Here is a 143,428-nt window from a genome sequence, read left to right as displayed (position 1 = left end):
TCCTCCTGAAGTTGAGATCTGTTGGACATTTCCACCTGACCTAATTGAAGCGCCCCTGGCCCAGCTGAGTAGGTGGCCATGAATTAAATAATTATTCCACCAACTCCATGGGCCTTCTCTACACATACACTATAATATCTCTGACATGAGGAAAAATATGTCATTCAGGCAGACCCTTGGATGTGTTACACATACAGAACATACAGTATCTTTCCCATGGCCATTGATACCTTATAGGTTCTGAATGGTTGATGTCACAAAATACTATCATGGATTGGTTTATGGAACCAGCGATAAACAATGTTATTACTCATCTCTATCAGTATAGCTACCAGAGCGAGGCTGAGCCCCAACTACAAAGAGAGATGCCTGGGACTGAAGGGACTATTATTCATCACAGCTTTATGCCACAGGCCACTTCTCTCTAGCTGACCTTTAGCAGTTTCCCCGTCTCTTATTCAGCCTGAGTTTCTTTTCATCCACATTCAAATCCCCTGCTAATGACATTTTCAGCTGATTTATGTCCTAATGATTGCAGGGTCTTTGCTCTGGGTTCCGGCTATTTCACACTCCAGTGAGTCAGTGGAGAAGGTTGTTCATGGCAGGTTGGGGAAAGACAGGAATGATAATGTTGTCATCTCAATAACTGTGGTTCATTCAGGCACCTCAGACTACATTGCCGACATGCCAAGCTGGCAAGGTGGACAGGGACAGAGTGGAGGGAGGAGATAGGAGGAGAATAATTGATATACAGGGCACTGTACCATGACTTTTCATATTGGTTCTAACCATGCACGTTGAGATTACTAATATTGGAGAGTTGAGTTTGAACTGTGAGGATATGTATTGACTTCTGAGAGCTGCTATCTGTCTTCTCCTGGGCAGCCTCAAAGAGAGATTACATTAGGCAGTTTCTGCTTAGCGGGGCACATTTATCTATGGATGAAAAATTGATCTTGTGGTTAATAAGAGAACTGAAAAACACAAATCTGTATTAGAGCCCTATCTCCATACAGGATGTTTAGTGTTTTATGGAAATCATATACAGTATAAGGCTGCCTGCCCTCCCTGACTGAGCATTGATCATGCAGAATGCAATGCATTAGATATGACATTAAAGAGATTCTCTGGTACTTTTGTATACTTTTTAGACCATGGATGGGCACCTTTAATGGGGGTGGGTGCCACAAAAAAACTGAATTCATTGTGAGTGGCTCGTGGGTGTGCGTACTCACACCAAAACTATTATTGGTCCGCGGGCCTACAAAAGGGGGGCCAGTTTCCCATCACTGTTTTAGACAGTAGTTCTGGCCCAACAAGTGGACCAGAGAAACAGTTTCTTTCAAACTAGGGATTTCAAGGCTAATTGAGGTAAGACAGTAATTCTGCTCATAGATTATGCATGTATGAACTACACACATTGACACATCCAGACCAAAAAATACTTAGTAGTCGCCAACGTTCTGGAGCATGTCTTGAAAAGACTCCTGTCCTGCTTCAGAGAACAGGATGGAACTTAGCATGGTATAGATCAGAATAAGGATTGACATGATAAAGAAAAGGCATCCATCATTCATGGAACATTGCTGTCGAATAGAAAACCAAAAAGAAGTCCATGCAGCGTGACTAAGGTTATGTTTGATTTTACGCCTATATGTACAGTAACCAAGACCTATGCAAGCACAAGCTCTATAAAATGGCCTGACCTTATCTGGGCAATCACTCCATACAGACCGAATTAATTTAGGCCAAATGCTCTTCCTGCCTTCCGGGGCTCAGTCGAGAGCCTCAGGGACAGAGGTTTCTTTTCAATGTGCTAGTTTGGCTGGTTAGAAGAGACTTGTAACTTTTCAAAGCAATCATGCAACCCTAAGTACAGGGAAATGGAAATGGCTTCTGAAGAAACACGCACATGCTCCTAACTCCTGGGCTTCTGTTGATAAGTGGGGGAAATCAGAAGGCTAATATCAGTGCTCAGTTGCTGATTGCAGTTTTCATAGGCTGTTATTTCTTCCAATACGGGAGATGGGAGGAGGGAGGAAAGACACTTATGTTGGAATTGATGACCCCTTCAACAGTGACTTCTAAACTTCCTGGCACATCTTGTATTAATCATCCTATCCTTAGGTCCTCCCTTCGAACTCTGTTTATCTTTCTCTGTGACAATGTGCTATCTTGGTGACAGACATAGACACCCTGAATCACCCTTCATTTATGAGCTGAATTATCATTCCAACAACTACAGAGTCACTGGATCCTTCTATGAATAGAACTTCAATAGAACTTCAACTTCTTCCCATTACTTCAAGAGAAATATTTTAGTCACCCCTGACTTTCTGACCAGTTCTGCAGATCTAAACAGCACTCATCTCCTGGCATCCCACCCAGACAATGTTCTCCAGAAGCATCCAACCCTTCCCTCCATCGCCCCTCTTTTCCAGACCCCACAACCACTTTGGCTCCCTGTCTTGGGCCCAGAATGGGAAGGCTTTTTTGTTGTTGTTGCGTGTGGTAAACCGACGGGTGGTTAGGGGAGCTTAAGTGCAACTGTCAGGAATCTGTGGGGAGGAGAAACAGCAGTCATTTGAGCTTTCTGTTAATTATGTCTCCAAGAAATGACTACAGCACCTCCTGCTCAATCCTATATCTCAAGTGGATAATTTGTGTCAAAAAAGGTGTTCTGTGAGATGACAGTATGCACTCGTTTAAATGCACACAAGAAGTTGAAGAGTCTACAGACATCATGGCCTGAATGTCACAGTGGACGCCCACTGAACTGCAGACTAAATGTCTGACTCATTTTCTTATCCAGGCACAGCAGAATCTTCATCAGATAGTTGAAATTCGGGTGAGAGGAAATCACAGTCATTTCTAGAGATAATTGTTGTTCCTTTTATCCCAAATCAAGGCGTTTCAGTGTCCGGGTCCAGATTGCATTGACCAAATCCCCCAAAGTGAGTGAGTATGAGTGGCATGAAGGTCCATGAGCCAGACATGCAGCTATAAAGTGTCTGTTGTCAAAGGGTCATGACTAATTTAGTTGATTAACCATATATTTTATCTGACACCATAAAGAGATACTGACACCATGGGATACTGCAACCACGGAGGCTCATCGAGCAGTGTCATACTTGACGGCCAAACTGCCTGTCTTTCTTCTGCCCTCAGGAAGTGGACATTGTGACACTCAGGAAGTGTTGTCACAACAGTATATTACTGGATAAGGGTTAGGGTAAATTGTGACAATGCAAAAAGTGGAATATGAGCTTACAGACTTAAAAGGGAGTGAGATAAATTGGAGATTAAATACTTTCAAGAACATATGGCTTTGTTCCAATGCTGCTCCGCTACCAGTTGGATCCCCAGGGCCAGAGATACTGTTGGACACTTGGGTGTTTCACTAAGCAATAGGACTTGTTCCACTGCTCGGTTTCTGTTTAACGATTGCTGCAGATGAGATGCCATACTGCATCGTCGCCAACAACCAGGTGAGTCATTCAGCTCCAAAACCTAAAACATGTGGCCCTGATCTTGGCCTTCTGCCTCTCAGTCTGAGGTCTTGAAATGAGGACAAGGCAGCGCTTCAGAGGACAAAATAAGTTATTCTGTTAAAAACACAGCCATGTTTATAATGTGTTTCTCTTACAAATGTGGAGTTACACAGTTTACATTACAAGTTTACAAGTTGGCTCTGATTTTGGCACGGCATATGAAAATAACTGTGTCAAGAGTGTTGATGTTGTGATAGCATTATGGTCCTGTACATCATACACATCACAGTAGCAAGTAACACTCAAGTCCACCTCTATTAGGGATTTGAGCCTCATGCCAAAAAATGACCGCACCGCTCAATGGTGAAACAGCAATCTAGGATCTGTGCCTGCAAGACCAAAATCAAAGGGACAATTTTTTGGTCCAATTTATTTCAATACCACTTCAAAAGCATTGAAGAACAATCTGAATCACTTTGACCATCCTCTCTTATACGTCTTATATGTTAGCAGGTTGAGGTCCTGAAAGAAACAAGAGAGTTGCACTGCATGTATTAGTGGTTGGTGAATGGGACAAGGTGAGAGAAGTTAGGTTACAAGGCTTAGACGTGCTGTTGGAGGACCCTGGGGTTATTGGTGCCAAATGGCAATCTTTTCAATCACTAATCATGGTGAGAGATGGAACAATGGCGTCCACTACAAAACAAGGCAGTGGAAAATGTTGTCAGAGGCCCAGTAATTCAGACTACAGCATAAATGTATCCTAAACTGCTGGAGTAAAGTTACTGGGTCAAAAATTGGCTTTGGGACTTGTGGTTGAAGACCACAAACATTGAAACCCGCAATGTTTCATAGGGTTCTCTGCTTATGGTTCAATGTCAACAATGAAAAGCACCCAGTGGCGTTCCGAGGGTAACCTCTCAGTGATGATGGTCCTGGTAAATGTGTGATGCGATATCTGCCTTCGCTATCAGATTCTGGCCTGCACCAAACGAATCCTCTCCTACCAATCAAAGTGAAGCACTACCAGTGCCCAAGATGCTTTCTTTGCAAGTGTGCCAGCCAGTTCTAGTGCAAAGAAACATTAATTGGGACATAATACAGCAGAGCATTTGCTCAGTTGCAGTCAAGGCCCTGTCATAGCAGATTTATCTGGGCTACCACCTAAAGAAAGTAAGGTAATAGCTGTTAGCCTTTTCCCACCTGTCTTTGGAGTCTCAGCTGTGGTAGTGGTGATTATGTTGCTCTAGCTGTGTAAATATTACATTAAACACCTAATAAGCACACCTTGTACTTGAACTAAAGTTTTTCTTGTACATTTTTGGAGTAGAGCACTTTTGCAGGGTGAAAAGGCCTCTGCTTTCTGCTCCCTCTCTTTCCACTACTCTTTCCTCCATGACCACAGAGTTAATATCCTGCCTATAAGGTGTTGATCTTAGCTTCCCTCCAGGTTCCATACTGATTTGACCTGTCAGTGTCTGGGCCTGATTAAGCCAAGCAAATAGCCTCACCTGTCTCTGATGTTGGTCTGTGAAGTGTGCTGGCTGGCTGGCGGACTCACACAACCTGATAGATTCCATTGCTTGCTTCATTAGGCTGTCAGTCAAGGACAATGTTTTTTCTGTCTGATTTTGTAGTAGCTGAAAGAATATACTGTAGATTAAGATATCTTATATACCATGGACCTCTGCTGTTTTGACATAGGATGGCATATCAAAACCAAACATTGTTTTTCTGCGGAATTCTGATTTGGTAGAAAAGGAATGGTTAATTGTTGATGAAGGGGACACGGGGTATCTAAGGCATTCCCCTGCTACTCAAAAAGAGCACACATAGTACTGTGTATAGGACTACGTCTGATGGTCTTATAGGTTCACTGTCAGCCCGTGGCTCATTATGAAATTATATTGTCCTTACTTGCTTATACACAGTAGCATCTTGAAAAGGAAGTGTGATACATTGAAATGTAGAATATTTATTGGAGATGCTTTTTAATCCAAGACAAGGCTTAATCTCTGTCCCAGAAAATGTGTATTATGTGGCACCTTATGTTACTTATGTTACTCTAATGTTGCTCAACATAACACCTGGCAGACATCTGTGACAGACATCTGTAAAATGTTATTATTTTCATTTTATTGAAAATATACTGTACTTTGCATACCTCTTCTTTACCATAATTCTCAAAAATGTTTTGCAGGAACATAAAAAGTTATTCAGGCTATGTTTTGATTACCAAGAGCAGAACCAATACGCTAGTAAATCCAGAAAATGTCATGTTTGTATACACTAAAGGTGCTTGGACCAACAACTTTGAATATTTTCACTCAAGGAATTTAATTCCTTTAAAATAGATAGTATAGACATGATGGCTATTTGCATGTGGAAACTTGACTGCACCTTTAAATGGCAACTCCACAATGTTTGCCAACAGCACAATACCAGTGTCAACATACACTACATGACCAAAGTATGTGGTCACCTGCTCATCGAACAGGCTTCCCACTAGATGTTGTAACATTGCTGCGGGGACTTGCTTCCATTCAGCCACAAGAGCATTAGTGAGGTCGGCACTGATGTTGGGCGATTAGGCCTGGCTTGCAGTCGGCATTGCAATTCATCCCAAAGGTCTTCGATGGGGTTGAGGTCAGGGCTCTGTGCAGGCCAGTCAAGTTCTTCCACACCAACATCGACAAACAATTTTGTGCACAGCGGCATTGTCATGCTGAAACAGGAAAGGGCCTTCCCCAAACTATTGCCACAAAGTTGGAAGCACAGAACAGTCTAGAATGCCCTTGTATGGTGTAGTGTTAAGATTTCCCTTCACTAGCCCGTACCATGAAAAACAGCCTGGGATCATTATTCCTCTTCCACCAAACGTTACAGTTGGGACTACGCATTCGGACAAGTAGCTTTCTCCTGGCATCTGCCAAACCCAGATTCGTCCGTCGGACTGCCAGATGGTGAAGCGTGATTCATCACTCCAGAGAACGCGTTTCCACTGCTCCAGAGTACAATGGCGGAGAGTTTTACACCACTTCAGCCGACACTTGGCATTGTGCATGGTGATCTTAGGCTTGTGTGTAATTTTATACAGCTGTCAGCAACGGGTGTGGCTGAAATAGCCGAATCCACTAATTTGAAGGGGTGCCCACATACTTTTGTATATAAAGTGTATGTGAATAATTCTGCCCGGTGACATCATCAAAACTTCAAACATTTTAAAAACTGGGATTTTCAAACACTATGAGATCTGCAGTGATTTGGGGAGCAAGAAAATAGAAGCTAGTTGCAGGTTTTGAAATTCAATTTTTTTTACACTTTTAATGCTACCCTGTGTTGTCACAGAGAAGCATTTTAAAGACTTTTCTTCCTATCTTTTTAACCACAAATCATAGAAACCCACTGTTTTCACATATGTAGACACTGGTTTGGTGCTGGAGATTATGAATATAAGGTTGAAAAGTGGCGGAATTGCACTTACACTAATAACGCTGTTATAACAAAACATTTGTCAAACTTCTGCCAGCTGTTTTGTTTGAACACTGTAAGATACTGTAAGTTATGATAACGTGTAAAGTTGGTTGTTAAATAAAATGGCTGCATTAATAGAATATCAAATTAGTTTCCAATAAGTTATTGGGTAGCACTCCCAGTTCCCTTTCACTGAACTACTGTAATAAGGATACATGCATTCCTCTCGCGGACTCAAGAAGCCCCGGGGCTGCGTCGACGCGGTACAAGTCTATAAAGAGGGCTGAGCAACGAAACAAACGTTGAATAGTAAATGGTTGGCTGTGCAACCTTTTGGAGACTGGGTCTTGATCTTGGTGACGGACTTCTCATGCGGTTGCTCGTTTTATTTTCTTTAGGAGAGAATGAGGCACTCCTCCGAATACATGACTTCACTATCAGCTCAGGTGAATCATTGTTGATAATAAGTAACATTCTCGTGGATGAATCTCTGAGTTTCAGGAACTTTTGAATTTCATGGTTCACAGTGAAATTATTTAACATCTGAAAACCAAAGGAATAAATCTGAATATGTTTCTATGGATTCACTGTTTGGTCAGGTAATATCATTAATACTGATTTCACACCATTAATGATCTTCGGTTTGAAAAAATTAACTGCAATTTATCTTTTAGCTAGGTCTTTTTCATTTTCCGAAATTTGTACTAAGAATGGCATAATCAAGTTACTGATTTACAGCAAGTAGCCTATGCTGCCGAACTAGCTATGAACATAAATAAATTCCGTTTTGACAATGCACACAGATCCCTTTTAATTTGGATATGGCAAATTAATTGAATAGAACATAAATCATTCAGGAAATTTACAATGATCAATTATTAGTATTTATTTTACGAAATGGGTAAAAGTAGGGGGAAAGAATTGTTTGCCTGGTCAAACGTTACACTCCATGTAGTTAGTTATTCGTTACATACACTGTTCATCTTAATAAGGCTTTTTAGAAGAACCATACATGCTTTTTGTTTTGCCAATAGTGAGTGCACATGTACTGGGCTGAATTAGTATGATTTCATTTCGATTTTAAACCTGCAAATGTTTTCAACTCTCATTCATCAATGTCTTTGGGTGCGTTCGTAAATTGCCTCCACTATGTCAGAGTGGCTATGTGTCGATTGTAAATTCAGAGCGTTGTCAGATTGTCTGTTCATAAATTCAGAGGCTTCGCTCTCGGAGTGTTCAGAGCGCACACTGGACGCTCTGGCCGAAGAGTAGGGTTGATCCGAGCGTTCTGACCTCACGACAGCAGTCAAGCACCAAAGATAACTGGCTAAAGTTGGCTAGTTTGCTTGCTACTTCCAGACAAAAATTAGAGAACACCTCAATGACCATTTTACACTCGATTAGGCTGTTTTCGTGTTATCTAGAGCGTTAGTGACTGTAACTGTTCTGCTTGCAACAATTTAATAACGTTTTTTTTGCCGACGTTCACTAACACCGGTCATATTCACCGGGTGTTGCACGTTCTTAAATTAATCAGTTATTCTGTGCTCTGGCACACTCAGACGAGAGTGCTCTGAAATCGGAGTAGATAGACAGAGTGAATTTACAAACGCACCCTTTTTTAGACATGTTTGTTTTAGATTAGAAAAGTCAACGGAACAAGGATTGCAAATGCACCCTACAAAACTGTAGAAGCTATGTCATGTTTGGGCAGGTGCATTCCATTTGTGTGTGTGTGCGTGTGTGTGTTTCCCATGAACAATGGTATGGTCTCTGCTACAAATCGCCATTGCTAGATCGATTCTGAGTAACTCATGAGAAAACACATTATACAGACTAGGCACAGTATAGGATTTTATGTATACCTAATTTTGGAAGAAGTATTGTGACTCTGTTTTGTTATTCTGTATTGAAGGGTGTGAAGAAGAAGGAAAAAAGTGATTTGATTGGCATCGTATAGCGCTACTGCATAGGGACTACGCCTATGGGTCCTATGTGCTGTGTCACTGTCAGACACGGTCAAGACTTGACGGAGCACCTTTCACAAGAACTGCCTTGACTTGTCCTACATTCTCAGGTTGCAGAGTACCACGAGGGAGAAACTGTTTGGCATTTATCTACAATAGGATATGTAAAGGACACTCGCTAGGTTTCCATTGAATGCCTGTCAATTGGCAACAGAATATTCTTAAATACGAATAAAAACAATAGCCTATGCGCATTTTCCCACCAGAGATGTGTTCCATCAAATGCATTTGTTGAGGGAAAAGGCAGTGCGTGATGACGTAGTGCACTTTAAAACAACTTTTGCGGTTAATCTCCCATGTACCCGAATAAAAAATACAAACTGAATGGGTTTCCATCGCATTTTCAACTCTACTGGTAGTTTTGTCCCCCTCAAAAATGGCTTTATATAGCGAATGTGCCCACTCTTGTCTTGGTATGTGTGCTCTAGCGAACAGCTCCCAGAAAGGCCTACAATCCGGCTGGACTACCTACATGATGCAATTATTTATGGAGAAGAGCGAGATTATTTTTATTTGTCAAATGGCAGCCAAGCACCATAATTAATGTAATGTGTAGCCTAATGAACTGTATGCTAACTGTCATAAAAAGGTTAGATGGAAACCTGGTTAGTGTCCTTTAAATAGCCTATTGTAGACAAAGGCCAAACAGTTTCTCCCTCATGGTACTCTGCAACCTGAGAATGTAAGACAAGTCAAGGCAGTTCTTGTGAAAGGTGCTCCGTCAAATCTAGACGGTGTCTGACAGTGACACAGCACACATTATGTGAAAGGTGCCCTATCATGATAGCAGACCCATAGGCAGTAGCATAAGGATGACAATTGTGTGGTCCGACTCCGGAAAGCATTCCGTTTTTTAGGCTACACGTTAAATCAATTATGATGAACTTCACAGGGTGGTGAAGGTGCAAAGTGATGAGCTTGATGCACCTTTCCAATAAATATCTTATTTTGGTGACATGATCATGATGCTTGTCTGCCGTGAGACAAATACAAATAATCTCGCTCTTTTGTCGATAATAATCTCATTGTATAGCTCAATATCCGCCCTGCACTCAACGCGCCAATGCCAGTGGTACAATAGTGGTAGCTACTAGGGTTCCATCCAATAGGCAACCGATTTTCATGAGAATATTCTACAATCTGCATATGAACATTTTCCCACAAGAGATGTGTTTCCAGCAAATGTACTTTCTGCGGATGAAAGGCTGTCTGTGATGAAGTAGTGTAGTGCACATAAAAATAACTTTTGCGGTTACATTCCCATGTACCGTACACAAAATACAAGTTAAATGTGTTTCCTTCGCATGTTCAACTCTACTGATGGTTATGTCACAACAAATGTTGAGTTATATAGCGAATGTGCACTCTGGTCTTGGCAAGTGCGCTCTAGCCAACAGTTTGCAGATAAAGTGCGGGTAGGCTACTTACATGATGAGATTATTATGGACAAAAGAGCGAGATTATTTGTATTTGGCAAACGATAGCCAAGCACGATCATTATGTCATCAGAATAAGACTATCGATATTTATTGGAAAGGAACATCAAGCTCATCCCCTTCCACTTTCACCACCATGTGAAGTTCATCATCTGTAGCCTAATAAACTGCATGCTTTCCCGATTCCTAGTGGCAAGACATCACACCATATCATCGCGTGACTCCCAAGTTTATTTCGATATGATGATTATTATATCATTATATTTACCAACTCAAAAAGTTACCCATTTATCTAGCTTATTTTGTTTTGTCCACATTTTGACATTTTAAGACACTTTAAGCCATCAGGCCTGTCATGACATTTTTTATCCAACTTAAATATACAGTGCATTTGGAAAGTATTCAGACAGATCCCTTGACTTTTTACAGTCTTATTCTAAAATAGATTAAAGAGTTCCCCCCCTCCTAAATCTACACACCATACCCCATAGAGACAAATAAAAAACAGGATTTAAGAAATTGTTGCAAATTTATTAAAATAAGGGAAATATGACATTTACATAAGTATTAAGACCCTCAAGGACATTCAGAGACCTGTCCCGAAGCCACTCCTGCGTTGTCTTAGCTGTGTGCTTAGGGTCGTTGTCCTGCTGGAAGGTGAACCTTCACCCCAGTCTGAGGTCCTGAGCACTCTGGAGCAGGTTTTCATCAAGGATCTCTCTGTATTTTGCTCCGTTCATCTTCACCTTGATCCTGACTAGTCTCCCAATCCCTCCAACTAAAAAACATCCCCATATCATGATGCTGCCACCACCATGCTTCACCGTAGGTCTGGTGCCAGGTTTCCTCCAGACGCTTGGTATTCAGGCCAAAGAGTTCAATCTTGGTTTCATCAGACCAGAGAATCTTGTTTCTCATGGTCTGAGAGTCTACAGGTGCCTTTTGACACCAGTGACTTCCACCTGGCCACTCTACCATAAAGGCCTGATTGGTGGAGAGTTGCATAGATGCTTGTCCTTCTGGAAGGTTCTCCCATCTCCACAGAGGAACTCTGGAGCTCTGTCAGAGTGACCATAGAGTTCTTGGTCACCTCCCTGACCAAGGCTCTTCTCCCTCTATTGCTCAGTTTGACTAGGCAGCCAGCTCTAGGAATAGTATTGGTGGTTCCAAGCTTCTTCCATTTTAGAATGATGGAGAACACTGTGTTCTTGGGGACCTTCAATGCTACAGACATGATTTGGTATCCTTCCCCAGATCTGTGCCTCGACACAATCCTGTCTCGGAGCTCTACTGACAATTCCTTCGACCTCATGGCTTGGTTTTTTCTCTGACATGCACTGTCAACTGTGGGACCTTTATATAGACAGGTGTGTGCCTTTCCAAATCATGTCCATTCAATTGAATTTACCACAGGTGGACTCCAATCAAGTTGTAGAAACATCTCAAGGATGATCAATGGAAACAGGGTGCACCTGAGCTCAATTTGAGTCTCATAGCAAAGGGTCTGAATACTTACATAAATAAGGTATTTCTGTTTTTTTTTAAATAAATTAGCAAAAATCGCTTTGTCATTATGGGGTATTGTGTATAGATTGATGAGGAAAATGTTGTATTTAATCCATTTTAGAATAAGGCTGTAACATAACAAAATGTGGATAAAGTCAAGGGGTCTAAATATTTTCCAAATGCACCATACTTTTCTCGCATAATAAGGTTGGATGGAACCTGGTTTATGACGGAAAAAAATCCTTACATAATGCAGGATAAGATTTATTGTTGTTAAGTAATAACTGAATACTGAATGAGTTTTCGTTTCACCAGTAAAATTGGTATTTATTCTGTATCGTAGGCTATTGGTGACTTCGCAAGTTTGGTTATGGTAGTCCTTTATATTAGTGAGGTTAGGAGTTCTTCCTGGTCAACCAGTCAGTGTATTAATCATAACACCTTTCCTATTTTCAGTGCCCTCCCACTCTGAGGACCCCGATGACTCCCAGAGGCCAGTGATGTTGGCCATGCAGCACTACAACTCCTCAGGCCTGGCTGCCCCCCATCTCCTCCCCAACCAGACTTGGTTGGCCATGGCCTGGAGGGCAAACATCACCACAGAGAGGCCCATGTCTCCCCCCAGTAACCCCACGGCAGCTGGCCTCTCCATGACCCTGGGCATCCTGTCCAACATCGTGGCCCTGGTCATCCTGGCGAAAGCTTACGCCCGCCTGCGCCGCCGCTCCAAGGCCACCTTCCTGCTCTTCGCCAGCTCCCTGGTGGCCACAGACTTTGCCGGCCACGTCATCCCCGGTGCCCTGGTGTTGAGGCTGTACTCAGCTGGGGCTGCGACTGGGCCTTTAGCTCGCCCTGCCACCGATGCCCCCTGCCAGTTCCTAGGAGGTTGCATGGTGTTCTTTGGCTTGTGCCCATTGTTCCTGGGCTGTGCCATGGCTGCTGAGCGCTGCCTGGGTGTCACACAGCCCCTGCTCCATGCCTCACTGGTCACCACGGCTCGGACCAAGATGGCACTGGCTCTCATCTGGCTGCTGGCTCTCTTTGTTGCCCTCCTGCCCTTCTTCAGGCTGGGGGCCTACACCTACCAGTACCCCGGGACCTGGTGCTTCATCAGGGTCCTGGGAGAGACTCAGGAGACGGACGTGGCCTTTGTCATGCTGTTCTCTGGACTGGGCCTGGCCTCTCTGACTGTGGCCCTGGTGTGTAATACCATCAGTGGGGTCACGCTGGTGCTTGCCAGACTGCGTAAGAAGTGTAAGACCTGCTACCGTCGCTCAGCCAAGTCCCACGACATTGAGATGGTGGCCCAGCTGGTGGGCATTATGATCACCTCTTGCATCTGCTGGAGCCCCCTGCTGGTAAGTTGAAAAAGTTCAGTTCACTGAAACAACTCTACATGAATCAGGTTAGGTGTCAAAACTGTCTTTATTGTGTTTCATTCGGGAATTAAGGTCTCTTTTCAATCCTTATCATGGAAATTCAGCGCTACAGCGTGATTGAAAGGCAATGCTCCCACGTTAGCGGCTACTGCATTCACGGTAAACGTTTTGTATGTATGCTCAATCGGAAAATCCCACATGAAAAAATACTAGTATACTATGATGTAAATCAGGGCTCTCCAACACTGTTCCTGGAAAGCTGCCTTCCTGTAGGTTTTTGCTCCAATCCCAATCTAGCGCACCTGATTCTATTAAGTAGCTGGTTGATAAACTGAATCAGGTTAGTTACCACTAGAGTTGGAATGAAAACCTACAGGAATGTAGCTCTCCAGGAACAGGTTTGGAGAGCCCTGGTATAAATACTATAGTATTCACTGTAGTGTTTTTTCAGACTTCCCTGTAGTATTCACTGTAGTGCTTTTGCAGACATTCATGTAGTACTTACTACAGCGTTTTTGTTTTTAGTAGGTTTCTCACTTATGGGTGGCACAAAGTGGGATTGGGGAGGGGAATGGGCAGTGTATATGCAAATTAAATACTGTCATCTTTACTATAGTAAAAAAGGTTTGTGTTTGTGCAGACTGTAGTGTTTTTGCGGAAATTACTGTAGTATTTACTACAGTGTTCTTTTGTGGATCATACTGTAATATTAACTGTAGTATTCTACAGTATACTACAACATTCTGTAGTAAGTACTACACATGATTGAGGGATACTACCGTGTGTAGTATAGTGTACAGTATACTACAGTTTACTATAGAATTCTATAGTAAACTGTAGTAGTTTTGCGCTTCAGCTATACAGATTGAATAGAGCCCTTAATCTTCATTCACTGAGATACTGAAATGGATTTGACTTCAACTATGGAAACGAGAGTTAGAGCTCAATAATCTGAACTGATATGAGTCATCACCTACCAATGACCTGTGATAGGAATGACATGCTCTTCTGAATGTTCATGCATCCCATTCTCAGGCTGTGTGAAATTGCAATGGTGGTTTACCATCAAATAAGAATGTTGTACATCCAAACTTCAAGTAATCCTTATAAATAATAGTAATGTTCATAATTGTTTGTTGCTCGGAGGAATATACATATCCAAGATATTCTGACCTATAATTGTTTATTGATTTTTTCAATTGAAACCTTATTTTACCAGGTAAGTTGACTGAGAACACATTATGATTTATAGCAACGACCTGGACAAAAGTTACAGGGGAGAAGAGGGGGGATGAATGAGCCAATTGGAAGCTTAAGAGAAAAGCCCGTATGAGATGCAGGGTGGTAAAAGCATAAAATAATATTGTAAAAATTCTCAGCTAACAAAAGCAATTCAACCTCTCAGTAAATCTCCAAGATATTCTGGCCCATAAACTCAAAGGCCTGAAATAATATAGAAAATCTCTGCTAACAATCCAGTACTATTTCATCCTCTTTTTGTACACCTTCTGAAATAGACACATTCCAGTTCCAAGTCACAAACACTATGATTCAGAATACTGCACCTAAAACAGAGGGATAGACATGGTGCACTGCACTAATGTGAATAAATAAATAGTCATGGTGGGCCCTTTCATTGACTAGATGGAATAAATTATAAATGATTTAAGGGCATGCCATTATGAAGGGCTTGAATAACACTGGCCTTGCTGGGCATCACCCTATTTCAGATTGGGTGACATTGAGAATGTTTGTCACGCCCTGACCATAGAGAGTCCTCGGTTCTCTATGGTGTTTAGGTCAGAGCGTGACTAGGGGGGTGTTCTAGTAATTTATTTTCTATGTTGCTGGTTTGTATGGTTCCCAATTAGAGGCAGCTGGTAACCGTTGCCTCTAATTGGGGATCATATTTAGGAAGCCCTTTCTCCCACCTGCTTTGTGGGATATTGTTTTGTTGAGTGCTGATGTGTGCGCTGTTATTCACGGTCCTTATATGTTTATTGGTTTTGTTCTAGTTTCACGGTAATAAATATGTGGAACCCAACACACGCTGCGCCTTGGTCCGTCATTCATAACGATCGTGACAATGTTACAGCTTCTCTCCTTTTCCAGTCTTGTGGGAAAAAGCAATATTAGTCAACTAAAATAATTTCATACGATCACATGATGGTTTGATGATTTTTTTTTATCATGGAGATTGTTTTTTACAATTCCAATACTAAGAATTTTGTATAAACTGTTAATATGTCATATCAATTATTCAAGTCCAATATAAAAGTAACCATTCATTTTGACACATAAACTGTGAGGAGTGAAAGAAGACAGACTATAAACCATGCTTCACTTAGAATAGCCTTGAGCTATTAAATCTCTTAATAAGCTATCAGGCTACAATTTTGATTTTAGAGCCTGTGATTTCTAACATCAATAAAACTATTCATAGGAACACGTTGTGAAGATGCATTTTGACTGCTCCATTTATGTTTTTTGTTTGTTAATATGTGGCATTCTACAGTGTTAGGTAATGTAGATAAATTACTAGCAGTGTATGCAGATTGATGCAAACATATATACACCGGCTGAACATCTCTATATCCTGCACAACCACTGTAAAACTAACCCAGGTATCTGTGTTCCTTGCAGATCTTTGGCCTGATGTCAGTCACACGGTCCTACAGTGGCTCCATAGGCAGTGACCAGGACACATACAGGAGGTTGATGGTGATGGGCGTCCGGCTGGCCTCCTGGAACCAGATCCTGGACCCCTGGGTCTACATCCTGCTGCGCCGAGCCGTGCTGAGGAAGATCTACCGCATCACAAAGAGCCGGGCCAGCTTCAAGAACAGCACCTTCCGCCATTGGGACATCAGCTCCTTCCAGAACTCTGAGAAAATAAACACTGTCAACAGGATCTGAGGAAGAAGAAAAGACACAGATAGAAAGAAACATCTTATCAAAGTCCTTTGTTGTCTTGGGTGCTTTATTTGCCACCCAACTCAACATGATGGATTGAGGAGAAGACTGAACATCAAGCAGTAGGATCTAACAGCAGTGTTGGTGTATCACACAAAAGGAAATACCTATTGCCTATAAGACCTATATGCCTTTATTGAGAACTGTGTGGGTCTGCCTGACTGTGAAAGTCTATGGGGTTTGGGATTGAAATCATCATCCTCCAGATCTTGGATCTCTTTCAGATTCATTTGATTGGCCAGTAAGACCTGATTTTGACTGACTGTTGTGTGGAGAAGTCTCATCCTTTTATGGGAAACAGACAAGCCAGACTATACTAAAAAGAAATTAAATGTCATAAACGGATTTATAACAGAAAAATCTGACCAAGTAAGGACAGTATGCCTCACCTGGATACTGGAGACATAGCACAGATAATTCTGTCCAAGAAAAAAGGTTTGTTGTAAAAGTGTCTGGTAGGTGACGCCTTCGCTGTGTACTTAACAGTACATGAAATGAAGCTGCCTATAAGATCTCAACAACAAACATCTCAAATTGTGTGTGTGTGTGTGTGTGTGTGTGTGTGTGTGTGTGTGTGTGTGTGTTACTGTCAGTGTTTTTTGGAGTTCATACTTTGTTTGTTTGTGGAAATGTCAAAGTGCACTTTGACACATCATGAAGTCAGTGGCACTATGCCAAAGCAAAGTGAAGGCTGTGCTTTTACCTGTGCTTGAAGATGTGAACGACATACAGTATGTGTCAAACTTGTAATGCTATTAATGTGTGAATTGTGTGTATGTATTTATTGCTTATATTGTTTCCCCAATTGTCTGGGGACCTAAATGAAGCTAAGTGTTGCAAAAGCTATAGAATTTAATGTTGTCTAATAAAGTTTATGTTGCCTGTTACCCCGTCCCCACAGGAGGTCTTTTGCCTTTTGATAGGCCGTCATTGTAAATAATAATTTGTTCTTAACTGACTTGCCTAGTTAAATAAAAATAAAATAAATTAAACCACAAAATAGCCTGTCAGGGTCATAGCACCATGGTGCTAATCCCAGGAGAGAACAGAGGTGTGGAAAATATCCTCTGACAGGAGGAAGTAGAACAGAAATTATCTCAGTATAGGTATGAATTGATACAAGTTTTCATTACTCCGTCAATTGCAATGGTTGTAATGAATGTTAATTATTACTGAGTAAAGTGGTCTGTAATGGTTCATATTGATGAACTACCACACATAATTTCCTACAATACATTCAACGCCTTACAATTGCATACATCTTCTCTGGGGTTTATGGAATTCTATGAACTCAATAAGAAATTTGAAAATAAGACAGCTCTACATCACAGTTTCTCTTGAAAATGCAGAAACACAAAGGAATTTTCAAACAACAGTTTGTCACACCGGGCCAAATCCCCACCCCCCCACCCCACCCCCCATGAATGAACCATTTGGTCCAGACCATTTCTTGGAACAGACTTTTATTTTCCCATTCTAATTCCCACTGACAAGCAGCACCCGGCCGGACACAAGTCATTAGGCACTAGAATGCTTATGATATTCATTAAGCCAATCAACATGGAGGTCAATTGAGATGACTACTGCTTTCAGAGACACACTTAGACTTTGGCAAGCAAACCGGGGAATACATACTGTACATGTGACAAGAAAGCCAAGGATAGCGCACAACTGAACTCTCAGTCTGACTGTATATTATGATGTACTGTGGTTCATTTCAAGAGGCAAAGTGAATATCAGAGCAGCAAGCATGTATACCTTACTATGGGAGAACGGCCCCCATTCAATATCAGCTGTCTGTAAAACCCTGCATCTTGATTTCAGGAGTCGTACTCATACGCAATAGACTCTTCATTATACTACAGTGACACCTAGGTAATCTGGGGGGGAGAGCAATAGCATAGATATCATATTCACAAGAGCTGCAGAGAAATCCAGAAAAATACAACAAACTTTCCTATAGTCTCCTAATCTACATTTTATCTTCATCATGGAAATGAATATTTATTAGTTCCAATGACTGTTCCGGAAGCACCAGCATACTTGCTAATCTGATTCTAGGCCCATTTATAGGGATATTGTCTGAGACAGATATGAAAACAACAAGCAGTCTATTAATGGCTCAAGGTTTAGGTTTGCTTGTATGGTAGTAGGTAACAGTACAAAAGACATTGACACAAGTACACAAATGGAGTCTTAGATCTTTGCTCCTTTCTAAAGTGCAACAGTGCTTTTACAGGATTAGATATGTTGCTGATAGTTACACAAAACCGACAAAAAACAATTACAAACAATGTGTCACGCCCTGACCGTAGAGATCATTTAATTCTCTATGTTTGTTTGGTCAGGGTGTGACTCGGGTGGGAAAGTCTATGCTTTCTGGTTCTTTGTTTTTGGCCCGGTATGATTCTCAACCAGGGACATCTGTCTATCGTTGTCTCTGATTGGGAATCATACTTAGGCAGCCTATTTCCCTTTTCTCATTTGTGGGTTGTTGTCTTTGTAAGTGGCAGGTATAGCCTTACAGAGCTTCACGTTCGTTTTGTTGTTTATTGTTTTGTTGGCGACATTTAAAATAAAAGAATGTACGCTTACGACGCTGCACCTTGGTCCGGTCATTTCCTTGATGACGATCGTGGCAGAACAACCCACCACAAGCGGACCAAGCAGCGTGGCCAGGAAGGGCAGGCAGAGTGGAGGATATCATGGACCTGGGAGGAGGTGATGTCAGGACACGAGAACCTGCCGTGCAAGCAGGCAGAGGAAGCGAGGAAGGCGGAAGCAGAGAGAAAGGGGGACCAGCGTTACACAGGGTCACGGCTGGCAAGGAAGACAGGGAATCCTGGGAATCCAGGAAGACAGGGGGCGCACGGGGAGGTTGACGGAGCTAACTCCCCGTGCTCACGGTAGGGTGTGTGGTACTGGTCAGGCACCGTGTTATGCGGTGAAGCGCACAGTGTCTCCAGTGCGCTTTCACAGCCCGGTGCGTGTGTTGTGCTAGAGTGGGCATCCAGCCAAGACGGATTGTGCCAACATAGCGCTCCTGGTCTCCGGTGCGCCTCTTCGGCCCAGGGTATACTGCGCCGGCTCTGCACACTGTGTCTCCGGTGCGCTATCACAGCCCAGTGCGTCCTGTGCCTGCGCTCCGCACGTGCAGGGCCCAAGTGGTCATTCAGCCAAGACGAGTGGTGCCAGCTTTAAGCACCAGATCTCCAGTGCTCCCCCATAGCCCGGTTCGACCTGTGCCTGCTCCACAGACCAGGCATCCAGTATGTCTCCCCAGCCTGGTGAGTCCTGTGCCTGCTTCAAGAACCAGGCCTCCAGTATGTCTCCCCAGCCTGGTAGGTCCTGTGCCTGCTCCACGGGCTAGTCCGGGGCCTGCAGTGAGGGTCCCCAGTCCGGGGCCTGCGGCGAGGTTCCCCAGTCCGGGGCCTGTGGCGAGGGTCCCCGGTCCGGGGCCTGCGACGAGGGTTCCCAGTCCGGGGCATGCGACGAAGGTCCCCAGTCCGGGGCCTGCTGCGAGGGTCCCCGGTCTGGGGCCTGTGGCGAGGGTCTCCAGTCCGGGGCCTGCAGAGAGTGTCCCCAGTCCGGGGTCGGCGACGAGGGCCCCCGCACCAGAGGCGCCACCAAAGTGGGGGGAGCCAGAGGTGGAGCGGGGTCTGCGGCCCGCACCGGAGCCTCCCCTATAGTGTCAGGTTTGCGGCCGGAGTCCACACCTTTGGGGGGGGGGGGGGGGTACTTGTTGGCGACATTTAAAATGTACGCTTACCACGCTGCACCTTGGTCCGGTCATTTCCTTGACGGCGATTGTGACACAATGCTTCTTCGTGAAAGAAAAGAAAGATCACTTAGCCACTGCATTCAAACATAAACAGTAAATATTTTAGAAACACAAATATAATGAACAAAATTATAAAAGCAACATTGAAAGTGTTGGTCCCATGTTTCATGAGCGGAAATAAAAGATCACATAAGTGTTCCATATGCACAAAAAGCTAATTTCTCTCAAATTTTGTGCACAAATTTGTTTACATCCCTGTTAGTTAGTGCTTCTCCTTTGCCAAGATAATACATCCACCTGACAGGTCTGGAAAATCAAGAAGCTGATAAAACAGCATGATCATCATGATCATGATCAGCCTCGAACTCAGGTCCTGTGTGTACCTAACTGACCCGCTCTGCCATTTACCTGATCAACACTGTGATTTCTTTATGCCTCACTCTAATGTCAATATGCCTTGTCTACTGCTGTCCTGGCTAGTGTTTTTGTTTTATTTCACTGTAGAGCCCTCAGTCCCGCTCAAAATGCCTTAGATAGCTCTTTTGTCCCACCCCACACAGATGCGGAGACCTCATCTACGTTAATTGACGCCTCCAGAGACGAAACCTCTCTCATCATCAAGCAACGCATAGGTTTACCTCCACTGAACTCACATCCTACCATACCCTTGTCTGTACATTATGCCTTGAATCTATTCTACCACTCCCAGAAATCTGATCCTTTTGTTCTCTGTCCCCAACGCACGAGAGGACCAGTTTTTATAGCCTTTAGCCGTACCCTTATCCTACTCCTTCTCTGTTCCTCTGGTGATGTAGAGGTTAACCCAGGCCCTGTAGCCCCCAGTTCCACTCCTATTCCCCAGGCGCTATCATTTGTTGACTTCTGTAACCGTAAAAGCCTTGGTTTCATACATGTTAACATCAGAAACCTCCTCCCTAGGTTGATTTATTTCACTGCTTTAGCACACTCCGCCAACCCTGATGTCCTAGCCGTGTCTAAATCCTGGCTTAGGAAGGCCACCAAAAATTCTGAAATTTCCATCCCCAACTACAACATTTTCCGCCAAGATAGAACTACCAAAGTTGCAATCCACTGCAGAGACAGCCTGCAGAGTTCTGTCATGCTATCCAGGTCTGTGCCCAAACAGTTTGAGCTTCTACTTTTAAAAATGTACCTTTCCAGAAATAAGTCTCTCACTGTTGTTACAGACCCCCCTCAGCCCCCAGCTGTGCCCTGGACACCATACGTGAATTAATTGCCCCCCATTTATCTTCAGAGTTTGTGCTATTAGGTGACCTAAACTGGGATATGCTTAACACCCCAGCCTTCCTACAATCTAAACTAGATTCCCTCAATCTCACCCAAATTATCATGGAACCTACCAGGTACAACCCCAAATCCGTAAACACGGGCACCCTCATAGATATCATCCTGACCAACCTGCCCTCTAAATACACCTCTGCTGTCTTCAACCAGGATCTCAGCAATCACTGCCTCATTGCCTGCGTCCATAATGGGTCCGCGGTCAAACAACCATCCCTCATCACTATCAAACGCTCCCTAAAACTCTTCAACGAGCAGGCCTTTATAATCAACCTGGCCCGGGTATCCTGGAAGGATATTGACCTCATTCCGTCAGTAGAGGATGACTGGTTATTCTTTAAAAGTGCTTTCCTCACCATCTTAAACAAGCATGCCCCATTCAAAAAATGTTGAACCAGGAACAGATATAGCCCTTGGTTCACTCCAGACCGGACTGCCCTTAACCAGCACAAAAACATCCTGTGGCGTACTGCATTAGCATCGAATAGCCCTCGCGATATGCAACTTTTCAGGGAAGTTAGGAACCAACATACACAGGCAGTTAGGAGAGCTATGGCTAGCTTTTTTCAAACTGAAATTTGCATCCTGTAGCACAAACTCCAAAAAGTTCTGGGACACTGTGAAGTCCATGGAGAATAGGAGCATCTCCTCCCAGCAGCTGCCCACTGCACTGAGGCTAGGAAACACTGTCACCATCGATAAATCCACGATAATTGAGAATTTCAATAAGCATTTTTCTACAGCTGGCCATGCTTTCCACCTGGCTACCCCTACCCCGGTCAACAGCTTTGCACCCCACACAGCAACTTGCCCAAGCCTCTCTCATTTCTCCTTCACCCAAATTCAGATAGCTGATGTTCTGAAAGAGCTGCAAAATCTGGACCCCTACAAATCAGCTGGGCTAGACAATCTGGACCCTCTCTTTCTAAAATTATCCACTGCAATTGTTTCAATCCCTATCACTAGCCTGTTCAACGTCTCTTTCGTATCGTATGAGATCCCCAAAATTGGAAAGCTGCCGCGGTCATCCCCCTCTTCAAAGGGGGAGACACTCTAGACCCAAACTGCTACAGACCTATATCTACCCTGCCTTTCTAAGGTCTTCGAAAGCCAAGTTAACAAACAGATCACCTACCATTTCGAATCCCACCTTACCATCTCCGCTATGCAATCTGGTTTCCGAGCTGGTCATGGGTGCACCTCAGCCACATTCAAGGTCCTAAAGGATATCATAACCGCCATCGATAAAAGACATTACTGTGCAGCCGTGTTCATCGACCTGGTCAAGGCTTTCGATTCTGTCAATCACCGCATTCTTATCCGCAGACTCAACAGCCTTATTTCTCAAATGACTGCCTCGCCTGGTTCACCAACTACATCTCAGACAGAGTTCAGTGTGTCAAATCGGAGGGCCTGTTGTCCAGACCTCTGGCAGTCTCTATGGGGGTGCCACAGGGTTCAATTCTCAGGCCGACTCTCTTCTCTGTATACATCAATGACGTCACTCTTGCTGCTCGTGATTCTCTGATCCATCTCTACGCAGATGACACCATTATGTATACTTCTGGGCCTTCTTTTGACACTGTGTTAACTAACTTCCAGACGAGCTTCAATGCTAGGTAAAGCCCCGCCTTATCTCAGCTCACTGGTCACCATAGCAGCACCCACCCGTAGCACGCGCTCCAGCAGGTATATTTCACTGATCACCCCCAAAGCCAATTCCTCCTTTGACCGCCTTTCCTTACAGTTCTGCTGCCAATGACTGGAACAAATTGCAAAAATCACTGAAGCTGGAGAAGCATTTCTCCCTCACTAACTTTAAGCATCAGCTGTCAGAGCAGCTTACAGATCATTGCACCTGTACATAGCTCATCTGTAAAAAGCCCACCCAACAACCTCATCCCCATATTGGATGTAAAGGAATTAATAAGAATATGTACATAAAAATATATATGGATGAGCGAGGGCCGAACGGCATAGGCAAGATGCAATAGACGGTATAGAGTACAGTGTATACATCTGAGATGAGTAGTGTAGGGTATGTAAACATTATATAAAGTGGCATAGTTTAAAGTGACTAGTGATGCATTTATTACATCCCATTTTTAATTATTAAAGTGGCTAGAGATTGAGTCAGTATGTTGGCAGCAGCCACTCAATGTTAGGGGTGGCTGTTTAACAGTCCGATGGCCTTGAGATATAAGCTGTTTTTCAGTCTCTCGGTCCCAGCTTTGATGCACCTGTACTGACCTTGCCTTCTGGATGATAGCGGTGTAAACAGGCAGTGGCTCAGGTGGTTGTTGTTCTTGATGATCTTTTTGGCCTTCCTGTGACATCGGGTGGTGTAGGTGTCCTGGAGAGCAGGTAGTTTGCCCCCTGTGATGCGTTGTGCAGACCTCACTACCCTCTGGAGAGCCTTACGGTTGTGGGTGGAGCAGTTGCCGTACCAGGCGGTGCTCCAGCCCGACAGGATGCTCTCGATTGTGCATCTGTAAACGTTTGTGAGTGTTTTTGGTGACAAGCCAAATTTCTTCAGCCTCCTGAGGTTGAAGAGGCACTGTTGCGCCTTCTTCACCACGCTGTCTGTGTGGGTGGACCATTTCAGTTTGTCCGTGATGTGTACGCCGAGGAACTTAAACCTCTCCACCTTCTCCACTACTGTCCCGTCAATGTGGATGGGGGGTGCTCCCTCTGCTGTTTCCTGAAGTCCACGATCATCTCCTTTGTTTTGTTGACGTTGAGTGTGAGGTTATTTTCCTGACACCACACTCCGAGGGCCTTCACCTCCTCCTTGTAGGCCATCTCTGGTAATCAAGCCTATCACTTTCTGCAAACTTGATGATTGAGTTGGAGGCATGCATGGCCACGTAGTCATGGGTTAACAGGGAGTACAGGAAAGGGCTGAGAACGCACCCTTGTGGGGCCCCAGTGTTGAGGATCAGCTGGGTGGAGATGTTGTTTCCTACCCTCACCACCTGGGGGAAGCCCGTCAGGAAGTCCAGGACCCAGTTGCACAGGGAGGGATCGAGACCCAGGGTCTTAATGACGAGTTTGGAGGGTACTATGGTGTTAAATGCTGAGCTGTAGTCGATGAACAGCATTCTTACATAGGTATTCCTTTTGTCCAGATTGGTTAGGGCGGTGTGCAGTGTTATTGCGATTGCGTCGTCTGTGGACCTATTGGGGCGGTAAGCAAATTGGAGTGGGTCTAGGGTGTCAGGTAGGGTGGAGGTGATTCTTTATCCCTTTACACTTGTGTGTATAAGGTAGTAGTTGTGGAATTGTTAGGTTAGATTACTCGTTGGTTATTACTGCATTGTCGGAACTAGAAGCACAAGCATTTCGCTACACTCGCATTAACATCTGCTAACCATGTGTATGTGACAAATAAAATTTGATTTGATTTGATATGATCCTTGACTAGTCTGTCAAAGCACTTCATGATGACGGCGGTGAGTGCTACGGGGCGATAGTCATTTAGCTCAATTACCTTAGCTTTCTTGGGAACTGGAACGATGGTGGCTCTCTTGAAGCATGTGGGAACAGCAGACTGGGATAAGGATTGATTGAATATGTCCGTAAACACACCAGCCAGCTGGTCTGCACATGCTCTGAGGATGCAGTCTGGGCCGGCAGCCTTGCGAGGGTTAACACATTTAAATGCTTTACTCACGTTGGCTATGGAGAAGTAGGTTTTGGTAGTGGGACGTGTCGTTGGCACTGTATTGTCCAAAAAGCGAGCAAAGAAGTTGTTTAGTTTGTCTGGGAGCAGGACATCATGGTCCGCGACGGGGCTGGTTTTCTTTTTGTAGTCCGTGATTGACTGTAGACCCTGCCACATACCTCTCATGTCTGAGCCGTTGAATTGCGACTCTACTTTGTCTCTATACTGACGCTTAGCTTGTTTGATTACCTTGCGGAGGGAATAGCTGTTTGTATTCAGTCATGTTTCCGATCGCCTTGCCCTGATTAAAAGCAGTGGTTTTCGCTTTCAGTTTTGCACGAATGCTGCCATCAATCCACGGTTTCTGGTTTGGGAAGGTTTTAATAGTTGCTGTGGGTACAACATCACTGATGCACTTGCTAATAAACTTTCTCACTGAATCAGCGTATTCATCAATGTTATTGTCCGACGCTATGCAGAACATATCCCAGTCCACGTGATCAAATAAATCTTGAAGCGTGGAATCAGATTGGTCGGACCAGCGTTGAACAGATCTGAGCACGGGCGTTTCCTGATTTAGTTTCTGTCTATAGGCTGCGAGCAACAAAATGGAGTCGTGGTCAGATTTTCCGAAAGGAGGGCGGGGCAGGGCTTTGTATGCATCGCGAAAGTTAGAATAACAATGGTCCAGGATTTTTTCCGGCCGAGTAGCACATTCGATATGCTGATAAAATTTAGGGAGTCTTGTTTTCAGATTAGCCTTGTTAAAAACCCCAGCTACAATGAATGCAGCCTCAGGATATGTGGTTTCCAGTTTACATAGAGTCCAATGAAGTACATTCAGGGCCATCGATGTGTCTGGATGGGGGGGGGGGGGGGGGGATATACGGCTGTGATTATAATCGAAGAGAATTCTCTTGGTAGATAAAGTGGTCGACATTTGATTGATTTAAAACCCCTTTCCCTTCCAAATGTGCCAATTACCCACTGATATGTATAAAGGGGCCTTCAAGAAAGTGGTAAATAAGAGGGCTGTTTGAAAGGGGTTTATATAAACATTGCCTCATATTTTTAACAGGTATTATAAACTGGGTGGTTCGAGCCCTGAATGCTGATTGGCTGACCAGACCAGACTGATATACAGTAGCTATGTAATTTGGGGAAATTGGCTGGTGATTATCCTACAGTACGGTAATGACTCATGAACTAGCTATCTTGTAATTTACATTTCAGAGTATACATCGAAAGGTGAAACGGGATTGGCTACTTCTTTAGTCACATGCTACTTTCGCCCAATTAGCTTTCAGAATTTGCTGTTCAGGTAGTCATTTCTGCTCCTCCGCGAAGAGAGTTGGAGCGAAGCGTTGCAGAATTGGTAAGTTTAGAAGGATGTTTCATAAAGATGCACATTATATTCAGATTTATGAAATTATTACCACCGTCCCTATGAACATGAATTAAGCAACTATATTACCAGTGACACTCATTTGCCGTTGTATGAATTACGTCTCGCAAGCTAACGTTAGCCTAGCAGCAGCCCTCTTTGTTCAGAACGCTCCCTCAGCTCGAAGCACAAGTAAGGCAGCATGCTAGCTACCTAACGTTATATTATGTAGAAATAATATTAGTAAGATAGGCGAATAGGAATTGAAAGCAAATGCAGGATTTTGGCCATAGTTATGTTTGATTGCCTACGTAGCTATGGCTAGGTAACGTTAGCTTCAATGCGAGGACACGACCATCTTGTGCTTACCACGCTAGCTAATCTCATGAAACGTTATCTAGCTAACTGGCTAGTTATCACAATATCATCGCATATGGCATTTTATATGTAACTATCTAGCTATATCCACATAGCTAGCAGTCTAATTGTGATGTGACTCGTGCAGGGGGCATATTCCAGACTGGCGCACTGAATTGAGGTTTGAAATTAAAATGGCGACTGGAAGAATTCTATTAGCCAGCAGGTCCTACCCACTTGCTTACAGCAACACTGACTAGGGGTAGACAGCGTTCATGTGTAGATAAAGACACCACAGAGCCTGCGCAAAATATAGCTCTGTATGCTGAATTGTCACATTATTTATCAACTGGTAGTTTTTTTCAGAAAAAGTGTATTTTTCCTCGGGTTAGGTAGCATAAGCCACAACAGCCATTTTGGAATATCAGTGTCAGCCAATTGGCTCCTTTGTTGTTCAGGTGACATGCAAATCCATAATGGCTACTGCAAGCTAACATTAGGACAAACATCAGTTTACTTAAAATCAAGCAGTCATTCGGTCTTCTTGGTGTAACAGTTGGGATAATGGGACAATTTGTGGTACAACCAGTTATCATCCCAAGATTGAGGTGTTTTCCCAAACCATATTTTGTGCCGGCTCCACAGTGTCTTAATCTAGACAGGAAGCCTGTCCGACCCTAGTGCCACTAAGCAAGTGGGTCGGATCTGCTGGCTAGGCCCTGGGTAGCAAATGATTATGTAAATGATCCTGACAGGCCACAATGTTGAATACAATTACATATACACTTTACCGACAAACCACCGTCAGAGTGGTTTGTCCTTCAGCTGCTTGAAATTTGAGACAAAATATCCACAGGAAAGTACTGTTTACCCAACTTTTTAGATTTAGCAGTAGGTATATGGTTCGTTCAGCACCAATGTAAAGTTAGATTTGTGTTGGATTATTCGGTTTGCTCTCCTCAACGGGGTTTGCAAAAGGTGCCTTAAAGTACTTGAATTTGGTACTCTGGAAAACCACTGGAATTTCTCGAGTTGGTACTTGGATAAGTACTTAAATTAAAATAATAGAACAGAAGATGCTCATGTTTATGAAATGCCAAAATGGCAGGCAAATTTAGATATAATCCTGCCTTTTGTGCATTGCTGGATTTTTGTTATCTTTTATTTCATGTAATGAAACATGGGACCAACAATTTACCTTTTTTTTTTTTACATTACTGGACCCAACCAACCCACACTGTAAAGTGCAACAAATGCATCACTGACATTGCAAGCATGGGTGAATGAACCCTGAAGGGGGAAAGGCACACGCTGCATCCTGCACTGGCGCCAGTTCTACGTTGTGATGTTTTCCTCTGCAACAACCTCCAGACCTTTGTTGCCAATCGCCTCATTCACAGGCTCCTGCCGTTCGCATGCCGTTTTCCTCACACAGCCATTCCAAATAGCGACACTAAAGCAGCCAGTCAGAAGCAAGACACTTCTTCGTAGCTATTAAGTAGTAGATGCCCAATAAAAATACAATAGTCATTAAGCTGGAATTGTGTAGTAAATTATGCCATTAGGCATGTCAACCCCTGCTCATCACTACTCAAGTTACGTTTCTACTCACTTACCACCATGTATGTAGTGAAACAACACTGAGTAGAACTTCTAAGGTAGTGATGTAAGCTGCAGGTTTTATTTTCATGAGGTTGTGGAGATACACGGTTATCTGGTGGCAACTAGAAATTATTGCATAATAGGAACTATTACAAGTTGATGGTCATTGAAAATAAATATTAGTGCTTAAAGTACTTAAGTCCTTTTAATTTGGCTTTTCACTGTCTATGAACCCTGCATCAATAGCTATTGAACCAAGCGTGCCATGAAAAGGGTATATGCTGAATCGCGGGATGATGGGAAAACAATCAAATCAAATTTTATTTGTCACATACACATGGTTAGCAGATGTTAATGCGAGTGTAGCGAAATGCTTGTGCTTCTAGTTCTGACAATGCGGTAATAACCAACAAGTAATCTAGCTAACAATTCCAAAACCCTTTTTGAGTAAATATTATTTTTATTCTGAAATTTAAAAAATAAAACTCCAAAAAAGGTGAGTCTTGTTCTCCATCCTTCAAATGTTTCTCCTGCAACTAGTGATGGGTCTGGAGAAGACTATGGTAAGTTGAGACTTGGGGAAGTTATCGCTTTGTAAATGTTAGTTGAAAAATTGCTCCTGCTGTTTTACACTAGCTAAGGTGTAACGGCTGTATGGAAGCATTCACATATCGCTGCCGTTACAATGTGTAGCTAGTTTCCTGAATGGAGGGATTTGACACATGATAGAAATGATCAGTTTGGTTGTGTACCTTGGATGACTTCTCAGCCAGGTATACTGTCAGAACTGAGCGGCTCAAGCCGTGGGGTACTGTCAGTTTATAATTGATGTCAACTGCAATGAACCGTTCATAGATTTTAACTGCAGTGTGCTCATGTGTTAAATGCATTTTGGCTTTAGGACTGCATTTACTGCAGGTCTGTCTGGTAACTGATACCCATATCATTCCAGACTGTACATGGGCTCTGAAATGTTAATTTCAAACTCAACGGCTAACTGAAGAACCATGTTTTTTTAAGGTCGTTATTGCTCTCCGAGTCATACTGGTATACAGGGGCAGTAGCCCAATTTATCTTCCTTGGTAGAGCTACGTTTTAGTCACTAACATATCTGGCATCTGCTCCTGCAGAACTGATTCATAATCAAACTGATTGAATCAGTGTTTTGAAAGTAGATGCTGTTGGTGCCCCTAAGGATTGTGCTACAGTTGTCCTGGCACTGCTTCAGCCCTGGTCCAACTTCTCCCATCTTTTATTTTTGGGAGGAAGAATGCGACAGGTGTCCTGCTCATCTGTAGTCCTACAATGATGGAGCTGCCCATTTTTAAATCAACACTTTTGGCGCTGAGTTTTATACAGTGAGGCTCAAATGGGAGAAACATTTTGAAGCAGAGGCGCAACCTTGTCCAATAACAGTGCTCATTGAGTCCTATTTTTTTCCCCTCCCTCATTCCGTGCCTACTGAACACAACCCAGGTTTGCAACAGGCTGCAGTAGGAACACCCATGTTACTGCCGGATCAGCACACTTAGCCTATGGGCAATTCCATGGTATCTGAATTATGCTGAGACTCCTGTGTAAATTGTTTAAAGCAGTCAATGTGCATAGTTGTTGTTAAACTTAGAAGTCAATGGTTTGTTTGGTATACATTTTAAAGTGAAAAATTGGTGTCTCCGTGTAATTCCGTTAGCATGGAATTTCCCTTGTCATGCAAAGCCACCCTTCACTTTAGGAAGGCGCATCCTTAGGTCTGTTCAAAGAAATCCCTATGTTCTGTTACCCTTAAATACCATGTTTTTATATTATCAATAAAATGACATTGCTATTCCAGGGGAATCTGGCCTTTTTATTGCTTTGCTAATTTTAAACATGTCCCTTTTGTTGTCAGCAGAACGAAGCAGCAGTGTTGGTGTTCTGTCTCAGGAAGGACCTGTTCTTGTATCACTGCCATATACACAGGATCGAAGACTCTAAAGCAACTATGGTACCGCTTTTCTTATACACTCATTTTTAGGAAGGCTATTTTGTGTAAACTGTTTCTCTTTGGTAGTGAACATGGAGCGCTTACATTTTACTAGCCTCACCACCATAATAATTTGCCTCTGCAAACATTCAACTGTATTTTTCTGACATAATTGATTGAGAAGATTATTTGTAAGTTAACAAGGACGTGGTATATAAGTAGACCTAAAAAAAAATCAGTTCCATCAAATGTCCACTAAGGGTAATTCAGGTTGCTGCCAGTCAAAACTGCCCTGGGCATTTGGAACACATGCTCCTGCTTGCACTTGGTTGCACTCTTCTAATTGGGTATGACTCTCACCCAGCAGTAGTCCATGGATGCGTATGTATGGACAGTGAAAGCTTGACATAGTGAAATAGTCCTTGTTAGTCATTACTGTATTTTGAGCATTACAGGGGGGGTGGATTTATCTCATTGACTGTTTCTTCCTATCAAAGCCACTTACTGACTACAATTGTGACCTGCTGAAGGTAATTCCTTAAAATAACTCCTCTTTTCCCATCCAGCCTCCTCCCCTGCGCCACCGCTCCATGCGTATCTTCATGAATGACGACCGCCACGTGATGGCCAAGCACTCCGCTGTGTACCCCACACAGGAGGAGCTGGAGGGTGTGCAGAACATGGTGTCCCACACCGAGCGTGCCCTCAAGGCTGTCTCCGACTGGCTGGACGAGCAGGAGAAGGTGGTCAAGTCTGAGCCAGACGGAACCGAGTCCGATAAAGAAAGGTAAGGGAGTGTGAAATTGTATTCAAAATGGTGCATGGGGTACAAAATGTCAGTTGCGTTGATATATGTTTTGCACCATCAAGGCTGGAGTGTTGGTGAAGGCAGCATCACTTTCAGCTTTAAGTTTCAAAAGTAATTGACCTGGGTACCCATGTCTCCAGTGAGCCCAAGGTGTCGGAACAGGCCACACGGTCCCTGCGTGGGGTGATGAGGGTGGGCCTGGTGGCCAAGGGCTTGCTGCTGAAGGGGGACCTAGACCTGGAGCTGGTGCTTTTGTGCAAGGACAAACCCACCATCACCCTGCTGAAGAATGTGGCAGACAACCTGGCTGTGCAACTCAAGGTGAGTCCATTTACCTACTGGTGTTTTCTGTGTCTTCATATAGAGTTGGCTTTGTGAAGTTGAATTTGACCTTTCGGGAATATACTCTCCTGCATCATTTCAGTTGTGGGGTGATGCGTTCATTTGGGAGGAATAGTCACAACTGAATTCGGTAGCAAATGTTTTTTTTTAGTTTTTTTACTTGGTGGTACATGACCTCGACTGTTTGGCGGGATAGCCACTACATGGCTATTGTATTAACAATCCCTCCTGTTCTACCTGGCAGACCATCACAGAGGACAAGTATGAGGTCACTCAGGTCATCCGTGAAGCCACCATCGTGATCAAGAGCACCAAGGAGCCTCCCCTGACCCTGACTATCAACATGACGTCCCCCCTGGTCCGCGAGGAGGTGGAGAAACAGGCTGCCGGAGGTAGGCTGCCACACAGGGGCAGATGGTTCACTAGCGCCCCCTTAGGCAGGGAGACTAAACAGGCAGGCAGCCAGTCTAGACAGATATTGTTTATTGGGCCATCAATGGAGCTAGGGGATATGTGGGACCTGTCATGTAATGAAACCATGCTATGTTTATAGCTCTTTAGACTCTCGTAGTTCCATGTAATGTGATGTACATTTTTGATGGCCCAATACACAGTATAGAAAGGCTAGTTACTGACTGAAAAGGGTTTTCTATTCCCTATGGAGTCCAGACATTAACTATATGAAGGCTTACTGAGAATAACAAAAAAACAAACACCACTTTGTTTGCATGTTTTACACTGAACACTGATGAACGGTTTGCATTGCAGCAAAAATGAGTTGCAAAGTGTTGTCAAGTGTTCTGGTTACTAGACCCAGCAGTGGGCTATTGACTGATGTTCATCAGCAGGGAGGACACGGGTTACAGATAACGCCAGGGGCTCTTTGGCTCTGCATGGCTGAATGTCACTTCTCCCAGTCACAGTCAAAATCAGGGGACAACTGTGATCGCAGTCTTTGTAAATCCAATACATGGGGGTATGTCCGACACAAAGGGAGTCATAAGTTCAATTAATGCAATAAATACCTACAGTGCCTTCTGTAATTATTGGCACAGTGAAGCATTTTAAATTTTGGCTCTATACTTCAACATTTTGGATACGAAATCAATGACCATGAGCTTAAAGTGCAGACTGTTAGCGTTAATTTGAGGATATTTTCATCCATATCAGTGAACCGTTAAAGTACAGCCCTTTTTGTACATAGTCCCCCCTGAGCAAAAGTATTGGGACAAATTCACTTGTGTATTAAAGTAGTAATACGTTTAGTGTTTGGTCCCATGTTCATAGCACACAATGACTACATCAAGCTTGTGGATGCTATCATGATTACGGATAATCCTGAAATAATCGTGAATAATTATTTGTTGAAGTTAGATACACATATCATACCACCCCAAAAATGCTAACCTCCCCTGTAATTGTGAGAGGTAAGCATGTCTTGGCAGTGTATTTGTGCTTCCAACTTTCTCACATCATTATTCATGATTCATTCCGGATTATCCGTAATCATGGTAGCATCCATATTAATGTAGAAGTGTTTTAGAAACGTATTCTTATTTACAATGAAGGTTACTCCAAAACGACACACAACATTATATACCATACATTTCTATTGGGCACAAAATAATCTGAAACACAACCAAAACAAACAGAAAATGCATCCAACAAATTAATCCTACAGACGAAGAACCATTTATGTGACATTTACAAAAAAAATGAGATATACATGAACAATCATTATTGGACACCCTTTTTCTATAGTGAACCCTTTTCACAAGCTTTCCACGCGCTAATTAACAATCATTTTAATTTTATAGATAGGCTCTCGTGGAATAACTGTTTATGTGCACCACTCAGAATGGACGGACAAGCGCACAACCTTTCTGTTGCTGATGAAAATCGCAGAAATGTGGGAAAGAAACTTAAAACAAAACAAAAAGAATGTAAAGACAGGCAAAGGAAGATCTTACGTGATGCGGGAAAACCCTATACAAATCGTAAGGGTCAAGAAAAAACTGGGAAAAGCTGTCCAAAAGAGGTATGTGGAAGAACCGTATATCAAACAATCAAGCTAGCTAGCTATAGAGTAGAGTAACTAACATGTATGTTGTGGGTTGTCTAATTTGTAACTATAGAGAAAACATATTAGCTAAAGTTCGTTGGCTAATAACTCATACATTATCGTTACAAATGTTATTGCTAGATTATAGAAGAAACATAGGTAGCTACTTTTTCTCCATCCACCGGATGATTCGACATGGCTACAGTAGCTAGCTAGTTACACTGTATCCTGCAGGGAAGAGCGTGTTCCACGACGTGCAGAAAGGAGTGTGGAAAGTGACTGATGAGCGCAAGCTGCATCTGTTCAACAGTTTCTACACTGTCCCATACGAGAAACAACAAGCGTTGATTCTCTCCGGCTTAGAACAGGTTAGAAATAAGACAAAACGCCTATTATTATAATAGCTATATTGAACACTTGCATAGTTTAACTTTGACAGTAATGATACGTACATTAACGTTAACTCTAAAAGTGCTGTGTTCCACAATGGTGCAATACAAACTCATTCCGTGTATAGATTGGGAGTGTTTTGTAGTTCTATGGTATGTTCACAATGAGGGCTTCATTTTAAATGAGACTAAGATTTCATGACTCAACTTTTAAGAAAAGTCATCATTGCTAAAGTTGATAGACCACCTTTAAATGAACCTCCATACAAATGAATTAACTACATATTGCATTTAAATTATTTACATGAAGGGCATCTGTACTTGAAAGTACTTAAAACATCATATCAGGTGTTAAAAAAGGACATCTTACAAGAGTCATGCAAAATGTCACATATACTGTTCTTCCACAAACTGAAATCATCACTGGAGATATACTGTTCTTCCACATTCTTAAAATTAAAACGGCAATAAAAAAAGTATTTTTTGAAATAACAAAAAAATATAAATTGTTGTTGGAAGATATGGGTATGGTGAATTATTTGTCAACCATAAAACACCTAATGTGGTACACACAATTAATAATATAAAAATAACTGATTATCTTAAAATGGAAAAATTGTCACATATATGGTTCTTCGTCTGTAGGATTCAAATGTTGAGTCAGAAGCTTTATGTAGTCATTGCATGCTATGAATATAGGACCAAATACTAAACTTTTTACTACTTTTATACACAAGTGAATTTGTACAAAAAGTGCTGTAATTACTAAACGGTTCACCCGGTATAGATACCCTCAAACACAAGCTGATGGTCTGCACTTTAACCTCGTAGTCATTGTTGGATTTGAAATCCAAACTTTTGGACTATAGAGCCAAAAGAAGACAAAATGCTTTGCTTTCCCAATTACGGAGGGCACTGTATATTATGGGAAAGGATACTAGTCGGTGGCGGCCCATGTTCCCCCTCAGACGTTCTAAACAGGAAGTTGGATGTACCCAACAGGCATCAACCTAGCCTTATCTATAACTGTGTCAACATTGAAGCCCAGTTTGGCTCTTGAAGGCCATCAGTTTTGCTGCAGTGTGGACTTGTTTTGATAATTTTGTGCATCTGATTCTCTCTGTCAAGCCTTCTAGTTTGTCAATTTTTAGGGACGCTGGACCTTTGACCAACTGGACGCTCTCTGTCTCGGAAGGGGCTAAGCAGTACACCCAGTATAGGGGTGAAGGGGAGGGGCTCTACCTCTCATTGTTATAGCAAAGCACTCAGACTTCATAACTGGGCTGAGGCATACGAGTTGACATTGAGTTAACATAATGGAGACAACCTCCCTTTTGATAATTCACTCCCACTGTAATCTTACATCCATACACATTTTTCTCCATATAGGCCTACTGGGAGTTATCTTAAGAAATCACCCACTTAACAACAGTTTCTGAAGTGGGTTGAAGTTACATATCTTTAGTGTAATTGCAGTTTCACTGAGAGGTTCAGACTATTAGTTCTCCAGGTGGGGGGGTCCCCCTCCCCTTCCCCGTCCTGCCTGTGGTTTGGGAAAGCTGCCTACTCCCCCTGGCCGTGTGACAGAACCCCCCTTGGTCAAACTGTACCTTGTCTTCTTATTCCACCCGCCAATAGAAACGCTATCAGTCAACGATCCACCGGATGTTCTGGACAGGCAGAAATGCCTTACTGCCTTGGCGTCTCTTCGCCACGCCAAGTGGTTCCAGGTTTGCATCTTGTCTTTATTTGTCTTAAAGTAGTTTTTTTCCATTTGACGCAGTTTCTTTCTTTGGTCGTTTTTTTCTGTGTTTTTATTTTTAAATGTCCTTTCGAAGTGTATCTATCACCTGTAGTAGACTTCTTACTCTGTGGTTTTTATAGCGTTTCCAAGGAAACCTTTGTCATTACCTTGTAGAGATGCTCTGCTGACTTAACAGGTTTGATTGCAGTGTCATTGAAAATGTTCAATGCTGCTTTTAGAAAGGACGTTCAACAATCCCCTCAAAGCAACCGTTGTCTTAAACCACAGCTTAATTTTGATCAGAGATGTGGAACTAACTTGCTACACTCGGGTGCAATATTTCTCAAATATTATCAATCTATCAATCGACAACCCTTTTCTGTACCATCATTGTGTTGAGGTTGATTCCTCGTTGTGGACTATGTTGATTCTTAGTCATCATAGTGAACTGTCATCTCTCGCTCTTAACTGTAAGCGCTCCATCTCTGCAGCCTTAGCTTGTAGAGTGTGTAGGCTCCAATCCCCCATGCTCTGGCTGTTTCAGCTTTCTGTGTGCCACAAAAAAGGAATATTGCACCTTAGTTAGAAATGTACGTTCACTCGTCAGTCTTCTGGGCCCTCATTTATAGACGTTGCTTACGCACAAAATACGCCCCAAAACATGCGTGCACCAAAGTTGGTATTAATTTTAAAAAATTAACTCTGTGAATGTGCCTTCCTCCCGCGAACTTTAGACCATGCATAAGCACAGTTTCTGGTGGTTGAAGTATTACATTGCAAGGTGGAAGTGGTAGCCTTGTGCTAATGGGGAATATTACTCCTACTCATAACAAACGGGTGGCCTAGCTAAAAAAATAATGCCAAAATCAGCCATTTAGCGAGAAGAGCTAAATGTTTTTATTTTCTTTGAATTCTAAAATAAAATCCCATTTCACTCACATGATCATTGCAGAATAAATTCTTCAGCTTTTCTGACTCAAGGGCTACTCGCAAAATGGTCTATAGGCCTACAACAAGTTAGTGTAGGCTACCATTCTTCCCATCGCTCGTTGAATTTGACTTACGTTACTTGAAATAGCTTATCTATTTACTACTGTATTTTGCTCTGTGATCCATTCCAAAATGCCGTTTAACAGTAGAACAGACTGTTCACCTTTTCATTGACGTTTGTAGGCTAGGCCTACGTCTGAATACTGTAGACTTTTCATTTAGAAGCATAAAACATACATCATAACCATTTGCATAATACATTCCTCAACTTTTCTGGCCATGTTAAGACTGTTGAGTTTATATTCCTGAAGTAGCCATATAACAAATGACCATAACACCTCTCATTTGGGCCAATTGGAAGTGCTATTTATAATGTCATGTTTTTAGTCTATGCATCCAACAGGAGAATTTACAGGTGAACAGGCAGTTGATCTTTTGCATTGAAGTGTGTAGGCCTATGGTAGGTAAAAAAAAAAATTCAGAGTAGATATTATTTCAGAACTTGCGGGCATTGCTACATATTTAAGTTTGTGGGGGAGAAGTTGATGCAAAACATTATTGCATTCAACGATCTGCTTACAGGTCCACAATTTGCAATTCATTTTGTCTTTCAGATACAGCATAAGAGAACATTCTGCCAACACAAGACATTTGATCAAGATCACCATTGCTATTCCCTTTAGATGCTGTCTTTGCCTAATTCCAATAGTAGTATACAGCAAATGAGGGCATTATTGTCACCATAAAATGTGAAATATGGGAGTTTCTGGTGGAGTTATCCTGCTTGTTAACGCGCACACTTAAAAATAATTATGACCGGTCTGATTTCTAACGGGGAAAATGCATATGTTTGACATGCGCAAAGTTTGTATAAATCCTTTTGTCCGTGCGCAGTCTTTTCAGAAATGACGCACATACTTACTGTTAAATTCACGCAATGGTTATAAATGAGGCCCCTGGTATACCCCATACAATAACCTTTAGAGCTACTGTAAGGTGTATCACCACTCATTAAACTAAGCACATTATAAATACTGTCATTGTCCTACATTTTTCCATGTCAGCATTTGGTTTTACATTGACTCCCCTTCTCCCTCTTAATCACAAGTTGACACATTTTTGATACGGAGCTGCAAGAAGCACAATTGCTCAATCACCACTCGGTCATGCCTATTACTGTACCACTGATCAAATCTGCTTTTTATTTCACACACATGGAGTTGTACATTGAATTCAATAACCACATCTGCAGACAGAACAAATATCAGATTCATACTGCACTCTTCCCATTCTGTACCACAATAATGACAAAGCAGAGCCGTTAGTCTGTGTGGCTTTTTGATGTAGCTGCGTCTTCGTGTTTTTGTGAGTTCTTGTTTGACTAAGGCTCCCTTTCCCTCCTCCCCCTCCCTGCTTGTGTCTCCAGGCCAGGGCCAATGGGCTGAGGTCCTGCGTCATCGTCATCCGTATCCTGAGGGACTTGTGCTCCCGCGTCCGCACTTGGGCCCCACTGCATGGATGGGTTAGTCACCAGAAGCATTTTCTGCCAGCTGGTGGTTCGAATGCAAATTTTGTTTGAGAAATGTCATGCTAATTACAGTGGTCAGGTTTGATGTGTAAGATGGGAATTTATTTTAAGGGGCTTAGTACATCAAACTGCAACAATTTCTTATTTACAGCCTTTTTATCCAATTTGCCAAACATCTAGAAATTCAAACATCTTCCCTTCACCCCTTCTAGCCAATAGAGCTGCTGTGTGAGAAGGCAATTGGCACAGGGAACCGGCCAATGGGGGCAGGAGAGGCTCTGCGAAGAGTTTTGGAGTGTCTGGCTTCTGGAATCCTCATGGCTGGTGAGTAGTCTCAAAGAGCGGAGAGGACATGTCCTCCCACCTCTGCTTAATATATATAGTAGTAATTCCACATCACAAGCCAAAAGATTGTAAAAATGTGCCTGTTTGTTTTTAGATGGTGCTGGAATCTGTGATCCATGTGAGAAGGATCTGACAGATGCTATTGGCCACCTGGACCTCCAGCAGAGGGAGGACCTCACACAGAGTGCCCAGGTGAGTCACATCTACATCCACAGGGCCTCCCGTGTGACGCAGTGGTCTAAGGCACTGCATCGCAGTTGCTAGCTGTGCCACTAGAGATCCTGGTTTGAGTCCAGGCTCTGTCGCAGCCGGCTGTGCTCGGGAGACCCAGCGTCGTCCGGGTTAGTGGAGGGTTTGGCCGGCAGGGATGTCCTTGTCCCATCGCGTTCTAGTGACTCCTGTGGCGTGCCGGGCGCATGCATGCTGACACCGTCGCCAGGTGTATGGTGTTTCCTCTGACACATTGGTGTGGCTGGCTTCCGGGTTAAGTGGGCATTGTCAAGAAGCAGTGCGGCTTGGTTGGGTGGTGTTTCGGAGGACGCATGGCTCTCAACCTTCGCCTCTCCCGCGTTCGTACGGGAGTTTCAGCGATGCGACGACTAACTACCAATTGGATACCACCATTTTTTTTATTTTTTTTATCTACACCCTGTTTGCTGTAGTGAATGGAAAAAATCACCACCTGTTCATCTGTTTTCAGCATGCCTTAAGGCTGTCTGCCTTCGGACAGCTTCACAAAGTGCTAGGGATGGACCCCCTTCCCTCCAAAATGCCCCGGAAACCCAGGAGCGAGACCCCAATTGACTATACAGGTAAGCCAGGCTGCAGACATGTGCATACAATTTAGTGTCCATATTTTGGAAAGGCTCAGCAGTCCCTGTGTTTTTGTTGCAGTCCAAATCCCCCCCAGTACAACCTACGCCCCACCAATGAAGAGGCCCATCGAGGAGGAGGAAGGAGGGGAGGACAAAAGTCCAAACAAGAAGAAAAAGAAGTTGCAAAAGAAATGTAGGTGTTGCCAAGTTCTTCCTGTTCAGCACAGTTCTTCAGTGTTAGTGGCAGTTAAAAAAAAAGAATCCTTATCTTCACTCCCCCCAGCCCCAGATGAGAAGTCGGAGCCTCCCCAGGCCATGAATGCTCTGATGAGGCTGAACCAGCTGAAGCCTGGCCTGCAGTATAAACTCCTCTCCCAAACTGGCCCGGTGCACGTGCCAGTCTTCACCATGGCTGTTGAGGTGGACAGCAAGAGCTTTGAAGCCTCAGGCCCATCCAAACGCACTGCCAAGCTTCACGTTGCTGTCAAGGTGAGTGGGTGGATGTGGATGTACGGGGTAAGTGGTATATGTTCTAAGCATTTGGTGTGTTGTCATTAAATCTGAAGATTGTAACTATTGTCTGCTGCGCTTCACATGTTCCTTTCCAATCTTCTGCCTGGCCCAATCATAGGTCCTCCAGGACATGGGCCTCCCCACAGGTGTGGAGCTGAAGACTGCTGAGCCAGTGAAGACTGAGGTGGCAACGGCCATTGTGGAGGAGGTGAAACCCTGCATCACTCCCATCGCAATGGACACCGCAGCCACAGGGGCGGACAGCGTGGAGGCCACAGACGGTGCAGAGGTATGGGTCCTCGGAGTAGAACTCAAAACCATGTTTTTGGACACTAGGCTCGGTTTTGACTCCAGTTTATTGTATTGCACTTGTTTACAGAGAAATTAAAATGTCTGTCTCTTTGTCTTAGAGTGCTCGTCAACAGGGACCAATCCTGACCAAACATGGGAAGAACCCTGTGATGGAGCTGAATGAGAAGCGGCGCGGCCTCAAGTATGAGCTCATCTCAGAGACCGGAGGCAGCCACGACAAACGCTTCGTCATGGAGGTAAGTGTCTCAGGCGTGGACGATGTGCCCATCCACCCTGAAACCAGACTGATGCCTTTAGGATCTAACAGTAAATATCTAGCTGCTTCAATGAATGAAGAAGTTTACTTTATTTGCACCAATCTCGATTTTATTAAAATTTTATAGAGGTGTCTATTTTTATTTTTTGTGTTTTGAGTATTTACCCCTGCATCACTATACTGAGAGCTTTGTCATTTCTAACATTACATTGGGGTGTTTTTGGAGCTTTGTTCATGTATATCTGTGGCTCCCATACTGCAGAATGAGCAACAAGGAAGTATATTGGTGAGGTACATCTTTCAAACAGTGTCTGGACACTTCTATACCAACATTCAAATAGAAATTTGGTTCAAATAAAGTGGACTTGTCCTTTTTAAACATTGACAATAACAACACGAGCTTGGCTTTGACACAAATTATGTGTCTCATGCTTTATTCTGTTCTTGTCTATGTATTGACCGGTCTTTCCCCCTGTTCCAGGTGGAGATAGACGAACAGAAGTTCCAAGGGACTGGCTCCAATAAGAAGGTGGCCAAGGCCTATGCTGCCTTGGCAGCCCTGGACAAACTCTTCCCAGAGGGCTCTGTGACTGAGGCAGCCAAGAAGAAGAAACTCCCAATGGTAAGATTCCCTCTGCCTTCCTCTCTTTGCTTGCTGTTGTTTGTAAAATATATTAGCTGAGTAATGATGGTTGCTGCTGACCAGTCTGTCCATTTAGTCCTTGTGTTTTCTCCCAACAGCATGGGTTTGGCATGATGGGTGACCCGACTGGTGACCCGGCAGCCACTCCCAGGGGCAGGGGTAGAGGGCGTGGCAGGGGGAGGGGCCGAGGGTTCAATAATGGTGGCAGCTATGGACAAGGTAAAACAGAGCTATATGCTACCTACAGTGCCCTCAAAGTATTCACACCCCTTTATTTTCTCCATGTTTTGTTACAGCCTGAATTTAAAATTGATTAAATGTATAGTTTGTCATTGGCATTACACATTACCTCAATGTCACATTTTTGAATGTCTACCCCATCTCTGTACCCCACACATACAATTATTTGTTAGGTTCCTAAGTTGAGCAGTGAATTTCAAACACAGATTAAACCACAAAGACCAGGGAGGTTTGCCAATGCCTTGCAAAGAAGGGCACATATTGGTAGATGGGTGTAAAAATTATTTCAAAAAGTAATCCCTTTGAGCATGTTGAAGTTACTAATTACACTTTGGATGGTGTATCAATACACCCAGTCACTACAAAGATAAAGGCATCCTTCCCAACTCAGTTGCCGTAGAGGAGGGAAACCGCTCAGGGATTTCAGAGGCCAATGGTGACTTTAAAACGGGTACAGAGTTTAATGGCTGTGATCGGACTAACTGAGGATGGATCAACATTAGTTACTCCACAACACTAACCTAATTGACAGTGAAAAGGAAGCTTGTACAGAGTAAAACATATTCCAAAAGATGCATCCTGTTTGCAACAAGGCACTAAACTAATACTGCAAAAAATGTGGCAAAGCAATTCACTTTTTGTCCTGAATACAGTGTTATGGATATTCTTGTAATCTTTAAGGACTGGGTTTTTCAGGATAAAAAAATAAACTGGGTGGCGCTAAGCACAGACAAAATCCTAGAGAAAAAACCTGGTTGTCTGTTTTCCATCAGGCAGTGGGAGACGATGGCAGGACAATAGCCTAACACACAAGGCCAGCTATACACAGGAGTTGCTTATCAAGAAGACATTGAATGTTCCGGAGTTGCCTAGTTACAGATTTGACTTCAATCAGCTTGTAAATCTTTGGCAAGAGTTGAAAATAGCTGTCTAGCAATTGTGCGCTACCGTGCATAAATGAATTTTGTCCCCCCACACCAAACGCGATCATGACACACAGGTTAAAATATCAAAACAAACTGAACCAATGACATTAATTTGGAGACAGGTCGAAAAGCATTAAACATGTTAGGTAGCTAGGTTAGCTAGGTTGCTTGCACTTGATGGCTAATTTGTACTATTTGGCTAGCTTGTTGTAGCTAATTTGTCCTGGGATATAAACATTGAGTTGTTATTTTACCTGAAATGCACAAGGTCCTCTACTCCGACAATTCATCCACACACAAAACGGCCAACCAAATTGTTTCTAGTCATCTCTCCTCCTTCCAGGCTTTTTCATCTTTGAACTTTCATTGTATTACCACGACGACCGGCAAAACATTTCATATTTCAATCACCCACGTGGGTATAACCAATGAGTTGCAGAGCGATTTGCGTCAGAAAATAAATGAGTTCTATTTTAGCCCTTGGCAACGCAGACGCTCGGTGGCACTCGCAATAATTGAATAACATGGATTTCTAAATGTATTTTGCGACGTGACCGGTCTGGTCAACATGTAACAAATGACCAACAACCAACTTGACAAAGCTTGAAGAATTTTAAAAAGAATGCAAATATTGTACAGTCCATGTGTGTAAAGCTCTTGGACCTAACCAGAAAGACTCACAGCTGTAATCGCTGCCAAAGGTGATTCTAACATGTATTGACCCAGGGGTGTGTATATATATTTTTTGGGTCCACAAACATGTTTTTCTTTTGTCATTATGTGTGATTGTGTGTAGGTTGTCAGGTCAGGAGAAAAAAAATCAATTTTGAATTCAGGCTCTAATACAAGAAAATTTGGGATTGGGTATGAGTACTTTCTGAAGGTATTATTTGCAATTATTGTGTGTTCTGTACCTGAATTGACTTTATGCTGTAAATACTGTCTTTCAACATTAAATGGTAGGCAACATCTCATGTCGACTGAGAAATGTAATGGTTGGTTTGCTTAACTCCTCAGGTGGCTATGGAAGTTATGGATATGGGAACAATGGAAACTCTGGAGGCTATAGTGAGTATTGATTTTCCCTCCTCTTCCAATCCCTGGAATAGTCTTCCGACTTCTAGTCTGGTTTTTATTTGATATGTCCACTAGAGGTCGACCGATTATAATTTTAACGCCGATACCGATTTATTGGGAGGACCAAAAAAAGCAGATACCGATTTTTATATATATTTGTAATAATTACAAAGCTACTGACTGAACCTTTATTTTAATTTATAATAAAGAAAATCTAATAAAGAAAATCTATTTGGTCTCAAATAATGAAACATGTTCAATTTGGTTTAAATAATGCAAAAACAGTGTTGAAGGTAAAAGTGCAATATGTGCCATATAAAAAAGCTAATGTTTAAGTTCCTTGCTCAGAACATGAGAACATATGAAAGCTGGTGGTTCAATATTCCCAGTTAAGAAGTTTTAGGTTGTAGTTATTATAGGAATTAATATATTTCTCTATACCATTTGTATTTCATATACAGTGCCTTGCGAAAGTATTCGGCCCCCTTGAACTTTGCGACCTTTTGCCAAATTTCAGGCTTCAAACATAAAGATATAAAACTGTATTTTTTTGTGAAGAATCAACAACAAGTGGGACACAATCATGAAGTGGAACGACATTTATTGGATATTTCAAACTTTTTTAACAAATCAAAAACTGAAAAAGTGGGCGTGCAAAATTATTCAGCCCCTTTACTTTCAGTGCAGCAAACTCTCTCCAGAAGTTCAGTGAGGATCTCTGAATGATCCAATGTTGACATAAATGACTAATGATGATAAATACAATCCACCTGTGTGTAATCAAGTCTCCGTATAAATGCACCTGCACTGTGATAGTCTCAGAGGTCCGTTAAAAGCGCAGAGAGCATCATGAAGAACAAGGAACACACCAGGCAGGTCCGAGATACTGTTGTGAAGAAGTTTAAAGCCGGATTTGGATACAAAAAGATTTCCCAAGCTTTAAACATCCCAAGGAGCACTGTGCAAGTGATAATATTGAAATGGAAGGAGTATCAGACCACTGCAAATCTACCAAGACCTGGCCGTCCCTCTAAACTTTCAGCTCATACAAGGAGAAGACTGATCAGAGATGCAGCCAAGAGGCCCATGATCACTCTGGATGAACTGCAGAGATCTACAGCTGAGGTGGGAGACTCTGTCCATAGGACAACAATCAGTCGTATATTGCACAAATCTGGCCTTTATGGAAGAGTGGCAAGAAGAAAGCCATTTCTTAAAGATATCCATAAAAAGTGTTGTTTAAAGTTTGCCACAAGCCACCTGGGAGACACACCAAACATGTGGAAGAAGGTGCTCTGGTCAGATGAAACCAAAATTGAACTTTTTGGCAACAATGCAAACCGTTATGTTTGGCGTAAAGCAACACAGCTGAACACACCATCCCCACTGTCAAACATGGTGGTGGCAGCATCATGGTTTGGGCCTGCTTTTCTTCAGCAGGGACAGGGAAGATGGTTAAAATTGATGGGAAGATGGGTGGAGCCAAATACAGGACCATTCTGGAAGAACCTGATGGAGTCTGCAAAAGACCTGAGACTGGGATGGAGATTTGTCTTCCAACAAGACAATGATCCAAAACATAAAGCAAAATCTACAATGGAATGGTTCAAAAATAAACATATCCAGGTGTTAGAATGGCCAAGTCAAAGTCCAGACCTGAATCCAATCGAGAATCTGTGGAAAGAACTGAAAACTGCTGTTCACAAATGCTCTCCATCCTACCTCACTGAGCTCGAGCTGTTTTGCAAGGAGGAATGGGAAAAAATGTCAGTCTCTCGATGTGCAAAACTGATAGAGACATACCCTAAGCGACTTACAGCTGTAATCGCAGCAAAAGGTGGCGCTACAAAGTATTAACTTAAGGGGACTGAATAATTTTGCACGCCCAATTTTTCCGTTTTTGATTTGTTAAAAAACGTTTGAAATATCCAATAAATGTCGTTCCACTTCATGATTGTGTCCCACTTGTTGTTGATTCTTCACAAAAAAATACAGTTTTATATCTTTGTTTGAAGCCTGAAATGTGGCAAAAGGTCGCAAAGTTCAAGGGGGCCGACTACTTTCGCAAGGCACTGTACCTTTGACTATTGGATGTTCTTTATAGGCACTTTAGTAATGTCAGCTTAATCTCGGTAGTTGATAGGCTTGAAGTCATAAACAGCGCTGTGCTTCAAGCACTGCTAAGAGCTGCTGGCAAAACGCAGTAAACAGAAGTGCTGTTTGAATGAATGCTTACGAGCCTGCTGCTGCCTACCACCATATCGAATCATAGATGTAATTACAATAAACACACAGAAATACGAGCCTTTGGTCATTAATATGGTCAAATCCGGAAACTATCATTTCGAAAACAAAACATTTATAGTTTCAGTGAAATACGGAACCATTCCGTATTTTTGTTGAACGGGTGGCAAGGGACAATTTCTCAAGGTAATATTGCCTGCTAACATGCATTTATTTTAACTAAATATGCAGGTTTAAAAATATATACTTCTGTGTATTGATTTTAAGAAAGGCATTGATGTTTATGGTTAGGTTCATTTGTGCAACGAATGTGCTTTTTCCACTAATGCGCTTTTGTTAAATCATCACCCGTTTGGCGGAGTTGAATTAGGCTGTGATTTGATGATAAATTAACAGGCACCGCATTGATTATATGCAACGCAGGACAAGCTAGTTAACCTAGTAATATAGTCAAGCATGTGTAGTTAACGAGTGATTATGTGAAGATTGTTTTCTATAGGATCAATTTAATGCTAGCTAGCAACTTACCTTGGCTTGTTGCAGCTACAAGGTCCCTTTGACACTGCACTCACGTAACAGGTGGTCAGCCTGCCACAGTTTCCTCATGGATTGTAATGTAATCGGCAATAATCGGTAATCGACCTTTTGGACGCCGATTGTTATGAAAACTTGTAATCGGCCATACCAATTTTAATCGGTCAACCTCTATAATGTCCACCTTTATCAGGAGGACATTACAAGAGGGGTTCTCACTCTACTCACATTGTAATATTAGCAGAAGTTCAAATCAAATTTTTATTTGTCACATACACATGGTTAGCAGATGTTAATGCGAGTGTAGCGAAATGCAGTGTAGTTTGATCAGAGCACAACATGCCTAGCCATCTTGGAGGAGAGTTAGTGGCATACATCTGGAGGTTCCCAACAAGACAAGACCTGGGAAAAGTTATTTTGTATCTATAATCAAAGTATCTTTTTGTTTTGTAGAGTATGCCATTGTTTAGATGACATTCAAACTATCAAAGAAGGAACCGGAGTGCTCTTATTCCTGGTTCAATTATGATTTTACATTTCTCTGCTTTGTTAAGCCACAGGACTCAATCTATATCACTTTGACCCCCCCATATGAGAGACACCCCTCCTACCAGCAGCCTGTTCTGAGGAAACACCTTCTTGAGCGTGACCGGAGCAGAGAAATCTAAAAGTCCCAACAAACAAAAAAAGCTGTTTGAAAACAATTTGACCAAATCATTGACACATGCCACTTTTTATGGCAAAAAACAAACCAATCTAATTCAATTTTTCCTTCTCTGCTCTGTCTCATTCTTTAGGTGACTTTGTCTCAGACTGCTATGGCTACCACGAATTTGCTACATAGATCATCCCAATCTTTTAAATCAAAACAAAATGTAGAGAAAGAGGAGCAAACTATAGTGTTCCCGCAACATGAACTCCAATCACTCCCCTGGGAAAAAAACTCCCTTTGCTTACCTGCTCCGACTCATGTCCCAACGCCTAGAGAGATGGGAGGCCAGTGAGTGCTTGTTGCCTTTGGTCAGCTTCCATACCCTCTGCCAACCCTGGGACGTACCTGGACACCTGGATATGCCAAAAGCCACAGGCACACTTTTCCAATAGACTGCTTTCCTTAGTGGAATTGAGACCAGAGCATTATGGTTGGCTGATGGATAATGGCCCACTGTGATGACATGCACATTGGAGTGGGTCAGACTGGGGAGATTGATCCCATTGTGGCCATCTGTCTTGAATGTCTAGGAAAAAAGTTACATTTCTTATGTGAACGGTCTTATTTCATTTCATTGTCTGAACATGTATTATCAATCACCTCATTGTCAACCTGTTTTTTTGCCTTTTGTTATGGGATCATAAGGCTGCTTTGGATATTTGCAGTTTTTTATTCAAATGTCAGAATTGCTAAATCATGGCGGTTACATGCTAGTCTTATCTTAAATGACAATATTCACAATGCCCCTCATTTACCTCACATGTGAGGCACCGTTAGGCATGAAAAAACCACGGCGTTGTTGATACTTGCACAAGACTGATTTTGACATTCTGCATTATGATTGTGAAGTAAAAAATAAAGTCTTGTATGTTTTTAAAAAATAAATGTGATATCCCATTCAATAATGTGGTACTACAATTTTAGTGAAACGCTTCACTTTCTTGAAGATGCAATGTATTATTCTTAGTGCCTTTACAAGCATGGGTGTGACAGCAGTAGAACTCTCTACAAAACCCCCTCTTAATCTAATGCTTCTTTCTTTTAGATTATTACAATAGTGGAGCAAATGGTGGAGCTGCGGCTGCTGGCACCGTTACTGAAGTCCCTGCGGCCAGCACTGCAGGCGTGACAGCTACAGGAACCTACAGTTCATACTACCAGAATGATGGAGGCTACTCCAGCCCTTCTCCAGCCCCCAAAGCCCCTGTCAAAAAGGAGGCCAAGTCAACCTTCCCTGGACCACCAGGAGTTGGAGGGGCCCAAGGGGCCTACCAGACCACCCCTGGTCAGAGTGCCTATAACCAGTATGGCCAGGGCTATGGGCAAGGCAATAAGACCTTCAATCAAAACCAGGCAGGAGCAGGAGTTTATCCTTACAGCACTGCCTACCCCAGCCAGGTGACCGGCAGCGCTGTTGCCAGCCAAGACTACAGTTACGACGGTAAGTTGGATTCTCGGCAAAGGGGAACACAGGTGCACCGTAACCTAAACTGTTTTATCCACAGTTTATCTAATCAACTTACTCTTTTCCGTAGGTTACGGAAATCAGTCAAATTACAACGCACAGGCAGGAGCCAACCAGAGCTATGGTGCAAATCCAGCTCCATACCACAACCCAGTAGGATACGGCAGGGGAGACCCCACCATGAACTACCAGTACAGATAGACTGAATCCGTGATGGTAGCTATCCTGGTTTTTCCATGTCTGCGTGCATTTGGTTATTTTCTTTACTTTAAAGAAATAAACTGGACTTATTAGTTGGCAGTTCCCCACGGCTGAATCAAATAGTCTATTTCATCAGTTTGGTCAGTGTTCAAGCTTGTATTTTCTTTGTATGCACTCCACCAATTTCCCCTCCCCACCATCACTACCACTCAAAAAGAGGGAATGACATCTTTTTTTTTTTTTACCACCAGTTATGATTTTATTTCTGTCCATACACAAGTTAACTATGTTGTTTTTGGCTGAGGATTTGTTTAAATTTTCATTTCACATTACAATGGGTCTGGAGAACTGCTTGTTTGAAGTATTTGTTTGTAATTTTAGACATTTATTTTTCAATGTTTTACTTGATGTATTTCTGTAGTTTTAATTTTAACAAATAATTTTGGAAGTTACTAGAAATACATTTTAAATGTCAATCACATTTCTGGTCAAAGTAGATTTGGTGGTTGGGATTATTTCATTTTTTTCTCAGAACAGTGTATAAGAAAGTGGTGTTTGTATCAATAAAGGACTTATTTTGGAGCAAAGCAAATTGTGTGTTGACCAAGCATTTCACTTCATGAAAGATACTCTCTATTAACCTTAAGTGCCCTCACAGATTTCAGAAAATACATTTGTAGTCAACATTGTGCAATGAAATGTTACATTTGTCCTTTTGGAGATGCTCCTATCCAGAGAGACTTACTTACATTCATTTTAAGATGGCTAGGTGGGACAACCACATCTGTCATAGTACATGTTTCCTTAATGTCCTTATGCTTATCCTAATGTTCCTTAAAATCAGCAAAACTAGCTACCTGTCAAATTATAATCGGTAACAATTTTTGGATTACCCAAACTAATTTATTCTGATTACATTCAGTACTTTAAGATTACTTTCCCCATAAAATACATTGGAAGACAAATGTATGTTACCAATTGGACCACATCTATTGTAGGAAAAATCAATGTTAGTTTACATAGCTGGCCATATATGGATGTTAAATTGTTCTTTATGGGTTGGCTATGTAGGCTTCTTATCTAACCCATCACTTTCTACTGCATATAAACATTAAAACCAAAGTCAGAATTCCAGTCATTCCAATAAATGTTTTACCCCTTGATCTTCAAGAATAGGACTTGGAAATATGGAAGTATAGATTACCCAAATGATTTTACCTGAGCATAACCCCAAAACTAAGGATTTATTAGCCAGCCCTACTCTGATTTTGTTGATTGGACTCATTGATTTGAGTTGAAAAATAAATGGTGAGCTCATGGAATGGCATGCTTTGAGCACTACTGAAATGTGCTATTTACATGTGAAAAATGAATGCCAAATGCTGCATTTACTATAGGCCTATTGTTTACCTTTTTGTTGGTGACACTTTATCTTGATAATATGCAGCTGTTTAAAGGGCAAATCCACAGATGAAACAATACGGACACCGCCTCGGTTTTGGTAAAAAGATGAGGGATGGGCCTGGAGAAATGTAACCACTGAGATGAATAGACCGCTATGGATACAAGGACTGACCATGATACCAAAATTGTTTTAACCGTATGAGGCTATATGGTGTTTGTTCACATTTACAATGTTTACAAACATTGGAGAAAAACAAGCATATATTGTGTTCTAATGGAGTGTGACAGTTGAACTAAACTCCTGAGGCATTTATTAGTTATATTCTTCAAGAATCAATGATCTATACATAAGTCAAAAACGGATGTAGCAACTACAGATTTCCCCTTTAAGTCTATCAAAAGGGTGCTAGTTTGAGCAAGTGTCCATTAGGCCTATGGATTTTTTTTTTATCAGCATGAATTAGATTGAGCAATAAAAGCACCACTTTTATTCAATATGCTGGGATCCGCACTATGCAGCTGTTGCAAGGACACATTTTTCACTGGATGTCCACTGGTTTCAAAAACAATGATTGATAGGCAGCCTAAACTTATTGAATTCAACCATTATTGGGTTCAAAAAAACATTTAGATTTGTGAACACCCATCCACAACCAGTAAGGCGCAAACAGATTAAATGAGAGAGCAGCAGTGTGATTCACATCAATGAGCTATGTAGATATCAATATCGCCTTAGACTACACCACTGCTGTCATCCTTACCTCCAAGTGTTTATTCAAATTGGATAATCTTTGGATGCAGTCGCACCATTGGAAGACAGCTTGGACTGTAGCCTACAAAAGCCAATTCCTGCTCTTTTCCCGCGATCCATCAAACACATTTGGTGTGTCATCATAGTGCTCTCTGACTTGTGGTCAGACTCGCTTTGGTGAAACAAACTTAACATTGATTTGAATGTCATTGAGAAAACATCCTTTCTGAATTTAAAAGTAATCCTCGAAGTAATCATCTAGTTTTTCAAAAGTATCTGTAATCTGATTCTAATATTTTTGCTGATAACGTAACGGATTACAGTTACCATTTTTTTGTAATCTCTTACATGTAACGGATTACATATAATCCGTTACTCCCCAACCCTGTTCAGATGCAGCCTGAATGAGGTGAACATGTGGGTGATTGTGATGAAGTGTCATGCTCCGACAGTTTTATCAGAAACCGGGATAACAGCTCATTGCCCTTACAATGCTGGGACAGCAGCATATGATCCAGCTCTTTGGTTTGCGACAAACTCCTACAAATTACATTAAGTGTCAAACAGATTGGATGAATCTACGTATCTGGTACTTGATGAAGTGTTAAAATGTGTATTAATACAAAAAGGAAAGACACAGTTTACAACCAAGTAGTACTTGGTTGGGTATCAACTGATTCCTCATCAGAGTTGTCTGTGGAAATTGTTTGTGCCACAGCCCACTGAAAGAAGAAAAGCAATGGCATTACATGTCAAAATGTTTGATTCGATTAATACCATTTATAGCATAACCAAAAGGCCTTTCCATTTGTGGTCAGCATACTTTGTTTACCCCAATTTGAGCTGATCTGGATGTCTCCCTCTGCCCCTCTCTTTCTGCTTCAGCACTGACTGTCAGTCTCGAGGAGCCACGGTGGGATGCCAGCTAGGTGTTTGTACCTACAGATGGTGGAGTGGAGATGGGCTCTGGTACCATCACCACATCAGGAATTACCTGCTCCGCCTTGATGTCTTTCGATGGAGTCGGAGGAAGCTTGGGAAAATGCTGGAATGTCAGAGTGATCATGTTAACCACCACCAAACACCGTTCTGTCTGCTATGAAGGTCTCGATTTTCGTGCTATTTTCTGGGGGGAACAACTTTGTGTTAAACGTCGTACAGCATGACAGGCATCTTGTCATTTGTGAAATGAATCTGGTGATACAGTATTGCCAGATGTCACAAATGCTCTTCTCATATGAGCTCTTGACACGAAGCCCAGAACCAAGGTAAGCAGGTGTTCAACTACAGCTTGTTACAGAGTGAAGAGCTTTGGTCTGATCTGTGCTTCAGGGTAGATCCTCCCTACAAATCTGCAGAATATGTATTTTGAGGAGAAACTCAGTTAATACCAATATCTGGACTCACTAAAGCCACATCTTGAAGGACTAGTTTGTTTCCCCGGTGTACCAACAGTCTCTTATGGACAGAAGTTACAAATTATAAAACCTGCCTTGGTTCAAGATGGAGGTTGGCCATCGTTTTCAACACTGTGACTTGTTAAATTAAATCTACCTTGCTCACAACACAATCAATGAGCTGCCAGTCATGCAAGTCTATGGTTTTGTTTTTTGGGGTGTCATTGTAGATCTGAATGTGTAAGAGAGAGACATTGCACCTCACAGTGTCTGAGTGAGCCAGCAAGTCCTCTTCTTCTGTTGGAGTCCTATTCCTAGTAGCCTCCGATAAGAGGCTGAGGGTAGTGCTGACTGTTACATTGAGACTGCTGGGACCCTTAAACACATTCTTAACTTTAGCTGTGATCTCAGCAGTAATGGTGTTGAGCAGGTGTGTGTCACCTGTGCTTAGTTTGTCAGTCAGGAGTTTAGTAGTGCCAAACAGGTGCTCTAGCTTCCATTTTTTGGACGATCTTCTCAGCTGTAGGTATAAAAAACTAGAGGTGCATTCAACAAGGCTTCCGTTTGCAAACGCTCGCGGCTAACTAGATTTGTTTTCAACAGAGTTTGTTGAATGTTCCATTTCTGTTAGTTATTGGAAAAACTGACATGGATGCGGCAAGAAGAGCAGCTGTGCTTTCTGCAGCTAGAGCAATTGTGGATATTTAAAAAAAAAAACATTAATGTGAACCTCCCAACTACAATTGAGGACATTGTAGGTAGGCTATTACATCTGTTACATCTTTCTGTAAAATGATGCAAGTAGATAATATAACTACTAGAGAGTGAATGTGGCTCATAGATTAGCCTGACTTGTTCCCCACACTGGCATCATGGTCATCGCTGGAGGAGGATATTTCACCTCTACCTCCGCCTGATTCTTCATGTCAGTCATCTTCAGGCGTTTGTTCACCTCCCAAACCTGGTCTCAGAACATTTCGTATTATTCTGCACATAAATCCGGGACACTCCATTTAGTATGATATTCTACGTATTGTATGGTATGTACTCATTTGTGGATGTCCATCACCTATTTCATATGATATGTTACAAATTACAATTCGTATTATATATTATGAATTTGTGAAAGATGCTATATGGTACGAATTTACAAAACGTATGATGTGTTACGAATTCTGGCGAGGTGGCTAATGTTAGGTAGTTGGCTAACGTTAACTAGGCTAGGGTTTAGGATTAGGGGTTAGGATTAGGGTGATGAGATTCTAATTCTTAACCTTTAGGTTGCTAGCCATTCACCTTACAGTAATTAACCATGACAGTTTGCCAAAAGGCACCTAAAGGATTCTGACCATGAGAAACAAGATTCTCTGGTCTGATGAAACTAAGATTGAATTCTTTGGCCTGAATGCCAAGCGTAACGTCTGGAGGAAACCTGGCACCTTCCCTACGGTGAAGCATGGTGGTGGCAGAATCATGCTGTGGGGATGTTTTTCAACAGCACTGACTGGGAGACTAGTCAGGATCGAGGCAAAGATGAACGGAGAAAAGTACAACGAGAGCTTTGATGAAAAGCGCTCTGGAGCAGGTTAGGACCTCAGACTGGGACGAATGTTCACCTTCCAACAGGACAACGACCCTAAGCACACAGCTAAGACAACACAGGAGTGGCTTTGGGACACATCTCTGAATGTCCTTGAGTGGCCCAGCCAGAGCCTGGACTGGAGCCCGATCGAACATCTCTGGAGAGACCTGAAAATAGCTGTGCAGCGACGCTCCCCATCCAACCTGACAGAGCCTGAGAGGATCTGCACAGAAGAATGGGAGAAACGTCATACCCAAGAAGACTCACGGCTGTAATTGCTGCCAAAGTTGCTTCAACAAAGTACTGAGTAAAGGGTCTGAACACTTATGTAAATGTGATATTTAAAGTTTGGGATTTTTAATACATTTGCAAAAAATGTCTTAACCTGTTTTTGCTTTGTCATTATGGGGTATTGTGTGCAGATTGATGAGGGAACAATAACTATTTAATCAATTTTAGAATAAGGCTCTAATGTAACTAAATGTGGAAAAAGTCAAGTGGTCTGAATGAACTGTATATACTGTTTTGAGTGATGAACGCACAGCTTTCTTTCTGCATAGGTGTATTACAGTCAATTGAGCCAAATATAGACTGAACAAAAATATAAACGCAACATGCAACCATTTCAAATATTTTACTGAGTTACAGTTCATATAAGGAAATCAGACAATTTAAATAAATTCATTAGGCCCTAATCTATGGATTTCACATGACTGGGAATAAAGATATGTATCTGTTGGTCACAGATACCAACAAAAGAAAAAGTAGGGGTGTGGATCAGAAAACCATTCAGTATCTGCTGTGATCACCATTTGCTTCATGCAGCACGACACATCTCCTTCGAATAGAGTTGATCAGGCCTGTGGAATGTTGTCCCACTCCTCTTGAATGGCTGTGTGAAATTGCTGGATATTGGCGGGAACTGGAACATGCTGTCTTACACGTCGATCCAGAGCATCCAAAACATGCTCAATGGGAAAAAGTGTCTGGTGAGTATGCAGGCCATTGAAGAACTGGGACATTTTCAGCTTCCAGGAATTATGTACAGATCCTTGCGACATGGAGCTGTGCATTATCATGCTGAAACAAAAGGTGATGGCGGGCGGATGAATGGCACGAAAATGGGCCTGAGGATCTCGCCACGATGTTTCTGTGCATTCAAGTTGCCATCAATTGTTTTCATTGTACATAGCTTATGACAGCCCATACTATAGCCCCACCGCCACCATGGGGCACTCTGTTCACTACGTTGACATCAGCAAACTGCTCGCCCACATGACGCTATCTGCCATCTGCCCGGTACAGTTGAAACTGGGATTCCTCCGTGAAGAGCACACTTCTCCAGCGTGCCAGTGGCCATCGAAGGTGAGCATTTGACCATGGAAGTCAGTTACGACACCAAACTGCAGTCAAGACCCTGTTGAGGACGATGAGCACGCAGATGAGTTTACCTGATGAGCTTACCTTATCAGTCGCGCAAACCCACAGTTTCATCAGCTTTCAAGGTGGCTGGTCTCAGACGATCCCGCAGGTGTAGAAGCCGGATGTGGAGGTTTTGGTCTGCAGTTGTGTGTCCGTTGGACGTACTGCCAAATTTTCTAAAAGGATGTTGGCTTATGGTAGAGAAATGAACATCCTGTTAACAGCTCTAGTGGACATTCCTGTACTCAGCCAGTTGCACGCTCCCTCAAAACTTGAGACATCTGTGGCACTATCTTGTGACAAAACTGCACAAAACTTTTAGAGTGGCCTATTATTGTCCCCAGCACAAGGTGCACCTGTGTAATGATCATGCATTTTAATCTGCTTCTTGATATGCCACACCTATCAGGTGGATGGATTATCTTGGCAAAGGAGAAATGCTCACTTACAGGGATGTAAACAAGTTTGTGTACACCATTTGAGCAAAATATGATTTTTCTCTGTAAGGAACATTTCTGGGAACTTTAATTTCAGCTCATGAAACATGGGACCAAAACTTTACATTTACATCATATTTTATATTTGGTACAGCTATCCATTTGGATTTCCATGTCTGTTTCTATTAGTTGTTTTTGAATCTCTCAACAAGGAAGATGTGTAGTAATTTGCTTTTGTATAAAGTAAAATTGTATTATATTTCTATTGAAATATTCCTTCTAGTTCTAGGCAAACACGTTATAGCCCCCTTTTATGGGACAATTCTGGTGTTGAGAGCCATTCAGAAAAACAGAATTCCAACTGTATGATCTTACATGCATTTAAACTTCACCTACCTACAGCAAGCACAATATTTCCAGGATATATCAGATCAGTAATTCAAATATATCCATTCATGTGAAGTGTTAATCATTCTCATCCTCAGTCGCAATGCAGTCACTGTCAGTACATTGCATGGGATATGCATGGGATAAATCATGTGTGTGGCGGATTTTTTTTTATTCGTCAAGATGTCAATTCAGGTATTAATTTTCGCTTGTTCTAAGGAGTTTACGGTATTTCCAAAATACTGGCTCTTGTATTCCAGTACTTTCGACATATCCAATACTGAGCTCACTACCGGTCTCTTTTCGGCTTCGCTGTGACTAGCATGGCTGACACTGGTCTTGTAGAAACGCTTCTTCGGCGGGTGGAAAAGGTGGACGGTGGTCTCGACAGTCAGGATGTTGCGACCAGTCTCGGGGTGGACCACCAAGCTATCGTCGGTGCTGTGAAGAGCCTACTGGCACTTGGTGATGTGAGTTTACCTGCCCGTTTTGAAGCGGAAGTCAAGTGACCGTCCACTTTGTTCATTCGGCGGATACTTTAAGGTTAACAGTTGACGCTTAAACCGCCTAGCAAAAACCTAAAACTGACCATTACCTTAACACTAACCTAATTTTAATAAATTCTGAAATTAAATATCGTTTTGGGCGTCAAGCTTGTACTTATAGCATTTTCTGTTCATCCTATGATGATGGACGATTGGATAGGAAAGTGATGCAATAGGGACGTAAACGGGATCGTGTTACCCATGAATAAATGCAGTGGTGACTGTTCAGTCTGATTGTTCAACTGCACTGCTAGTCAGCAAACTTGACTAAAAACAAAAACTGTTAGACATTTTGGTTTTCTTGAATCGTCATTAAGGCAATCTACCAACGTCTGATACACCTAGCTGGCTACTACTTGTATAGGATGGTAATTAATGGAAGCTTCTCTAATATCAAACATGTAAAGTGTGGTGTACCGCAGGGCAGCTCTCTAGGCCCGCTACTCTTTTCTATTTTTACCAATGACCTGCCACTGGCATTAAACAAAGCATGTGTGTCCATGTATGCTGATGATTCAACTATATACACATCAGCAACCACAGCTAATGAAGTCACAGAAACTCTTAACAAAGAGTTGCAGTCTGTTTTGGTGTGGGTGGCCAGTAATAAACTGGTCCTGAACATCTCTAAAACTAAGAGCATTGTATTTGGGACAAATTATTTTTGAAGTGCTAGAGCGCAGCTGAATCTGGTAATGAATGGTGTGGCTGTTGAACAAGTTGAGGAGACTAAATTACTTGGCGTTACCTTAGATTGTAAACTTTCATGGTCAAAACATATAGATTCAATGGTTGTAAAGATGGGGAGAGGTCTAGACATAATAAAGAGATGCTCTGCTTTTCTGACACCACACTCCAAAAAGAAAGTTCTGCAGGCTCTAGTTTTATCTAATCTTGATTTTTGTCCAGTCGTGTGGTCCAGTGCTGCAGGAAAAGCCAAGTTAAGCTGCAGTTGGCCCAGAACAGAGTGCCACGTTTTGCTCTTAAATGTAATTGGAGGGCTGATATAAATACTATGCATACCAGTCTCTCTTGGCTAAGAGTTGAGGAGAGATTGACGGCATCACATCTTTTTATAAAAAACATGAATGTGTTGAAAATCCCAAATTGTTTGCGTAGTCAATTTACACGCAGCTCTGACACACACACTTATCCCACCAGACATGCCACCAGGGGTCATTTCACAGTCCCCAAATCCAGAACAAATTCAAGAAAGCGTACAGTATTATATAGAGCCCTTATTGCATGGAACTTCCTTCCATCTCATATTGCTCAAATAAACAGCAAACCTGGTTTCAAAAAACAGATAAAGCAACACCTCGTGGCACAACGCCTCTCCCCTATTTTACCTAGATAGTTTGTGTGTATGCATTGATATGGAGGCTACATGTGCCTTTAAATGTTTTTATGTGGTTCTGTTCTTGTCTATTGATCTGTATTATGTCATTGTGTTTCATGTTTTGTGTGGACCCCAGGAAGAGTAGCTGCTGCTTTTGCAACCGCTAATGGGGATCTTAATAAAATACGAAATACCAAAATGTCAACATTGAGAAATTAGACTGAGTCAATAAATTGGGAGCTGTAATTGTCACTGGATCTAAAAATTAATCCATGGTAAACATATAATGTGCAGTGATAGTTAATTCATGATATGTACACCAATCAGACCTTGAGAAGATGACAAATGTGTGGTCCTCTGCCTCAAAGCTCCATTATGATTCTGATCATGGTTGTTTGTTTTCCTGCGCAGGTGATCTCAGCTGAGCAGCGCTCCTCGAAGCACTGGGAGCTGACTGGGGAAGGCTGTGAGATAGCCGAACAGGGCAGCCATGAGGCCCGAGTTGTCAGCTCCATCCCAGAGGAAGGGATGCCTCAGAGCCAGCTCATGGTGAGAGGACCTGCAGGGTGCCTGGACAAATAATATGTACCGTGATGTTATGTGTATTTGGATGAAAATAATCTGGCTGAAAAATAAAGAATTGAATGAAAGTTGATCTTTACATTGTGATTTTATATGCTTTCCACTTGGAGCAATGGGGCAGTGTTTACAGATAGTTTTGTCTCTCTTTCTGTGTAGAAACTAGCCTTTGGGAAGGTGGGTTTCAGCAAGGCCATGTCCAACAAGTGGATCCGTCTGGACAAGGGCCACGAGGGCGGCCCCAGGATCTTCAAGACTGTGAGTTTATCTTCACATCTGACTTGGTGTGCTTTGTGATTGAGTGTGAGTGTTGCTTTTGTAATGGAGAAATTAAGTATGACACACATAAACATCAATTTCACGTGTGTGTGTGTGTGTGTGTGTCCAGGTGGAGCACTTAGAAGACTTGGTGAGGGACAAGTTGCTCCTGGTACAGAAAGGCCAGGCGTCTCAACTGGAGGAGAAGGAGAAGAATGAGCTGAAGAAACGCAAACTGCTCTCTGAAGTGTAAGAATCAGACCGGTTGATAATATTTGACTACTGTGAAAACGTCTGTGAAATGTTAAGTATATTCCTAATTGATATCTACCAGTAGATGGCAATAGATGCCATTCAGCAGTACAACACAGTGTTCACTCATCTGGCATCCGGCATGTTCAGGATGCCCCAGTCACAACTAGCCTCAGCATAGTCTCATGCTGATGATGTTCTCTGACTTGTTGACCCCTAAGTCTTTAGTTGAATAACAGCTGAGAAATGTTTTTAAATACATCAATAAGTTTTAGGTTAGAATATAAATTGTCTTATATCATAGTTACATCCTACTTACATAATATTCACAAATCAGATGTGAGTCAATGTTGTCGTCTTGTCTAAGTTGAGATGTCTAGTTCACCCAATGATATGAATACACTGAGCAACAAATTGTTAATTTTATACTTCCTATTTGCTAAACAGTGTCCCAGGCCCTCACCACCACCACCACATGTTCCCAATCTCCAATGTTCCCCAAGATAAGACCTCTTGTGGCCTTTGTGACTCATGTGATATACCACTTTCAAATGACCACATTTATGCAGTTTGAATGAGAATGATTGTATTTATTTCTGTGAATTTTAGGACGGTCAAGTCCTATTGGATCACAAAGGGCAGCTGTTTCAGCACCACCATCACTAAGCAGGAGACAGAGCTCACCCCAGAGATGATCGCTAGGTGAGTCCTGCTCTGCTTTTCCTGTCAACTTTGTCATGGTCGCTCTATGATTGCTAAGATGGACGAGGGATTCCTCATTCTGTATCTCTAACCTGCATGCTGCTGCTGAGGACCCTGTCCTAAGGCAAATGTATATTAGCCTGAAGTTGTTCATTCTCTCACAGTGATGTCATTTCTATTCATATATTGTACATGTTGTAGTCAAATTGGCAGTGTTTTCATTGGGTACCGCGCATGATCCAATTCGTTGTAATTTTTTTCCTGGAAACTGATGTCTCTCTCAAAATGCAGGTGATCTCTTGACCAAGCCTGGTTTTCATGTGATTGTCTGAAACAATTTGTTGGTTCTCGTACCCCAAAACAGATGAATGATAATGCACCTGGTCTGCATTATCACATGAGGGGATTTGGCACAGAACTGTATTCAGGTGTCCCAAAAATGAAATGAATGTTTTTGTTTATTTGCATGTTTTATCTGCACACAGACTTTGCTTGTGTTTGGCCATATACACTCATTAATTTGATGTTCTCTAGAACGTATTATATGTTCTCCTCCAAACTGACCTATCTCTGGTCTGTGACAGTGGGAGCTGGAAGGAGAAGAAGTTCAAGCCTTATAACTTTGAGGCCTTGGGTGTGGCCCCAGACTGTGGCCACCTGCATCCGCTCATGAAGGTCCGCACGCAGTTCAGACAGATCTTCCTGGAGATGGGGTCAGTCGCCTATCCTCTATTCTGCCCTTGCAGGACACCATCAGTATACCCTATATAACTAATGTACGGTAAGACTAAGGTTTAAGACCTGTGTGTACTCACTCCTCCTGTCTCCTTCAGCTTCACTGAGATGCCCACCAACAACTTCATTGAGAGCTCCTTCTGGAACTTTGACTCCCTGTTTCAGCCCCAGCAGCACCCAGCCAGGGACCAACACGACACCTTCTTCCTGTCTGGTGAGCGACTGGGTGTCTCTGTGTGTCTGGACTTGATGCCCAGATAGGATAAAATGGTGCATTATTGATGATGCACTGAAAGGGAAATCCCTAGCTAAAACAGGCTCTAGATTTCCATTAGATATAATTCATCTGTTTTCATCATGTACCATCAGTATTATTTCCATTTAACTTACCGGTAACTGTGGCCCCTCCTATTATTATATGTCTCAGACCCAGCTCAGGCCCATGAGTTTCCCCAGGACTACCTGGAGAGAGTGAGGAGGGTCCATTCAGAGGGAGGCTTTGGATCACAGGGGTGAGAGCTAATCTTCCACACACGTGGTATACACATGGATTTACACACACATGTTTTATTTAATTTATTTTTATTTTTATTAAAATAAAATAAAAATAAAAAAATCTCCCCAATTTCGTGGTATCCAATTGGTAGTCACAGTCTTGTCCCATTGCTGCAACTCCCGTACGGACTCATTCTTGACACAATGCCCACTTAACCCGGAAGCCAGCCGCACAAATGTGTTGGAGGAAACACAGAGGAAACAGCGCCCGGCCCGCCACAGGAGTCGCTAGTACGCGATGGGACAAGAACATCCCTGTCGGCCAAACCCTCCCCTAACCCGGACAATGCTCGGCCAATTGTGTGCCGCCCCATGTGTCACTCGGTCGCGGCCAGCTGCGCCTGGACTCGAACCAGGATCTCTAGTGACACACTGCGATGCAGTGCCTTAGACCACTGTGCCACTCAGGAGGCCCAACATGTTCTATTTTTAACGCTGTGTGTGTTTGACAGGTACAAGTATGACTGGAAGATTGAGGAGGCTCAGAAGAACATCCTCCGTACTCACACCACAGCAGTCAGCGCTCGCATGCTGTACAAACTTGCTCAGCAGGTAACCCACTATCTACGTTTGTTCATGCTGTCTTAGTATTTACTAAAATGAATTAGAAAGTAATTGCATGAGGGTGATGTTACATTCTAACTGTGCAGCAATTGAGCAACTTTCCTCTGTAACCATTTCAAATGTTTCTTTCTACCAGGAAAAGTTCACCCCTGTCAAGTACTTCTCCATCGACAGAGTATTCCGTAATGAAACTCTGGATGCCACCCACTTGGCAGAGTTTCACCAGATTGAGGGAGTGGTGGCTGACTATGGCCTTACCCTGGGTGACCTCATGGGCATCCTTCATCAGTTTTTCAATAAACTAGGTGAGGGCTCTACCAGTCAGGGTTGGGGTCAATTCCACTCATTCAATTATCTCCCAGGAAATGTAATTCAATTCAAATTCGAGGTCGGTCTTTGAATTCAGAGATAATTCAATTCCTCGCAATTCCAATGTTAGGTAAATTCCAAGAATTAAAGTCAAAATTCAATATTATCCAATTCAACAAATTCCAATTAGAAATTAAATTTCTTCAGGCTTTCAGGCTGATCATGTCACTGTTCAGACAGCATAGCTATACTGGAAATATCTGAATACAGGTTGAAATGATTAAAAACAAATCCTACAGTAAATGTTTTTTATACTATATGCATTAATTCCATTAACTAGGAAATGTAAAAAATATTGAATTTCAATTCCAAAGATTAAATGTATTTTTTTTAAACAAAAAATAGAATGTAATTCAACATACATTCTCATGAATGAGGGAATTCAAGAATTGAATGGAATTGAAATGATATAAGAATTGACCCCACCCTACTTCCAGTACCTCATTCTTTTTTTTCTTTTCTTTTTTTTAACAGTTGTCCGTACTGAAGTGGCCTCTAATGCATCTTAATGCCTGTAGTACAACATGAGCTTGTTTCTCTGTCAGATGTAGTATTTCTGAGAAAGTAAATATATTTGTAATTTTCTCCAGGAATCACCAAATTACGCTTTAAACCGGCCTACAATCCATACACCGAGCCGAGCATGGAAGTGTTCAGCTATCATGAAGGTACAGTTCTTTTTTCCTCAAACCCTGGCATGTCTCATGTTTGTGTGAAATGTGTGTTTTGGCCAAAAGCCCATAGACGACGCAATCCTGAGTACATCTTTTTTTTCTCCACAATTTCGTTACTGTCTTGTCTCATCACTACAAGGCGAAGGTCGAGAGCCATGCATCCTCCGAAACAGAACCCAACCAAGCCGCACTGCTTTTAACACAGCACGCATCCAAACCTGGAAGCCAGCCGCACCAATGTGTCGGAGGAAACACTGTACACCTAGCGACCTGGTCAGGGTGCACTGCGCCTGGCCCGCCACAGGAGTCGCTAGTGCGCGATGAGACAAGGATATCCCTACCGGCCAATCCCTCCCTAAGCCGGACGACGCTGAGCCAATTGTGCGCCTCCCGGTCGCGGTCCGGCTGCGACAGAGCCTGGGCTCGAACCCAGAGTCTCTGGTGGCACAGCTAGCACTGCGATGCAGTACCTTAGACCACTGTGCCACCTGGGAGGCACACACTGAATCCATCTTAATTTGTCCATTCCTGCTCACTCCAGGGCTGAAGAAGTGGGTGGAGGTGGGAAACTCTGGGATGTTCAGGCCAGAGATGCTGCTGCCTATGGGGCTCCCTGAGGGGGTGACGGTCATCGCCTGGGGGCTGTCTCTGGAGAGGTGAGTCAATGACAAAGAAACACATCCTCTTCAACTAGAACTGATCCTGGTGATGTAATGGAAATGACTGACCGACATTTTTTAATACAAGACCTACAATACACAACCCCTTCTGCCTGGCCTACCCCACTTCAACACTCTCTGACCCCTGTCTCTAGGGCCGGGAATTGCCAGCGACCTCAAGATACGATATCACCATACTTAGGTGCCGATACGATATGTGGTCTAAAACATAAGAAAGACCTGCTCTTTCCATGACATAGACAAACCATGTAAATTCAGGTGAAAGCTATGATCCCTTATTGATGTCACCTGTTAAATCCACTTCAAGGAGACAGGCTAAAGGATTTTTAAGCCTCGAGACAATTGCGACATGGATTGTGTATGTGTGCCATTGAGTGTGAATGGGCAAGACAAAAGATTTTAGTGCCTTAAACGGGGTGTGGTAGTAGGTGCCAGGGCACCAGTTTTGAGTCTGTCAAGAACAGCAACGCTGCTGGGTTTTTCATGGCCAACAGTTTCCTGTGTGCATCAAGAATGGTCCACCACCCAAAGGACATCCAGCCAACTTGACAACTGTGGAAAGCATTGAAGTCAACATGGGCCAGCATCCCTGTGGAACGCTTTCGACACCTTGTAGAATTGAGGCTGTTCTGATGGCAAAAGGTGGGGTGCAACTCAATATTAGGAAGGTGTTCTTAATGTTTGTTATACTCAGTGTATGTCTGCTGCAGAGAGACAAGCGAGAGCATGAGAAAACACGTTTTGATCAGTCAGGGAACGAAGTGCTGAAAAAATGTTTGATCGCTATTTAAAAAGAAGATGGAGAACAAGCTATAGGCAGGTACAGCCGACTAGTGCTAGCTAACGCTACCGAGAGTAGCAAAACCATTTATTTATTATTAATTACAAATCAACTTGGATATCAATATAATACCATCCAAAAATAATATTGCAATATGTAACTGTATCTATTGGCCCCCCCATCATTCCCCGTCTCTCCACTGCTCCACTCTTGGGCCAGCTATCTCACTGGAATTGACACGCATCAGCTCCATATCTCTTATCCTGACCTTAACTCTCTCATAACCAGATGCACAGGGTCAACTGTTAGTGTACTTGAATGGGACATAGGATTTCAATAGTAAAATGTTTCCATAATGTGAAAATATACAATGTTATGCCTGTAATCCCAGTGTGATTTCCCATAGAGGGGTTAAAGGTGGACAGTAGTGTGGTCATGTCCCCCCCAGATGTGCAGCCATGCTTCCAGCACACACCACCAGTCTGTTGGCCCACATGTCGACATGTTTACTTCTGGATTGTTATATCTGAGAAATTAGCATAAAACACCATATCGCCTAATGAGCCTAGAATAATGGTTTCCTCAGATGAAGGTCAGAATTGACCATTTAGATATATTTGTGCTCTACTGCGGGTGCTGTAACGGTTTTCATATAGTGAAGGAGAGTCGGACCAAACTGCAGCGTGTCGATTGCGATCCATGTTTATTTAAACAAACGTAAACACGACTAAACACGAACACTACAAAACAATAAACGAAACGAAAACCGAAAACAGCCTATACTTGTGTCAACTAACATCAAACAAGGACATCAAGACACTCACCCACCACAAACTCAAAGAATATAGCTGCCTAAATATGGTTCCCAATCAGAGACAACGATAAACACCTGCCTCTGATTGAGAGCCACTTCAAACAGCCATAGACTTAGCTAGAACACCCCACTAGCTACAATCCCCATACATACACACCACATACAAAAACCCACGCCACACCCTGGCCTGACCCAATACATGAAGAAAAACACAAAATACTTAGACCAGGGTGTGACAGGTGCTTGAACCCTGGTGACACTGAGGAATTGTATCTATGAAGGAATCACTGCTAATGGCTATAGTCAGTGAACTGGGAAGGACCATATCATCTACTCTGTGTAATCGCTGTCCTCCATACCCTCTGTCCATATAGACCTTTGTCTCTATCCCTGTTTGTCCCCTCTTTCTCTTTGCTGTCTTCCACCTCTCCTTATAATGTACTATGTCATCTTCCTGACACTCTTTCCTCTGCCCTTCTCTGTCTCCTTCAGGCCCACCATGATCAAGTATGGCATCAACAACATTCGTGAGCTGGTGGGACACAAGGTCAACCTGCAGATGGTCTACGACAGCCCTGTGTGTCGACTGGACTCTTAGATTCTGTTCAGGCTTCCTCTTGGACAGGCTCACATTACCATACACATCCCACCCAAGGCCCGTGTCATCAGGACCCCTTTTCCCACTAGCAACCATATGAACACTGAACAATCCCACAAACCCTTAATCTACCTTGGCCAGAGACAGATCTGTCTGTTTGAGAGGGAGGGAAAGAGGACTTACTTTTCTTCTTATAGCTTGTCTGTGGTTCTAGCTGGATTATTGCCGTTGTTTAGCCACGCGATACACAGATTATACTTTAAACCTAATTTATGAAACAGTTATAACTCATCTTTGGTCCTAACCAGCAGCTATGCATGTGTTGAGGGGTAGGTAGTGCTATTACTCTGTTCTCTGCTGATGTGTGCACTACATCAGAGCATAAGGAACTTCACCAGTGAGTCTGTTTTTTAATTTAAACGTTAGGTAGCCGCTGTGCAGTTTTCTATGTAATGAAATGCTTGTACAGTAAAGATGCTAACTTGAAGCCCTTTAGCCTTCCATACAAAACCAACCAACTCTGTGCTGTGTCCACTCAGTTCATGAGACAAATTAGAAATGGTCAAATAAAGATGTTTGAAAGGAGCACAATTTACGTCGTCGGTTTAATGTAATCCCCATTGGTAATGCTGAGTTTTTGTTATTCTACTCTGGCTGTGCCAGGTCTGGTTTTAAACCGGTCAGAAGAACATTCTTGTTTTCCTCAATCTTGTGGCTGGAGGATTTAGGAGTTATTTGTGTCATTCCAGTGAAGGTGGGATTACGAATCACCTTTATCGCCTCTAAGTCTCATGTCATCGTACACAGGGTAGACTTTTAGCTCTGTATGCTCACAGGAGATAATTGGGTTAACACATTAGAGCACTTTGGTTGTAAGTGTAACCTAAAATAACTTAATATGGTACTAAATAAAGAGTCAAGTCTTCCTGTTAGTTTGTTTTAGGCAACGGCACGTTGGATATGTTTTTTGCTGGTAGCCTAGTTCATCCCCAATCCCTGCAAGATTCTGAATAAATTTACTGTTGCAAAGAGATGTTCTACACTCTACTGTTATGTATTATGTAAATCTTCCATAGTCTGAATCAGAGACTGTACGTTGTAATGCAAATCAGTATCCTGCTGAGGAGCAATATTGAAGTTGTACTTCAGCCATGTGTAATCACTTCACTGGAATTGCTTCTCCTGAATGAACCTGGCACAGCGACGTCGTGGTACATGCAAGTCTGCCTGAGCATCCTGTGCTGTCTTTCGACGCCTACATGGAGCTGAATTTCTGAATTCGGGAGTCTTTATAAAACCTTGCATGCTATTAAAGCTAACTTGTGGGCCCAGAATAGATGCTGTTGAAAGTTTGTGACAAAGAGAATGATGTTGCGTGCTCTGCCAATACTGGGAAATCCTGTGTCTGCTGCAATAATGGACAGACAGGATTAAAGGTTGTTTACTTAACCAAATGCAGGAACTCCTTAAGTCTTTCTGTTCAGCTAATCCTTCAACGTCTGGAAATAACATTTTAAACCGGAGTCTGGGAGTCCAAGCTAAGGGTTCTCCAGAACAAAACAATATATAGACAGAACAGATCAACCAAGTTTCTCTATGGAACCTCTAATTCTAGTTGGAACATACTTTTGGATGCAGTTTTATCCTACCAGGTACTAACTATCCTAACTATCTTCACAAAAGAGTCCTAACTATCTTCACAAGCATTGGGATAGAAAAATGCTTCATAGGTATTTGTATCCAGTTTTATATGCAAATTTCAATGTATATATATATATATATATATATATGTTTTATCCTGTGTGTTCACCTGCATCATATCATGTTTGCAGTTTCTAACTTGCAGAAGTTACACTACATACCTAAATCAATAATAACAACCGATGTAATAGCCATTTAGTTTGAACTTGGTACACATATTTACTACTTCATTGAACATCTCAGCTTTGATGTGGTACTGTATAATTGTAGTCCCTTTTCATGTTATGTAGATACAGACAGTAATGTCAAATTCCTCAGTTGGCACAACCAGTGGACAAACCTATTAGCTGGTCCTTAATTATGTTCACCCTCATACTCTCATTTCAACTACAAAGCCACATCTGGGAGTCATTTTGCACACAGTTCCACATATATCACTATGGATGCAATGCTTTGCATTGATCAGTAAATAATTAATACATTTAGGAGTTCATCAAAACATGGTCTCATTTCCCTTTCATCATTTTACTTTGATCTTGAAATGAAGCAACATTTATGTTACAGAGGAATAGCTGTTTTTAGAGGCCCCCAAATCCCTCCATGTTTTGATGGATACTGAAGCAGTATTAAAATGTTATATAAGAAAGGGGGCTAGTGTAGGCAGCTGATGGTGATAGGTTTGGGATGAAACATGGCAAATCCTTTTCCATGGGATCAGTCTGGATCATTTTGAATGTGTTGCACATCTTTAAATAATCTTCTCATGGCAATAGCCATTGATTAACCCCTGTCCTGCACAGGGTCCATTCAGTAGACCAGGGGTTCTTAAACTTTTTCAGCTCGAGACGCAAATGAGAAACTGACCGTCCTCCCATGACCCAAATTAAGAATAAATAGTGCGTGATTGTAGATGTATTCTCATAACTCGCGACCCACCTTTCACATACCCAGGGCCCACTCAAGGTCCCAACCCATAGTTTAATTAAGATACCCTGCAGTAGACAAATCTCAGTGTCAGTACAGGATGATACTGTATAGCACCAGCATGAAAGTTATCTTCAAACTCTCCTTTGTCAAGCTTTGGTTGCTGTGTGGTGTTAACATTTCAACCCATTTAGTTGTCTTGTTAATAACCTTAAGTAGGTCTGTTGAGTCCTGTGACGAGCTTGGTGTAATCAGAATCAACCAGTGACCAAAGGGCTGGAGGGAGTTGGTGCTGGCTCCTTTCAGATCTCGCTGGGGAGGGAGTTAGAGTGCCCAAGCCAGGGGCTGCTGTCTATGGCCAGGGCAGCAGGGCTGTTGTTGCCGGTGCCATGGGTGGGGAAGAAGGGGATGTAGGGGATTGTAGGAAACAGCAAAGGGCTTGCCGGGAGGCTCTCATCCAGGGGCATGGGGAAGCCCACATCATTTGTGTCCCACACGTGGAAGGCATTGTGGGTCAGGACTATGGGGGGGTGTCTGGCAATGAAGCACTCTGGGTTTCTGTTCTTCTCTAGGTCCTCCTCAGTGGGGCCAAGAAGACATTCTGATGAAAGGGGTAAACAGAGATAAGCACATTTGCTTCAGGACTGGTGCCCCTGGTCATCCCTGTGTTAGCTAGTCATTTTGCAATTTTGCATAGAAAAGCTTAGGTTTATGCCTATTTGTCACAAGTTATTTGGTACACTTATACATTACGATGGAACAGCCTAACAACTACACAGATTAGTTACATTTCCACCTGATTTTCAAACATTTTAAGTTCATACCTGTTATATCAAGGGCCAGGTCCTTGATCAGATGTCCAACAATAGCATAGGCGACTCCAACCACTACCAGTGCTGCAATCAGCAGGTAGACCACTGCCTTTGGCAACGGAATGAGGTCCCGGACTGCCGGCTTATACTCCTTGTACAGCGGGTCTTCCGTCCCGTCTAGTACGTTGAATTTGGAGACTAGTGGGGAAGCATGTGCCTCATCATTGAAATTAAAACTGGTGAAATTGAGGTCATTCATTATGAAAAGAAGCCTAAGTGATATAGCACTAATGATGATAAACGCGCTGATGTCCGGATATGAGGCAATCCCCCCCCCCCCCCCTCACAACACCAAGACAAGGACTTGATTGGTGGTGGTTCTTTGATGTCTCAGTTCGAATGATCCTAAAGTGGATTGAAAAGCATGAAACATGTATATACGTTAATATATCAGTGGATTTGGAGGTGAACACAACTCCACCAAATATAGTTTTAATTTATGGAGATATTACTTCCAAACGATTTCAAAACCAATTTGACAGTACAAGCGTTAGCCGCTTACCTTGATTTTGGACGATTTTGGACGACTGCTGTTTTGATGATACTGGCTTTGCTTAGATTTCTTTTAAAAGGTCCCTAAAATGGAGAAAAAACGTTTGGATGTCTATCTGAAATTAATTTCCATGTTCATAAATCAGTCCCCCTGGAGCTTTCCTTTGACGTGCTTCTTTGTCATCCCTTTGTCTCTGTCCTTGGTGCTGAAATGACCCAACCAATTTTCACGCTGTAGTAAACAGTAGTATTTTTAGACCGCCCACTGTTCATCACTCAAGGGATAAACTTTATCCCGCCTCCACTTAAACAGTCAACCTCCACTTAAACAGTCAAGTTGACAATGTTCCCTTAATTCCTTAGTTGATGGATTTACATTACCAAGAAATGTTGTCTCCTTAAATGTATTAAGGACGCATGGCGTGAAGATCCTCTGGCCAATTAGAACCTTTACAGGAGATAGTTAATCGACATGTAGTGGGCCTATTTGGTTCATCCATGTTGTTTAGGAAATATTGAAGAGCTTTTCATATTGAATATAAGTCTACTATCCTCTTTGAAACATGTAGTTTTTCATCTCCACTAGATTATTTTAGGGGAAATATACTTCTCCACTCCACTGGGCATAATTCAGGGCACAGCCCTGCCCTTTGACCTTCAATGCTTTCCCACCATAGACTGGATTAACAGCTAGTTTCACTAATTGTAAGAAGATTTTGAAACTCATCCTAATAAGCCAAATCCTAACTGGAACTAAGCATATAGTTCATAACCTCAATGTGTCAACGTAGGCTGTCCCTATCAAATAAATACATTACTATTAGGCTACGTGTTAAAACTAATCATTTATACCAAAATAGGAGCTACATTGGTTCATGTTCAGTGACTGACTTCTATTTCCTTAGGTAGGGAGCAGGCTTTTGCATGTATGGGATTTATTTGTTTCATAATTCCCCATTTCAAAGCAGCAGTAGACATGCAAAGAAGCAGAATCTGAAGAGATTAGAGGTTTATTCCCTTTATGAGACAAGCCTTTATCTGCCCACCCCATGTCCCTCATTTCCTGATGGATCTAAACTGCTAGAGCCACTGGAATACCTCCAGAGATTATCTCCTGAACTTTGAGAACGTTTTGTTCTGTTGGTTCAATATATCTACATATTGCAACAGAACACGGACATCTTATGTGTTGCTTCCTGTACAGTGGGGCAAAAAAGTATTTAGTCATCCACCAATTGTGCAAGTTCTCCCACTTAAAAAGATGAGGCCTGTAATTTTCATCATAGGTACACTTAAAACTATGAGGAAAAGAAATCCAGAAAATCCCATTGTAGGATTTTTAATGAATTTATTTGCAAATTACAGGCACCCCTTTCTGCGTGCCTGTAGACTATCTGTGCAAAGGTGTTAGGGGTGGAATTCCAGTTTGCGAATCACTTCTTTCACATAGAAGCCTCTAAATAAATGAAAGAGAATGCACATCAGACACACCTAGAAGGCTATGGTATTTTGGGATATTCAATCCGATTGCCCCCTTTCGACTATGCACCTTTTAAAGAAAATGTTTCTTTGTTCGCGGAGACTACATTCATGGTAAACGCTGCATATATCGGCTCAACTGGAAATTACCTTTAAATGTCAAGCGCGCTATAACACGGATCTTCCATGGTCCGGATTGAATCTGCTTTACTCAGAATGGAACTGAAAGGACACTGCATGGGTTAAATTACCGTTGAGCCCCTGCCAGGACAAATCACTGTGTACATGACCCATCCAAATACCATTTTCCCAGTGTTTTCTATGGAATTATTGCAGTACAACACCGTTCTCAGACACTGCGGCAAGGTCACCAAAACAGATTAAGCTACTGCACATGTGCAGCATGATGGTTATATTAATCCTATAGCTCCATCTGTCTGTCACACCATCTTCTCTTCATCTTCCTGTTCACCCTTCTGATGCTAGGTGTTTGTCTATCCTAGGAACTGCCTTACATGAAATTCAGCCCCTAGTTTGACTTTGTTTTTAACTTCTTCCTGTCTCATCCTCTCTTTTTTTTTTTTTTTTCCAGTTTGCTGATCACTTCTGTTTAAATCCCACTGGCATTACCTCAGGCCTAATCCCAGATATCAAAAACTTTTCACAATGGCTGAGCTCAGATGGATGTACTTTAAAATTTGTTTGATCACACAAAGTTCATCCTGAAAATACCCCGTCTCTGGTGCTCTATCTAAATGTTTTTCTCCCACTGTCTTGAGCGGACTCCAGCCTCACAGTTTTAACAAATAATTTGAATGTGTCATATGTTTGATGATAAAATGTGTTTCTTTGATAATTATTTTAAATAATATGCATTCAATCATTCAAATGCGTGTCGGTGCATGATACAGTATTGTTCGGAGTCGACGTTGAAAAATTGACCAGTTCACAGCACGTGTCCCCCAGAACCCGTTTTTCGCGCGCAATTTCTGACGAAAACTTTTATGACACAGTGCAACTGAATAATATTATTTTGGAGGGGTAAGTAGCCAGCAACAGTATTTTGTTGTTTCCAATGAAGTTTCGCTAAATATTCCTAATATTTTGGTTACCACATGAGTTACCCTTGACAAAACTCAAGACTGGATAACTTATTTGGTTTTGTCATGATCAGATCAGACTGAGGGGTTAGCTTTATGGCTAGCTGGCCAGCATAGCCCAATGTAACTATTAACGTTAAAGTAGTTGAGTCAGAGAAGGTTAGAAAGTGGTTTTGGTTGAGTTCTTACAGAATTAGCTAACTTCCATACTGGTTGCATTTATTTTTCCTATGCAACATTTTGCTCATAGAAAATGTCCCAGCTCTTCTTTGGAAAGCCAGCCCCTACCTTTCAGTCTACACCAAACCCGGGTCATCATCCCTCATCACCCAAGGTAAATGAAGGAAAATATGAGACTGTCCAGCTCAACTCTGAATGACTCATATCTTGCACTTGTGAATCCTTTGCTACTTAGTTTTGACAACTGTACACTTTGTCAATGTATATTACAGGGATCAGAAAATGTTATGGTTTGATTGACATTTGTCCCTGTATCCTTAGGACCCTGAACAAGGACATGGGCCAGACCAGGACATCCCTGATGAGACATTTTCGTTTGTGACACTGGATGAAAGCCATGGACAGCAAAGGTATGGAGTTACTGGGTTTAAAGTATTATTCATTGTGTTCTGTTAAGTATTTAACGTTTATTTTAAATGTTTATGGAAGTGAGGACTCCGGCATCGACATTTCAAACATCTCCAATAGACGTAACGTACACAACAGTACTTCCAGCGAGCTCCCAGGTGAGGAGACTACGACTGTTCTCAGTTCAACGATAGAGGAGATAGGGAAGAAGGCCCAGGATCTGATAGAGAGAATAAACCAGAGCCGAGCCATGGACCAGGAAATCATGACCACCTTTGAGAACAAGTTAATGAATAAGGTATCACTGTCCTACTATTGAGTAAAAAGTACATGGTCATATTTTTTTGTAGTTAAAAAAGAATGCATTGAGATTACAAGTCTAGTTTAATGTTTATGTGAAGGAGTGTGACTGTGACTAGTGTGTATATGCATATGTGGGTCCCTCCCCAGGTGAGTGAGGTGTGCCAGCAGGTAAAGGAGCAGATGTTCAGCAGCTATGAGGAGCATGGCTGTGGGATGGAGGCCAATTTGCAAGAGCTGTCTGAGGTGCTGGAGAGGAGCAGTCAGCTCAGTATGGAGCTGCAGGGAGCCAGTCAGACCTTATCAGCCATCAACAACAGCCTGCAACAGACAGCTGAGAACTGACATCTACCCAGCCATTAATTTATTTAAACTGCCTTACAGCATCCCGACTTCTGGGAGGTCTAGAATAATTAAAGCAATGCCTTATTTGACTGTGGTATATGTCTAAAAGGATATAAAACAGTGGTTGTAAACTGAGGTGTTGGAAGAAGCTTTTGTTTATTAAATTATTTATTACATAACTAGTGTGGATATTTTTCATACCTATGACCAAATAGCATTATAGAACATATTTAAATGGGCCAGAATATACGCTTGTGCTCAGTTTAGAAACCAAAACATTCACCTAAATGCCTATGGGTCGGTCCACCAATTCAGTGCCTTTGGAGAAGTGTAACTTGGTATATTTTTTTAAAGGAACTTCATTAAAAAAAGTTATCAAAAGAAGTTAAATAAAAATAATTACTATAGTAAGTGCCAAATAAAGTAACAGGGTTGATGACTTCTTAAAGCTGCCATAAATCCCCTTGTGACGGGGAATGGAAGCTTGTTGTGTGCAGAGTGGCAATTGAATGCAAGCTTCACCCAACAAATTAAATTGTTAAAACATTTCTAGCCTGTCTATCCATGGGTAACAGGGTTGACGTGTTATGCTCGATCCACTCAGTTTTCCATCACTAAACACCAGAAAATGGTCAAAAAGAGTAGAACCTGCTTTTACACTATGATTTGACAATTAGATGTTCAATGTTTAGAAACAATAGAGAAAACGAGTTCAGTTCACATAAGTGTTGACATTAAAATGTATAGAAATTAATCACAAAATAAATATTTGCAAATTACCTTGTCAAAGCAACAAAATAACTACAGCTTCACAATGACGGTGAAAACTTGTGGTTAAGGGCATTCAAATCTTTCAGAAGTCAGAGTGCACAGAGGGGCATGTCAACATACTGAATTTAGGCAATTACGCAATTCTTTATTCATAATAGAAATCTGATTTATTGAATTCTCCATGTGGTCTATATTAAAGGGCACTTCATTTAATGTAACAGGCTTTTAAAATTCAATAGTGGTGCACAATTTCTATATCATATGCAAAATACACTTCATGGAATAACCCAACCCCCCTCATCTTTTTTGATTCACTTTATAAAACACTCCATGTTACTTCAAATAGGAACATTCAAAACACTACCACGAAATGAAGGATGAGTAATCCAAAAATCCTCCAACCACTCTGGATTAAATGGACCACCTGTTGATGACAATTCATTTATAAACAAGAGACTAATTTAGCATTAGATAACAAGAACACTTACTTTGCCAGCAAAAGGAAATTGCAACGACCATGAAAGTACTGCAAGCGTTATTCGTGAAAATCTTGAATTAACCCTTGACAGTGCAATTCAAACCATCCATAACATTTACACCTGGTTGAGTTCTGAGGAGAGCAAACTTAATAAAGTGCAAACAGCATTCATTGTCCTGTACCCCAAAATACAAATCTCTCTGATCTGCCTAAATGGTAAGTCATAAATACATCTATTAAATTACAAAAAAGCAATGGCATGATTATATAAACTGTTTTCATTCATTTACTTAACTTATTTTTTTTTTAAACTAACAGTAAATGTAGTATCATTTATTTGGCATTCAATGACCAATAACTGGTCATTAGTACCATCACAGTTCTAAAAACTCAGGACATAAGTATGGATCTTGACCTAATTTTAAAATGTCCAACAACTATTTTACTACAAATGTTGTGAGGAAACAGTGATTTCATTCTGAACCATCTTAACTTCCACCGTATAGAAACTATTACAAAAACATTGTAGTCAGAAATTGTCCAGACTAACCAGTAAGTACTAGGGTTTTATGACAGAGTAGAAAAATAGCTTTGTTTTTCAAATTGAAATAATTACACTCATGAATTGTCCATGAGATCGATGATAGACCAGGTCAAGTTTTAAAGTCTTTCGCATAAAATATAGATTTAAGACTGGTTTCCCGGACACAGACTAAGCCTAGTCCTGTTCTAAAAAGCTATTTCAATCTAAATTCTCAATTGAGCATGCTTTTTAGTCTAGGACCAAGCTTAATCTGTGTCCAGAAAACCAGCCCATATTCTACAAACTCAAGAGAGGCAACATTAGCGTCAGTGTTTCTGTAGAAGACAAGCCACCAAAGCAGTGTAGAACTACTTGTCCTTTGTTTAAGGAACAGATTGACTTGAGGTTTCTGTTAGTGGTCTGTTTGAGCATTAGCAACAGGCAGTTAGGTATTAACAGTGAAAGACTGCAGTCCAGTGATGGCTCTGCCCAGGATCAGGGCATGGATGTCATGGGTACCTGGAAGACAAAGAATAAGGAACCATGTGGAACAGTTAAACAGTGCTGATGTTGAAGTTGAGCAAATATATAAGGAGACCGTTTTTTCCCCTTGAAAATATCTTGGAAAATGCAATGGTTTTCCCATTTGATCCATTTATTAAATGTAAATGACATATTACTGACCTCTACTGGTGAGGAAATATACCATGATAAAACAGTTTTGCTTCCACATCCATATCCTCTTAGACCTGGTTATGGCCTTCTTTCTCCTCACCTTCGTATGTGTTGACGGTCTCCAGGTTCATAACATGGCGGATGATGTGGTACTCATCAGAGATGCCGTTTCCTCCCAGCATGTCTCTGGCCTGCCGGGCAATGTCCAGGGACTTCCCACAGCTGTTCCTCTTTAGCATAGAGATCATCTCAGGGGCTGCCCTGAGGGAGGAGAGAAGAAGACATGAGTTAAATCTCCTCCTCAGGTTCTATTCACTCTGAAACAACCAGAAATTGTACTTCCCCTATGGTGTGTAGTTCTTTGTTAAAAAGTGGTGTCACACTACAAGACGATTATGTTCCCATTTCCAGTTCCCGCTTACTTTTTGGCATCGATGAGTCTCCCCAGCTGTAGACAGGCCTGCAGGCCAATGGTGATTTCTGTCAACATGTCAGCCATCTTTTTCTGCATCAGCTGGTTTCTGGCGAGGGGTACTCCAAACTGGATTCTGAGATTAACAAATATCATAGTAGCAGAACATCTTAAATTCACTCAGAAAAGCTGAGAAAACAAAATAAGATTCAAGAGATACAGACTTTTGCTCGGTCCTGCTCATCCAAAACAACATCTCATACCAATAGTAGCCTCAGAATCCTCACCTGTCTAGTGTGTACTGACGAGCCGCGTGGAAGCAGAACTCTGCAGCACCTAGTGAACCCCAGGCGATGCCATACCGGGCATTGTTCATGCAACCAAAGGGACCCTAGAGCCAAAGAGAACAGACAAAACATTTATACCAACAAGATTAAAACAGCACTATAAGAAAGTCTGGCCATCCACATACAGTGCCTTGCGAAAGTATTCGGCCCCCTTGAACTTTGCGACCTTTTGCCACATTTCAGGCTTCAAACATAAAGATATAAGACTATTTTTTTGTGAAGAATCAACAACAAGTGGGACACAATCATGAAGTGGAACGACATTTATTGGACATTTCAAACTTTTTTAACAAATCAAAAACTGAAAAATTGGGCGTGCAAAATTATTCAGCCCCTTTACTTTCAATGCAGCAAACTCTCTCCAGAAGTTCAGTGAGGATCTCTGAATGATCCAATGTAGACCTAAATGACTAATGATGATAAATACAATCCACCTGTGTGTAATCAAGTCTCCGTATAAATGCACCTGCACTGTGATAGTCTCAGAGGTCCGTTAAAAGCGCAGAGAGCATCATGAAGAACAAGGAACACACCAGGCAGGTCCGAGATACTGTTGTGAAGAAGTTTAAAGCCGGATTTGGATACAAAAAGATTTCCCAAGCTTTAAACATCCCAAGGAGCACTGTGCAAGCGATAATATTGAAATGGAAGGAGTATCAGACCACTGCAAATCTACCAAGACCTGGCCGTCCCTCTAAACTTTCAGCTCATACAAGGAGAAGACTGATCAGAGATGCAGCCAAGAGGCCCATGATCACTCTGGATGAACTGCAGAGATCTACAGCTGAGGTGGGAGACTCTGTCCATAGGACAACAATCAGTCGTATATTGCACAAATCTGGCCTTTATGGAAGAGTGGCAAGAAGAAAGCCATTTCTTAAAGATATCCATAAAAAGTGTCGGTTAAAGTTTGCCACAAGCCACCTGGGAGACACACCAAACATGTGGAAGAAGGTGCTCTGGTCAGATGAAACCAAAATTGAACTTTTTGGCAACAATGCAAAACGTTATGTTTGGCGTAAAAGCAACACAGCTGAACACACCATCCCCACTGTCAAACATGGTGATGGCAGCATCATGGTTTGGGCCTGCTTTTCTTCAGCAGGGATAGGGAAGATGGTTAAAATTGATGGGAAGATGGATGGAGCCAAATACAGGACCATTCTGGAAGAAAGCCTGATGGAGTCTGCAAAAGACCTGAGACTGGGACGGAGATTTGTCTTCCAACAAGACAATGATCCAAAACATAAAGCAAAATCTACAATGGAATGGTTCAAAAATAAACATATCCAGGTGTTAGAATGGCCAAGTCAAAGTCCAGACCTGAATCCAATCGAGAATCTGTGGAAAGAACTGAAAACTGCTGTTCACAAATGCTCTCCATCCAACCTCACTGAGCTCGAGCTGTTTTGCAAGGAGGAATGGGAAAAAATTTCAGTCTCTCGATGTGCAAAACTGATAGAGACATACCCCAAGCGACTTACAGCTGTAATCGCAGCAAAAGGTGGCGCTACAAAGTATTAACTTAAGGGGGCTAAATAATTTTGCACGCCCAATTTCAGTTTTTGATTTGTTAAAAAAGTTTGAAATATCCAATAAATGTCGTTCCACTTCATGATTGTGTCCCACTTGTTGTTGATTCTTCACAAAAAAATACAGTTTTATATCTTTATGTTTGAAGCCTGAAATGTGGCAAAAGGTTGCAAAGTTCAAGGGAGCCGAATACTTTCGCAAGGCACTGTAAGTCAGTACATGACAGTGGTATCCTGGCCTCTACTCACCCCCATGCCAGAGACTTTGGGCAGCAGGTTCTCCTCAGGAACCTCCACCTCATCCATGATGATCATGCCAGTGGCAGACGCCCTCAGGGAAAACTTGCCCTCGATCTTGGGTGTAGTGAAGCCCTTCATACCGCGCTCCAGGATGAAGCCACTCACCTTTCCATCGTCACACTTGGCCCAGACCACAGCGATGTCCGCCACAGGGGAGTTGGTGATCCTGACGAAGGTGAAGGAGATGAGGAAAGGCATTTTCATTTAGGGAGGAGCTATTTTATCAGTATGCTACAGAGTGAGCTTGGTTTCTAGGGCTATATGAGGACAGGTTTGTAAAAGTTTCACAAGACGTGATGGTAGAATTGAGCAGAACCACGTACTCAATGTCAAACTAAGCATTTGGTTGAAGTTTGCTCCAGGATGAAGCCAATCGAACCGCCCTTGCTGTCTCTGCCTGGCCGGTTCCCCTCTTTTCACTGGGATTCTCTGCCTCTAACCCTATTACAGGGGCTGAGTCACTGGCTTACTGGTGCTCTTTCATGCCGTCCCTGGGAGGGGTGCATCACTTGAGTGGGTTGAGTCGCTGATGTGATCTTCCTGTCTGGGTTGGCGCCCCCCCTTGGGTTGTGCCGTGGTGGAGATCTTTGTGGGCTATACTTGGCCTTGTCTCAGGATGGTACGTTTGTGGTTGAAGATATCCCTCCAGTGGTGTGGGGGCTGTGCTTTGGCAAAGTGGGTGGGGTTATATTATCCTTCCTGTTTGGCCCTGTCCGGGGGTATCATCGGATGGGGCCACAGTGTCTCCTGACCCCTCCTGTCTCAGCCTCCAGTATTTATGCTGCAGTAGTTTATGTGTCGGGGGGCTAGGGTCAGTTTGGAGTACCTCTCCTGTCTTATCCGGTGTCATGTGTGAATTTAAGTATGCTCTCTCTAATTCTCTCTCTCTCGGAGGACCTGAGCCGTAGGACCATGCCTCAGGACTACCTGGCATGATGACTCCTTGCTGTCCCCAGTCCACCTGGCCGTGCTGCTGCTCCAGTTTCAACTGTTCTGCCTGCGGCTATGGAATCCTGACCTGTTCACCGGACGCGCTACCTGTCCCAGACCTATTATTTGACCATGCTGGTCATTTATGAACATTTGAACATCTTGGCCATGTTCTGTTATAATCTCCACCCGGCACAGCCAGAAGAGGACTGGCCACCCCTCATAGCCTGGTTCCTCTCTAGGTTTCTTCCTAGGTTTTGGCCTTTCTAGGGAGTTTTTCCAAGCCAACGTGCTTCAACACCTGCATTGCTTGTTGTTTGGGGTTTTAGGCTGGGTTTCTGTACAGCACTTTGAGATATCAGCTGATGTACGAAGGGCTATATAAATAAATTTGATTTGAAGTTGTTGAAGCTGCATTTCCCCAAAAGAAACAGTGTTACATCAAATATATAAAACATGAACTACAGGCCCAGGTTACCAATTAATATGTATTTATTCAGTGTTAAGCTTACGCAATGTGAGGGCCAATGCACTCAATGGTTAAGTATTCAACCACAAAGTCCAGTTCAGTCACTGCTGACATTTCTCAATTCAGAATCATAACACTCTGTGAAACAAGAGTAAAGGGGAACTGAGGGGAACCTAATATTCATGCACCTAGCATGAATATATTTGTGAACAGCACCACCCTGTGGACTAGTATACAGAGTGAAATGTTGTTTACAATTTACATAAGCGCTAAACCACTTGATCTTGGGTTTATTATTTGAAAAACACATTTTAAAAAATGCTCTAATGAATACAAAAACTCTAATTACGATTTCTGTATAATAGAAAGCACATATTCCTATTCTTCAGAAATGTTGGAAGTAGCCTATTCTTCATGTTTCATGAATAGGTAGCCTTTTCAATCAGTAGAGGAATGCATTCCAAGGTGTTAAGACAAAGGTAGCTTTCATCAATGTTTGTGGTCTGTAGGCGTTTGTTCTGTTATATGATCCATTGGCTATTTATAGGAAGCAATTCCAAGGTTCTTGCATGGGCTCAAACTCAAAACCCTGAGTATATCACATCAAACCATCAAGGTTCTCCTAATGCCTGCTATCCAGCTACACACATCTCTGTCCAGTCAGTCCTGAAGTCCTCATGCTCATGGGGGGATGAACTATTTCCCTCACTATGTAGTAGGACTGGGAATTGCAAGGGACCTCCCGCTACGCTAATATCACGATACTTAGGTGCCGATACGATATGTATTGCAATTCAATACTGCGATTTTATTGCAATTTTATGTTCCAAACATATCGCTCACTATTTGTCTGCTACAGAGAGACAAGAGAGCATGAGAAAATGAGTTTTGATCAGTCAATAAGTGCTGAAGACTTGTTGGTTCACTATTTAAAAAGAAGATGGAGAACAAGCTATAAGATGAAAAATACCATAATATTGCGACATGTAACTGTATTGATTTATTCCCCCTAGCACTACTATGTAGTGAACTACAGTCTCCCAGTCCTACTCACCAGGTCTTGGAGCCAGTGAGAGTGAAGGTGCGGCTGGAGGGGTTGAACTTAGCCCGGGTCTCCATGCCACTGAGGTCACTGCCGTGGTTGGGCTCAGTCAACCCAAAACAGCCCAGGATCTCTCCGCGAGCTGGGAGGTAGAGGGCGCTTTACAGGACAAATACACCCAGATATAAACAGGATTGTGCGTCATTTAAGATGAGGCCTAAGGGATGTGGTTGTCCTCTCCTCCTTACCCAGCCTGGGCAGCCACTTCTCCTTCTGCTCTTCGGTACCGTACACGTAGATAGGGTGCATGACCAAGGAGGACTGCACACTCATGACAGAGCGGTAGCCGCTGTCCACCCTCTCCACTTCCCTTGCGATCAAACCGTAGGCCACATAGCTCGTCCCAGCACAGCCATAGCCTGGTCAAAGTGTGGAGGGAGAGAGGTCACATTATAGGCAATAACCTCCAAACAAACAGTAGGCCTACATTTAAAAGGAAATTAAGTGAATCTACATCCAATTATCTAATTTACATGATCTATATTTAAATGCTTCTGGCATCACACATATAGTTGATTCTGAAAAACAAATAGCCTTTAACATTTTGTGATCCAAATGACCAAAAGCTTTCAGAGAATGAAATAACCCCCGGTGAGTTTACAGGAACATTATCATTTACAAATTATAAGTTTATAAAACATGTGCATTCAGTAGGCTGAAACTCAAATGAAAATAAGAAAACTGTAAGAAATACAAAGTTTAAGTGATTAAAAAACACCCAACCATTTTTCCCACCCCGCTCACCAGTTTACAGAGTCAAGTATATTTTTCCAAGCCTCAATTGTTCCTTGAGTAGCACCATTCATTCTCGCTGTCGATAATTCTAATGTTATAAATTCTAACAGTAACTGTATCCACTGGCGAATTGGGAGAGAGTGAGGTGATTACCATCTAAGAGCCAGTAATCATCTCTGATTGATTGAGAGATTCAAGGAGCTATCATCAAACATTGAATATTTACATTCATGCACATCGCACTTGTACCTTTGCCCCAGAAGCATTTAACTGCAGGGCACTCACACAGCATATGGAGTTGGGGCCAATTTCATCATAAAACATTTCCATACAGTCTGTGAACAAACTTAAAAATGTTTAAATTAATGGTTTGGATTACAAGATGACATTTTTATCCATATTCTGTTCCAGTTAAAGGGTTGTTCAGATTCAACAAGATCTGTGAACCAAACTGTTTTAATAGCTAGCTCAGAATGAGCTTTCCAAAAGTTGCTTATATATTATAGATATGAGTCCTTTCGAGAGCCCAGATAATTTATTTATAAATCCCATAATTGGAAGGTTCGGTAGTTGGGTTTCCCAAGGGAGTCCATAGGCCAGCATAGCTGACCTAAGTTGTAAATCTAGAAACAATTATTTAACTGGTAATGTGTATGCATTTCAAATCTTGGAATATTCTCAAACCATTACTGTCCATGATATCAGCAAGGCCACCCTCGAGATAGCAAAGGTATTGACTCACCTTTAATAGTTGGGCCCAGGACACCCAGCTCCCCCATCTCTGACACAATGTCTCGATGGAACACTAAGACAAAACAGGCAGCATGTTATGTTGACATGGTTTGCATAGCTGACAAAATTCATAATATTGACATTCCAACTTAAAAGGCAAAACTGATCCTTAAGGGCTCCTTCCTAGGTTATTGGCATCAATAGCTCAATGGGCTCTGCCTGAAAAATGGTATGTCTCAAAAGTCAGGCCCACCTTCGTTTCTGTTGGCCATTAGAATGCGGGGCATGAGTTTGTCCTGACAGTAATCCCGGAACGAGTCTCGGATCATGATCTCGTCCTCAGTCAGCTGACCCTCCAGCTCCAGACCATCCCGCCAGTTAAACTGAACCTTGGCTGGTGGTTCAGTAGAGAAGGATCATAGAGCAGAGAAGCACAACTGAATAGTCATCAGACACCAAAAATAATAAAAGGGCAATATATCTGATTGATCTGAAAGGAGTTGATATCAACATACGTGCTTTAGCTTTCTTCTCACTAGCTTTCTCTGCATCTGTGAAAAGGACACAGATTGAGTACTTCCCCTGACAACAGAGGCATGGTGATTGTAAGAATGGCTTTGTAAAACTGCTACCATTGTGTTCTCATGATGTCAAGGTCATTATTGAGTAATGGTATACCCTTTTGTGCAGGCGCTGCTGATCCCTGTGATCTTGATGCTGAAATGATGGCACATCTCTGGGGGTTGACCAGCAGACGGCACAGCGCGCTTCTCAGTGCCATGATGAATAGCTAGATATCTATGAGAGAAAAACGGTTTAGAAGAAAAGAATCCATAAAACAATGCAACAAACTCAAAATAGTTGTCATTTCAAAGACATAATAGGTTATAACTTTTAACAAACATGTCATTTGAGTGCCGGTGGAGAAAGCAACAATCAAATTGAACTCACGTAGTTGCATATGATAGTTTGAGAGGAGAAATTAGTCGTGATTAGTTTAGAGAATGTTCAAAGAGAGATGTGGTGGTTGTTACACAAGATAACATTAGCACCAGCTAGTAGCTATCCCAACTATTTATACAGTAGCTAGCTAGAAAAATCTCGATATGGAGGCAACTGAAACTTGTCAGCTATTAACACACCTCACTCACCGTGTGTTGGCCACGTTAGTTGAGGTTAAAATGTCTGCTGCAGGCAGATCAATTAATACTATTAGAAGGTTTACGTTAGCTAGACTAACTTGAAAGTCAGTCTTGCTCTAGTATCAAGCTGTAAAAGCATAGTATCGAGTTCATTTACTTGACACGAGCACAAACTTACTGTTTCCTCAATGTCCCAAATATGTTGGCTAACTTCAATACATAGACTGACCTGTAATTTACAATGCTGGAGATCCGTGACCCAGGCCTCCGTAGTCCTTCCCAAATTGACAAGGTAGAGGAGGACAAACGTTAACACAGGCACCTGCGTAAAGTTGGTCAGGAATGGTTAGGTTCTGTCGCCATTTTGAGTGTGGCAAATGGACCTTGATCCACATTTAGTATAAAATAAAATTTTAATGGTATGTCTGGAACCAAATGTAAATGATAGTGGGAAGAAATTACTATGAACTTCAAATATATGTTTTTTTGTGCAAAAGCATTGTTCGTTTTTTTTCTATTTTCACCACTCGCTATAGCTTCTTTATAGTGTCTTTCCATGCTGTTGCGTAGTTTTTGACTAAGCTCTGATTGTTTTTTTGGCGGGGGAGTGCAGATTCAAGGCGTGGCTATGAGAGGGTTCATTTCATGCATTGACCACATTCATGTTCAGAACTATTTTCAGAACGTAGGGACAATAGTGGAAAAAGTACCCAATTGTCATACTTGAGTAAAAGTAAAGATACCTTAATAGAAAATGACTGAAGTAAAAGGGAGAGTCACCTAGTAAAATACAACTTGAGTAAAAGTCTAAAAATATTTGGTTTTAAATATACTTATGTATTTTGGATTTATTTTATTTAACCTTTATTTAACTAGGCAAGTTATTTAAGAACAAATTCGTATTTACAATGACGGCCTACACTGGCCAAACCCGGACGACGCTGGGCCCCTTGTGCTCTTCCCTATGTATGGAGTAAAAAGTACATTATTTTTTTTAGGAATGTAAAGTAAAAGTAAAAATTGTACAAAATATAAATAGTAACGTAAAGTACAGATACTACTTAAGTAGAACTTTAAAGTACTTTACATCACTGCATATGGACCTGTCAAACTGATAAAAACGATTGTAATTTATCATAGCGTACATTAACTTGACTATGACTTGGAATGTTTTACCTGTAGATAACAATTAAACATTGAGTCACTAGAGTCTGATTACTTGAGCAACCCCTTTCATGACTTTGCCCTTCTCTCCGCGTCATAAAAGGAGGATCATTTTCATATTATTCTAAGATGTTGGGCCCTGACTTTACCAGTAGAGTGCAGCACATTGGCATTTGAGTAATGAGCTCAATGTAACATGCACTAATTTGATAGAGTATAATGGAGATATAATACTCTACAAAGCTCATTGAAGATTTGTTTCTGATAGTTGTTAATTAAGTGTGCAAAGAGATGTTGATTCCAGACATTAACCTACCCCATCCCGCATTTAGAAAAAGGTCTATAACTAAATGAGAATTAAATGAATTCATAATTGAAAAAAAGCACTTAAATTCTGTGTGACACTTAGCTGAAGCAGTGTGCTGTTGAAAGGCCCTAAGGATTCCTGCAATGAGATGCCCATTTAGGTAAGACCTTCAAGGTACCAGCCATGCTGAGACAGAAACAAACTGACATGGTAACACCTGGTGTTATGCTGAATTATGTAACTTTTTTTAAAATCAGGCCAGTCACACATTTTGAACAATAGCCACCTTGATATGGTGCCAATGGGATGCCTTCCAGTGTAATGAAAATGTAATTGTTTGCCAGTCATCTGAGTTGGATATATAGGCACCAATTCCAGCATTCTTTTTTGTTTTGGAAATAATATTTTAACTTGACTGCACGTCCAACACAGTTCTTACAAATGTATTGTATAGCTCAATTAATCTGATAAATTAGAAAACAAATTACTGCGCAAGTAGGTCTAACCTGTATCGTACTCCTATTCCCTTTTCACAGTGGTTCTTCCACTCCAGTTCTGACATATATTATTTAGTATTTTAGGAAATCTTACAGCTTCTCTTCTTGACACACTGTATAAAAAAATATGTTCCTGTGCTCTGCATAAGAAGATGAATAGATAGGCTATACAGTCTGCATCTGATATGGTCACATTTCACATTCACATCACATTTTTTACCGTTATAATAGCAGTGTCATCGTGCTCACACCCACGTCCAGTGATTCGTCTATTTGCCCGTCATTCAAAGTTTTGTTGGCATTCACTTGTCAACTTTTTAAAGAAGGAACGTCTCGCCAAATGTTTTGAGTTTGATTCAGATTTGGAGTGGACTTCAGCGAAGTAACTTTATCCGTAGGCTACCATTTGGACTGGAAATTAGGATATATGTAGTCTTACAATTTTAGTTTACAAGTGGACTCACTAATTCATGATGGAACTGGAGGGTGAGAAACCGAAGTATGGTAAGTTGTTAGCTTGTTTAGTTTATATAGGCTACCATATCTCTTTAACAGCGCTCACTGTCCTGGGATAGCTAGCCGACCAGCCCCATATAGTTTCGTTTTCATGTATGAAGAAGACTGGAGTGTGGAATGCAACATTGTATTGGTGTGTGCTGGTTGCATGTAACAATTTAACTCAGCATTGGGCTATTACATATTTGATTTACCCCATTGACGTAGCCTAACTCAATCAACTTTTCTCTGTCTCATTTTCAGAGAATAGACGAATGGAAATTGACTCACAATTCGAGCCATACTTTTCATACGTAATAGTCTATGCTTGGTCTATGCTTCTGTTTTGGGCTAGTCTACACATTGCATTTGATTAGCCTATGTTGTTGTTGCCTCTCTCACACTCCCACGCCCAGGTCTCATCCCTGTGCCAAACAATGATATTACTGATAAACATTCCATACAATAATTGCACACTTGTATGCAAATACTGTAGCTTATCTCAAATGATCATACAATATGATTCTCAAATAGAATGTGGGTTTCTTTCAATTCTCTTAACATTTTCAGTTAGTCAGTAGTAAACATGTAGTTTACTATTGTTAGGGTTAAGCTGTAGTGTCCCTGCTCAGGCTTTGCGTGTTCAGTTGCTACATTCCTCAGCCTGGTATGGCACACTAGAGAACGACTCACCAGTTTTGTGCTGACAGAAAAATGACCACCATCCGAATATAGATTAGTTAATAAAAAAATGCCTCATGGTGGGTTTGAATCTGAATTTATAGAAGATACTGTGTGTATAGTTTCAGCTATTGTCAGGAAAACCCTGCAATTCCCTGCAATATAAAGATGTTGGTAGGTTAACGGATCCAAATAATTGTTGTTCATGTAAGGGAAATGTTTTTTCTTGACGATATGTTCTCATAATACATTATTTCATTTATGCTGCCTAAAAAGAGCAAGAATCTCTGCTGAAGTAGACAAACCTCTACCAAAATGATAGAGTCTGACTCCACGCTTGTAATTTGGACTTTAAATATACAGTACCAGTCAAAAGTTTGGACACACCTACTCATTCCAGGGTTTTTCTTTATTTTTACTATTTTCTACATTGACATAAAAACTATGAAATAACACATATGGAATCATTTTGTAACCAAAGTAGTGTTAAACAAATCAGAATATAAGATTCTTCAAAATTTGCACACTCTTGGCATTCTCTCAACCAGCTTCATGAGGTAGTCACCTGAAATCCATTTCAATTAGATGTGCCTTGTTAAAAGTTAATTTGTGGAATTTCTTTCCTTAATGCGTTTGAGCCAATCAGTTATGATGTGACAAGGTAGGGGTGGTATACAGAAGATAGCCCTATTTGGTAAAAACCATGTCCATATTATGGCAATAACAACTCAAATAAGCAAAGAGAAATGACAGTCCATCATTACTTCAGTCAATCTGGATGCTTTGCTGGTGACACTGTCTGTGATTTATTTAGAATTCATGGCACACTTAACCAGCATGGCTACCACAGCATTCTGCAGCGATACGCCATCCCATTTGGTTTGCGCTTAGTGGGACTATCATTTGTTTATCAACAGGACAATGACCCAACACACCTCCAGGGTGTCCAAGAAGGAGAGTGATGGAGTGCTGCATCAGATGATCTGGCCTCCACAATCACCCAACCTCAACCCAATTGAGATGGTTTGGGATGATTTGGATGGCAGAGTGAAGGAAAAGCAGCCAACAAGTGCTCAGCATATGTGGGAATTCCTTCAAAACTGTTGGAAAAGCATGTGAAGCTGGTTGAGAGAATGCCAAGAGTGTGCAAAGCTGTCATCAAGGCAAAGGGTGTCTACTTTGAAGAATCTAATTATAAAATATATTTTATTTGTTGAACACTTCTTTGGTTACTACATGATTCCATATGTGTTATTTCATAGTTTTGATGTCTTCACTATTATTCTACAATGTAGAAAATAGTAAAAATAAAGAAAATCCCTTAAATGAGTAAGTTTCTCATTTTCACTGTTTGTGTTTTGGTTTTATGTGGGGTTTGCAGGGCCCTGTGAACAAGATGGAGGAGGGATAAGGCAAGATTAATGGTTGACTTGTTAGCTGTCTCCCCCCTCCAGCCATATGAAAGCTGTTTTTCTTCTTTCCTCCGCACACAGCCTTTTCCTCCCTCTGCCTGTCTTATAATGACTCATTTATTATTTAAAATCCTCTCTTTCATTATCCAATACTTTTCCCACTCTTCCTACCACAATACATTTTACAACCTCAGTATAGGCTACTATTTAGTATACAGCACTGTTTGCCTCTTCCCTCTATACAGGATTTAGGAATGTGTTATAACCCTCATACAAACAAGTAGTCAGGTCAACAACAGAGCAAGATTTTGATGGGAAGAAAAGACAGTTGAGCATTAAACTGCATTGTGGGAATAGTAAGCTGTGACTTGGCAGGAAATAAAGTTGAAGACATTCTGTGAAAAGTTGTGGGGTTAATGACCTCTAGCATTATATTGTGACATAAATTACTCTCAAATTACTGTCAAATTCAGTGTAATAACTCCTATATGAAAATAATGATGGAGGTGCAGATGTATTGGAATCTGACCAGTAGGAAGCATATTTAGTGATAATCAGGTATTATGTGTTTGTGTGGTTATAAATAGTGTAATGATTGTTAGACAGAGGACTTATAGAGGCCCTTCGTTTTTCTTCTTCGTTGTAAGTTCCTTGTGCGTTTGTTTTGCGGTCGTATGAAGTCTTTCTGCATTTAATGGAAATCTGTCAGGGTTTTACATAAGAAGGCAACGGACAACAAACGTAACTATGGGGAGTTTGACACAGGCTACCACCTTGCAGAAATGAACAGTCCTCACTTGGTTAAAGATTGTATCTGTTTTTATGAAGAAATTGTTTTCAATATCTCCCCCAGCATTGCTCAACATTCCTTTGACCCTGACTCTCCCATGTGCTAATGTTGTAGATACATTCATACGGTTGTAATTTAGGTTTTCATGGTATAATAGGACTGCCTCAGAAATACAGTGGGGTTAAGGCTGCGATCTAACATAGTCATCCCCATTTCACATCATGGAGTAATTTCAGGCCAACACATATCAGGAAACCTCAATAACAGGGGAACTGACAGGATCAGACAGCATACAGCCCTGTGCAGTCTTAGTCTATATGTAATTATAAGACATATTTAGGAGAGTGGTTTGAAATTTGATCCAGAGTCTCTCTGATCTTTATTTCAAGCTCTGGCAAGGTCTAGCTACACTCTTAGAAAAAATGGTTCCAAAAGGGTTCTTTGGCTGTCCCCATAGGAGAACCCTTTCTGTTTTCAGGTAGAACCTTTTTGATTCCAGGTAGAACTCTTTTGGGTTCCATGTAGAACACTCTGTGTAAAGGGTTCTTCATGGAACTCAAATAGGTTCTGGCTGGAACCAAAATGGTTCTACCTAGGACCAAAAAGGATTCTTCAAAGGGTTCCCGTATGGGGACAGACAAATAACCCTTTTAGGTTCTAGATAACACCTTTCTTTCTAAGAGTGTAGCAATAGTGAAGTGTTGTGCTATTCATGAACATTTACATTTGAAGTCCAATCCAGCTGTTTTCTATTACAACAGCTGTCATCGTGTTATCACTTCCCACATTGTCACTTTACTCAACAACTGTATTGAATAAACAGGCATCCCACTGGGCACACTGGTTGAATCAATGTGGTTTCCACAACATTTAAATGAAATTACATTGAATCAACGTGGAATGGATGTTGAATTGATGTCTGTGCCCAGTGGCATGCCTCTAGGGAAGGAGAAAAGTGTTCCCAACTAGCCCCAATTATTATTGTTTAATCTGCTTGTTCACAGTCTGGTCCAAACATACTCATGTGAATTATTAACCCAACAAAAGTTACGTTTTGTTTCCATTCAGACAGCAGACAGCCTGAGTGTTTGATGTTATTAGGGATAGTTATTATGGTCATGGGGCCTGAGGAGAAGAGAAGAAGCAGAGGCCAATTCCTGTAATAGTGAGGTTGAGTTATAGGACCACCCTCGCTGTTATCATTAGGAACCCCGGTCTATTTGTGTGGTATACCCTTCCTCTTCATGACTGGTAGTCATCGCTGTTGGACTTGGCTGCCCTCCCACAGCCTGTCTGGTCTGTCACATCTTGTCACGACTTCCGCCGAAGTCGGGTCCTCTCCTTGTTCGGGCGGTGCTCGGCGCTCAGCGTCGCTGGTCTTCTAGCCATCACCGATCCACTTTTCATTTTCCATGCGTTTTGTCTTGTTTTTCCTCACACCTGGTTTCAATTCCCTCAATCACTTGTTGTGTATTTAACCCTCTGTTCCCCCCATGTCTTTGTGTGGGATTGTTTATTGTAAGTGCTTGTGCATGTGTTGATTGGTGCGCGACAGGTTTTTGTACCCAATATTTTGTTATTTTTATGCCGTTGGTTTTGCTATTAAAATGCTCCGGCTATTACCAAGTTCTGCGCTCCTGCGTCTGACTTCTCTGCCACCGGTTACGCACCCCGTACAGAATCCCACACCAACTATATGGAGTCAGCAGGAGCAAGTGCCCCTGGAATAGGGGTGGAGGAGTGCATCCGGGAGCATGCGGTGATGCGCCACCATGGACCACGTTGTCCAAACTATGGACCGCTGGGAGAGGCAGGGAGTTCCTCCAGCGCCTTCACCAGCACAACCAGGGTCTCCACTACTCACCCCCCCTTCACCCGGTCCCAGTGGGATTCGTCTCGCCCTTCCCAGGGAGTATGACGGGACGGCTGCACGCTGCCAGGGTTTTCTGTTACAGCTCGACCTCTACCTGGCAACCGTCCACCGGCTCCTTCAGGTCGTGAGAAGGTGTCTGACCTCGTCTCGTGCCTCTCTGGGAAAGCCTTGGAGTGGGCCAACGCTGTGTGGGGAGAAGGAGATGCGGCGCTGGACCAGTCTTCAACCATCCACCCAAGGGTAGAGCGGCGGGTGAACGTCTCTTCCATAAGAGGCAGGGGACGAGGAGCCATGGATTTTCGGACCCTGGCCGCAGGCGCAGGATGGAACGATGGGGCCCTGATCGACCACTATCGCTGCAGTTTTGTGCGAGGACGTCCGTCGGGAGTTGGCTTGCTTGGACACTACCCTCACTTTCGACCAGCTGGTGGACCTGTCCATTCGGCTGGATAACCTGCTGGCCACCCACGGACGTCCAGATCTGGTTCTATCGGTTCCATCCCCCAGCACTGCTGCTCCAGTACCCATGGAGCTGGGAGGTGCGTAGGGAGACTGGAGGAGGTTCCGACTCGTGCACCATCTGTGGCCGCAGAGGTCACACTGCCGGTCGGTGCCGGGTTGGGTCCTCTGGGGATCGAGGCAGCAGGCAGGGCACTCTGGCGTCATCCCAGGTGAGCCGGCACCATTCTCACCCAGAGCCCTCTGTTGCACACATGTTTTTGTATGTTTCTTTCCCTGAGTTTCCCCCGCATTCCCAGCATAAGGCGCTCGTCGATTCAGGCACGGCTGGGAATTTTATAGACAGATCGTTCGCCCTTAGTTTAGGGATCCCCATTGTTCCCGTGGCTGTGCCCTTCACCGTTCACGCCTTAGACAGTCGACCATTAGGGTCAGGGTTGATTAGGGAGGCCACCGCTCCTCTGGGCATGGTGACGCAGGGGGGTCACAAGGAGAGAATTAGTCTCTTCCTCATACACCGTGCGCATTCCCCCTGAATATGCCGATTTGGCTCTCGCCTTCTCCAAAAAGAAGGCGACTCAATTACCACCCCATCGACGGGGCGATTGTGCGATAAATCTCCTGGTAGATGCTGCACTTCCCAGGAGTCACGTGTATCCCCTCTCCCAGGCGGAGACGGCGGCTATGGAAACACATGTCTCCGAATCCCTGCGTCAGGGGTACATTCGGTCCACTTCACCCGCCTCCTCGAGTTTCTTTTTTGTGAAGAAGAAGGAGGGAGGTCTGTGCCCGTGTATTGACTATCGAGGTCTAAACCAGATCACTGTGAGGTACAGTTACATGCTACCTCTCATAGCCACAGCAATTGAGTCAATGCACGGGGCGTGCTTCTTCACCAAACTAGATCTCAAGAGTGCTTACAACCTGATGCGTATCCGGGAGGGAGACGAGTGGAAGACGGCGTTCAGTACGACCTCAGGGAATTATGAGTACCTCGTCATGCCATACGGGTTGATGAATGCTCCATCAGTCTTCCAAGCCTTTGTAGACAAGATTTTCAGGGACCTGCACGGGCAGGGTGTAGTGGTGTATATTGAGGACATTCTGATATACACCGCTACATGCGCTGACCATGTGTCCCTGGTGCACAGGGTGCTTGGTCGACTGTTGGAGCATGACCTGTACGTCAAGGCTGAGAAATGCCTGTTCTTTCAGCAGTCTGTCTGCTTCCTAGGGTACTGCATTTCCACCTCATGGGTGGAGATGGAGAGTGACCGCATTTCAGCCCTGCGTAATTGGCCGACTCCCACCATGGAAAAGGAAGTGCAGCGGTTCCTTGGGTTTGCCAATTACTACCGGAGGTTTATCTGGGGTTTTGGTCAGGTAGCGGCTCCCGTTACCTCACTGCTGAAGGGGGGCCCGGTACGTTTGTAGTTTTCGGCTGAGGCGGACAGGGCTTTTGGTCACCTGAGGGCTCTGCTTACCTCGGCTCCCGTGCTGGCCCACCCGGACCCTCTTTGGCGTTCATTGTGAAGGTGGACGCTTCCGAGGCTGGGATAGGAGCCGTGCTCTCTCAGCACTCGGGTACGGCACCGAAGCTCTGCCCCCGTGCCTTTCTTCTCGAAGAAGCTCAGCCCGGCGGAGCAAAACTATGACGTGGGGGACCGGGAACTGTTGGCTGTCGTCAAGGATCTGAAGGCGTGAGACATTGGCTTGAAGGGGCTAAACACCCTTTTCTCATCTGGACTGACCACCGCAATCTGGAGTACATCCGGGCAGCGAGGAGACTGAACCCTCGCCAGGCAAGGTGGGCCATGTTTTTTCACCTGTTTTTTCACCCCTTTCCTACAGACCAGTTTTCCAAAATGTGAAAGCAGACGCACTGTCCCGACTGTATGACACAGAGGAGCGGCCCATGGATCCCACTCCCATACTCCAGGCATCCTGCCTGGTGGCGCCGGTAGTGTGGGACCTGGACGTGGACATTGAGCAGGCATTACGTGCAGAGCCCGCTCCCCTCCAGTGTCCCGCTAGACATCTGTACATTCCGTCTGCTGTCCGTGACTGGTTGATCTATTGGGCCCACACGTCACCCTCCTCTGGTCATCCTGGGATCGGTCGGACGGTGCACTGTTTGGTTGGGTCGGACGTCGCCCATGTTCACCTCCAGCAGGTCGTGCTGCACCAGAAAGCCAGCGCAGACCGTCACCGCAGTGAGGCCCCGGTGTTCGCACTGGGGGACTGGGTCTGGCTTTCGACACGGAACCTGCCCCTCTGCCTGCTCAGCCGGAAGCTAGGTCCGTGGTTTGTGGGGCCATTTAAAGTACTGAGGAGAGTGAACGAGGTTTGTTATAGGTTACAGCTTCCCCCTGATGACCGTATTAACCCCTCGTTCCATGTGTCTCTCCTCAGGCCGGTGGTGGTTGGCCCGCTCCAGGAGTCTTAGGTGCGGGAGGTTCCTCCACCCCCTCTGGACATCGAGGGGGCCCCGGCGTACTCCATTCGCTATATCCTGGATTCGAGGCGTCGGGCGAGGGGCCTTCAGTACCTCGTGGAGTGGGAAGGAACGGTCCGGAGGAGAGGTACTGGGTTCTAGTGGAGGACGTGTTGGACCCCTCAATGCTGCGGGAGTTCCACCGTCTCCGTCCGGATCGCCCGGTGCCTCGCCCTCCGGGTCGACCCCGAGGCCGGCATCGGCGCGCTGCTGGAGCCGTGCGTCAAGGAGGAGGTACTGTCATGACTTCCGCCAAAGTCGGGTCCTCTCCTTGTTCGGGCGGCGGTTGGCGGTCGGCGTCACCTGTCTTCTAGCCATCATCGATACACTTTTCATTTTCCATGTGTTTTGTCTTGTTTTTCCTCACACCTAGTTTCAATTCCCTCAATCACTCTGATTGATTGTTTTGTGTGGGATTGTTTATTGTAAGTGCTTGTCCACCTATTGATTGGTGCACAACGGGTTTTTGTACCCAATAACTTGTTATTTTTATGCCGTTGGTTTTGCTATTAAACTTCTGCGTCTGACTTCCCTACCACCGGTTACGCACCCCTTACACATCTGGATGTTTGGAAGGTGAAAAACCCCTATACTCTTTGGAATTCTGCATTGTTTTGTAGATTGTTGTAGCTGAGTCAGAGCCACGAGTAAGGGGTGCAAAAATAGAGCACTATTTTGGAAATTAGGTTCATTTAGCAGACATTTAGAGAGTGTAATCATGTTTCTTTGTCAATGTTATCAAAACATAGCCAAGTAATCTAATTGATGTTGCCTAATGGGTTGGTGCTGAGGCTCTGGCCTATCTGTCTCTGCTATGAGCACAATGGAGAAAACAACAAAGACAAGACATGAATGGGCGTCTGTTTCATTGAAGTGCAGTGCTGTCTGTTGTCCCTGAGAGAGTCTCTCACTGGAGTAAATTAGGGAGACAGACAGTAGAGGTGACACTCTCTCCTCAGGAAGATGGGCCTGTTTATCCAGCAGGCTTCAGAAAGTGGAAACTGAAGAAGAGGAGATGGTTAGGATTCAGGAGCCTCTTATATTCATTGTTACAGCAGAGTTTTGTTTAGGATTTTAGTCCAGAGCAGGGATGGAATTACATATTGTCTCTTGGGATGCTCTAAAAATAGTGGACTGGACCAACATTGATATTTGTAACGTTTATGTGGGTGTCCTGGTAGCTCTGTAATTTGAACCCTGACCCAAAGTGTACAGACATCTAGTCCAGACCATAAAGAGGATGCTGTCTTTACTAGCAGAGATATTTGGAGAGAGGGCACACTTCCCTACCCTAACCACCAACAAGGCTCCATATCTAGTTTCGATATCTCTGAAGTAGTTATGTTATCTGCTGTTGGTCAAATCAATCTTATCTTGATGTTGAAAACTCCCTATGAGGGAAACGGTCATACATACTGCACTCAGTCAACACTCTACTACTGCACTTACTGTAATGAGAGACAGACAGACTGCTACTATAGCCTACTGAGTTGATATGACATCATGCTTCTCTTTTCTCAGGAGTATACAGTGCCTTCGGGAAAGTATTCAGACCCCTTCCCCTTTTCCACATTTTGTTACGTTACAGTCTTATTTTAAAATTGATTAAATAAATAAAAAATATTAATCAATACAAACAATACCCCAGAATGACAAGTACAAGTACAGTGCCTTGCGAAAGTATTCGGCCCCCTTGAACTTTGCGACCTTTTGCAACATTTCAGGCTTCAAACATAAAGATATAAAACTGTATTTTTTTGTGAAGAATCAACAACAAGTGGGACACAATCATGAAGTGGAACGACATTTATTGGATATTTCAAACTTTTTTAACAAATCAAAAACGGAAAAATTGGGCGTGCAAAATTATCCAGCCCCCTTAAGTTAATACTTTGTAGCGCCACCTTTTGCTGCGATTACAGCTGTAAGTCGCTTGGGGTATGTCTCTATCAGTTTTGCACATCGAGAGACTGAAATTTTTTCCCATTCCTCCTTGTAAAACAGCTCGAGCTCAGTGAGGTTGGATGGAGAGCATTTGTGAACAGCAGTTTTCAGTTCTTTCCACAGATTCTCGATTGGATTCAGGTCTGGACTTTGACTTGGCCATTCTAACACCTGGATATGTTTATTTTTGAACCATTCCATTGTAGATGTTGCTTTATGTTTTGGATCATTGTCTTGTTGGAAGACAAATCTCCGTCCCAGTCTCAGGTCTTTTGCAGACTCCATCAGGTTCTCTTCCAGAATGGTCCTGTATTTGGCTCCATCCATCTTCCCATCAATTTTAACCATCTTCCCTGTCCCTGCTGAAGAAAAGCAGGCCCAAACCATGATGCTGCCACCACCATGTTTGACAGTGGGGATGGTGTGTTCAGCTGTGTTGCTTTTACGCCAAACATAACGTTTTGCATTGTTACCAAAAGGTTCAATTTTGGTTTCATCTGACCAGAGCACCTTCTTCCACATGTTTGGTGTGTCTCCCAGGTGGCTTGTGGCAAACTTTAAACAACACTTTTTATGGATATCTTTAAGAAATGGCTTTCTTCTTGCCACTCTTCCATAAAGGCCAGATTTGTGCAATATACGACTGATTGTTGTCCTATGGACAGAGTCTCCCACCTCAGCTGTAGATCTCTGCAGTTCATCCAGAGTGATCATGGGCCTCTTGGTTGCATCTCTGATCAGTCTTCTCCTTGTATGAGCTGAAAGTTTAGAGGGACGGCCAGGTCTTGGTAGATTTGCAGTGGTCTGATACTCCTTCCTTTTCAATATTATCGCTTGCACAGTGCTCCTTGGGATGTTTAAAGCTTGGGAAATCTTTTTGTATCCAAATCCGGCTTTAAACTTCTTCACAACAGTATCTCGGACCTGCCTGGTGTGTTCCTTGTTCTTCATGATGCTCTCTGCGCTTTTAACGGACCTCTGAGACTATCACAGTGCAGGTGCATTTATACGGAGACTTGATTACACACAGGTGGATTGTATTTATCATCATTAGTCATTTAGGTCAACATTGGATCATTCAGAGATCCTCACTGAACTTCTGGAGAGATTTTGCTGCACTGAAAGTAAAGGGGCTGAATAATTTTGCACGCCCAATATTTCAGTTTTTGATTTGTTAAAAAAGTTTGAAATATCCAATAAATGTCGTTCCACTTCATGATTGTGTCCCACTTGTTGTTGATTCTTCACAAAAAAATACAGTTTTATATCTTTATGTTTGAAGCCTGAAATGGGGTCGCAAAGTTCAAGGGGGCCGAATACTTTCGCAAGGCACTGTATTTAGACCCTTTGCTATGAGACTCGAAGTTGAGCTCAGGTGCATCCTGTTTCCATCCTTGAGATGTTTCTACAACTTGATTGGAGTCCATCTGTGGTAAATCTGGTGCATCCTGTTTCCATCCTTGAGATGTTTCTACAACTTGATTGGAGTCCATCTGTGGTAAATTGAATTGATTAGGCATGATTTGGAAAGGCACATAAGAGCTCCGAGACAGGATTGTGTCGAGGCACAGATCTGAAGAAGGGTACCAAACAAGTTCCGCAGGATTGAAGGTCCCCAAGAACACAGTGGCCTCCATCATTCTTAAATGGAAGAAGTTTGGAACCACCAAGACTCTTCCTAGAGCTGTCTGAATACTTATGTAAATGTGATATTTCAGTTTTTTTGCCAAGATTTTGAAAAACCTGTTTTTGCTTTGTCATTATGGGGTATTGTGTGTAGATTGATGAGGGGGAAAAAAACATTTTAATCACTTTTAGAATAAGGCTGTAACGTAACAAAATGTTGAAAAAGTGAAGGGGTCTGAATACTTTCCAAATGCTCTGTATAATAGTTGACTCAGGAGAAGTGCACATTGGATGAGTGCATACTGTTTATGTGCATTGCTGTTCACCAGTCCCAAACAAAATACATTATTTATGTTCTCTCCAGATATGTGCATACACATATTCAGCATGACAGTCACAATATATTCTGTACATAAAGCACTGTAGATATTGGTATGGGTATAAATACAGGCATGGTGGACAGATAAAACATTTATTGGAAGGTTGACCTTATTTATGGTCGTTTTCACTATTGAGAGGCTAGAGAGGAAGGATAATATTGAGGGGAAACTCGACTCAGGAAACAATACAACATTTCCAAAGCAAGGTCAAGAAAACCAGAAGGTCAAGACAACCAGAAGCAAAACTGCCAAGTGTAGTACACTATACACTGAGCTCTCTGTCCACAAGAGAAACAGTGGTACAGTGGGGCAAAAAAGTATTTAGTCAGCCACCAATTGTGCAAGTTCTCCCACTTAAATACTTATTTTCCACCATAATTTGCAAATAAATTCATTAAAAATCCTACAATGTGATTTTCTGGATTTTTTTTCTCATTTTGTCTGTCATAGTTGAAGTGTACCTATGATGAAAATTACAGGCCTCTCTCATATTTTTAAGTGGGAGAACTTGCACAATTGGTGGCTGACTAAATACTTTTTTGCCCCACTGTATATCTATTTTTTTGTGCAGATTCTTGGGAAACATCTAGCCACAGTAGTGTACCCTAATAAACAACCGATGTAGCAAATAACATTTGTCCTGATAGTGAATGTATGTCACGCCCTGGCCATAGAGAGGCTTTTATTCTCTATTTTGGTTAGGCCAGGGTGTGACTAGGGTGGGCATTCTAGTTTCTTTATTTCTATGTTTTCTATTTCTTTGTGTTTGGCCAGGTGTGGTTCTCAATCAGAGGCAGCTGTCTATCGTTGTCTCTGATTGAGAATCATACTTATGCAGCTTTTTTCCCACCTGTGTTTGTGGGTAGTTATTTTCGGTTTCTGTACCTGACAGAACTGTTCGTTTGCGCTTTGTTATTTTGCTCAAGTGTTTTGAGAACAAAAGGATTACGTACACTCACCCCGCTGCGCTTTGGTCTACTTCATTCGACGCCGTGACAATGTAGTGAAGCTGAGGATGCATTAATGGATTAAAGCTGGCAGGCCCTGACAGCACACTCCCACTCACCATGCTTCCCCAACAGAATACCACGTTGTTCCTAATGTGCTGTAGCTTTTTTTAATACCTTTTCTCAAGCCATAGAGAAAATGTGACACTGAAATGTGGGAATTTATGTCATACCCATATTATGTATTCAGTGGAGATCCAACTCTTGCAGGGTGAAATATGCTCCCTGTGCATAGCCCATTGAGATGTTGAGACTATTTTGTGCTGGTAGTTTGTAACAGTCTGTTACTGTGCATGTAATAATGAGCCAGTAAGGTTTTACAGAAAATGAAGATAGAGGGAGCCTTTGCTTTCTCTCATTAACTTGTAATGAAGGGAAAATTGGCCATTACCAGAATGACAGACTATCCCATTGGCCAAAACAAGTGACTACACTGCCTGGAAAGAGTATGGAGAGATTCCAACAGAAGCTTCTCATCAATACCCATTTTCCAAACACAGCTCATCATGAAACATAGTCAATTTCCCCATAATCTGTCTTTATCATCAGCATACACAGCATCCAGGTGAGGTTCAGACAAAGGCAATCTAAATTGGATTGTTATAGAGATTGCTTTTCATTGCTCACTGCTAAATGTGTTTTAATAAAAAGTAGTCTAATATCCCGCTAGCGTGCAAACCCAGTGAAAGCAGAGGAAATGGCACAACAGGATGTGGTTATGGATATGTGAATATCCAGCCAGGCTGGGTGAAACCACCCAATGTAATACAGTCATGTTCCCACAAGAGGTTAGAAAACACCTATGAATATGACATACAATGGCTCTGAGAGGACACACCTGGATATAACAGAGAGGAATAAGGGAAGCGAGGTTTAACTCAGCCCAAAATATGTCCATGAAAATAAGCCCACGAAGTGAGGTATTTTTGTATGGAGGTCAATGAAAGTGTCGAATTTGGTTTAAAAAAATGTAAGGTTAGACTATTTTGATAGTCCATCTGTAGATGCTCTATCCAAATAAAGTGTGGCCAAATGTAATTGCTCATTTGCTACGTGAGGCTTATTTGATCGAATAGAAGTTTCATAATGATTGGGTTGTTACGAATGCACTGATTTATGTGGACACACATGGCATTTCGGCAACTTTGGAAGAAAAAAAACAACTTTATATCTGCATTGTGCCTGTTCTCATAGAGATAGATCGAGGACTCATCATGGACAGGGATCGACATTAATACTTGTCCGCTTGCCTGGGACAAGTAAAACAATTGTCGGACAAGAAGAATATAGATTTAAGTTGTCCAAATGGACACGTAAAAAACAGTCACGCAAAAATCACAATTACAAACATTAGGTTACTCCGATCAGAATTGGATCAGTGTCCTCCGGATGCAATGTGTTGCACACTGTCCTCCCAATCTCAGCAGAGCGCATCTGAGTATAATATTCTAGGCCTGCATTGACAGGCCTTTACATCTTGCAGTCGCGAGATGCGTTTTTGAAATGTACATTTGTTGATATTCATTGCTAGTTAGTGAGTTATTTGCCCAGTTATAGCTCATTTTAGTCATGAATGAAAGTCATGAATGAAAATCCTGTAAAAGTCATGGTGTGTGTATCACATTGCCAGAGGAGAGAGAGAGAGACATTTGCGCAGCAGGTCAAATAATGATATACAAAAAGACTAACTAGATAGCCAATTCAAAACATACTGTGTAGTTTGGCTGGGCACCGGTAGGTGTATAACACTTAAATACATTATTTCAATCTTTAACTATCTAGCTTTTAGCATGTATTAATGTCATTGTCATGTCCGATGTCCTAAAATAACTTTCCACCGGCACTCGTGTATAGTCGCACGTGGCCTGACATGCACAGTTGATGAAACCAATGCTGCAAACTCCGGTTGTAAAAACCGTCTCTCACACGCTCAAAATCTATTCACTGGCCATGTAATTCTGACAAAGTTACAAGAATATTCATAGACTAGGCTAATTGACAAGTAACTCTTATGCTGTCAACACTGAATATTTGAACCTTATAAATAGATAAACATCTTAGTTAGCTACCTCAACCACCTTAACCATTTTATCCCTGGTTCATTGAATAAGGGAATTATTTTATAAAGACCATTAAAAGTATTTGGTTGTAATTGTAATGTTGCAGGGTGGCCAATCATGCTCCAGGAGATTCCAGGAGTGTTATTTGGTGTGCAGGCTTTTGCTCCAGCTTTGCGTGAACACAGCACATTGCAAAAAATCAACTGCTCAATAGGACCTTGATAAGCTGACTCTGGTGCGTATTTTACTTTGTGGGGGTTAAGTGCCTTGCTCAAGGCCACAACAGCAGGAGATACTGTATAATACATGGGATCAGACCAGCAGCCTTCCATTGTCAATACCAGTGATAATTCATATTATTTTGTGAAGTAGTTACTTGCATAATACAAAATCATTTGTCATATTTTTGGCTTTTTTGGAGGGGCGGTACAAGTGACTTGAGCTTTCGGACAATTAAAAAAATCTGTCCTACTTGGCTAAAAAAGTGAATGTCAAGCCCTGATTGATTTAGCCATTGAGGACTTCCACCATTTTTAATGTAGTAAACTGGGTGGGGATTCCTATGAGTTAGAAGCAATCAGCCAATGAAGAAGAAGAAAATGTACTACCTTAAAATTGAGATGCCATGCTGTCACGGACAATATAATGGCACAGATACAAAGATGAGTCCTCTATCTATCTCTATGGCCCGTTGTTCACACATTTATCTGCCCTCTCATTGGCTATAATGGTCCCTCCTGCTTGCCTTCCATGTTGGAGGATATGTATTTCCATTGTCAGAGCAGTCACATGTCTATCTTGTCAATATAATAGACAATCTTTGGCTATAATGAACAGCTTTGAATTGAATGCAATTTGTGAATAATCCATTGGGCAGAGGTGCGCTCAGTTTACTTGAACGTTTGCTACGTTGCAGAAACGGTTTGTACTGACGCTTGTACGTTTTTGAACGGACTTTGAGGTACATTTGCTCCGGTTTGGTGGGTGTGGCGAGTCGTGCCTTGATGCAATGAGTAACGTATTTAAAGGTCAGAGGCCATGATACAGCTTTCCCCAAAAGACAATCCAACCCCCCTTTTCACCTGGCCGTTCAGTACATCGCTGTTAACGTTCAGTTGAATGTTGCAGAACATAAAAACATACTAAACGAAGCCCTGGTGTGACAATAATTATTCAAACGTAGAAGAAGTGACGGTTAGAAATAAGTAAATAAGGCTGCGTTTCCACAGGCAGCCCAATTCTGATATTTTTTCCACAACTTGGTCTTTTGACCAACCACATCAGATCTTTCACATCAGGGCCCTTTTTCCCAATAGCATCTTAAGGCTGAGTTTATTGTTAGAACCAACAATGGGCCCAGATCTTTTTGAGAGCTGATCTGATTTGTCAAAAGGCCAATTAGTGGAGAAATATCAGAATTGCCATTTAAGATAGCTCTAGAAGTTAAATAAGGTATCAAAATATAGCTTTGTGTTCATTTGACAGTCTAAATAGCTTCAGGGCTGGAGATCTTGATTAAAGCGTTCATCTATCCAGTATTATAACCAGCCCACCGGAGTCTCATCAGTCTCCAGTGCAACAGCTTTTTGTTTTTCCCCCAAACACATGCGTTTAATCACTCCTGTATAGTTTGCTTGGGATCCACAAAGATATCCAGCAGCTTTTTCACAGAGGGGGAGGGGAGAGTCAGTGTAGTGGAAAACAAGGAATTGTCTCCACCCATTTTGCCTTGTTTGTGCTCCCACCCTTCCCTGTAGGTGAGCTACCTGACCAAACTCTGGGGAGAGAGAGAGAGTGTGAAAGATGTAGAGAAAGCCAGGAACAAAGGCAGAGAGTGTGAGAAACACAGACAAAAAGAGCTCTGTGTGGAGGAAAAAGGGGAAGAGAAAGGTACAGGTGGACTAGAGATTTGAGCTAGGCAGCTGTTGGGGGGAGGGACAGTGGGTGGACTCTGAGGAACAGGGGTGTGCTCAGAGCTGTTGCAGACAGGTTGGACAAGTTTCTTCCCACAATACCTGTCTCTCTCACGTTCTTAAACACACCAGTTGGCAGGAAAAGGAAGTGAAGCAGAAAAGAGCTGAAGAAAAAGAGGGAGAGTGTTCTGGTCCTTTATAAGCTGACAACCAGAAAGGAATTTAAAGATGCCTGAGGAGCAACCCTATTATGGAAAGCATGGTAACTTCTAATTGCGCCAACTTGGTTTTAGTTTCTTCTAATTGCTCCAATGTGGTTTTACCTCTTTTAATCTTGTGAAAAGTTGTTTGTGTCTTTATGATGGTTGGTTTGGTTGTAGCTTAAGTTCTTGACGTGGGATAGAGCTTTTCTCACTGCTTGAATGTTTTAATCAATCTATCAGTTGGAGCTTGTTAAAGGGTGGCGTAATTTGTCTCTAGAGAAGAGCGGCACTGGGTGAAACTACACCTCTAGTATTGGCCTTATGAAAACATGTCTGAGAATGGGTGTGGGTTAAACCTGCTGATTATACATGTGTGTGGATAAATGCAAGTGCGTGTGTATCAATGTTTTCTCTCTTTTATCAAATGCTGCTGCATTGTGTGTATATAAGGACTGAAATTGTCAGGAAACATTATTTGTTTTCAGCCCTGAAAAAATATAAATGCGTCAGCCATTGTTGTTTTGGGCAAATGTTTCCGCACTTTGCTCCAGTCTACACTCCCTTTGCAAGCTGTTTCCACCATGTCTTTGAAGGGCATCTCAGGCTGATTATGCCCATGTAACACTTTAACATCCAGACTCTGTATCTCTGTGCTTGTGGACCTGCTGTGTCCAGTGGATTGATGTTCTCTGGGAGCAGGCCCACTATAATGCATGCTGCAATAGCACCCTGACCACTGCTCTGCATTATTAATGGCCGCCATGCTGAACGTCATACTCTATAGTATCTAGTCTAGACCCAGTGGTTCATCCACCTTAAGACTGTGATTATTGATGTTCTGGGAAGTTGGGATTCACTATGGCTCAACTTGAGCACTTCTGACTGATTTGTTATAATCGTACCCTTTCTCATCTAGTCCTAAATGTAGTTGACTTTAATGCCTCCTTTTGGTCATCTGAGGATTTCGAACTGGCAATGAGTGAATGTAGTTTTGCTCATGACATATCCATTCCCTCCTTGTACAGTAACTCTAGTTAACTTTGATTGATGTGGGCTGATGGCAGATGTGGAGAGTCTGTCGTCTCTGTGCTCCTCCTCACCCTGTTGGAACTCCAGGGTTCAGATCCAGGTTACACATTGTATTGGGTGTGCATGTGTGAAAGGGAGAGAATATTGTGCACTGGTTTATAGCCAAGTTTAATTTGGGGGATGTTATCAAGTTGAGAAAATCAAGAAACATTAACAAGAACAGAAACTTTTTTTTTTTAACCTTTTCGTGGCATTCAGCATCGGCTGAAGGAGACATCACATGCATTCATTCCCCACATACGCTGCTGCTACTGTCTTATGTATCCTGTTGCTTGGTCACTTTACCCCTACCTATATGTAGATCACAGGAGGCTGCTGAGGGGAGGACATTTCATAATAATGACGAATGGAGCAAATGAATGGCATCAAACGCATGGAAACCATGCTTGATGTATTTGATACCATTCCGCTCCAGCCCATCCTCCCCAATTAAGGTGTCACCAACCACCTGTGATGTAGATGGCTACCTCAATTACCTCATACCCCTGCACATCAACTGTGGTACTCCCTGTATATAACCATGTTACTTTTTACTCGTTATTCAGTATTCACTGTGTATTATTCCTCGTTCCACCATTTTTTATATTTTATCTGAACTCTGCATTGTTGGGAAAAGACCCCCAAGTAAGCACAAAAAAAAGTGATTTGATGAATAGGTTGTGCTCACACAGTAGAGTTGCTGACCTCTGGTGACTGTGTTGTGGTACTGCAGGTTCTCAAATTAAGGTTGCTTAGTCACTGTAGAGGAATTTGTTGGGTTGCCAGGTGTGTCTGCCCTGAGGGAAAAGTAATCTGACCAACAGTAAAGGGAGCAGAATGTTGACACGTGGGCAATCCACTTTGTTTACCCCATGAAATGTATAACTAGGAGGCAGACGCCCCCACATGGAACAGTGTCAAAGTGCATCTTGGTTATTAAATGTCTTTGACAGCCCTGCAGTGTGTACACTTTCATTTAACTTCTACGCTGCAAGCCATTTACCATCTGAAATGGTATTCCTACTGTATTTTTCAATATTTGCTTTCTTTCCATCTAGGTGAACCAAGAAAGTATGACCCCACCTTCAAAGGCCCCATCTATAACAGGTGAGAGGATTGCCAGTTCATCCACACTGTAGTCAGGATGGCACATAATTTGCATCTAAAAACTATTGGTCCCATAACGTTTCCATATCTCCCCCTCTCTTTACTCTAGGGGCTGCACTGACATTGTATGCTGCATCCTCTTCATTATTTGCATACTGGGCTATGTTGCAGTGGGAATTCTGGGTAAGTAAATGTGTCCTATAGGCACGAACAAGCTCAACCTACCCCATATTAAGGACTTGGGTATACCCGGAGTCATGCCCTTGGGTATGTCTCTGAGTGCTGCTCACCTAAAGCATGTCTGTGTGTTAAAGATGTCTGGTATTTGATTTGTTTCTTTGTTGTTGATGGTTCCCTTCTCCCCTAGCCTGGTCCCAGGGAGACCCCAGGAAGGTGATCTATCCCACAGACAGCAGAGGACAGTTCTGTGGGCAGGCAGGCACACCTCTGGAGTAAGTTCTGCCCTCACCATTCATGCACAGTGGAATACATAACTGATAATCACTAACACTCACATGTGTTGATTGTCTCCATCATTCCCCCTCCCTGGGCATTCACTCTCTTTAAACCTGCTCTTGTTCTCTGAACAACTGGTTGTGTGTGTTTATTGTAGGACGAAGCCCCTGCTGTTCTACTTCAACATCATGAAGTGTGCCAGTCCCATGGTGCTGCTGGAGTTCCAGTGCCCAACCACACAGGTGACCTGAACCTTTGTTTTCAGTTGATACGTTCTTGAACACCATGTTATTTATGCATGCCTATGCACTTGTATTATCTTGTCTCATGGTAACATTTCTTTTGCCATCAGATGTGTGTGGAGAAATGCCCTGATAAGTTCATGACGCTCCTGAAGGCCTACACCAATAAAGAGGACTTTAAGTATTATAAGAACTTCTGCAAGGAGGGTCTAGAGGGGCTGGTGAGTAGCATGTGAAGAGGAATCTGAGATAGGTGGCGTAGTAGTTTTCCAAAATCAACATGGATGACAATGTCAAGATTCCTTGGTATAGAATGTCAAGAATGTGACAGTGTTTTGTTCTACAACAATAGTGTGCCCAGTGGCAGTTTAGTGTGAACCATTCAAACTTTGAATATACATTGCCGCACCAATGGTTAAGATACTAAGTGCTGGTTGTTCATGTGTGTTTTAGACTGTAACACAGATCCTGAGTTCTGGCCTGTGTCCTGCCATGCTGACTCCAAGTAAACCCTGTAAGTACGGCTCTAGTCTCTTTTGTTCCCCTATCCTGTCTACCTGCCCTTCTTCCATTCCTCTGAGTCGAACTCCCCAACACTCCATCTGGCCAGACCATCCTCCACAATTCCGGAATTTGAAAAAAGTGAAAGACATTATTTTAGCTGCTCTCCCTTATTGTCGTGTCTTCTCCTTCACCCCCCTTCCTCTTCCTCCAGTCACCCGCAGGTGCTTCCCTGCCCTGGACCAGAAGAAGGGAGGGGAGATCACAGTGGGAAATAACTCTAAGTTTGATGACGGGGAGGGGAACATTAGAGATGCCAAAGATCTGGTGGCGGGGGTCAAGTGAGTCCACAGAAACAGAATTTGCATGATGTTGTCCTGTCATGGTTGCTAGGGCTACATCTACAATCCGCATTGGTCACTGTATTTTCTTCTATAGGAATGCCACAGTGGTCATTGAAGCTCGACAAGTGGTCATGAAGATCTTTGAGGATTACACCCAGTCCTGGTACTGGATCCTAATGTAAGTCCGCATCTTCCCTTTGACACTATTGTGCAGTAATGCATTCACACTGAATTCCAAAGCACTTGATCAGCAAAGAGTCAGTTACGTAGCCACTCAAGTTTGTCTTTGTGTCGGGGTTCAGAGGGTTGGTGATTGCCATGCTCATCAGTCTCCTTTTCATCGTCCTCCTGCGCTTCCTGGCCGGGATCATGGTGTGGGTCATGATCGTCATGGTGATTCTGGTCATTGGATACGGTAAAAACCAGTTCAACAGAAGTCCCCTTTTGAGTTGTTTCTTAATGTTCATATCTCTACTATATATAAACTCTCTATAATCAACAAAGTCATATCCTGTGTCCCTTTCCCTAATCTCTATCTAAATGCTGTACGTCCCTCTTGTGGCCATGCTCTGTAATTGCACCACAGGCATCTTCCACTGCTCCATGGAGTATGTTAGCCTGAAGTCAGAGGCCGGCTCTAATGTCACTCTAAAGGACCTGGGCTTCCAGACAGACTTCTCTGTGTACCTGCATATCAGACAGACCTGGCTGGCCTTCAGTAAGTCTCCCCACTAACCTCCTCTCAACCTTACAGCTAGTGTGGCTCAGGAGGTATACACCTGGGCCAATACATTAGAGTTCTACTGTATATCACGAAGCAGGATCAATGTTAGCCAGGTAACTTTTATAAACCCTTAGATATATTGCAGTGTTATCGCAAGCATAAACTGATACCAAGGACAACTAGGATTCCTGTATAAATGGTTGTGACTGAATTCTCCATTTTGTTTTTATGCCTTTTCTGTCTCTCCCATTCTCTTAGTTATTATTCTGGCCATTGTGGAGGTCGTCATCATTTTGCTGCTCATCTTCCTCAGGAATAGAATCCTCATCGCTATCGCTCTCATCAAAGAAGCCAGCAGGTCAGGAAATGGGAGTGCTCTCTGCAGTTACAGCCTTTTCTAATGAGATTGGATGGGAAATGGATCATTGAATGCTAGATCATTGTCATTAAAGGGTGATCGAAATACATAGATGGCGGATAAGACCTTTCTAGTGCTAAACTGTGATGTTTTGTTTACAGGGCCATTGGGTATGTGATGTCAGCCCTGTTTTACCCCTTGTTCACCTTTGCCCTCCTATCCATTGTCATTGCCTACTGGGCTGTCACCGCTGTGTATCCTTCATGTTTGGAGAAAAATGACTCATAGGCTTGAGTAACTCAACATGCTCTTCTGAATGATTGATGTGTATTTGCTGGGATGTGTAGTTCTCTGGGTCATGTTCTAGACCTTGACAGCCTCTGGCCAGGTTCCTGTCCACCTCCAATCAGCCCATCTATAAGGTGTTCAATGAGACGGCCTGTGATCACTCCAGGAAAATCTGCGAGCCAGCTGTGAGTCCTGCTTTTCCGTTAGCCCATGCAGTATATCACCATCGAACAGCCTGATCTTAATTGGGGATACATTGAACCATCGGCTCACATCCCATGATAAAAGTGTATACAATGGGTAGAATGTCCACTGTTGATTCTTCTCTACCTGTCTCCTCCAGAACTTCAGCACATCCAGTATGAAGGCGGAGTGCCCAGACTCCAAGTGTCTGTTTGCCTTCTACGGTGGAGAGACGGTCTACCACAAGTACCTGATCGGCCTGCAGTTCTACAACGTCTTCCTGTTCTTCTGGTGTGCCAACTTTGTGACAGCGCTGGGTCAAATGACCCTGGCTGGGGCCTTTGCCTCCTACTACTGGGCCTTCGTCAAGCCTGACGACATGCCTGCCTTCCCCATCTTTTCATCCCTTGGCAGATCACTCAGGTGTGTATGACTGTTTACGTTCCTGTTCCTAACCAAGTTGGGTGTTCAGATATGTACATGATGCTTTGTTGCATATGTGGGTATCTTGACAACATTCAAGGTTGGTTAGTGACATCTCGTCACTCCCCTGCTCAGGTATCACACAGGTTCCCTGGCGTTTGGCTCGCTCATCCTCTCCATCATCCAGATCATCAGGGTTCTGCTGGAGTACATCGACCACAAGCTCCAAGGTGAGCCATAGATCCTCTATTAGCAGTACTACGTACGGTGTGTTGCTATTAACACAGCTGTCATTGTTTGCCCTCATCATACTTCACACTAGTGTATAAATGTTTTTTTTACTTGTGTTGGCTCTGATTGGTTCTGCCCTACTGTGTTATTCTCCCCTAAAGGAACCCAAAACAAGTGCACAAAGTTCCTTCTGTGCTGTCTCAAGTGCTGCTTCTGGTGCCTGGAGAAATTCATCAAGTTCATCAATAGAAATGCCTATATTATGGTGCGTGTACCACCTGTTTGTATGCTCCTGCTGTGCCCAATGTCACCCAGTTAAATGCATGTCAGATTGGATATAATTAATTGCAGAGGAGCTTTGTCACCTGGATCATCTAACTGTTAACTGTGGGAAAATGTTTGGTTTATGCTTGATTATGAATTTGAGTCTGCTGCCTCCAGGTGGCGATATATGGCAAGAACTTCTGCACGTCTGCCAAAGATGCCTTCTTCCTTCTCATGAGGAACATGATCAGGTGAGTGAGTGTGCTGTTTCTTAATGTTTGTGTTGACTTAATGAACTTTACAAAATGGACTATGATCCATCACAACGTATCACTGTTTGACCTTGCAGGGTAGCCGTCCTGGACAAGGTGACAGACTTTCTGTTGTTCCTGGGCAAACTCCTCATCGTGGGGCTTGTGGGTAAGTGAGGCTGTTTCTACAGGAAACATGATAAACAATAACACGTTCTCAGTAGGGCCAGTCTTCTAATGATTGTATTTAGTTTTATTACGTTTCACTGTTGACAACCAGTTGTGCTATTGGATGAGAACTCTTCAGTCCTGTTTCCCAGGAATCTTTGCGTTCTTCTTCTTCTCTGGGAGGGTGAAGGCCTTTGAGAACACAGCGCCCAACCTCCACTACTACTGGGTTCCCATCCTGGTGAGTAGCATAGCCATGCTCCGGGTCTGGTGGGTTATGTACAAAGACATGTAGTTTAACCTGAGTGTAACCTACAGTGTTATGTATTGTAATGGTTGGAGTGTGTTTCTCTCCTCAGACGGTGGTGGTTGGTTCCTACCTTATTGCCCACGGCTTCTTCAGCGTGTACGCCATGTGTGTGGACACACTCTTCCTCTGCTTCTGTGAGTAACAGTAGAACCATCCCCCTCTCTTGTTTTACGCATTGTCTTTCCCCCACAAACACAAGGTACCAGTGGTGAGAAGGTAAAGGATTATGGTGTACACAGTATACTTAGGAAATGGCTGCCTCGTGTTGGCAACTCTTTTACATCTCAAAGCTTTACTAAATGGCAAGTTTTGAAGTCAAGATGTCCCAATGTGTCTAGAGTTCATGTTGTCCTGAAACGGCGACTTCCTCTCTTTCTTCATGACCTCTTTCACTGCTAATGGTGTTGGGCTGCCACTAATGATGAATTGCATGATGATATTCTGGTGTTCTTCATAATGCTTTATTGCTAAGTTATTGATCCTAACCCAGCTATCTAGGACTAGTGTTAACTTGCTGGTTGCAGACAATGGGGAAGTTTGGGTGTTGATCTATTCATTTAAAATGCGAATGGGTGCTTTTGCGGGGAATTTTGACTGACTTTCTCTTTCTCTCCCTTCTCAATTCATATTGTTTTCCTCCATCTCCCTTACTAATGCCACCCTTCACCTTCATCATCCTGTTTTCCAATCAACCATCCCTTGACCCCATATAACACACGCGCGCACACACACACACACATAGGCGAAGACCTGGAGAGAAATGATGGCTCTCTGGCAAGACCGTATTACATGTCAGCTTCGCTCCATGACATTCTGTCGGAGAACAAGGTTGTGGAGGAGACCGAGGAGCCAACCCAGTCCTCGCCACATCAGCCAGACTACCAAGACGTCCAGCTGAAACAATAGCAGCCTCCGATGCAGCAGAAAGACCAGGACGTTTAGGGGTAGTCATAGCAAAGACACTGTGGACGAGATCTCCACCTGCAGATCTGTCTTGTAGAAATGGGCATGCTACTCATGATTGGTAGATCGACATCAAGGCCTGAATTTGAACAAGTCAACTGCTTCACCAGTGTCCTTCTCCCTATAGAAACGTGTGTGTGTGTACAATTGAAGTCGGAAGCTTACATACACCTTAGCCAAATATATTTAAACTCAGTTTTTCACAATTCCTGACATTTAATCCTAGTAAATATTCGATGTCTTAGGTCAGTTAGGATCACCACTTTATTTTAAGAATGTGAAATGTCAGAATAATAGTAGAGAAGGATTTCAGCTTTTATTTCTTTCATCACATTCCCAGTGGGTTAAAGTTCACATACACTCAATTAGTATTTGGTAGCATTGTCTTTAATTTTGTTTTTAACTTGGGTCAAATGTTTTGGGTAGCCTTCCACAAGTTTCCCACAATAAGTTTGGTGAATTTTGGCACATTCCTCCTGATAGAGCTGGTGTAACTGAGTCAGGTTTGTAGGCCTCCTTGCTCGCACACGCTTTTTCTGTTCTGCCCACAAATTTTCTATAGGATTGAGGTCAGGGCTTTGTGATGGCCACTCCTATACCTTGACTTTGTGGAAATGTGTGGATTAGTTGAAAAACAAGTTTTAATAACTCCAACCTAAAGTATGTAAACTTCTGACTTCAACTGTATGTATGTATGCATGTGCTCTTAATGGTTGGAGTTGGCAAATGATAGTCGTTTCAAACCATAAACAATGCTAGGGATTCCACTGATGTTTTAGTGAACATGTTGCAGTTCTGACATTGTTGCTAGAAGGGAAACACTGTCGGCCATAGGAAACAATGTGCCTAATTGACTATCTGTTTTGGTCTGATGTATTGAACCTCTTACATATCACATTGTTTACAGTTAATGCATTCAAAAGATCTCTGCAATGCTACCATCGTTAGTATTACTGCTATCAGTGCATTATTAAAATGTTGATATTTTCAATGATCTATAAAAGCCATATGTAGTTTTGTATATACTGAAATGTATTTCTTAGTTCCGCTTGTGAGGGAAGCGGCTCCATTTTGTTCTGTAAAGCAATTGCAATCAGATCCCTTATTGCCTTGAAATGTTTGCCTGTCAGCAAGGTCTGTTTGATGCACTGCCCTGGAGACTCCTAGGATCTTTGAGCATTAACTGAATGCAGTATCTCCTTTCTCTTTCTCGTGCTATTGTGCATGTTGGTAGTATGTCTGCTAGTGATTAAAGCTGCCAGTCTCTGTTATTTGTCTTTCCTCCTCATTCTCTTTCTGCATTGTGTTGATGGGGAACAAGCTAAGGTAACTAACTTCCTTTTGGGTTTGACAAGGCAAACTTTTTACCAATTCTATCAAAAGCAGGCCAATTATGTTTTGTAGGATGACATGTGAAATGATTTAAAGCATTTGTTTAATTTGGTGTAATCTTTGAAGCTTTGCTAATGAATCACAAGTTGGTTCTGATCTGGCCCCTGCTTGGAAATGTAACAATGTTCAAGTTTTTCCTTTTGAAATAATGTTCATATTTTTGTCTCCATGATGTTTTCCCTGATTCTTCAGTGGAGGACCTGGAGAGGAACGATGGCAGTGCGGAGAGACCCTACCTGATGTCTGACCGCCTCCTCAAAGTCCTGAATAAGAAGAACAAGCCTGAACCAGCAGAGTAGCGCTCTCTCATGTGGTGTGGAGGAGGGCAAAAGCTCTGGTGTGTAATTGTATATAGTGGAGTATGCCTTAAAGACCAGGTTGGCCTAGGACCTCATGCTGTCACTCATCCTGTACCTATGTGGCAATCTGTTGCCAAAAGTCCAAACAATCGCTGCTGTCCTCTGGTCGAGTGAGGCGTATAAATCCTAAATGGAATTTTAATGCTGCATGCAGAGTGCTTACAATGATGTTATTTTTTTTCATTGTTATTTGGTTTGGATGAAATCATAGTTTGTTTATTTTTTAAGTATATTTTCAAAAACCAGCAACCAAATGTGGTTCTTATTGAATATAGTTGTATGTTACTGTAATCAGACCAGCTGTAAGCCAGTATGTTATGAGCATGCTTTGTTATGAATATTACTTGGAGTGTGTTACATGAAGGTGAGAACAGAACTGATCTATTTAGTGAAGTATTTTATACATTTGTATGTAACCTATGCAATTATTTTAATACATGCAGTACTTCAAACAAGTTTAAAATGTATAACTACTTAATTGTTGCAATATTTTCTCTGCTTTGTCCTTACCAAAGCCATTAATACAGTACTGTAGCCCCTTTTTAACCCGCTGTTCAACATCAATGCTGCTCTCTGTTATTGCCAGGGAATGAGTGGTAAAGAAATGTATTAAGATGGTGTGAAGCTGAAAGCAGGGGAAAATATGGGTTGTGTATGTGGATCTGTTTAAGTGCCTGTGGAGTTCTGAAAATAAAAATAGTTTTGTACATTTAGTCCTGTGTGTGACAGCCTGCCAGGGCAGATGTGATTATTTAGCTACCGTCAGTTAAACTGTTTTAATGGTCAGCTGTGGATCCTCACGGCTCTCTGAATGACAAGTAAAGCATCTATAAACAGAATGAACTGTTCTACAATCATCAATTATACAGTTGATGATGTTGGAAGTTTACATGCACCATAGCCAAATACATTTAAGCTCAGTTTTTCACAATTCCTGACATTTATTCCTAATAAAATTTCCCTGTCTTAGGTCAGTAAGGATCACTTTATTTTAAGAAAGTGAAATGTCAGAAGAGTGATTTATTTCAGCTTTTATTTCATCACAATCCCAGTGGGTCAAAGGTTTACATACACTCAATTAGTATTTGGTAGCATTAACTATAAATTGTTTTAACTTGGGTTGAACGTTTTGGATAGCCTTCCACAAGTTGGGTGAATTTTGGCCCATTCCTCTTGACAGAGCTGGTGTAACTGAGTCAGGTTTGTAGGCCTCCTTGTTTGCACACGCTTTTCCCATTCTGCCCACAAATTTTCTATAGGATTGAGGTCAGGGCTTTGATGGCCACTCCAATACATTGACTTTGTTGTCCTTAAGCCATTTTGCTACAACTTTGGAAGTATGCTTGGGGTCATTGTCCATTTGGGAGACCCATTTGCGACCAAGCTATAACTATAGACCCATTTGCGACCACCATCTTAAGATGTTGCTTCAATATATCTCCATAATTTTCCTCATGATGTCATCTATTTTGTGAAGTGCACCAGTCCCACCTGCAGCAAAGCACCCCAACATCATGATGCTGCCACCCCCGTGCTTCATGGTTGGGATGGTGTTCTTCGGCTTGCAAGCCTCCCCCTTTTTCTCCAAACATAATGGTCATTCCGGCTAAACAGTTGTATTTTTGTTTCATCAGACCAGAGGACATTTCTCCAAAAAGTACGATCTTTGTCCCCATGTGCAGTTGCAAAACGTAGTCTGGCTTTTTTATGGTGGTTTTGGAGCAGTGGCTTCTTCCGTGCTGAGCGGCCTTTCTGGTTATGTCGATATAGGACTCGTTTTACAGTGGCAAATATATATACTTTTGCACCAAAGTACGTTCATTTCTAGGAGACAGAACTCGTCTCCTTCTTGAGCGGTATGACGGCTGCATGGTCCCATGGTGTTTATACGTGCATACTATTGTTTGTACAGATGAATGTGGTACCTTTAGGGGTTTAGGAATTGCTCCCAAGGACGAACCAGACTTGTGGAGGTCTACAATTTTTTTCTGAGGTCTTGGCTGATTTCTTTTGATTTTTCCATGATGTCAAGCAAAGAGCCACTGAGTTTGAAGGTAGTGAAATACATCCACAGGTACACCTCCAATTGACTCAAATGATGTCAATTAGCATATCAGAAGCTTCTAAAGCCGTGACAATTTTCTGGAATTTAAAAGCTGTTTAAAGGCACAGTCAACTTAGTGTACGTAAATGTCTGACCCACTGGAATTGTGATACAGTGAATCATAAGTGAAATAATCTGTCTGTAAACAATTGTTGGAGAAATGACTTGTGTCATGCACAAAGTAGATGTCCTAACTGACTTGCCAAAACTATAGTTTGTTAACAAGAAATTTGTGGAGTGGTTGAAAAACAAGTTTTAATGACTCCAACCTAAGTGTATGTAAACTTCCAAACAGCTCATCATAGCTCATTCTGCAGAAGGTGATGGAGTTCTAAGGCATCTCCATACCTCTCCCAGTCCCAATGCTGGCTTTGCGTCAGGTGCTTATTCACCTACTCATCTGGCTAGGAACCATTATGATCAAAGAAGCATCCATCGTCCTTGACACCAGCATGACTGACTGTCTTGGCATTGTCCCAACAGAACGTTACGTATAAAACGTATACTGGCAGCACCATAAACGACACTTTTCACAGTCACTACAATTGTGTCATTGTATAACATATTAGAGATGACTCGAGATCAGGCTTTCGGGCATATCTTCAGTGACCTCACTTAGGCTTGTAATTATTTAGGTCATAACCTATGGACATCTGTGGTTCCTCCATGGGACTCTATGATTGAACTGTGGATGTATCCTGGGTCAAACACATTTCTGTGAGGGGATGACAGAGCCAATGCACCTTCTCAGCGCACTCAATTCAGGAAATAACTTGATCCTATCCACTCTAGAAAAAAGGGTTCCAAAAGGGTTCTTCTGCTGTCTTCATAGGAGAAACCTTTTTGGTTCCAGGTAGAACCATCTGTAGTAAGGGTTCTACATGGAACCCAAAATGGTTATACCTAGAACCTTTTAGGTTCTGGATAGCACCTTTTCTTCTAAGCTGTAGCCTAAAATATGCATTCATAAATGCCTGAATAATGCAAAACTGAATCTAATAGGTCGGCCATTTATTGAAGTCTTTTTATGAAAGGTCTTTGTGTAACAATATTTTGTAACCTACAGTCCCTTTAGTCCCACATTGAGTCTTTACATACACAAAGGCCAAAAAAGCACATCAGTTCAACAAAATGCATTGTGCTCTTTTACCATGGAAACAAAGCCTTTTCAATAGAGTATGTCTCAAGTGACAATCACAAGACTTTGTTTCCCCCTGGTGCTCTGGTACGTCACGCCAGTCCTACAGCACAATGATGGGGTGTTTAGTGCGTAAGAGGAGGACACTTCCCCCAGAGGCAACTCAGCTTAATAGGGACAAAACTCCATTGTAAAATAAGTGGTGCTATTCTTTTTCTCAAACCCTTTAGCGAAAATGTAATCAAGTGGTCCAGTTTATATTGGCTAAGTGGAGCACATGATCACAGTGGCTTTTATGTAACAACTAAGTGTGTATCTTGTTTGGAATCAAACAGCGTAAAAATGGCGAAGGGATGCTGGTGGCTCGGTGGCTGTGTGCGTCAGCATTGCAGAGGTCTGAGTCAATCACGGTATTATGGATTCCTCTCATTCTTGTCCCAGTGGACCTGGAGGGCTACGAAGTCATTATCATTAGAGGTACAGGCCTTGAGACAGTCTGGCATGCACTGAATGTGGGGGCATCATGGTCTGGCTGCTTCAGAAAGGTCAAGTACCTGATGATGCTATTTCGGATTATAAATGAAGGATTATTACATGCAAACATGCCACTGTTAACTAGCACTTCCTTAAACAAAATGCTAAGAGATTTTACGTCATGGCATGCAGTATGAAGTGATCTTAGTGATGTGTAAACTTGGAGTAGTATTTAGTTTAGCTTGTCATAGCTAACATTACAAGCTTCACTTTCAACAATCAGACTGCTAACCATGCTAATGTGATCAACCACCAGGCTATATCAGACATGCCACAGAATGCCAACAGGGAGTAGAGAAAGGATTCACCTTCTGCGTAATCATGAGGAACGTTCAGACCGGTATTCAGTACGCAGTGTGACTCCAGCAGGCATGCCACTGTTTACATGCAAAAAAAAGTTGACCTCATTCAGCAGTAATTTATCTAAGACACGCTCAACTTGCTGTCAGTGTCACGTGTCGAGCTTCATCTTCACCATGGGTTAAGGACTCATCTCTACATTAGACCACTTTAGAGATCTGAAACCTCTTGATTTTAGTGAGAGCGAACTTTCTTAAAATTCCTCTTTTTACTAATTGTACTGTTTTGGATTGTTACAGGAGGTAAGTAAAAGGTTCTCCGTCCAACCGTACAGTACAGCACTTTCTCTCCACAGGTAGGAATGTGTTTACTGTAAACTCCACCTAACGCTCAACCACATTCCACTTAACAACTTTAAACATCAAAGTTATGTCTAGCCCTCTACAAACACCATCCTACATTCTAAGAAAATGCATTGACGTCATCTGATGTCAGATGCCCATTGAACATCTGACTGCTAAAACTGCAGATAAGGCTTAGAGGAAGACATTGTAATGGAGCCAAGACAATCATGAAGAGGGCACAACAACACCTTTTCCCCCTCAGGAGACTGAAAATATTTGGCATGGGTCCCCAGATCCTCAAAAAGTTCTACAGCTGCACCAACAAGAACCTGGTATGGCAACTGCTCGGCATCCCTGACCGTAAGGCCAGGGATGGGTAGTGTGTACTGCCCAGTACATCACTGGGGCCAAGCTTCCTGCCATCCAGGACCTCTATACTAGGCGGTGTCAGAGAAAGGCCCCAAAAAATTGTCAGATTCCTGTCACCCAAGTCAAACTGTGGCAAGCGGTACCAGAGCGCCAAGTCTAGGTCCAAAAGTCTCCTTAACAGATTCTACCCCCAAGCCATTTATATTTTTTATTTTATTTCACCTTTATTTAACCAGGTAGGCTAGTTGAGAACTAGTTCTCATTTACAACTGCGACCTGTTCATAAGACTGCTAATTAATCAAATGGCCACCCGGACTATTTACATTGACACCCCACCCCTTTGTTTTTACACTGCTGCTACTCGCTGTTTATTATCTATGCAGTCACTTTACCCATACCTACATGTGCAAATGACCTCCACTAACCTATACCCCGCACATTGACTCGGTACTGGTACCCCCTGTATATAGCCTTGTTATTTGATTGTGTTACTTTTTATTTTAATTTAATTGAATTTAGTAAATATTTTCTTAGCTCTAATTCTTGAACTGCATTGTTGGTAAAGGGCTTGTAAGTAAGCATTTCATGGTAACACCTGTTGTATTTGGTGCATGTGGCAAATAAAATTTGATTTGATGTAGGAGTGGCTAATGTAATCAATGCTCCGCCCCTGCTTAATCATTGCGTGCATCACTGTGAATAGTACAACCCCTAATCGTAATTTCAGCAGCAGAACAGAGACGATTGAAAACAATCTGAGAGCTGAAGTATTTTACACACAGGTTTGTGTGATTACATCAGTTACATATAATCTGATTACATCAGGTACATGTAATCTGGTTTCAAAAACAACTACCTGTAATCACTTACCAGCAAAAATATTGTAATCAGATTAAAGATACTTTCGAATAACTAGATAATTACTTTTTGGATTACTTTTAAATTCAGATGGATATTGGCAGAAAAAATGCAGTGCACGATCATGAAATACATGATCAACTTTATGGAAGCCCATTTTAACTAGAGTAGCTATTCCCCAAGCAAGGGCAAGTAGTAACCACACGTCTTGTCTGGGGAAGAGGTTCCAGTACTAACCACACGTCTTGTCTGGGGAAGAGGTTCCAGTATTAACCACACGTCTTGTCTGGGGAAGAGGTTCCAGTACTAACCACACGTCTTGTCTGGGGAAGAGGTTCCAGTACTAACCACACGTCTTGTCTGGGGAAGAGGTTCCAGTACTAACCACACGTCTTGTCTGGGGAAGAGGTTCCAGTACTAACCACACGTCTTGTCTGGGGAAGAGGTTCCAGTACTAACCACACGTCTTGTCTGGGGAAGAGGTTCCAGTAGTAACCACACGTCTTGTCTGGGGAAGAGGTTCCAGTAGTAACCACACGTCTTGTCTGGGGAAGAGGTTCCAGTAGTAACCACACGTCTTGTCTGGGGAAGAGGTTCCAGTATTAACCACACGTCTTGTCTGGGGAAGAGGATCCAGTATTAACCAAACGTCTTGTCTGGGGAAGAGGTTCCAGTGGGCGAGTTCATTTTGTGTGACCCGGTGCCCCGGGTGGGTGGGGTTTAGTCATTTTTGAACATTCCATTGGTCCTCCTTAGGAGAGGTCTCCTACAGCCCGGGGCACCGGGTCATGCAAGTGAACTCCTCCAGTCTTTTCCCAGAGAACATAGTGCCACCACGTGTTAATAGGCAAAAGGGAGCATGGATTGTTGACTTTATTGTAATCCAAACCAAAACCTCAAGTAAGTCATGACACAGTCATTTACCAAACTCAGTTTTGAACAAGACTGACTTAATGACCAAAAGTAGCCTATTTACACTTTACAGTCAATTTTGACACTAGAATTACTGTTTCTGACTCATATCGATGCCACATAGGCCATTTAAAACCAGAGAAGTTGGTTGTAAAGGGGAAGTTGACCTTTAAAGGGAAAGTCATCCAAAAGTAAGTAATCAAAGTAATCAGTTTGTGTATCGCCTAGTGGTTAGAGCATTGGACTACTAACCAAAAGGTTGCAAGTTCAAATCCCTGAGCTGACATGGTACAAATCTGTTCCTAGGCCATCATTGAAAGTAAGAATTTGTTCTTAACTGACTTGCCTCGTAAAATGAAATCCAAAAGTTAAGTTGCTGATTACTGCACTTGTACATTAATAGGAGAAAGTTCAAGGTTCCACTTTATTTGTCCCAGAGGTAGTGCACAGCCAAAAATATAAACAACATAAGCAGCACAACCTACAAAATCTAAAGTATCATATTGTATAATGACCTATACAATCAGTAATAACAATTACTGTATAAATAACATGCAATCAGTAATAACATTTACTGTATAAATAACATGCAATCAGTAATAATTGCTGTCTAATAACTATACAGTGTAATAATCCAAATAATGTCTTAATGTTATTTCAAAACAAACTATTAGATGCCTATTCTGGAAAGAACCGTTATTTGATAGGTTACAGAACCATACCTACCAAGAACAATGTTGTAATTTCTTTAATTTCTCATAACCTAATTTGTAGATGACACATTTGTAGATGACACATTAATAACAGATAAATGGTTTAGTACAGGTTTAGAGCCCTAGGCTGATTGATATATGGTGACATATTAAATAGTTAATCAGATACAGTATGGATTTAATACCCCTCCAACAAAAGTCAATGATTTTAAAGCACTATTTGGCAGACATGGATTAAGTGGGTGACCAGGTTTTTGGTGAAAGTTCTCTGGAAAGGTGAGCATCTGTGCAAATATTTGCTATTGCAACTCACTGAGAAATGCTCTCTTTCCATTCCATGACACACGTTACACAAGTAGCACAACATTGTAGGCTTTGTTGGCATAGTCTCTCTGGGGTGACCAGCTCTTTAGCTTATGGGCATTGAAAGAAAACGTGTCAATTTGACGTGCCATGTCTATGCAGTGTAATCGCAATTCTATCCATGGAGGGAGACTTAAAAGGCCCATTTTAGGAGCTAGTTGGGTCAATCTAATTCATTTTTCACTCCTGAGATGAGTGTCTGATCTTGTGTGTGAAAAGAATCGCTGGAACGGAGTCAAACACATTGTTTCCATGTGTTTGATGTGTTTGGTATCATTCCATTGGTCCCATTCCAGCCATCACAATGAGCCCATCCTCCCATTGCTCTTCCCACCAGCCTCTTCTGGTCTTCACATACACGACAGCCTTGGTAAAAGAGACCCAACAGATTTACTTGAACATTTAGTGGAGAAGAAATGTTGTCCACTGAACTTGTTTTTGCTGTTATTCACCGAGTGTACAAAACATTAGGAACACCTTTCTAATATTGAGTTGCACCCCCTTTTTGCCCTCAGAACAGCCTCAATTCGTCGGGGCATGGACTCTACAAGGTGTTGAAAACGTTCCACAGGGATGCTGGCCCATGTTGACTCCAATGCTTCCCACAGTTGGGTCAAGTTGGCTGGATGTCCCTTGGGTGGTGCTCCATTCTTGATACACACGGGAAACTGTTGAGCATGAAAAACCCAGCAGCGTTGCAGTTCTTGACACAATCAAACCGGTGCGCCTGGCACCTACAACCATACCCTGTTCAAAGGCACTTAAATATTTTGTCTTTCCCATTCGCTCTCTGAATGGCACACATACACAATCTATGTCTCAATTGTCTCAAGGGTTAAAAAATAATTGAACCTGTCTCCTCCCATTCACCTACACTAACTGAAGTGGATTTAACAGGTGACATCAACAAGGATCACAGTGTCACAAAGCCTGGAGTGGTGGGTGCGGAGTCAAGCGCAGAGAGCAGAGCGTAATGAGGGAACCGCACTTTATTGCGGCATCCAACGCTAACGCCCAAAACAACAGGCCAATGTCAAAAAATGTCCAACCCAACACAGGGCACAAACAGACAGGAGCACTACACGCAACAACCTCGACTCACAGAAAAGAAGCCCGCACAAAAACAAGCGGGCTTAACAGGCTAAAATTGTCCTGAATCAAAACTAAAACAAGAGACAGGTGCAACCAATAAGACATAACAAACAGAAAAGGAAAAGGGGATCGGTGGCAGCTAGTAGACCGGCGACGACGAACACCTAACAAAGACGTTGTACTTTTTAAAAACACCTTTATCGTAAGCTAGGCCCTGTTCTTACCTCATTTCCCAACAACAATGCCTTGCATAACGCCTGGGAAGAAAACACTAACATTTGCTCAACTTGCCATTGGTTCACTTACCCCAAGGCAAACATGTTGACTATATTTGCCCACACAGCTACAGGGATGCACGTTCATGCCAGGTTTAGGACCTCATAATGAAGATTATAGAGACCCCAACTGATGTATAGAACACTTAAAATGATCTACTTCGGTTTAGATACAAGCGTCATGAAACCTCTAACACAACTGCATTTGACTTGCTGAAAATCTTTTGGACCTAACTTGCTTCCCACTTTTTCCATGTGGTTTCTTCCTTCACAGACTCAATGAAATGACCTCTTCCTAAACATTTGGTCAAATTATCAATTGTGTGTATGGTTTCCTAGAAACAAGGGTGGCTCAATTGATCCCTTTCGCACAATTTACCCCACTCACCCCTAATTATCATTGTGCTCATTCTGCCACCCTTGTTTTCCATAGGATATATAGGTTGTGGAGCTGCCAACAACAGATTATACTTTCAGCATCCAGGTTTTTTCTTTATCATCACAAAAAACTCACCAGAAGATGAACTTGCAGAAGCAATGAGCTCGAGTTTCGATCAGATGATTATCCCCTATGTAGTTTTTTGTAGGAAATATGCAAACCCATACAAAAGAGTAGACCAGAGAGCACACCCCTTTCATCAAGACCGCACTCAAATGAGTAGCCTATTCTTCCCATAGCCGCCACCCACTGCATAAAAGCTGGAAGTTACAGGCAAGAACGCCAAGCTTCGCCTTGAAGAATTTACCGATACTGGCATTAGGTGCGGAGCTAGTGTAGCTTATTGATTTGCCTGACAATCAGTTATGGGAAGCTCTTGACAACTGATAGCGTGTAACTTGTATGCGGCCGCAAAATGTGACGAATAGTACGCAGATAAAAACAATACATCATATATATATATGTTTTAAATATGTAGTTTAAAGAGACGTTTCTGTAAAATATTTATTCATATCACCATGCAGCCGTAAACTTCAACTCCTTCGAAGTGGATGTGTATTTTCAGCTTCAACACTTAGTTTGAACAAGATGGAAGTTATCACACCATAAACGTTCTGCGGTGACTGACGAGATGGGAAAATGGGAGATATCAATGGTAATTTCCAATGATGTGCATAATAATTTTGTGGTTGTATGACATGCGTTTCATTTAGAAATGATAAAGTTATTATCTTATTAGTTTTACTGTATTTGAAGAACTATAATGTAATGTACGCGATTTGAATCATAGGTTATGCACTGTTTGAACAGAGTCCTATGCGGTTAATAGCCTAATTTCTCTTCTTACACCTGTTGGGCATAAATCAGACAGTGCTGTCTTGTCAGAGCGTTATAGACATGTGTAGCTATAGCCCAATAATGGACTAAATGAGCCTAACGTTACTCCGTATTTTCTAAGGACCTTGGATGTTCTGTTTCGAGGTGAATTGGTTATGGCAGCCAAATACACCATCTAAACGTGAATCGATTCACAATTGCGGTATGATTTTTAGGAACATAAAGCCCTCTACTTTCATGTCACATTTGCACAGTTTCAGCAGACAGTATTTTTTTAGTGACAACACTTTGTGGCGTCAGTCTTCTGTTTACACACAGGTTTTTGGAGAGGCAGTTAATTAGCATAGGCAGTGGACTCGGTCTTCTGTCTGTTTTCTGTAAACAAGCGCTGTAACATGGAAATATGGCTGTGTGGGAACCCTAACTCTATAAAGGTGGGTAGTAGTGTAATATAACAAAAACAATTATTTCTTGTTGATATGAAACAGATACCTGAGAAGACAACGGTCCTCGTCAGAGGAGGCTGGAGCAATAAGAGGACTGGCTCATTGTAAAGGCTGGAATGGAGTTCATTGAATTGTATCAAACATATGGAAACCATACGATTGAATCCGTTACATTACTCCATTCCAACCATTACAATGAGCCTGTCCTCGTATAGCTCTTCCCACCAGCCTCCTGTCTTTATGTTTCCTTCGTGTTAACACTTAGAGCAAACGTCTGGGATCTTAACAAAACTCCCCTGGCCAGAAGGCGTCTATGAATGGGCTAATGTGCAGCTAATGAATAAGGCAGCAACACTGTAACATATTGCCAATGCATGCATCTTGCATGGATGTACAGTATATCCTTGCATTTAGTGTATGCATATAAATCAGTGAGACTATTATTTGCATCATTGTCCTGTGACGACCGATGGTGCCTCTTTTAGTCTCATGGTCTGTTCATTAGATAAAACTGCCTTAATGGAAAAACGAGTATTGGACCTATAGCTGGTTTTCAACAATACATGGTGATATCATAATGCTAACAGATTAATAGACGCTAAACGCTTTAGCAACTATTGACAATAGTATTTTCTGATCGGGGCAGTTTTGTTAGGATCCCAGACACTCGTTCTACACGTTACGACGCATCACTTGCGGTATGGTATTGGAAACTAGGATCATGTTTCATATCGGCGACAATTACATTTACTACCGACCTTTTAGCGTTAGTGTTCCTACACGGCCACATCTCCATGTTACATCGCTTGTTTACGGAAGACATAGGCTGCCACCTGTGCTAAATTGCTATCTAGCGTTCTCCGTTAACCTGTGTGTAAGCATACCTGGGAGGAAGTGTAGTTCGTCACTGGAGGCACACACAGTTTGTGGATCTGTGCAAAGCTACAACAGTAAGTTATCTTACTTGAACATTGTTTTCGCTGATATGAAAGATAAGGTGCATATCGGAATGTGTTTCGAAAACCGGTTTGAAAGCTATGATTTATGTTTCTAAACATTAAAATAAAGCATCGAAATTGTAGTTCGGGGAAGAAGGGTTTTCGAGAGCTATCCTGATATAATTTGTATCATTATGTTTAGTCTCAATATTGGACAATTCTTGTCTGTTTTGAATTTAGTTTGGTGCACCTAAGACTGAGATAAAGATGTTACTGTATTGTATCCTTGCCCATAGAATTAGGATCTCTGTGCCTTGGCCTCATGTAGGCCTACAGATAATGTAATGCAGTATTCCATAAAGGACAATGGTGTGATATTGGTCCCCTCACAACACCGATACTAGTGTCTCTCTTTCTTGGCCTGGTATTTTGTCAGGTGTGTATAATTCGGTTGTGACGCACGTCTGCCTGCCTTGAACCTCAGTAACCCTCTGTAATTTAGGAGCTGGGTAATGATTATAATGTGCCTTGAGTGCTCTGCCCACCATACGCATCTGCACGTCTGTCAGATGGCATATGACTTAAAATGTTCAGATTTTCTTTGAGCATACATGGATAATATCAGTGCCAACGTTAAAACCAGACTGTTTAGTTTTGACAGGGACATAGGGGGTGAAAGCCTAAATTATATCAGAAAGCGGTGGACAGATATGAGGGGCGTGTATTAGAAAAGAGAGATTGATTGGGGGCTAGTGACAGACTTGTATGGAGGACTGAGTTGGGGGAGTGGGTGGAGGGATACAGTGGCAAGACAAAGTATGTGAACTATTTGGAAATACCCAGATTTCTGCATAAATTGGTCATACAATTTGATCTGATCTTCATCTATGTCACAACAATAGACAAACAGTCTGGTTAACCAATTTAGGTAATCCAGGTAATTCCAAAGTGTTCACATACTTTTTCTTGCCACTGTCAATTTAATAGGTTACATATTTTAAAGGGGATTATGCTGATTTATTTACAGTTTCTTTGATCATGTTGTTTCAATTATTTGACCCAGGTGCCATCTCTTTGTACCACATTGCTCTTGTCCTCAATATGCAAGCTGTGTACCCTTTCATGTTGTTCTGTACCAATGTTCTTTGGAATACATGATAGTCAAGTTCCTTGTCCTGCTAAATATGTAGGCTATTGTATGAAATGTTGTAATTGGGTAAATCCATTTGAATTCAGTCACTTTTTGACAGCACCCCTTTTGAAGAAAACCTTCCATACATATTTGCCCGTTGTAGAAGTGCTCAGAAAGTTACTTTTTGGATCTGAATGCCAAAACAGAGAAAGGTGCTTAAAGTTGACCTATTTTGCCATGAGACATCCATGTCTTCATCACTGGAAAATATATATATTTAACCTTAAACATAAATTATATATTTGTTCAAATTGGCACATGTTGTAGTTTAGACCCTATTTGACATAATCTGAGGTTGTGTTGTGCCTGCCATCAGTTGAGACACAACATGCTCTTGAATACAGGCTGGGTAATCATTTATGTTAAAGGTTCATTATTTTTTTTTTAAACATAATTTGTATTAAATAAATGAGTTTGACAACCCTGTTTAACCATGTATCTTTTCCAATGATTAAGACATGGATGTCTGATGGTGTGGTGGGGTATGCAAAATGGGGAAACTTTGAGCACCTCTATCTCCTGTTTTGCCATTCATGTCCAAAAAGTCACTTGCTGAGCACTTCTTCCATCAGCAAACATGTATGGGGAAAAAAAGGATGCTGTCAAAGTGATTGAATATCTCAATTTCTGCTCAGTGTTTTCTCTAACGTAAACAGTACAGTGTTTCTAAGAGATTTGAATTAAACATTTAAAGCAAAGATTTGGATGAGATTTCTATCTTTGCTAAACCAACGTGTGAATACCCTGAGACAAATCTGTGATGGTGTGTGTGTGTACAGATGTAAACATGAGTTTGTCTTTTCACTGTCAGCTGAATAACTGATAAACCCAAAGCACTCCCTGTATCACAGACCTCCCAGGTGAAGTGTCTACATTTTGCTCACACGGCGGGCATGCCTCTGAATAGGCTGACTGTGATGGACCATAAACATCAATCTGGTCTTAAAGCTGGTCATTATGGTCTGTAGGCTCTGTCCTGTCAGTGGTCTACTGCCCATAGACAGCTATTATACACATGAGCTGAAATGTCTGTGTTGCATGTGAGGTCCAGTTTGTTGTTGTGTGAGCCTCATAGCCGCCTCATCACTGTGGATCATGGGGGTTTAGGTGGTTTGCATGTCAGCGGGTCACCTCTGCTTGTTTGTTAGTGGTCAACTATGGCTATTTTTACCTGCTAATGATCCACCTTTTGACCTCTGTGTTTCCAAAAACTAAAATGAGGTGTCTAGTCCAGTATGCGTCAATACAAGAGTAATAGAAGATTGAAGGAATTGAAAGGATCTCCAGTCTCCCCGTCTCACCGTGTGAGTTCCTCCTTCCCACCCAGAACCCAGTGCAGGAGTGGGGGGAGGAGTTTGAGGAGGGGGCGTTGTATGGGATCACCCTGCGTCGGGAGCCCGTCCAGATACCAGCCAGCCCCACCGAGGCCCGGCCATGCGTTGCCTTCGTCCAGTACCGAACCTGCAAGGTGCGCAGGCTGAAGGCAGCCACCCTGAACCGGCTGGTGAGCCACCTCCTGGACCCCTGCTGCCAGGAGCCCGACTACAGACGGATCTTTCTGTCCACCTACCAGACCTTCACCACTACCAGTGCACTCATTGAGCTGCTCTTCCAGAGGTGGGCCATGTCATTAAGTTTACAGTACTCATAACTGCTGTTATGTTTCACCTGACCATTGTCTCAGACCATAATGCAGAAGCTATTTCACTGTTAAAATTATACAGTATGAAATTAGGTGAGCAGGTTGTTTGGCCTCTATCGTTTGAAAACACCTTGACGTTCTAGTTTTACTGCTTATTAAAACCCATCTTCTATACAATACATTTTGGGTGAAAGGGCCCAAAAATGTCTATCTCCCTCTTCTTTTGCCTTCTCGTCTTCACCCATCTTTCTGCAAACACAACTCTTTTGACACATTCCGAGTTATCACAGTAACAAATAAGATTAGCTAAATTGAATGTTATGTTGGATACAGATGAGACGGTATGTCGAGAGTGGTCTTTTTTGAACAACACCTCTCGCTGTGTATGCAAAGTCACTTAGTTTCGTCACATTTCTTTCTTTCTTGTCTCCCTCACAAAATGACTATCTCAGCATCTTTGATGTAATGATAATAAGCACCCAGCAGGTAGTTAGCCATTACAGGTTTTACAACAACAACTCGCTGAGTTTGGAGTGAGGTCAGGATAACAACGGAGCATAGAGACAGACCAAAGAAAAACAGTCTGAAGAAGAATGGACCACTGTCCTGTTGGTCACAATCACAGTTTAGATGAGTCTGACACACTTCCTGATTATTCTCACAGGGATAATGGGGCTTCAGACGTGTACAACAGTGAATGTCACAGGAGGTGAGCTGGCTGCTTTTCCCTTGATCACATTTATTTCCTTGACTCTGAAACAGGGAAGACATTGTTTCATCACGTTGTCTCCTCAGGCGTCTGTTGCCCCTGATCCAGACTTGGTTGGAGGAGTACAGTGAGGACTTCCGGGATCCTCCTCAGCACCCCTCCCTAAGGCTGCTGTTGGACCACCTGCACAGCCTGTCCTCCCTCTGTTCACTGGCCCAGCACTCTGAAACTCTGCTTAAGAAGTTCCATAGAGAAGGTACAGGATCCACTTGTTTTTCCTAACCTTTTCTTTGAATTGCCTTTGATTATGATACCATTGTTGATCCCCTTCTGTCATTCCTCTCTCCCTTTAATAGAAATGGATACTGGCGGCCATTCTTCCCAGGCTGAGGTTAATCAGGAAGATGAGGGCTCAGGGGAGGAAGTCCTAGAATGGGACAGCCCACTGGATCAGGGTGACATCATGGACTTCTCAGTCACAGGCATCGCAGAACAGCTCACCCGACTGGACGCTGTAAGTGTCAATCATGGCAAATCATTTCTGGCTCTTAATATGCGTCCTCAGGAGTGGATCGCTAACACTCTTTTTCCATTTTTACCTTCCTTATCTGTGCGTCGCTCAGGGGCTGTTTGGGAAGGTGGTTCCCTACCAGTGTCTGGGCTGTGTGTGGTCCCAGAGAGACAAGAAGGATAACCTGTCTGCTACCGTCAGCGCCACCATTGCCCAGTTTAATGAAGTCACCAACCGAGTTATCACCTCCCTGCTCTGCCGGCCCACCTCCAGCCCCACTTCCGTCCACAGGGCCTCCAGCCCAGCTCAGAGGGCCTGCGTCATTGAGAAGTGGATCAGAGTAGGACAGGTCAGACACGTCTAGTAACTTGGACCATTTGAGGGATACATTTTCAAATCCAAGTGCAGCCTTCTTACACATCTAAACTTGAACCTGTATCCTGGTTCTCAGTGCATTCAGTTGTAAGTCCCTAGTCAGTCTCTAACTTGTGACTGTTTTCTGAAACAGGAGTGTCGGCAGCTGAAGAATTTCTCCTCTTTGAGGGCCATCCTGTCTGCCCTTCAGTCCAATGCTGTCTACAGGCTGAGGAAGACATGGGCGGCTGTGTGTAGGTACGGACTGTCGGGTCATACTGGAAGGGTTAGCTGAGTCATGAAGCTAGAGGGCCAATAACATTGATTGAATATGGCAACAACAAAAAATGAACAAGGGTGTCCTTATCCTCTGAGAATGTAAGGCTTAGTAAGGCAATTATTTACTAGTAATTGACCTACATTATTCAACTAACCTTAGCCTTAACCTTACTTCATGCCATAACTATGTAATAAACAATTTTTATTGTGTCAGTCAAGAATAGTTGAACAATAATTTTAGGTCAACATGCCATGCCTTACCAACTCTAAATCCCTTTGAAGCTTCAAGGATATCTTTTGTAATAAAGTTGCTCTCTTGTCTGAGTGTTATTTTTGGATTGATTTAATTGGTTTGTTCTTCTTCAGGGACAGCGTGGCCATCTTTGATAACCTCTGTGAAACCTTCCCTGATGAGAACTGTGTGTTGAGCAACAGAGAGATCAGTGCGGAGGTAAGAATCAAGTACATTAAGGAAAATTATTTAACTTCATTTTTTTAACTTGCATCTCTGCACAAATGTATGCTTTCTTTATATAACCATAATGCAGACGATATGACACTGTTGAAATACTTACAATATGGACTGTTTTATTGTTTTGAGAGCAGTTGACCTTTACTTACATCTTAAGGGACCTTGATATTCTACTTTTACGACTTATTAAAACCCATCTTTCTGTCAAGTTAATGTTTAGTGAAATTGCGTAACAGTGTGTTAATAGTAAGCCATTGTCCCAAAGCAAAAGAGAGGGTGTTCTATTTTTCTGTCGGCTCTGGGTGTTTGTGTCAAATCTTTACTAGGTCTGGTTACAGTGAGAGGGCTCAAAAGTAATATTCTACACATTGCTCAGAATTTCCAAATAAGCTGATATAACATCATTGTCAACTAACACTACACTAATGACAATTTCCCCAGCAGTTCCTTGAGAAACACCTTCATTTGCCTCACATCTTTATTTAATTTTACTGTATTGCTCCACCCCTTGTTCAACTGGACTGTTCCAGAAAAATACACTGCTCAAAAAAATAAAGGGAACACTTAAACAACACAATGTAACTCCAAGTCAATCACACTTCTGTTAAATCAAACTGTCCACTTAGGAAGCAACACTGATTGACAATAAATTTCACATGCTGTTGTGCAAATGGAATAGACAACAGGTGGAAATTATAAGCAATTAGCAAGACACCCCCAATAAAGGAGTGGTTCTGCAGTTGGTGACAACAGACCACTTCTCAGTTCCTATGCTTCCTGGCTGATGTTTTGGTCACTTTTGAATACTTGCGGTGCTTTCACTCTAGTGGTAGCATGAGATGGAGTCTACAACCCACACAAGTGGCTCAGGTAGTGCAGCTCATCCAGGATGGCACATCAATGCGAGCTGTGGCAAGAAGGTTTGCTGTGTCTGTCAGCGCAGTGTCCAGAGCATGGAGGCGCTACCAGGAGACAGGCCAGTACATCAGGAGGATGTGGAGGAGGCCGTAGGAGGGCAACAACCCAGCAGCAGGACCGCTACCTCCGCCTTTGTGCAAGGAGGAGCAGGAGGAGCACTGCCAGAGCCCTGCAAAATGATCCCCAGCAGGCCACAAATGTGCATGTGTCTGCTCAAACGGTCAGAAACAGACTCCATGAGGGTGGTATGAGGGCCCAACGTCCACAGGTGGGGGTTGTGCTTACAGCCCAACACCGTGCAGGACGTTTGGCATTTGCCAGAGAACACCAAGATTGGCAAATTTGCCACTGGTGCCCTGTGCTCTTCACAGATGAAAGCAGGTTCACACTGAGCACATGTGACAGACATGACAGTCTGGAGACGCCGTGGTGAACATTCTGCTGCCTGCAACATCCTCCAGCATGACCGGTTTGGCGGTGGGTCAGTCATGGTGTGGGGTGGCATTTCTTTGGGAGGCCGCACAGCCCTCCATGTGCTCGCCAGAGGTAGCCAGACTGCCATTAGGTACCGAGATGAGATCATCAGACCCCTTGTGAGACCTTATGCTGGTGCGGTTGGCCCTGGGTTCCTCATAATGCAAGACAATGCTAGACCTCATGTGGCTGGAGTGTGTCAGCAGTTCCTGCAAGAGGAAGGCATTGATGCTATGGACTGGCCCGCCCATTCCCCAGACCTGAATCCAATTGAGCACATCTGGGACATCATGTCTCGCTCCATCCACCAACGCCACGTTGCACCACAGACTGTCCAGGAGTTGGCGGATGCTTTAGTCCAGGTCTGGGAGGAGATCCCTTAGGAGACCATGCGCCACCTCATCAGGAGCATGCCCAGGCGTTGTAGGGAGGTCAGGCACGTGGAGGCCACACACACTACTGAGCCTCATTTTGACTTGTTTTAAGGACATTACATCAAAGTTGGATCAGCCTGTAGTGTGGTTTTCCACTTTTTAATTTTGAGTGTGACTCCAAATCCTGACCTCCATGGGTTGATAAATTTGATTTCCATTGATAATTTTTGTGTGATTTTTGTTGTCAGCACATTCAACTATGTAAAGAAAAAGTATTTAATAAGAATATTTCATTCATTCAGATCTAGGATGTGTTATTTTAGTGTTCCCTTTATTTTTTTGAGCAGTGTAATTTAATGTGCTCCCTGTGTCTGTATTAACAGGCTCATAGAAATTGTGCTTTTGACAGATGTTCTTATCAAAATGTTCCTTAGCACAAAACTGCTTTTGTTCACGTTTGCATGGATTTTAAAAGCTCAATATATTGTTTACATAATGAGATGTGTGTGTGTGTGTGTGTGTGTGTCTAAGAACAACCAATGTGGTGTTGACCCCATAAGCTGGTAAAGGAAGTTCTGACCTAGACCAGATTTGACTGACTCTTTGCATATGCTGTAGGTCATTACAGATGAGTGGACAGGTTGACAATGGAAGGGCATAAATGCAGACTGAATTTAGCTTCTATCTGACCCCTTTTCAGGATGGAAGCCAAACAGCCATGGATAACATTTCTCCCAAGATATCCAAGCAATGTCCTATTGCCAGACAGATGGTAAGCGATACTTCGGAGAGAGATTGAGTAAGAGACATTGCAGACATGATATGTAGACATGAGAGATATCTATATATAGTGGGGGTCATTAAGTTTGAGTTTAGCTTCTTTCCATGCAACATTAAATGGACAGAAATGATAGCAGAGGCCTCCCGAGTGGCGTAGCGGTCTAAGGTACTGCATCACAGTATTGCAGCTTCACTACAGCCTGGGGTTTTATCCCAGGCTGTGTCACACCCGGCCGTGACCGGGAGTCCCATAGGGCGGCGCATAATTGGCCCAGCGTCGTCCGGTTAGGGGAGGGTTTGGCTGGAGGGGGCTTTACTTGGCTCATTGCACTCTAGAGACACGTTGTGGTGGGCTGGGCAACTGCAAACTGACTTTGGTAGTCAGTTGAACGGTGCTTCCTCCGACACATTGGTGCAGCTGGCTTCCGGGTTGAGTGGGTGTTAAGAAGCACAGCTTCCCTCCCGGATGGCGCAGTGGTCTAAGGTACTGCACCGCAGTGCTAGCTGTGCCGCCAGAGATTCTGGGTTCGAGCCCAGGCTCTGTCGCAGGCGGCTGCGACCGGGAGGTCCATGGGGGCGATGCACAATTGGCCCAGCGTCGTCCGGGTTAGGGAGGGTTTGGCCGGCAGGGATATCCTTGTCTCATCGTGCACTAGTGACTCCTGTGGCGGGCCAGGCGCAGTGCACGCTGACCAGGTCGCCAGGTGTTTCCTCCGTCACATTGGTGCGGCTGGCTTCTGGGTTGGATGTGCGTTGTGTCAAGGAGCAGTGCGGCTTGGTTGGGTTGTGTTTCAGAGGACGCATGGCTCTCGACCTTCGCCTCTCCCGAGTCCGTATGGGAGTTGCAGCGATGAGACAAGACTAACTACTACCAATTGGATACCATGAAATTGCGGAGAAAAAAGGGGTAAAAATAAAGAAGAAGCGCGACTTGGGGGGGGTCATGTTTCGGAGGACGAATGAGTCGACCTTCGCCTCTCCCGAGCCCATTGGGGAGTTGCAGCGACGAGACAAGATTGCAATTGGATATCAAGAAAAAGGGGGGTATAAAATAGAAATGATAGCAGAATTCTGTGTATCTGAAAGTTTAAAAAAAAGTTTATTATAAGCTGCAACCGGGGGGGGGGGGGGGGGGGAGTGATCCTAGTATTGTCTACTCAGTATTTTGCGGGGGCAGTTTCTGCTTCTTGAAGTCACATGTAGCCCCCTAACCCCATCAGCTCTTAACCCACAAGAGGGTACAGTGATTCCCCTATAGGAAAAATCTGTTCAAAGACCGAGTGTCATGTGTGGCAAAAGGAAGCCATCCTATCCTTAGCCACTGATTTTTCAAATGGCCACAGATTACTAGGCTATGAAAGGACCGTAATCATAGACCAATACCTTTTCTAGCATCATATGCACATTCTCTAAAGCTGTGTTACTAGAATCCTCTGCTGACATGCTGTCTCTGTACTGTCGTCTCCTCAGAGCACCTCCGGTGGGGTGGTACCTTACCTGGGCACGTACCTGACTATCCTCACAATGCTGGACACTGCTCTACCAGATACTGTGGAGGTAAGCCATTGAAACAGACTGCTCAGTTATGGCAGCTACTTTAAGTTAATTCTCTATTTGCCTTCTAGTGGATTACTATCTTAATGTTTAATATTGATAATAAATCTTCCATATTGTCAAGTATAATAGCATGTTGTGCTATTTTTGACAGGGGGACCTCATACACTTTGAAAAGAGGAGGAGGGTAAGTTGTTGCTGTTGGGATTTTACGTAAAGAAAACAAAAGATGCAGTACAAACGTGTCTAAATATTTCACCCTTGTTATAGGACTTGATTGACATGCATTGAATTGGTGGCACACTCACCACCACATTGTAGTGGTACTTTCACATGCCGAAGGGAAAAGTGGACACCTTTATGCTTAAGGATGTTTGCTTACTGCTCTAAATGACTGTCTCTCAGCCTTTTATTGGAGCCCCATGACTGTTAAAAGTGTTGTCAGGTGTTACTAGTTCAGGACAAGTTACATAACAACCACACAGCTGACATGGGCTCATGATCTCCCTCTCTCTCTGCAGGAGTTTGAGATTCTCTCTCAGATCCGGCAGCTCCAAGCCTCCTGCTCTCAGTACAACCTGCCCCATCACACCAGGATCACTGCCTGGTTGCAGGGCCAGAAGTTGCTCACTGACCAGGAGAGGTGAGAACCTGTCCCCCACTGGTTTTATGGTAGATCAGTGAGGAGATAAAGAGCTGGTGAGCTTTGTAAGGATTAATGGGGCATAATCATGTCTTTAAATGATGCCCCTTATAGCCAATAAACCCTTTATACAACCTGAATTGTCTCTTTCTAATATCCTGTATACCCAAATGTACTACTCAAATGACATGTAAAACACAATTCCCATAAACCCTACCCTGGTTTTGCCTGTTAAGGAAATTTAAAGAAAACCCATCTAGAGCTGGGGTTGACACAGGGCTGCAGTGTGTTTAGGCTTTTAGAATCAGATGTGTTAGTGCAGGGCTGGAACAAAAGGCTGTATACATTTAGACAAGTCCACCCTGACTTCAGGCCTCATAAGTGTTTTCTATGTTCTGCCACAGCTATGAACTGTCCAGAAACCTGGAGCCTCCAATAGACCTCTGCTCCCCAAGCGCCTGGAGCCACCGTTTGCTCAGCAAGAAACTGTCCTCGTGAGTACTGAACACTTCTCATAACAGCAGTTGCCATCTTGTTAATTGTAATCAAGACAATAGTATTCACCCCATCTCTAATATACAGTTGGAAGTCGGAGGTTTACATACACCTTAGCCAAATACATTTAAACTCATATTTTCACAATTCCTGACATTTAATCCAAATAAAATTTCCCTGTTTTAGGTCAGTTAGATCGCCACTTTATTTTAAGAATGTGAAATGTCAGAATAATAGTAGAGTTATTTATTACAGCTTTTATTTATTTCATCACATCCGTAGTGGGTCAGAAGTTTACATACACTCAATTAGTATTTGGTAGCATTGCCTTTAAATTGTTTAACTTGGGTCAAATGTTTCAGGTAACCTTTCATAAGCTTACCACAATAACTTGAGTGAATTTTGGCCCATTCCTCCTGACAGAGCTGGTGTAACGGAGTCAGGTTTCTAGGCCTCATTGCTCGCACATGCTTTTTCAGTTCTGCCCACAAATTTTCTATAGGATTGAGGTCAGGGCTTTGTAATGGCCACTCCAATACATTGACTTTGTTGTCCTTAAGCCATTTTGCCATAACTTTGGAAGTATGCTTGGGGTCATTGTCCATTTGGAAGACCCATTTGCGACCAAGCTTTAACTTCCTCACTGATGTCTTGAGATGTTTCAATAAATCCACATAAATTTCCTTCCTCATGAGGCCATCTATTTTTTGAAGTGCACCAGCCCCTCCTGCAGCAAAGCATCCCCACAACATGATGCTGCCACCCCCATGCTTCACGTTTGGGATGGTGTTCTTCGGCTTGCAAGCCTCCCCCTTTTTCCTCCAATCATAATGATGGTCATTATGGCCAAACAGTTATATTTTTGTTTCATCAGACCAGAGGACATTTCTCCAAAAAGTACGATCTTTGTCCCCATGTGTAGTTGCAAACCGTAGTGTGGCTTTTTTATGTTGGTTTTGGAGCAGTGGCTTCTTCCTTGATGAGCGGCCTTTCAGGTTGTGTCGATATAGGACTCGTTTTGCTGTGGATATAGATACTTTTGTACCTGTTTTCCTGCAGGATCTTCACAGTCTTTTGCTGTTGTTCTGGGATTGATTTGCACTTTTCGCATCAAAGTACATTCATCGCTAGGAGATAGAACTCGTCTCCTTCCTGAGGGGTATGGCGGCTGCGTGGTCCCATGGTGTTTATACTTACGTACTATTGTTTGTACAGATGAACGTGTTTGGAAATTGCTCCCACGGATGAACCAGACTTGTGGAGGTCTACAATTGTTTTTCTGAGTTCTTGGCTGATTTCTTTAGATTTTCCCATGATGTCAAGCAAAGAGCCACTGAGTTTGAAGGTAGGCCTTGAAATACATCCACAGGTACACCTCCAATTGACTCAAATGATGTCAATTAGCTTGTCATGGCTTTAGAAGCTTCTGATATCATTTTATGGAATTTTCCAAGCTGTTTAAAGGCACAGTCAACTTAGTATATGTAAACCTGTGACCCACTGGAATTGTGATGCAGTGAATTATAAGTAAAATAATCTGTCTGTAACCAATTGTTGGAAAAATTACTTGTGTCATGCACAAAGTAGATGTTCTAACCGACTTGCCAAAACTATAGTTTGTTAACAAGAAGTTTGTGTATGTAAACTTCCGACTGTATACAACTATTGTAAAATTGTTGTAAATAAACAAGAACTGTAAAAGAACAATGACAAAATGCAGTATTTAAGGTTTTACTAGTGAACGTTGACCACATTTGTTAATTTAGTGGAAAGTTCTAACTGTGTATATTTGCAGACTCCTGAAAGTGAGTGAGGGATCCAGCAGGAAAACCCATGCAGACCAGATCAGTGTGTCGTCTTCAGGGTCCAGTGGCTCTGAGATGGAGGATCTCTCCACCCCTCCCTCCACACTCCGACTGCAGGTACAGCTCTCGCCGATCCCCTTTAGACATGCCTCTGACTGTCTCTCTCTTTCTGTCAGTCATTGCACACCCTGGTTAAAGCTGTTTCAAATGTTTTAATAGAACACACTGTACTACAAAACATCCTCTAGTTACACTTTACTAATACCAGTAGTTACACCATGAAGCAATTCAACCTCCCATTCATAACCGTGATCCCCATTGACATCTCATTGAAACTGATGTCCTTGAGAACTGGAATGTCAATTGACCAGGTCCTCGAAGCCAAGCAGGAGTGGTGTTTGCTTAGCACATGCCTCGCTGGTGAAGCATGGCTCAATACTTCAGTTGTCCACAAATGTGCTGAGGTCAATGTCTCAAACAGACAAACTGAAAGACTAATTCATTATTTCCAATGGCACTCATGCATGTTCGGTCTCTCTACCTTGTCCCAGTCTCTGTCCAGCTCCTGTCAAAATGTGGCGGAGGCCTTACCCTCCTCCCCGGATGGCTCCACTCCCTCCAGTTGTTCCTCCAGTTCTCAGCCTGACCTCTCTGCTCCAGTGGCTGCCCACCCTAAACCCATGCTGGCCTCTCATCACAAGCGCTCTGTGTCCATGACCTCCCTCCCCCTCTACAACAGACAGGTGGCTGACTCCTGTATAGTGAGGGTCAGTGTGGAGGCTGGCAACGGCAACATGTACAAGAGCATCCTGGTAAGCTTGGGCTGGGATCTGGCGGTAGGGATTATCTTGGGGTCCTGTTAAGGAAATGTAAAAAGGTTCATGTGTATAGTACTCTAGCTCTGTGGGGGGGGGGGGGGGTCATTTAAGATACTCTGGTTGGTTGAAGGGAGATTTTGCAGCCAACCCTTCACTTCCTCATTACAGCATATTAACTGCTTGTTTGACTTGTCCTTCTCAGCTGACTAGTCAGGACAAAACTGCCCAGGTGATCCAGAGGGCCCTGGAAAAACACAACCTGGAGCACCTGACCTGTCAAGACTTCACCCTCACACAGTTGATCTCCCAGGAAAGAGGTGAGCTAAAACAATCAATGCGCTTACACAGTACATATGCCCACTCAAAGATGCCACATCACTGTGCAGATCAGTGTTGGTCAAGCAAAGATAGTTGTTATAGTTTGGCATTACCTACACTTACCTATAGTATAAATATTACTGAAGATATTGTTGTCCTGGAATGATTGAAGAGGACGTTTTAATATTGTACGTATACTGAATGTAATATTCTCCTTTCTCATACCAACCGCCACATCTTCTGTTTTTCAGAGTTGCTCATTCCGGACAAAGCTAACGTCTTCTACGCCATGTGCACGTCGGCCAACTTTGACTTTGTTCTGCACCAGTGTCCACTGGGTCAAAAGAAACCTCTGTGCGCTACTTCCAGCCTTGGACGTTATTCAAAGTAGACACCGTTCTATGGCAATGATGAGTAACTGCAAACCAGGACTTCAAAGGATTTTGTACAGACATTTTGCTGTTTTGTTTTTAATAACTTTCTTTTATGACAAAAATCATGTTTAAATGTTCCATGATGGACAGACCCCTGCTTGGTTTGTTGTCAAGTGGGTGCCATGAGAGGAACAGGTGGAAGATGATAGTATGATGGCACGTCATGTAAAATACACGTGTGGTGTCTATACGTCTGAAGACAACAGATTTGGGGCTACATTTTTGAAACTCATTGAACAGAATGTCCTTTATTTATTGGTGGAGCGAACTCTACATGAATTCCACCATTCAACACTCAACATTCCTCACAGACTTCCCTGAGGTGCTTTACTTTGTGGAAAGGAGTCACATTGGAACAGCATCAGCAGTGACTCTCTCCCTCAGTCACACACCAATATACAGACACGTATAGTTGTTTCCTATTGTCTCCTCTCCTCTGAGCAAAACCAGTCACCTACTTGTTTTAATGAGAGAGATGACTGATGTTTCCCAACAGAGAGAGACAACCCATGAGCCTTAAAAGGAAATTAGGACACAGGAGACGGCCTGCCACTGCCACCTGAGCAGTGGATGGGAATGTTCTCACCCGGATCACTATGTTCACCAGGGTATCAGCCTGCCGTCATGGCGATACTGATTGGGGCTGTGCGTGTGAAAGGAGGGGCTGCCCTGACTGGCTGGATAGCATTCCACATACGCTACAGTCAGCTGCTGTAGAGGGGACACTGACAAACATTTATGGACTCAGACTGTCAAAGTTTAAATGATGGTGATAATGATGTGTGTGTTGTAAAGGGTTCTGGGTGGCATTTCAGTGTTAATACTTTTTTTTTCTGTTCTTTTTACATTGTTTTCTATTTGTCTCCTATAATGCTCTTGGTGATTAAGTGGGCCTCCATGGCTGTGTTGCCTAGCTACCCAAACTCCTCCGGCCAAACGCCACGCCCACGGACGTTAGTTTCTCCTCTGCAATGAGTCTGGATCTGAGTACCTCCCCAATGATTTCTAGAATGGAAATCCATTCTAGACCGTCTGATTGGTCCCAGAAACCGATGGGTTGGGCCAGAGCCAGAACACATGGGTAAATCGGCGTTTTGAAAATTAGTCATTGGCTTTGATATGCTGGTGGGTTAGAGATGATCCAACCGCTGATGCCTTGTTTTGTACAACACCCCTCATTATGATGTCGCCACAAACAACTTCAATGATCGCACTCTCAGACTGAAGTCTGTTACCATCGATAGAGCAGCGAAATAATTCAGTTTGAGTCGTCAGGCAAGGCTGTGTGCACTTGTCAATTGAATATACAAATATTCTGAAAAAAATATAAAGGCAACAATTTAAACTAATTTTACTGAGTTACAGTTCATATAAGGAAATCAGTCAAATTAAATAAATTCATTAGGCCCTAATCTATGGATTTCACATGACTGGGCAGGGGTGCTTCTGTCGGTGGGCCTGGGAAGCAAGGCCCAGCCAATCAGAATGAGTTTTTCCCCACAAAAGGGTTTTATTACAGACAAATACTCCTCAGTTTCATCAGCTGTCCAGGTGGCTGGTATCAGACAATCCCACAGGTGAAGAAGCCGGATGTGTAGGTCCTGGACTGGCGTGGTTCTGAGGCTGGTTGGATGTCTGTCAAATTTTCTAAAACAACGTTGGTCTCCACTTATGGTAGAGAAATAAAAAATCCTGCAAACATTAAAAAACTGAATGATTCAAGCAACAGGACATCTCACTTTTACTGAGCTGTCCATTTTCATTGTCTCTCTGCTCCAAATAAAGTTTCTCAACACCTTTTTCTGTGTTTATGTCAACATTTCTTATACTGTATTTCACTGTATGATTCTAAGATTATTGGTTTCCATATATCTGAATATATAGGCTAAAGCACGCCATTCTGTAAGACTGGCACTTATATTCATGATGTAATTCAGGGTTCCCAAACTGGTGGCATGAATTTGGCCCGCGGGTGATTTTATTTTGCCCCCCAAATTTCTGAACAAAAAAAAAAGAATCAACTTTTATTTGTTTTAGTTGTTGGACATAAAAGACTAAAAACACCAGCAAATCAGGTCCAAGTGATTTTAATTTTGGAAATCTGTTCTAAAGTATTCCCACCCATTTTAGAGTGATATACAATGATTGTACAAAACATTAGGAACACCTGCTCTTTCCATTACATAGACTGACCAGGTGAAAGCTATGATTCCTTATTGATGTCACCTGTTAGTGTAGATGAAGGGGAGGAGATGGGTTAAAGAAGGATTTTTAAGCCTTGAGACATGAATCCTGAATGTGTGCCATTCAGATGGCAAATGGGCAAGACAAAATATTGAAGTGCCTTTGAACGGGGTAGGTGCCAGGAGCACCGGTTTGAGTGTGTCAAGTACTGCAACGCTGCTGGGTTTTTCATAGTGATATGGAAACGAAGCTTCTTGATTAGATTAGATTGTGTTTAGTCACAAGTACAGGGATGCAGATGTAATTGCAGGGTACAATGAAAATGTTATGCTCCGGGATCCAAGAGTGCAGATAAAATAAGTGAATGAGACAAAATATGGATAATAATAATAATAATACACGTTAACAACTGTATCACTGATAAATGACTGTCCTAACAACAGGACATTAAAAATGGAAACTTATGTTAAGGTACCTATGTTTCACCGAGACGTGGCTGAACGAAGATACGGACAATATAGAGCTAGCAGGATTTTCCATGCACCGGCAGAACAGAGACGCTACCTCTGATAGGACGAGGGGTGAGGGGGGTGTGTCTTTTTGTCAATAACAGCTGGTGAGCGATGTCTAATATTAAAGAAGTCTCGAGGTATTGCTTGCTTGTGGTAGAGTACCTTATAAGCTGTAGACCACACTATCTACCAAGAGAGTTCTCATCTATATTATTCGTAGCCGTCTATTTACCACCACAAAGCGAAGCTGGCACGAAGACCGCTCTAAACCAACTCTATAAGGCCATAAGCAAAGAAGAAAATGCTCACCCAGAAGCGGCGCTCCTAGTGACCGGGGACTTTAATACAGGCTAACTTAAATCAGTTTCACCAAATTTTTACCCACATGTTACATGTGCAACCAGGGAAAAACAATCCTAGACCACCTTTACTCCACACACAGAGATGCATACAAAGCTTTATTCCTGCTTACAAGCAAAAACTAAAACAGGAAGTACCAGTGACTCGCTCAATACGGAAGTGGTCAGACGACGCGGATGCTACATTACAGGACTGTTTTGATAGCGCAGACTGGAATATGTTCCAGGATTCATCCAATGGTATTGAGGAATACACTACCTCAGTCATCGGCTTCATCAATAAGTACATTGATGATGTCGTCCCCACAGTGACTGTACGTACATATCTCAACCAGAAGCCATGGATTACAGGAAACATCCGCATCGAGCTAAAGGCTAGAGCTGCTGCTTTCAAGGAGCGGGAGACTAATCCGGACACTTATAAGAAATCCCGCTATGCCCTCAGACGAATCCTAAACAAGCAAAGCGTCAATACAAGATTAAGATTGAATCCTACTACAATGGCTCTGACGCTCATCGGATGTGGCATGGCTTGAAAACTATTACAGACTACAAAGGGAAACCCAGATGCAAGCTGACCAGTGACGCGAGCCTACCAGATGAGTAAAATGCCTTTTACAGTTGAAGTCAGAAGATTACATACACTTAGTTTGAAGTCACTAAAACTTGTTTCAACCACTCCACACATTTCTTGTTAACAAACTATGGACTTGGCAAGCCGGTTAGGACATCTACTTTGTGCATGACACAAGTAATTTTTCCAACAATTGTTTACAGAAAGATTATTTCACTTATAATTTACTGTATCACAATTGCAGTGGGTCAGAAGTTTGCATACACAAAGTTGACTGTGCCTTTAAACAGCTTGGAAAATTCCAGAAAATTATGTCATGGCTTTAGAAGCTTCTGATAGGCTAATTGACATAATTTGAGTCAATTGGAGGTCTACCTGTAGATGTATTTCAAGGCCTACCTTCAACCTCAGTGGCTTTTTGCCTGACATCCTGGGAAAATCAAATGAAATCAGCCAAGACTTCAGAAAAACAATTGTAGACCTCCCAAGTCTGGTTCATCCTTGGGAGCAATTTCCAAACACCTGAAGGTACCACATTCTTCTGTACAAACAATAGCACGCAAGTATAAACACCATGGGACCATGCAGCCATCATACCGCTCAGGAAGGAGACTCATTCTGTCTCCTAGAGATTAACGTACTTTGGTGCGAAAAGTGCAAATCAATCACAGAACAACAGCAAAGGACCTTGTGAAGATGCTGGTAGAAACAGGTACAAAAGCAACTATATCCACAGTAAAATTAGTCCTATATTGACATAACCTGAAAGGCCGCTCAGCAAGGAAGAAGCCACTGCTCCAAAACCACCATAAAAAAAGCCATACTACGGTTTGCAATTGCGCATGGGGACAAAGATCGTACTTTTTGGAGAAATGTCCTCTGGTCTGATGAAACAAAAATATAACTGCTTGGCCATAATGACCATTCCCATCGTTTGGAGGAAAAAGAAAAAGGGGGAGGCTTGCATGCCATCCCAACCGTGAAGCATGGGGGTGGCAGCATCATGTTGTGGGGGTGCTTTGCTGCAGGAGGGACTGGTGCACTTCACAAAATGGATGGCATCATGAGGATGGAAAATTATGTGGATATATTTTAGCAACATCTCAAGACATCAGTCAGGAAGTTAAATCTTGGTTGCAAATGGGTCTTCCAAATGGACAATGACCCCAAGCATACTTCCAAAGTTGTGGCGAAATGGCTTAAGGACAACAAAGTCAATGTATTGGAGAGGCCATCACAAAGCCCTGACCTCAATCCTATAGAAAATGTGTGGGCAGAACGGAAAAAGCGTGTGCGAGCAAGGAGGCCTACAAACCTGACTCAGTTACACCAGCTCTGTCAGGAGGAATGGGCCAAAATTCACCCAATTTATTGTGGGAAGCTTGTGGAAGGCTACCTGAAACATTTGACCCAAGTTAAACAATTTAAAGGCAATGCTACCAAATACTAATTGAGTGTATGTAAACCTCTGACCCACTGGGAATGTGATGAAAGAAATAAAAGCTGAAATTAATCATTCTCTCTACTGTTATTCTGACATTTCACATTCTTAAAGTGGTGATCCTAACTGAGCTAAGACAGGGCATTTTTACTAGGATGAAATGTCAGGAATTGTGAAAAACTGAGTTTAAATGTATTTGGCTAAGGTGTATGTAAACGTCCGACTTCAACTGTATATCAATGATGTCGCTCTTGCTGCTAGTGATTCTCTGATCCACCTCTACACAAACGACACCATTCTGTATACATCTGGCCCTTCTTTGGACACTGTGCTAACAAATCTCCAAATGAGCTTCAGTGCCATACAACTCTCTTTCCGTGGCCTCCAACTGCTCTTAAATGCTAGTAAAACTAAGTGCATGCTCTTCAACCGATTGCTGCCCGCACCCTCCCACCCGACTAGCATCTCTACTCCGGACAGTTCTGACCTAGAATATGTGGACAACTACAAATACCTAGGTGTCTGGTTAGACTGTAAACTCTCCTTCCAGACTCACATTAAGCATCTCCAATCCAAAATTAAATCTAGAATCGGCTTCCTATTTCGCAACAAAGCATCCTTCACTCTCATTCTGCCAAACATACCCTCATAAAACTGACTATCCTACTAATCCCTGATCCTTGTCATTTACAAAATAGCCTCCAAC

The 143,428-nt window shown here is 42.5% G+C and overlaps 7 protein-coding genes across 15 annotated transcripts; 6 read left to right on the top strand and 1 right to left on the bottom strand.

Annotated features, from left to right (window-relative positions):
• The first annotated feature begins 7,270 nt into the window (after positions 1–7,270).
• LOC139423984 (prostaglandin E2 receptor EP1 subtype-like) lies at positions 7,271–17,286 on the top strand. Its single transcript, XM_071175656.1, has 3 exons — positions 7,271–7,564; positions 12,391–13,292; positions 15,957–17,286. The coding sequence occupies exons 2-3, from the start codon at positions 12,435–12,437 to the stop codon at positions 16,227–16,229; spliced, it is 1,131 nt and encodes a 376-aa protein (XP_071031757.1). The 5' UTR covers positions 7,271–7,564; positions 12,391–12,434; the 3' UTR covers positions 16,230–17,286.
• Positions 17,287–26,372: 9,086 nt separating this feature from the next.
• LOC139364884 (interleukin enhancer-binding factor 3 homolog) lies at positions 26,373–49,098 on the top strand. Of its 4 annotated transcripts, none has more exons than XM_071102071.1 (19): positions 26,376–26,429; positions 30,289–30,381; positions 30,927–31,147; positions 31,309–31,489; positions 31,755–31,902; positions 35,600–35,691; positions 38,122–38,217; positions 38,436–38,547; positions 38,663–38,760; positions 39,269–39,380; positions 39,463–39,576; positions 39,667–39,872; positions 40,015–40,185; positions 40,307–40,444; positions 40,946–41,086; positions 41,206–41,326; positions 43,291–43,341; positions 47,886–48,281; positions 48,376–49,098. In XM_071102071.1, the coding sequence occupies exons 2-19, from the start codon at positions 30,379–30,381 to the stop codon at positions 48,504–48,506; spliced, it is 2,532 nt and encodes an 843-aa protein (XP_070958172.1). In that variant the 5' UTR covers positions 26,376–26,429; positions 30,289–30,378; the 3' UTR covers positions 48,507–49,098. The 4 variants fall into 4 exon arrangements, with proteins under 4 accessions (XP_070958174.1, XP_070958172.1, XP_070958176.1 ...); XM_071102072.1 differs by having other exon boundaries at positions 26,377–26,429; positions 30,286–30,381; XM_071102073.1 differs by lacking the exons at positions 47,886–48,281; positions 48,376–49,098 and adding an exon at positions 46,926–47,185 and having other exon boundaries at positions 26,373–26,429; positions 30,286–30,381.
• Positions 49,099–56,148: 7,050 nt separating this feature from the next.
• On the top strand, positions 56,149–66,662 carry LOC139364883 (phenylalanine--tRNA ligase alpha subunit). Its single transcript, XM_071102070.1, has 13 exons — positions 56,149–56,356; positions 58,182–58,319; positions 58,509–58,607; positions 58,738–58,856; positions 59,469–59,561; positions 60,146–60,274; positions 60,395–60,510; positions 60,724–60,808; positions 61,304–61,403; positions 61,552–61,720; positions 62,375–62,452; positions 63,000–63,114; positions 65,226–66,662. Exons 1-13 carry the CDS (start codon positions 56,210–56,212, stop codon positions 65,329–65,331), a joined length of 1,494 nt encoding a protein of 497 aa, XP_070958171.1. The 5' UTR covers positions 56,149–56,209; the 3' UTR covers positions 65,332–66,662.
• A 5,490-nt stretch (positions 66,663–72,152) lies between these two features.
• LOC139423569 (synaptonemal complex central element protein 2-like) lies at positions 72,153–73,151 on the top strand. The gene is made up of 4 exons (XM_071175160.1): positions 72,153–72,233; positions 72,401–72,489; positions 72,569–72,785; positions 72,938–73,151. Exons 1-4 carry the CDS (start codon positions 72,153–72,155, stop codon positions 73,130–73,132), a joined length of 582 nt encoding a protein of 193 aa, XP_071031261.1. The 3' UTR covers positions 73,133–73,151.
• An 876-nt stretch (positions 73,152–74,027) lies between these two features.
• Positions 74,028–85,483, bottom strand: LOC139364877 (glutaryl-CoA dehydrogenase, mitochondrial-like). 3 transcript variants are annotated; one of them, XM_071102059.1, is made up of 13 exons: positions 85,258–85,483; positions 83,510–83,602; positions 82,817–82,936; positions 82,654–82,689; positions 82,392–82,532; positions 82,149–82,211; positions 80,860–81,030; positions 80,624–80,753; positions 78,120–78,336; positions 76,279–76,382; positions 76,002–76,127; positions 75,680–75,840; positions 74,028–75,423 (listed from the first exon to the last, which is right to left on the bottom strand). In XM_071102059.1, the coding sequence occupies exons 3-13, from the start codon at positions 82,917–82,919 to the stop codon at positions 75,350–75,352; spliced, it is 1,326 nt and encodes a 441-aa protein (XP_070958160.1). In that variant the 5' UTR covers positions 82,920–82,936; positions 83,510–83,602; positions 85,258–85,483; the 3' UTR covers positions 74,028–75,349. The 3 variants fall into 3 exon arrangements, with proteins under 3 accessions (XP_070958160.1, XP_070958161.1, XP_070958159.1); XM_071102060.1 differs by having other exon boundaries at positions 85,343–85,451; XM_071102058.1 differs by lacking the exon at positions 85,258–85,483 and having other exon boundaries at positions 83,510–84,889.
• A 47-nt stretch (positions 85,484–85,530) lies between these two features.
• On the top strand, positions 85,531–112,924 carry LOC139364876 (choline transporter-like protein 2). Of its 4 annotated transcripts, none has more exons than XM_071102056.1 (22): positions 85,531–85,752; positions 104,712–104,760; positions 104,870–104,943; positions 105,128–105,212; positions 105,374–105,458; positions 105,569–105,679; positions 105,912–105,972; positions 106,174–106,300; positions 106,398–106,481; positions 106,606–106,718; positions 106,890–107,021; positions 107,286–107,385; positions 107,547–107,639; positions 107,774–107,858; positions 108,017–108,279; positions 108,415–108,509; positions 108,672–108,775; positions 108,952–109,025; positions 109,124–109,194; positions 109,346–109,434; positions 109,553–109,637; positions 112,051–112,924. In XM_071102056.1, exons 1-22 carry the CDS (start codon positions 85,719–85,721, stop codon positions 112,155–112,157), a joined length of 2,121 nt encoding a protein of 706 aa, XP_070958157.1. In that variant the 5' UTR covers positions 85,531–85,718; the 3' UTR covers positions 112,158–112,924. The 4 variants fall into 4 exon arrangements, with proteins under 4 accessions (XP_070958157.1, XP_070958155.1, XP_070958156.1 ...); XM_071102054.1 differs by having other exon boundaries at positions 110,246–112,924; XM_071102055.1 differs by lacking the exon at positions 85,531–85,752 and adding an exon at positions 102,446–102,644.
• Positions 112,925–122,196: 9,272 nt separating this feature from the next.
• On the top strand, positions 122,197–139,236 carry LOC139423983 (ral guanine nucleotide dissociation stimulator-like 1). The gene is made up of 17 exons (XM_071175655.1): positions 122,197–122,314; positions 126,400–126,689; positions 127,379–127,423; positions 127,510–127,679; positions 127,780–127,937; positions 128,047–128,283; positions 128,443–128,546; positions 128,934–129,018; positions 131,506–131,577; positions 133,056–133,142; positions 133,294–133,326; positions 133,661–133,782; positions 134,187–134,276; positions 136,073–136,199; positions 136,634–136,894; positions 137,103–137,217; positions 137,470–139,236. Exons 1-17 carry the CDS (start codon positions 122,291–122,293, stop codon positions 137,607–137,609), a joined length of 2,160 nt encoding a protein of 719 aa, XP_071031756.1. The 5' UTR covers positions 122,197–122,290; the 3' UTR covers positions 137,610–139,236.
• Positions 139,237–143,428: the final 4,192 nt, after the last annotated feature.

This window comes from Oncorhynchus clarkii, chromosome 13, assembly GCF_045791955.1.
Source record: "Oncorhynchus clarkii lewisi isolate Uvic-CL-2024 chromosome 13, UVic_Ocla_1.0, whole genome shotgun sequence".
NCBI classification, from domain to species: domain Eukaryota; kingdom Metazoa; phylum Chordata; class Actinopteri; order Salmoniformes; family Salmonidae; genus Oncorhynchus; species Oncorhynchus clarkii.
The sequence above is the reverse complement of the archived record's forward strand: the minus strand, read 5'-3'. Positions and strand labels throughout refer to the sequence as shown.

Bases quoted from the DNA above. Each gene is read 5' to 3' on its own strand.
- LOC139364877 (XM_071102059.1), bottom strand. From the start codon at position 82,919: ATGGCACTGAGAAGCGCGCTGTGCCGTCTGCTGGTCAACCCCCAGAGA. The intron at 76,383-78,119 runs GTGAGTAGAGGC...CTTTGGCTCTAG, and splicing joins CCAAAGTCTCTGGCATGGGG to GGTCCCTTTGGTTGCATGAA. The intron at 75,424-75,679 runs GTGAGGAGAAAG...TTTGTCTTCCAG, and splicing joins GACCGTCAACACATACGAAG to GTACCCATGACATCCATGCC.
- LOC139423983 (XM_071175655.1), top strand. From the start codon at position 122,291: ATGGGAAAATGGGAGATATCAATG. The intron at 122,315-126,399 runs GTAATTTCCAAT...CTTCCCACCCAG, and splicing joins GAAAATGGGAGATATCAATG to AACCCAGTGCAGGAGTGGGG. The intron at 133,327-133,660 runs GTAAGTTGTTGC...CTCTCTCTGCAG, and splicing joins ACTTTGAAAAGAGGAGGAGG to GAGTTTGAGATTCTCTCTCA.
- LOC139423569 (XM_071175160.1), top strand. From the start codon at position 72,153: ATGTCCCAGCTCTTCTTTGGAAAGCCAGCCCCTACCTTTCAGTCTACA. The intron at 72,234-72,400 runs GTAAATGAAGGA...CTGTATCCTTAG, and splicing joins ATCATCCCTCATCACCCAAG to GACCCTGAACAAGGACATGG. The intron at 72,786-72,937 runs GTATCACTGTCC...GTCCCTCCCCAG, and splicing joins AGAACAAGTTAATGAATAAG to GTGAGTGAGGTGTGCCAGCA.
- LOC139364883 (XM_071102070.1), top strand. From the start codon at position 56,210: ATGGCTGACACTGGTCTTGTAGAAACGCTTCTTCGGCGGGTGGAAAAG. The intron at 60,511-60,723 runs GTGAGCGACTGG...TATATGTCTCAG, and splicing joins CGACACCTTCTTCCTGTCTG to ACCCAGCTCAGGCCCATGAG. The intron at 62,453-62,999 runs GTACAGTTCTTT...TGCTCACTCCAG, and splicing joins AGTGTTCAGCTATCATGAAG to GGCTGAAGAAGTGGGTGGAG.
- LOC139364884 (XM_071102071.1), top strand. The intron at 31,148-31,308 runs GTAAGGGAGTGT...CCATGTCTCCAG, and splicing joins ACCGAGTCCGATAAAGAAAG to TGAGCCCAAGGTGTCGGAAC. The intron at 48,282-48,375 runs GTAAGTTGGATT...TCTTTTCCGTAG, and splicing joins CCAAGACTACAGTTACGACG to GTTACGGAAATCAGTCAAAT.
- LOC139364876 (XM_071102054.1), top strand. From the start codon at position 85,719: ATGATGGAACTGGAGGGTGAGAAACCGAAGTATG. The intron at 104,944-105,127 runs GTAAGTAAATGT...CTTCTCCCCTAG, and splicing joins TGTTGCAGTGGGAATTCTGG to CCTGGTCCCAGGGAGACCCC. The intron at 108,776-108,951 runs GTGCGTGTACCA...TGCTGCCTCCAG, and splicing joins ATAGAAATGCCTATATTATG to GTGGCGATATATGGCAAGAA.
- LOC139423984 (XM_071175656.1), top strand. From the start codon at position 12,435: ATGTTGGCCATGCAGCACTACAACTCCTCAGGCCTGGCTGCCCCCCAT. The intron at 13,293-15,956 runs GTAAGTTGAAAA...TGTTCCTTGCAG, and splicing joins TCTGCTGGAGCCCCCTGCTG to ATCTTTGGCCTGATGTCAGT.